Source organism: Ceratotherium simum, chromosome 6, assembly GCF_057802395.1.
Source record: "Ceratotherium simum simum isolate JZ-2026a chromosome 6, ASM5780239v1, whole genome shotgun sequence".
Lineage (NCBI taxonomy): Eukaryota > Metazoa > Chordata > Mammalia > Perissodactyla > Rhinocerotidae > Ceratotherium > Ceratotherium simum.
The window spans coordinates 52,701,502-52,845,680 of NC_141905.1; the positions used below are offsets into that span (position 1 = coordinate 52,701,502).

The 144,179-nt window shown below is 39.4% G+C and overlaps 1 protein-coding gene and 1 pseudogene across 1 annotated transcript; both read left to right on the top strand.

The window, feature by feature from the left end:
- Window positions 1–6,219: 6,219 nt before the first annotated feature.
- HECTD2 (HECT domain E3 ubiquitin protein ligase 2) lies at window positions 6,220–84,546 on the top strand. The gene is made up of 21 exons (XM_004427821.3): window positions 6,220–6,397; window positions 21,322–21,451; window positions 42,696–42,834; window positions 43,546–43,648; window positions 44,297–44,386; window positions 54,839–54,903; window positions 57,929–57,974; window positions 60,148–60,257; window positions 61,697–61,845; window positions 62,422–62,545; window positions 65,007–65,103; window positions 68,213–68,320; window positions 69,183–69,315; window positions 70,253–70,341; window positions 73,777–73,935; window positions 77,141–77,215; window positions 77,858–77,945; window positions 78,032–78,138; window positions 79,430–79,545; window positions 80,139–80,282; window positions 82,082–84,546. Exons 1-21 carry the CDS (start codon window positions 6,260–6,262, stop codon window positions 82,200–82,202), a joined length of 2,331 nt encoding a protein of 776 aa, XP_004427878.1. The 5' UTR covers window positions 6,220–6,259; the 3' UTR covers window positions 82,203–84,546.
- A 21,681-nt stretch (window positions 84,547–106,227) lies between these two features.
- Window positions 106,228–106,478, top strand: LOC101393209 (small ribosomal subunit protein eS27 pseudogene; annotated as a pseudogene).
- Window positions 106,479–144,179: the final 37,701 nt, after the last annotated feature.

The following is a 144,179-nucleotide window of genomic DNA, read 5'->3' on the forward strand; positions in this document are numbered from 1 at the left end:
GTGCATCCCGCTAGTGCTAATGCCTCTACCTAAACAGTGGTACTGGGAATGCCAATTTCATATTTGCCTGCCTTTTAAAAATAAACTCTAATACCTGACGTGTTTAAATTACTCAGGATTTACTAAAATCTTTCCAGAATGTCCTGTGTTGCTCTCCTGATCCAAACACGATTGTAACATAGTAACATTTGCAGAGCCCCCAAAAACAGTCTCTGTGAAGCATTTAACATTCATCTATTCAATAATATTTGTTGAGCCTGTGGGCCAGGAGGTTGCAAAAGGCTGAGGATCCTCTGTACCTGTCCTCAAAAACCTCTAGGGGCAATAGAAACTGTTAGCCAAAGACGCTTAACCTGGATTGCCACCTTAATACAGGGTGATTATTTCAGTATCTCTAGTAGAAAATGTTCCATTAGGATGTCGGGCTACAGGGAGGCACTGGGTAGGCCTTCAGTAGCAGTCCTTTACTGTGACCAAATTTATGAATTTACAGCATCCTAAATGGTATACAATTACAGGATCTCAAAAGCAATAAAATGCACATCTATCCCTGCCATAAACATTTTTTGAGCAATTATTTATTCTGTGCTTTGTGGGGAGTAATGAAATGAATCCGCACAGTTTACTAGATATGATTCCCCAGTTTCCCCATCTATAAAATGGGGATGAGTCCCTACTCTGCAGCAACATTAAAAGTAGGTTCTTGAGAAGAATACACGAACCAATCCTTAGAGAGTGCTCAGCACAGTCTCTGGTACCCAGTAAGTGCTCATTAAGTTACATTTATTAAAATGCATCATTGTTCACAAAGCACTTTTGTATGTTTTCTCATTTTGCTTCACAATACCCATGCAAGGGTAAGGAAACTGACTCAAAGACAGAGGGATTTTGCCAAGGCCACATAATTAGTTAAAAATTGGAAGAGCCAGACCTAAAAGCCAGTTTTCATAGCTCCTAATTTCACTCTTGCTAACACTTCAAGTTGAAATATAGAGGCGTATTTTCTGACTACAAAGAAGAAAGTTCATGCTTTCACAAAGGTTATTGCAATTCCTAATATTAATTATAGAATTAAGATGAGACATTTTACATGATTAAGGTTATGCCTATACAACTGAAATAACCACTTAAACCAGTAGAAATTCAACCAATTTACTAGTTTGGGAATCACCTAAGACAAAAATATGGGTTTGTGTTTGTGTGTGTGTGTGTGCGCACTGAGTGTAACAGGAATATGTTTAGCTGCAAATGATATAAAAACCAATCAATGTAGATTTATACAAGACAGTGATTTATTTATCTCACTAAACAAGAAATCAAAATAATAGGCAGTCCAAGATGGTATATCAGTTCCACAATTTCAAGAATCTTCTAGATTCCTTCTATCTTTCCACTACACTGTCTTTAGTGTTTGACATTCGATTTCATGCTTGCAACCTCATGGTAACAAGATGGTAGCACCATATCCATGTGTCATATCCTCATTCCAGGGAGGACACAGGTAGCAAAAATATTCATCTTTTTTCCTGAAACACTCATCTTACACCTCACCGGCCACAATTATGTCACATGGCCACCTCTAGAAGAAGTCCAGAAAACAAAACACTTTTAATTGGGCATATTTTTATCCCAAATTAAATCAGGGTTCTGTTAGCAAGACAAAAGGGAAGAATGAATAGCAGTGTCTGCCATTCTGACTTGTTTCTATGTCTTCAGCAACCCTAGAACATATAGTTTCTTTTCACTTAGACTCACGAAAATTTGAAATAGGTCTATCATGCACAGGACGCTTCTGTTGTGCCATTTATTGTTTTATTTTTGTTGTTTTTGTCTCTTGTGAGTAGAAAACAAATGTAAAATTGGGGCTAAGATTCTATCTATCTATCATCCGTCTATCTATCTATCTATCTATCTATCTGTCTACCTACCTACCTACCTACCTACTTACCTACCTATCTATCTATTCCTTTGGAAATGTCTAAAGAGGGCATTCCAAACCAACTTGAAAACACATACAGATAGCCACATTTCAAGTGCTCAACAGCCACACGTGGCTAGTGTCTACCATATAGGACAGTAGAGATATAGAACATTTCCACCATTGCAGAAAATTCTAATGGACAGCACTGCTCTAGAAGATCAAGACTTTAAGGAGCAATACTAGAACCAAATCATCTGAATGAGAGCAGCCCACCACTCAGAACATTTTTGTAATTCCTCTTTGGAAACTGTCTTCAGAGGCCCTTGCAAGCCACGTTAAGAAAACATCTTATTTCATCTATTTGGAGCTCATTGAGTGCCTCCTCAACAGCACAGTCCAGATAGTGTGCTACATGTGGGGATGCGACAAATAAGTAGACATGGTCCTTCCCCATTATGCCATGACCTATTAGAGGAACAAATAACTAAGATGGAATGTAATAGGTGTATAAATGTAAGGATGTACCACATGCTCTGGGAGCAGAAAGAAACAAATGATCCTAATTAGGACATTGAGAAAATGCCTTCTTTGTAAAGAATTCAGGTGAATGCCGTGCTAGGGGTTTCAGAGTTTTGCTTTGAAAGATCATTGAAGTATTTTCAAACAGAGGACTGACAAGAAGTTTTGTATTTTGAAAAGGTCATTCTGGTAGCAATTAGAGCAGGTAGACCATTGAAGGCAAGACCAGTTGGCAAGCTATGGAGATAATCTGGGTTAGAGATGTTGAGGGCTTTGATTAGGTCAATGGCCATGGGAACCCAGACAGAGAACAGATTCAAGAGAGGTCTGATTCAAAATACAAAGCTTGAGGATCATCCACTCTATTCTTCAGTCTTGGCTCTACATAACATTGTGCAATTGAAAAAAAATCATCCTCTAAAAATAGATTTACCACACCACTGGGGATATTCTAAAGAATGAGTTGCAAAGATTCAAAACAGTATTTCAGTATGCTCTGATTTAATAAAAACAAAGCAAGAAACACCATTTGTGTGTGTGGATAGATAGATAGATAGATAGATAGATAGATAGATAGATAAAGAGGGAGAGAGAGATGGGAGATTTTATAAAGATACAGACCAAGGTCTTAGCGATTATCTGAAGTTGGGTATGATCCAGAGTTTATTTTCTTCATTTTGCTAATCTGTATTTTCTATCTTTTTCTGTAATGACGATGTATTGTTTATGTAATAAAGAAAAGCTATTTTTTAAATAGTAATTTTAAAAAGGCACAGTCATTAAACCTAGGGAAGAGTTCTAATGTTTTCAACAATGTCAAATGGCTAAAATAAGTTTATTTCCCCCCAAGTTCACTACTTCAGAATAACACTCAGTTGAAATGTGAAAAAGATGTTTTCTTTAAAAAAACAAGCTCGCTATTTCACGGCTGTACCTTCTATAATTAAGGTATTAATTATAAACCACTTTTAAATGACCTGTCAGAGTTTACTTTGCCATTGTTCAGTAGATTAGTATTACCGTATGTAATTACAATAGAACATTATCTATAATTTACACCTTTCATTACTTTGTAATTTAGTCCTTCCTTTTCTTCCATGGAAATAACCAGTTCTCTAACCTTCCCACCCTCCAAACTCCTACTCCCCATAGGTATACCTAATGAGCTCAGATTTTCCATCTGGACTTAGGAAGGTGAAATGTTTCTCCTGCCTCACTCCCAGTTTTTCCAAGGCTAATGATTTTATATTTGGATGCCATCTCGGTTGCACTTCTCAGTGACACTTGGCATAGCTGAAAAGCATCTTCTCTGCCCCTTTGTACAAAATGGCTAGAGCTCTCTGTATGTCCTGCTCTACAACACTCTCTCTCCCACCTGGGCCCCCAGAAGCATGTTAGTGACAGTCTCTCAAGCCCACAAGTTCGCCTGGAGCCATCACTCTGCAGCTTTCCAGCAGCCCCCTTCCCACCCTCCAACCCCATCCTGGAATGCACATGCATGAAGGAGGGATGGGGTGGTGCATCAAGAATAATATATTTAATAGGAAGTAAAAGAAAACATCAATGAATTATCATTTTTGGTATGTACCTCACAGGTGACTTAATCAGTGGGCTTGTTTAGAAATGGATTATCTACTCTAGTGCAGTAGCAGAAATTAAAATTTCTGATTTGCCTTGTTTTGCCAATATTTAAGCATTTTGTTCTATTGAATGTGACTGCATGTACAGACACACTTTTGTTTAGTCTCTCACATGAAAAGAGAAAGCATAAGGCATGTCATTCAAGTCCTTTCTCATCCAAGCATTTTTACTGCAAATTACTAAATTTAGCTGAAAACAATAGGAAAGAGGATACGTTTTTCCCCTAGTATTTGCTCTATCAACCTAGCTTAGCAGCACAGAATATCTTGAATTGTAGTTAAAATAAAAGCTCTGGTTTATAAAATAACATTTGAGTTGCTGCTATATCAAAAGATCAGCATGCTGACCTGCTAAAATTAGGAAATAATTGTATGTTCCTCTCTATAGGATATGTATTTCAGAGGTTTAAGAAGTAAAGAAAATCCTGAAAAAGAATTCAAGAAAAATAGAAAGGAGAATGCTTCAAAGTAATGTCTGTATACATCATTTTCCTCCAAGGCTAATTAGCACTGAAATACTTTTTGCTGACTATTTGGCACTTGCTCCATACCTCCTGCTAACTAACATTTAAATAGGTGATGATAGCAACTATATTAAAATTAGAAAGCCTTTCTATAAATGAAAGTCAGAATTTATAATTTAGAAGATAATCTTGAATACTAATTATTATATTCATTACATTGCTTGCTTCAGATCTGCTTGTTACAAATTCTGGGTTCGAAAAACATGCAGCCTCATCTCATGATGCACTATAACTAGTACTTAGTTGTGCTAATAACTCTTAATTATGTAAAACAATAGATAATCCGACACCATCTTTGGGTTTGTTTCATATTTTTGGTTCTTATATTTGGATCTTGATTTGAAAATTCACTCAACCTCGAGTAAAATAACAAAGCCACAACCTAAAAATCTGAAGACTTGAATGTGGAGAAATTCCCTCTTTTTAATATTAAGGTCATACAGCGCATTCTGACTCTCTCCCTTCACTTAGATCAGCAGGTGTCTCTGCAGCTCCAGTAGACTGAGAAAGGAAAAAGAGGGGGCGATAAGAAAGGAAAAGAAATTGTCTATGTCGCTTGGGGGTGGGGGTGGGGGTTGTTTTAATATCATGATTAAAAGCTTTCCTTTTCAGTTTTAAAGTTCTTACCCATTACGGATTATGCAGCAGAATTTGGGTCTGTCCATCTGTAACTTATAAAAGGAAAGGAACAGGGAAGGAATAGGAGGCAGCAAAGGGATGCAAAGAGATGTAGGCGCGTGGGGACGGGAAGGGAGAGGCGGATTTGGCAGTCGAGGGGGGACGAGAGGAACAGGAATGGAAAGTGTGGCCTGGCCGTCGGGCCCTGCGGTGGGGAAGAGGCAGGGCCCACGACGTCTCACTGCCCCTCACCTCCAGCTTTTTCCTTTGTAGGTAGGGGCTATCAGGGATCTAGAAAGGGTCGGTCCACTAAGAAAGAAAAGGCTGTCACCCGAGGATGCGCAGACTCACGACCGCCTCTCCTGGGGCAGGAGGGTGGGCAGGGATGGCAGGGACAAGCAGCGGCCCCGAGGCAGACGGCTTCGCGGGCACCGGGGGGAAAAAAGGCCACCAGCCCGGATCCCGCGGAGCTAACAGCGCCCCAGGCCAGGGCGGTCCGTGAAGGGGAGGCCGCCGCGCTCGCCCCGCCCTCCAGGCGCCACCCGGGCACTCTGTCTCCGCCCGACCCTTTGCGGGCCTCGCCTTGTCCCCCGGAGTCCAGACCCTCTAGTTCGGCTCCGGCGCGGGGACTCGCTCCTCGCCATCTCGGGCGACAGCCCGCAAACAACATGGCGGCCTGGCGGTAGCCGCGGCGCCCCCTCGCCGGGCCCTCGGGGTTGGCAAGTGTGACAGCGGCCGGCGCCCCAGCCCCGCAACCAGCCAGCCCCGGGCGGCGCGGGGGCGGCCGCAGCGAGGAGCGGGCGGGGGCGGCGGCGGCGACCGCGGGCGGCGCGCGCGCGGGGCGGCGGCAGGGCGGGGCATCCGGGAGCGCGCGGGGCCGCGGCGCGGACGGGGGCGGAGCGGCGGCGGCGGCGGCGGCGGTGCAAGCGGCGGCCCAGAGCCCTCTCGCGGCCGCGGCGGCAGCAGCGCCAGCCCCAGCAGCAGCCCGGCCGCCGCCGCCGCCGCCGCCGCGTCGCGCTCCCGCCGCCCGGCCCGACATGAGTGAGGAGGGACGGGTGCCCTCGCCCGCCGCGCCGCCGGCAGAGGCGGCGGCCGCGCCCGAGGAGAAGAAAGGGAAGGAGCCGGAGCGCGAGAAGCTGCCGCCCATCGTGTCTGCGGGCGCCGGCGCGGCCGCGGTAGGTGCCAGGCGCTGGGCGCCCCGACGGCGGGCGTCGGGAGGGAGGGCGAGGGGCGCCCGGAGGCCCGCGTCTTCCCCGGGGACCCCGCGTCTTCCCCGGGCCGAAGTCAAATAGTTGTGGCTCGTGGACAGCCGCGGACACTTCGCCAGCTGCACCTTCCCCCCTCGGGAGATGCTGGGGTGGCCGGGGCCGCTGGTTGTGTTCGGTTATTTTCTGGTTTGGGGGTCCCCTGCTTTCTCTAAGGACATGACTAGCATCTTGGAACCGGCATTATCTGTTGGATGAGGATAAGGTGTCTGGCAGGCGGGAGACGGTTTTCCACGGAGCTGCCTGCCTGCTTGCTTTGGGGCGCGGAGGCTTCCCCCTTTTCTTCGCGTTTCTTTCCCTTCCCCCTTCAGATTGAACAGGCTCTGCGGCGATTTTCCGCTTAATTGTGACCTTTCGTTGCTGTCAGAGTGGTGGGAGGTAGGTGCCTCGGTGATGGTTTTCTTTTTCATATGGTACAGACATGTGACGTCAGGTGGGGAGGCTTTTTTAACCTTTTATTTAAACTCAAGTTATCTAAGCTTGACAGGAATGGTTTCCCAGCTGGATTTTCTTAAGGATTCTTTGGAGAGCGCTCTCCGACTTCGAACTACATGTTGCCAGATGATGTAATGGGACAGCCCTCCCCCCCCCCTTATTTTTACTGGTGGTTATGACTGTGGTCACTTTGGCGCACCAAAAAAAAGAAAAATTCTGATTTTTGAGATTTTTATTTGACATAGTATTTAAATACTTTTTGAAAGTTTGCTTTGGTGCATTTAAAGACCATGACTTGTCATGCAGCTGTGCGTGACAAAATAGTAAAAGTTTAGGGAACATGATACATTTTCTTTATACCTGCTTGCAATTCATTACTTAAAACCTCCCTCTTAAATGACTAAGAACTTACTAAAATAGCTCACTCTTCTTTAAAGTATTAGTGTTAGGAATAATGTTTTGATTCGGTAGGTTTTTAAAAAATGTCTAAGTACTGTGATAACTGGAAATTGTTAGAACAAGCTTTTTAGGTTAAATCATTGCGGCAAAGTGTGGACAGTAATAAAATGACAGACATTTTTAAAATTTGGCTACAATTGATTGGTGAATTGGAGTTGAAGTTAACGATTATTTTGGGAAATGCTTTGAAGGAATTTGTCACCCAACTGCTTGCAGACTCAGCTCCTACTGTTAGTACCCCAGGCTTTTAGAGCTTGTCTAGGAAGTTCTTAACTTGCAAATAGGTAATGTTTCAACAGCTCATTTCTAAGTCAGTGTTTAGATCAATGTATGCATATGCTTATAGAAACAGTTATATGGATGGGGTTAGGTCCTCATGTGAACACCCTCCCCAAAACATATTTATCTCAGTGTAACTGAAAAATCGAAGGTTTGGAATAAAAACTTGTAGAAATTGTTACAGTGTGGACACATGTCTACAGACTGTTATCTGAAACCTGTGGGGCTTTGGAATTCAGAGTTTTTCAGATTTTAGAAAGGTAATTTGGTACATATATATAATACCCATAGTGGGGTCCTGGCTGTAATCAAGCATGTCTATAGCTCTGCAGTGAAATGTGTGTGTGTTCCTGCTAAATTAGGTCAACTGAAACCATAAGTAGCTTCATGTCAGTTCAGATCAGGTTGGATTGTCAGGTACATGTTTTGTCACCAAATGAATTACAAAAGCCTTTCAATTTTAAGAGCTTATAGGATTTTGGAATTGTGAATTAAGGATTAGGCACTTGTACTACTAGTCAAACAGAAGAATGGAGTTCAAGAAGTTTTTTAAAATCTTGAATTAAACCTTGAAAAGACATAGCTTAAGTTAGAAGAGGATGAGGATGAATAGAAAAAAAGATTCTGAAGGCAATTTCTGGTGCCCTACAAGGTCTTTTAGGGTTGGTGGCATTTTTTTTTGACAGTTTTTTTTTTTTTAATGACATTCAGAATTTATGGCTCTTTGAATTGACAGAACTTTGTCATTAGCACTGTTTTGAGTCAGGACAGGAGGGAAAAGGACTTTTTCTCAGATTTTGCAGCAGGAGTTACAGGAGCAAGGGGAAGATGAGGAACTTGTCGGTGATATGTGTGTGTGTTTGTTGAAGAGAGATTTCCAGAGCTGGAATTTTCAGCTACAGCAGTGAAAAGCTTAAGTCAAGAAAATATGTGCTTGGTCCTCCAGGGGGCAAGAAAGCCAGGAGAGCTGGGATGGTGACTGAGTTCACCAGTGGGTGGGGAAGGCCTTGGTGTGGGAGGCAGGGAAAGACAGCTTGTGGCCTGTTCCGTTGTTTTCAGCCTCCTCGCAGATTAAATAGAGCTTCTGGAGGTTTGCCTAGTAACCTGATTGCCATCGGTAACTTTTTTCTTTGAACCTTTTTAGTGATTCTTCCTTTTTCTCCCAGGTTAACAGCTCTGTCTATGTAGATTGAGTTTATGAGTCAATGTAGCCCTACGGTACTACCAGCTTTTTCCAAAAAGCAGTGTATCACATTTTTATGAGAGTGTGGAAATAATTTAGAGTGACAGCTCCCTAAAATAAGTAGAAGGCCAGATTATGATGACCTTAATTAAACTTGAAGACTTGGGACTATATCCCTGAAGTTGAAAGAAGGGTGCAGGGGTGGGACTAAGGGTGCCGCTCTGGAGAGGTGATGCAAGTCCACAGAGCTGAGGAGAATAAAGAATTTGAAGTAGTGTCTGGGTATGAAGAGCTGATGGTGTGAATATTGAATTTACTGAGGTTGACGGATTGGAGTGGAGGAGAATATTGTAAATTAGTTGCTGATGTAACACAGAAGTTAGAAAAAATTGGTGGGTGGGGAAGGAGAAAATGGTCAAGGAGGGGCAGGAAATAACAGTGGCAAGCCAGGATGAGTTTGACTGTCTACTTAACATTTAAATCAGGCGAACAGGAAAAGGGAGGTTCTCCACGGGATAGGGTAGCAAGGAATGAAGTGGGTTTGAGAAAAAGCTAGATTTTACTTCAGTCAGGGAAGTTGAGGAAATCAGTTTAGGGTTTTAAAGGGAAGTTTGCCCATAGTGAAGGCCAGGATACTTGTCCAGTAGGTGGAAGGTGAGGGGAAGAGTTTGAGGGAAAGTGTAAGGTGTGTGGAGAGGAATTGATAGGAAGTCAGTACTAACAAGAATGAGAAGTTTGTATGCATTGTGTCAAGTGTGTATAAGTGGGCTCGTTGGAGCCGCTGGGCTAAAATATACCTACCAATTATCGAATATCTATTATGTGTAGCTTTGCACTAGATACTACAGAAAGCACAAAGACAAGGGTAAAAAAAATAAAAAGGTTCCTGCCTCACTGTAGGCAGAGCTAACAAATGAAAACATAACAAAACAAAGCATTATGTAAAAGCCGAAATGAGCCATAGAAACGGTTTGCACTATAGGAGATCAGAGAAAGGAAATCAATGTGTGTGGAACTGTGAAGAAAGGCCTTGAAGTAAAGGTAATTATTTAAGCTGGCTGGCCATTGAAGGATGATAGGATTTGGGTGGGCAAAAGAAAGCAGAAAAGTAATCTAGTGGGGAAAAGAACATGAACAGGCTTAAAGGGGAGAATTAGTAATAGGGTGAGCCCAATGGAAACCTGCTGGGAACTTGTGGGAGGTAAGATTGCCTGGGGCCTGGCACCACATCACTAGGCAGAGAGGCTTGGACATTTTCTTCTGTGGTTAGTGGGAAGCCATTGGAGTTTCTTAAATAGAGGAACAACATAATGAAGTCAGTGGTAGTGATTAGAGGTAATTAGACTGGAGGAGGGAGGAGGCGGAGGGTGAAGGAGGGAACTTTATAGTTCATACCTGAGATGATGGCGCATCCACTAGGGTGGTGGCCATGCGGTGAGGTGTAAGGGATGGAAGAGGCCATATCATGTGGAACTTAAGTAGACAACAGGAATGAAAGACAAGGAAGATTCATAAAGAAAAAGGATTCTGAAGTTTCCAGATGAGTTCTCTCAGAGAAAAATATTTACATAAAAAGGCACTCCAGCCAACAGCGTTCCAAATAAACATATGTCTCTGTGAATTTACATAAATGCTGCCCATCTAGGTGTTTGGAACAGTCTTATACACGGAAAATCTTATGCCTTATGTCCATTATGTTCTAAATAAAAGGTGAGATGGGAAAGAATGAAGGCTATGGTGGCGAAGATGTTTTAAGCAATTTAATAAACCACAGATATTACAAAAATACATCATATATGTATATGTGTAATACATATAAGTAATGTAAATAATAGTCGCTATTTGAGTACCTACTCTCTGCTAAGCGTTTTCCATGTATCTTTTCTTTAGTCAGTCAGTGCAACCAAAAACAATAACACAACTGCTGTGATTGTGAGGAAGATATTGTTCCCATTTCACAGAAAGGAATCTGAGAGCCAGAGGTTACGTGTACCTTGCCAAAGGGTAAAATGGCTAGTAAGGGGCAGAGCTTGGTTTAAAATTGAGATGTTTCTGACTAAAATACTGATGCTCTTTCTCCTGTTCCGTATACTCTGTGATAGGAGCCACGTGGTTCAAAGAACCTACACTGATAACAATATTTCTTATTTTAAGAGGATGTGGTCCGGTGACAAATTTGTTCAAAATTTTGTTACCAGAGATAGAACTATTGTGGGAGAGAAAGCTGTGTTCCAGGACATCTGATAGTTTCACTTTTAATATGGTTTGAGTGTATCATTAAATTCTACGTAAAATAAAGCAATCTCATAAAGAAAAATAATCTGAGAGTCTTAAGACACTAAAAAGGGAGGACTATAGCTATATAAATACATATCCAGGGTGTCTCTAATTTTGAGTGGGTTGTAAAGTCTGTCAACTTTTTTTTTTTTAACTGCAAAGCCATAAGGTAGTTGCCTGGTTATTCTCCTGTTCATAATTAATTCAGGATGGTAGGACACAAATAATTTGACTAGATTTAACAATTGGAGAAAAGTGGTCATTATAAGTTGTGACCCAGGGAAATTCCAAAAGTGTTAAATACAATACTGCTTTGCTATTTGTAACTCCCTTTCTATGAAATGGGGAAAATAATAGTAGAACCTACCTCATAGGGTAGATAGGAAGACCTGTCTGATAAATTAATTAACGCACATAAAGCATTTAGAAAAGAGCCTTGACAAAGTAAGCACTTAATAAGTGTTAGATGATGATATTATTATTAGCAAACCGACATCTACAGCTGGAAAGCTGTTTGTAAGCCAGCCAGCCCTTTCTACTCTTGTCCTGTGGCTTGGATGCTTTCCTTCACAACTTTCTTTATCAAGCCTCAGACCCTGTAGATATTGCCTTCATCAACCCATCGCCCTTCTCCTCCCCTACCCATCCCCGCCCCACACGCTCTGAGTTAAGGGATGTCACGCACTCTTTGAACTCTTCAGGGCTGGTGTATGCCTGGGTTCATATGAATTTCTTTTTGAAGAAGAGAAATACGGGGTAAAGCTTCAAAAAGGGATACAGGTAGTGTTGCCAGAGTAGCAGCTTATTTTGGCATAGTGTTTAGAAATTAACTTGTATATTTTTAGTCAGAGTTGAGGAGAGAGTAGAGAAAGATCAGCAGAAGATGAGTGAGGAAGAGAGTGGAGCTGAGAAAGCTCTGGGAAGCTTGGATTTCCCTACTTTTTCTCCTATTGTTTTTTAGTATTACAGTTGACACTATGGATGAAGGATCCCTTTGCATTGCAAAAATGTTAGACTGTTGAGCCTTATGTGAATAACTAGTTGTTCCTAAGTTGATATTTGTAATTGGGTGACATTTTAGTAAGCAATCAAAAAATATTTTGGTGGAGAATGAATGTAATAAGTGAACAAGCCTTTTAAAAATAGAAATTATTGAAATTGTACTGATTCAGCCAAATTGAAAAGTCAGTCTGAAGTTAGTCATTGAAAATTAACTTAGTTTTGATCCAGATGTTTTTATTAAAGAACAAGAAATTCGTTGACGAATTGTAACTGCACCAAATCACACATTTTAAAAAAGTAATATTTTACTATATAAGGATAATCTATTGATGCAATTTCTTCTTTTCCTATGTTGTAAAAAAAAGTGAATAAATATCCTATGCCACCTTGCCTTCCTGATGATAAGTGAACACAAATTTCTGACCTTCAGGACTAACATTTCTTTTATGTTAAGTAGGGTTAATTTTCAGTTATCTATAAGATCAGTATCAACTGCATTGTGACTATTTTGGTGACAGAATTTTCTTTCAGAATCCACTTCCTTATTTCCTAGTCTCCTTTAAAAGATGTGCTTTATATTGCTTAAAGAAAACAATTCCACTTGGGCCAGTGCTATTTGATTTGGGAGGGAAATTCACACCCTGAAAGTAGCTAATTTTTCACATTTTAATGGAAGGATGTAGAGCACACATAGCACTTGTGATTTGATAACCCAGCATCCTTATAGGGAACTGTGAAAAAACATACAAAAAAGAAAAACAAAATATCTTTACCTGGTAACAGGGCCTGAAATAGTCTCCTTTGTGGACTCTAAAGACAGTTGAGGCTTCTCATCTGATGTGGCCCTAACTGATAGTTTAGGTTAGTGTATTTAAAAAGTTGGTATAGCAGAGTATCTTAAATGTTTTTGTTTTCTTTTTAACTTAAAACATATGAATGTATGGGGCCCTCCCGGTGGCGCAAGCGGTTGGGTGCACGCGCTCTGCTGCGGCGGCGCGGGGTTCGCCGGTTGGGATCCCGGGCGTGCACTGACCCACCACTTGGCAAGCCATGCTGTGGCAGCATCCCATATAAAGTGGAGGAAGATGGGCACAGATGTCAGCCCAGGGCCAGTCTTCCTCAGCAAAAAGGAGGATTGGCAGATGTTAGCTCAGGGCTGATCCTCCTCACAAAAAAAAAAACCAAAAAAAAAACATAAATGTACATTTATTCACCAGTCTTTTGACACCACAACCTTTGCTTAGTATCTCAGGAAGCCACTCTCTCTTTTTTTTTTTTTATGAGGAAGATCAGCCCTGAGCTAACATCTGCCAATCCTCCTTTTTGCTGAGGAAGACTGGCCCTGGGCTGACATCTGTGCCCATCTTCCTCCACTTTATATGGGACGCTGCCACAGCGTGGCTTGACAGCGGTGCATCGGTGTGCGCCTGGGATCCGAACCGGCGAACCCTGGGCTGCCGCAGCGGAGCGTGCCACTTAACTGCCTGCGTCACCGGGCTGGCCCCTACTCTCTCTTTTATTAAAGGAGTTTTTCTATGCATCGTTGAGACTGAAGGAGATGTGTTTTATATTAGGGGCACTTAATTTATTGCCAAAATATTCATTTTTGGATCTGAAACATAAATTTCCAAAAGTGTACAGATTACCATTGTCCCTATGTACATATCAGAAATTAACAAAGCAAGAAACTCAGGTTTTGTTCATTCAGACATCTTTTATTCTTGTCTATAGAGTATTTTATACCATATTTAAATTTGCTGCCTTTCCAGCAAAATCTCTTCTTCCAAAATGAAGGGGGGAAATTATGAATCAGAATAATCATTCTATCCCTTTTCCTAAGATTGTATGTTGGGTTGGATCTAGTTCAAGAAAGTGTGTTTCCTCTATCTAGATCAGCTCTGTCCCTAAAAATATAATGTGAACCACCTATGTAATTTAAAATAACCACATTAAAAAGAATAAAAAAAGGTAAAATTAATTTTAATATATTTTATTTAACCCAGCATGTCCAGAAACTTACCATTTCAACATTTAATCAATATAGATACTTAATGAGATAATTTACCTCTTTTTCATGCTAAGCCTTTGAAAATTGTGTATTTTACACTTACTAGATATCTCAGTTTGGACTAGCACATTTCAAGTGTTCAATAGCCACATGTGGTGAATGGCTATATTAGTGTAGATTTAGATGATAGCTTCTTGGTCTGCCAAGATTTCTTAAATTTGTTCTTAGTTCTAATTACTGTTTATCTCTATTTTAGCAGTCCTTAAAGTGTGGTCCTCCACATCCTTTTAGAGGTCCATGAGGTCGAAACTACTTTTATAATGATAATGAGATCTTATTTGTCTTGTTTTGTTCATGGTTATTCTCTCATGAATGTAGTCTAGTTTTCTAGAGGCTACATGACACATGATATTGTAACGAATGCAGAAGCAGATATAAGAATTCAGCTGTCTTCTCTTAAACCAGATATTTAAAAAGATTTGCAAAATGTAAAACAATGCCACTCTTCTCACTAAATTTTTTTTGTTTGGGAAAATATAATTATTTTACATAAAATGTTATTTATGTTAATAAGAAAAGGGTTTGTTGTTATTTTAAAAGGAATTGGTACATACATATAATAATTTTTAAGAGTATAAAGGGGTCCTGAGACCAGAAAGTTTGAGAACCACTACCCTAATGTATGTTGAATTTCTTCTGTACTATTACCATTAATGCTTTTTATTTGGCATTATTGGTGACAGGTATTCTACATAAGTGAATTTTCTGAATAACCAAGTGTTATTGGACATTTTAGAATGCTCAATCATTATTTATGGAGCATTTTCTAAAATACAGTATGTACATCTCTTCTCAAAGAGAAGATATTGAACATAATTTATCATATTCTGGTGACTGGATCCCCTGTGACAACTTTGCATCCAGAGCCAACCAAGCCAAAGAGCTCTATGTAGGGTCCATCTACCTAAGTGTCTGTAGTACATTGTCTCTTCAGTAAATAAAATTTCTGCCAGTCTGACCTATCTAAATAGATAGCTAGAATGTAACATTAATTTTCACTTGATATAGTTTAAAATGCAAGCATTTCCAGCTTGTTTGCAAAGCTAGTAGTTTAAAAATGTTATGAATAATGAATTTTGTAGACACTGAAATTCAATTTAAAATATTTTAATTCAGAGTGAGATATTAAGGCTTTAAAAAGTATTTTGTGATGGAACAGAGCCAGCAATTATTCTTTTCTCAAAGATTGGTTTAGAATGTGAACAAAAATGTTTTATCTTTTAAGGCAGCTTTTGGAGGATAAAGGATGAGCAAAGTAAATTTTACCAGAATTTTGAACATAATGGAACTTATTATTCAATACAAAAGCTATCATGGAAAACCATGAATATCCTTCTTATTGGCATCTGATAGAAAAATATGAAAGAAATCATAAATTTAACTCAGATGTAGTCTGTTCTTCAGTAAAGGTTGAAAGTAGGAACTCATGTATTAAAATAAAATTTAAAATAAGGTTGACTAATTATTTGTTAACAGGAGCAGAACAGGTACTCTAAGTATTTGTCTATTTCAGTTTTTTGAAATTATTTAAATTATAATCTTACATATAATATGTGTGATTATGTAGTCAAAAAGACCATTGAGGTCCATGTTAGGAATTTGTGAAATATGACCTTTGATTAGTTAGTTATGTTATTACTACATAGAACTTTTCTGCTGTTTATTAAACTCTCAGCTTCTGCCTGGAGAGGCAAGTCCAATATTTATTATGCCAAATTTAAGTATTTTGGGTTTTTTTCCTCAATGAATTCTTAGTGTTTTTCCCCCCTGTGTTCCCTATTTGTACTTACCTTCAATCTATAACAGCTGGTTGGTCATCCTGCTACTATCTGTTCTTCAACACATCCAGCCCACTGTTTGTAGGCTGGCCACATGCCAAGACTTTATCTTGAGTGTGCTCCTTCTGGAGGACTCATAGATAACACTTCATAAACTCCTCAGGAAACCAGATGTAATAACTGTGGTAGATCCAATTCTTAGAAGGCTTGTAAAGGAATGTGCTCTAATCTTTAATTTAGTCTGAAGTTTGGTGTCATATTAATACCCAGTTGCTTCTTGATTTAAGTCTATAATTTTTAGTTAATCAGTTTACCATTGCACAACATGCTGCCCTGTGTTTTTCTCATGGAAGTATTAGGTTGTGTGTAAGATTTCTCTTGTGCAAGTCAGTATGGGACAACTACTGTTTTGAGGGTTTGCTTTTATTTATCTGTAGTGCCCTGTCAACCTATGAAATTGTCCATGATTAATTTCCTGTCATTTCAAGTGTCAAGTATCAAGAGCACAGTCATCTTACAAGCAAGAGACTTATTTGACCATGGATTTTTTTTTTCATTTCTCTTTTTGATTACAAGGAACAGAAAATCAGATCATATATGCCTCCTTTTTGAAAAAAGAGATTTATTGGAATGATACACATAGATTAAAACCGGAAAGCAAACAGGAACAGAGACTGGCTGCTTTCTGTGCCTCTGCTGTTCTCTCGCTCTTGACTGGTCACTCTTTTCCATATTCCTCCATCTAAAATCTGGAGGGACCTCATCTGATTGTTATACTCGGAAGCATCAATGCTCTTTATGCCAGGCCACCTACGTATGGCCACCCAGCCTACAGACGGCTGCCTTTTGGTTGAGTGCCTGTCTCTGCTCCAGTCCATGCCCATTCCTGCACAAAGAATAGCAGTAATGCTGTGGGGACCATGAGTGGGGCAGTTTAAATAGAAACAAACATTGAATTTGGCAGCCATAATAACATGCTCAATGTATCTTCCCTCAGACCTTTATCCCCTTCCAGCCACTGGCCTTTCTCCTCTTCTGCAAAGCTTCTGGACAGAGCAATCCTTGCTCATTGCTTTTATTTCCTAACTTCTCATTCATTCGCGAATCCATTTCATATAGTTTCTGCCATCACCACTCCCTTGAATCTGTTATTACCATAGTCCCCAAGATTTCATTGTTGCTCATTCTAGTAGGCACATTTTAGACCTAACCACTATTCATCATTTAACATTGTTGACCACTTTTTTTCTTGAAACTTTATCCTCCCTTAGTTTTTAATACATCACCTTCTCTTGTATTTCTTATCACTTTGGCCATCCTTAATCTTCTTTGTCAGCTCATATCATACATGACGATATCTCCCGCAGTTCTGTCCTTGTATTAGTTTTGCATAATGATTACTACATAGCAGCATAATGATAACACTATTAATTAGAAGAAATCCATTATTTTGGCGTGATAAACATGCCTTTGCCTGGTGAGCATTGGTTCCTTTTCTAGCCATTCACAAATATATGTTTACATAACCCAGTCTAGAATTTTCTTCAAGTTTTTACATATTCTTAAACCATATGCTCTCTTTATGATGAGGTGTCAAAGTATGTCTGTTCTCCTGAAATTTGAAATAAAGCATTTTTGTTGTTCATTTCATTTATTTTGTAATTTATGGATGTGTTCTCGGATCCTTGTCATGCTTCACGCTTGGACCTGAAATAGCTGTTACCATTTTGCCATTGCTTTGGCCCAGCCTGCCGTGCCTCTTCCTTCTCTGTTACCTCTGTCTCAGTTTGGACTCTGTTTCTTCCAATAGGCCTGGTTTAGCTTCTAGTACTACTCCGCTTCAGTCTATTCCCTACACTGGTGACAGAGTGATTTTTCTAAGATACAGATATGATCATGTCACTGCCTATACCTTCCAGGATAGAATCTGTATTCCATAGCCTGAAGGCTTCATGATGTGGTCCCTGCCTACCTTTCCAGTCTCGTCTCACTGGGCCATTCTCCCTTTCTGATTCTGTATTCCAACTACATTGCTCCCTAAATCCTGTTGTTGCTCAGTCTTAGATAACATCCATGACAGTTATCAACAAGAAAATGCCCCTGATATATTAAGTTATTGTAGATAGTTACAACTGAGTTAACAAAGCCGTGTTACTGAGGGGCCATTCATTGACCTGTTTTTACCAATTGGTTACTTTTATTAATTACCATCTATAAATGAAATATATAATGCATCAAATTTGGCATTTGTTCCCACTATTATTTAAGATATTTTGATAGAACAAAACATACAAATAAGCAAACTTGGCCCCAGTAGTTAATAAAATTCTTATTTAAGTATCCTAATCTTTATAGCAAGGAATGATTTACTTTTTCAAATGCATAGTTTATTTTGGTTTTATTTTCGTAATCAACGTACTGGTTCTGTACACTTGAGCATCTTGCTTTAATTTACCAAGATTATGCAAATTATATAATCTACTAAGACTGTTTTATAGAAAAGTATCTTGTATCACTGTCTTCTTTATCTCTTTCTCCAATTTTCTCTGTTCTTCTTGGGAATCTGCATTATAAATCTACTAGAGATTAGAACTGATAGTTGTTAAATAGCAAGTGGATTGAATCAGTTACTTGTTATTTTTTATTATTTGGAAATTCCACAAGTGAACTAAGCAATGTGCTTTGGGACCTCCTTTTATTAAGAAGGGGTGGAGGAAGGAGGAGGAAAAGAAAGTGAAATATTGAGTCTTTCCTACATTGCAAGCACATCAAAGGTTTCCCTAAGGCTAAGGTACACTTAGTTTTTAATTTCTTCTGATTAGGTGAGTTGCTCCTAAAGCTACTAAATATCCTTCAGCATATGTCTATACAAGTAGAGAAGACAATATCAGCCACAAAGGACTGTTGTGAAAACAGGCTGATATGTATGTGTAACACACCCACTGTCGCATGATAAACCCTTAATGTGTGATAGCTGCCATAGCCAGAGATTCTGAGATATGGTGGTTTATGAGTACAGACTTCAGGTCATTCAGATGAGAGTTTGAATTCCCACTTAACCAGCTCTGTGAACTTGGGCATGGTACTTCAGATTCCTCATTTGCAAAATGAGGTGTAAATACATATCTCATAGGAATCTTGTATTAAAGCACCTAACATAGTACTAGGCATATAGCGAGTACTCAATATATGACTTGTCTTAGTGTGTTGTTAGCACAGGAATAATCATTTGTTGAGCACCCATTGTGCTGTAGGTTCTGTACAAGACCCTGGATGATATTGTGTGTGATTCTGAAACTTCAGATTCATAACTAAAATCTATTAGAAGAATACTTTATTTCAGTTAGGTGATATGTTTAACTTTTATAGACTGGATCATGTGGGCTAATCCTAAGCTAGAAATATTAACTCAGATGTCACTGAGCCTAAATCTATCCAAGAAGCAAGCAAAAACAAATAAAGCAAACAAAAACAACAAATTCTATGAGCAGCCAAGATTTCACATGCAAAAAATTGCATATACGTACTTTCCTCATGGAAGTATTCCTCAAGTTTTCATTTAGTGTCCATCACATCTCTGTTGCTTGTTACCTGAATGACTTTAGGTGAGTCTCAGACAATTCCAGTTTCCTCATCTCTGAAATAAAGGAGTTAAATAACTAATTTCTAAAAGTCCTTTAATTCCAGAAACTTTTTAATTCTGTGTGTATAGTATCTGAATCTTTAAAAAAAGGAAAAGATAATAAATTTAAAGTGCAAGATGGATGTACAAGATTCACTTATGTCAAGCTTTGTGATGAATAAGGAATTTCTGCTCCAGCAAGAAGGACCAGGATGAGAAAAATTATAGTTTCAGTGGAATAATTTAAGTAAATTACAGTCATAAATAAGAATTTGATTTTTTTGGAAATGGTGACCACCAGAGAAAGCTTTGCAGAGTAGTTATGATAGAATAGATTATGCTGCATTTACAAATTAGCCCCAAGTTTCAGTGTTTGAAAACTGTAAAGGTTTATTTGTTGTTAGTGGTATAATCTAATGTTGGTCAGCAGTGGCTCTGCTCCACATAGTAACTCGGGGACCCAAAGTAACTCGGGGACCCAAGCCATTGGATTCTCTAACATTTCAACTTGTAGCCTCCATAATTGTCACAGTGGAGGAAGAGAGAGGAGTTGGGGATTTGCCCACCAGCCTTGAATGCGTTAGTACTTTCTGGTCCACAAGTGACAGGCATCGTTTCTACTTGTGGCCTGTTAGAATTAATCCGATGGCTCCACCCATCTGTAAGAGTGGGGAATGTGGGAAAGTGAATATTTGGTGAGTGTAAATGTTTTCGCTACATAGTATATGAGCTGATTCTAAAAGGTAAATGGAAATAAGTCTGGTGAATGAGGACGGAGGAGATGAAAAAGAAACTCTACTGTGGAAGCAAAGAAATTACCTTTAGAGTAAAGAAGTGGCTGTTAAGGAAGAAGTTAACTACTATATTCTATTAAGCATCTGGAAGCTAGAACATGGTGTAAGCTGGAAAGAGCTGAGAGCTGAGAATAAGCCCTGAGGTAGCTCTATAGCTGAATATTGCAGAGGTAATATGATTTTATTTATAATTATAAAATACATATTAATTATATATTAATGTATATTATTTTTAATAATATTATTATTCAATAATAAATTATTGAATTTTATAGTTATTATTTTGTGGAAACTGTGTAAATGGATAGATTCTAGCTATAGGAAGATTTGCTCTTTTATCTGTGCCTAAGGATCCCTCAGTGCTTAGCACTATTTTTTTTTAATCCTGGTACCTGAAGTACAATCACAGTGCTTAGAAAGAAATGATTTCTAAAGGGTTTTTCTTTTTACCTGACTTTTAAAGTTGCATCATAAGACAAGAACCCCTTCAACGAATCAACCTATGAAGTATCACATGCATGTTAACTATTGACGATAATATTTGTGGAGGTCACAAAAAGAGTGTTCTCTAAATACAAAGTTAAAATAGCAGTTAACATTAATGAAGCGTGTACTATGTACAAGGAGCTGTGCTAATTATTTTATACGCATTATCTCAATTAAACCTCACAGTAACTCTTTGAGGAAGGTACTATTATTATTCCCATTTCCAAACTTTATCAATTTGTAAGTAGTTGGATGATATGACTGTTTTCATTTTATACTTAAAAGAATTTGGTCCTAGAAAAGGTAGGTCAATGTTACATACATGTTTTATCTATCAAATATCTATCATCAAAGTAAAATCTCTATTATAACTGTTTATGATTTCTGCAATAAAATAATTTAAATATTGCTAGTAGGACTGATGCTGCAATGTTAACTTTTCTGTTTTTAGGGTTTGGACAGAGGATCCAAAGGCCAAATTTCCACTTTCAGCAGTTTTATTTCAACTGTTAGCCAGAAGAAAGAATCCGCTGAGAACAGAAGTTCACCTACACATCTTGTTTTCCCTAACATCAAGAACGGTAAATCAATCAATCAATAAAATAATGTAATTATATTATTAAAAGTACACATAATCTGTATAGGTTAGTTGAAAGTGTATTATCAAACTATTTAAAAAGTAGATTTTAATTATTAAGGATTGTTCTCATAGGTGTTGTTAATTAATATGATAAGAAAACTAAGCTGTGTAAATATTTACAGAAAAGAGCAAAATCATTATTTTTAGGTAATTGTTACCTAGAGTAAGAGAATGAAATACAAAGCTCATAAGTAATAAGAAAGTTTGGTTAGGGAGGCAGGCATGATCTAAGTATACAAAAATTCAATAGATTTCCTTTATTTTAGCAGTAATCAATTAGAAGACTTGATGGAAAATGTGTGAAACACTTAGAAGTAAACCTAAAAGAAAATGAGCAAAACCTATATGAAGAAAACTATAAAACTTTATCAAAAGACTAAAAGATGGTTGGAATGGAAAAACTTAACATACGTATCATAGAGATGTTGGATACACCCAGTTTACTCTCTACATTTAATAAATTTTTCAACAATTTTTTTAGGGAAACTTAAGAAAATGATGCTCTATTTGATCTATATGAATAAATGTCTGAGAGGATGCAAGACAAAATGAGGGAGACCATTCCTCCATAGGACCATGTGTTATAAAGCTATACTAATGATAGCACTGCCACAGAGATAGCTAAATAGATGGAGATAGATCGGTAAAAAATACTGTACATAACGATATCAAATTATTCAAAAAATGGAATTAGGCCACTTGGCTAACCTGTTGAAAATAGTAACTTTAGATTTTTTTAAAACTACAACAGTATTAGAATAAAATGCAAGAAAGTGTTTTTATAATTTTCTTGGAATGACAGCAATGCCAATAGCCATAGAACATAAAATTGATAAGTTTGAATACATAAGAAAATTTAAAACTTATATAGGAATTTTTAAAAGTCATAAAGTTAAGTTCAAACATCACAGTCAGTGAAAAGCATATCCTTGAATCATAAAGATCATTAATAAATCATTAAAATGACTATTCCAGTAGAAAAGAAGGCAAAGGATATGAACAGACCAATCAAAAAAGGAAATATGATCCATTAATACACATGTGAAAGGATGCTCAATCTCCTTAGTATTTAAAGAAGTACAAATTAAAATAAGGAGTTAGCATTCCCCTACTCAGTTGCAGAGAATAGAAGGATTTATATCTGTGGTGGTGTGTAGGGAGTGTGAAAATTGACATTTTTATGAGTAGAGGGCTTGGAAATTGATACAGCCTTTCTAGAGGGCAAATTATTGACTTACACTCAAATTTTTAAGTGTTCATATTCTCACTGACCCAGTGATTCCATTTCTAGGAATTTATTTTAAGGAAATAATGTAACATAAGTACAAAGATATATGGAAAGAATGTACATTATTTATAATAGTAGTATTTGAAGCAATCTAAATGAATTGGTTAACTAAATTATAATAATCCACATTGTAAATACTTTGCTTCTATTAAGAAAAATGTGATATGTATATAAAGTGACTAAAAGAAATGCCCACAATACATTGTAAAATGAAAAATAAAAGTTACACAATAATAGGTAGAATATGACTCCAAGTTTTTTTTTTATTGTATAATTTATTTATTTATTTATTTATTTTGTTTATTGCAGTAACATTGGTTTATAACATTGTAAAAATTTCAGGTGTACATCATTATACTTCTATTTTTGCATAGATTACATCATGTTCACCACCAAAATACTAATTACAACCCATCACCACATACATGTACCGAATTATCCCTTTCACCCTCCTCCCTCCCCTCTTCCCCTCTGGTAACCACCAATCCAATCTCTGTCCCTATGTGTTTGTTTATTGTTGTTATTATCTACTAATTAATGAAGTTTTTTAAGTGTAGGGAAACCTTTTATACTTCTTTAAAGCATATAAAGAGGTATGGAAGGATGTCCACCAATCTGTTAATGGTTTCCTCAGGAAAGTAGGATTGGGTGTATATTATTGATATGCTCTATTTCTTTATACAACTCTATATTGTTTTATCACAGGAAACATATATTACTTGCATAATTTTAATTGCCTCTTGCCCTGTAACAAAACAGAACAAACATAGAAATGATAAAGGACATAGTTTCTGGTATATTGCTTGTGTCCATAAGCTGTATTGGCGTAAATTATTCTTGCACAGATTTTCCTTTGGCACTCCAAGCTAGTGCTAGACCTGTTCTACATTCTTGCAGGTTAGATTTACATTACCTCATTTATCAGCCTTTGCCTTTGATAACTTCTTTCTTCCTTTATTTACACACACAAACACACACGCACACATATTCCATCACCTCAGTTTTACCCCAAGGAAGTACCAGTGCTCATATTTCACAATCCCCCAACCCACAACACAACAAAACACAACAAACCTATAATTAATACCTTTATAGAAATAAAGAATTAACAAAAATGAGTCTATGTGATGGGGAAGAGGATTTGAGAGAGATGATTTCCATTTTAGACATATTAACGAGATTATAACTTTTATTTGTGTAATGTTTATAATTTGGAGAAAACTTTCATATACGTTTTATTTGAGCCTCAACAATCACGTAAAATAAAAGATATTAGAATCCCCATTTTATTAGTTTTCTATTTCCACATAACAAATTACCACAAACCTAATGGCTTAAAAACAACACCCACTTATTAGCTCATAGCTCTTTAGGTCAGAGGTCTTGGTGGATATGGCTTGGTTTTCCACTCAGGGTCTCATAAAGTATTGGCTGGGCTGGACTCTGGGGAAGAATCCTCCTCCAAGCTCCTTCAGGTTGTTGGCAGAATTCATTGTTTGCAGTTTTAAGGCTGTGGTCCCATCTCCCTGCTGGCTGTCAGGATTGCTCTCAGTTCCTAGAGACCACTCACAGTTTGCCATGGGCCCATTCACCAGCAGTATCACAGCTTACTGTGTCAAGGCTGGCAGCAGGATCCTTGCATTGAATCCCCTTTGTGCTTCCAGTCTCTTTGACTTTGTCTTCTGAAACCAGTGGAAGAAAACTCTCTGCTTCTAAAGGACTCATGTGATTAGGTTTGCCTATCTCGATAAACTCCCTATTTTAGGGTCAGCCAATTAGTAACCTTAGTTATATCTGCATAATCCCTTTTGCCATGTAATTTAATCATGATGGAACACCATTTTAAGATGGAGACCATCTTAAAATTCTGTTTATCACACCCATTTTATAAGTAAGGAAACTGAGGCTCAGATACGGTAAGTGACTTGGCCAAGGTCACACTGCTAAATGACAGAACCAAAATTCAATCCCACGTTTTCTGATAACAAAACTCTTGTTCTGACAGATAGAGGAAACTCTTGATTGACTTGTTTCTCTTGCCTGATTAATCATATCACATTAATCACACAGCTCTAATTACATCATCCCTATATTCCCTAATGCTTCCAAAATTAAATAAAAAACTTTTACCTTGACACTCAAGGATGTTCATAATATGACAGCAGCTTTTCAAATTTATCTCCCACTTTTCTCCTACATATAACTTACATTTCAACCATTCTTCCAGATGCCTCACATCTTACCTCAGAGTTTTTTCCAGTTTGTTCTCTCTGCCTGAAAGGCACTCTCTCCCCTTCTCCACCTGTCAGTTCCTATCTAGTCTTCAAAGCTACCTCTCTACTAACCTTTGCTTATTCTCCCCAACCAGATGTAATTCTTCCCTTCTTTGACTTGCTATTTAGATTTTTTTGTTGTTGACTCTTATTAGTCTCTCAATCTTATATAGTATCATTTGTATACTATAATCTCCTAGACTGTACGTTCCATGAGAGAATAAATACCTTTGTAATCCCTGTAGGGCCTAGGTCAGTTGCCTTGTCCATTAGGGGTTCTTAGCAAGTGTTTATTGCATAGAATAAAGTGAGAAAACTCGGGTCAGGGGAAATAGCTGTGAGAGTGGATGTACCAGAGCAGTAATAACAGCAGCCACAACAGCAACTTCATATAGTGCTTGCTATGTGCCAGGTACAATTCTAAGCACTTTATGTATATGAACTCATTTAGTCCTTACAGCAGCCTGAGGTGGGAATTATTTTCCTTAAGGGTAAGGAAACTTAGGCCACAGAGAGTTTTAAGTGACTTTCTCTGCATGAATTTACATAGCTAATGAATAGCGGAGACAGAAAAAGGAAAAGAGAGCCTAAAGTAGTTTGGAATAATGCCTTCATTAAAAGAAGGAGAGTTGGTGAGAGAAAAGGAAGTGAGCTCTGAGGGAGATAAGAGAACCAGATTGTGCGATGACCTGGAAATCAAGGGCAAAGAAAATTTAAAGAGGATTTGAAAGCCAGCCCTGATGGCCTAGTAGTTAAAGTTTGGCGCTCACCACTTCGGCAGCCTGGGTTCGCTTCCTGGTTGCAGAACCACACCACCTGTCTGTCAGTTGCCATGCTGAGGTGGCGGCTCACGTGAACTAGAATGACTTACAACTAGGATATACAACCATGTACTGGGGTTTTGGAGAGGAAAGAAAAAGAGGAAGATTGGCCAACAGTTGTTAGCTCAGGGCGAATCGTTCCCTGCCAAAATAAAAAGTTCCTTTAAAAAAATAAAAAGAAGGTTTGATCAACAGTGTCATTGCTAAGAGTGGACAAGATGAGTAAGCACTGAGACAAAGCCAGGGCTTTGTTAATGTGTTTATTAGTGACTTTTAAGAGAACAGTTTCCGTAGGATGGTATGAGGAGAATTCAAATTGTGAAAAGTTGAGGGGTAGATGAATGGTGAGGAGGGTAGGGGCAAGTGTAGACTCCCTCAGAGCAGCTTGAACTGAAAGAAGAGAATGGTGGGATCTTGCAGAGTAGTGTTGTCACGGGAAAGGATCTAGTACAGAGGGAGAGACTAAAGGTGCAGTAGGAGCACAGAATAATAAAATGAACAGATAGAAGAGAGAAGTGGTATGAGGATGGGATCAAGGAACAATACAGCAGAGGGATTGAGATGTGGGCTCCAGCAAGGAGAGAAGGACACTTCCTACTCAGATGATGGAACAGAGGGAAGAGGGGAAGCTGGAGGAGGAAGTGGAAGTAGGAAACACTTCTTTTCACCTTGAATTCACTAGTCTCTTTGGAGGGTGTAGGAGTTTCCTAGGGCTGACGTAACAAAGTACTAAAAACTTGGCTTCAAACAACAGAAATTTATTCTCTTATGGTTCTGGAGGCTAGAAGTTTGAAATCCGTTTATTGGCAGGGTTGGTTCCTTTTGAAGGTTCTGAGGGAGAATCTGTTCCATCCCTCTCTCCTGGCTTCTGGTGGTTGCCGACAAGCCTTGGTGTCCCTTGGCTTATAGATGCCTCCCTCCAGTCTCTGCCTCTGACTTCACATGGCATTCTCCCTTGTATGTCTTTCTGTGTCCAAATTTCTCTCTTTTTATAAGGTTCCCAGTCATTGGATTAGGGCCCACCCTAATCCAGTATGACCTCATCTTAATTTGATCACATCTGCAAAGACTCTGTTGCCAAATAAGGCTACTTTCACAGGTCCTGGGGTTTAAGACTTCAACATATCTCTTTGCCGGACACCATTCAGCCCACAACAGAAGGTTAGGAACCTTAAGAAAATGGAAATGTCTGCTGTGGAGAATGTTAGGGAGTCAAAAAGAAATGATGGATAGCCATAACCTTCTTTGTTTGGACTATTTGTTCAAATTCCTCAGCCTTTGATTCTACACTCTGATTCCTATCTATTCCATTGTGGCTATACTGATATCTTAATCTCTGAACCCAGCTGGCCAACCTGTATGCCCACAACCTACCTGCCTCCTCCTTGGGTGGATATGGTCTGTCTACTTGAGCTCCCACCACTTGTCTGCTTCCCTCTCATCTGTGCCAGTCTTGTGGAGCCTGGTCAGCCCCACCCTGAACTGGGAGTGCAGCACTGTTCTAGAGGAATACACCTCTTAGCATACTTCCTTTATCTTACTAGAACTCCTGGGGCTGACTTCTTCTAGCTGTTCTCTCTGGATGCCACCTGAATTCAGGTGTGACATGGAGTTCATAGGTGAGGGCTGCTGCAGAAAGAATTCTTTTATTGAATAGGAAGTTAGACTGAGTCTTCCAAATGTAAGCATGTTTATATTTCCTTGATCTTTTGAGAAGCCTCTCTTACTTGCCAGTAAGGTTGTTTCCTCAAAGACGCATCATTCTTGGCAGTGATTACAGTTTTCCTCCCTCTTCTCTGGTCGCAGGACCTATGCTGTTTATTCTCTAACAGCTTATCTCCTCGTCTGATCTTCAAGTGGTATTAGAGAAGCTGCAAACGCCCAGCGTGGGCTTACCTAACAGCTGAGGGATGCCTTTCCTCCCTGGAGGTCACATGACTAGGTATGCCTGTCGAGTTGGCTGTCCTTTTAAAGATCAGAGAAGTGTAGGAGTTTTACCTACTATAACAGCTGCTAGGATGATACATCTTGAGAGAAACAACAGAAATGATAAGTAATGGTCGGGGGGAGTTAGCACTACTTTCTCACTCTTTTGTATCTTCTTTTCTAAAGTGATTATGCCCCCTTCAGAATTATTTACAACATCTTTAAACAGCACAGAACATCTTTAAAAGAAATGAAGCACTTCCTCCCCAAGCCTTTTAAAATATCTTTGAACTCTTGGTAATTCAGAAAAGAATAGACATGAATTCTGACTTTTACCTCCGGGGACTGTTCCCTTCTGACCTCAGTCCATTTCATGAGTTTACTCTAAAAGAGCCCTGACATGACATAATCAGCTGTGTCGTTTTTACACACTTGCAGAAATGCATCCCATGATCTTGGCCACTCTGAACTAGCCAAGGGAAGAACAGACTGGTCTTCCGCTCAAACAGTGATTGGATCTGTGTGTGGTGGGGTCCTGTGATCTGTTCCCAAGTCAAGTGCCACAGAGTTTTCAGTTTCTCCAAGAGCAACTGGAGAGGCAGTTAGGGAAACAAGCTGTTAGAAGAAACCCAACACAGGACTGGCTATCTGGGGAGAGAAAAGCTGCTCTAGCATTCCTACCCTAGAAGTATCTCCAAGGCCTCAAATGACCCCATCTCCAGGTTTGTGGTGAATGAACTGATTTTGGACTAAATCTCCAAGATGCTCGCCTTGGTTAGAGTGAGCTTTCCTTAACTATTACTAGGAGAGGTGTATCTAGCAAGAACTTGAGAGTAGCTTGCTGCATCTGTGTGTTCACTTCTCTGTCTCTTTACTAGTCTGTAAGCTCCATAAGTTTTTATTTTGGAAAGGGAAAGGGCTATCCTTTTTCTTTTTTTACGTTAAAGTTAATTTTTTGAATAGGTTTTATATTTCAAAAATCAAAACTGTGAACATAAGTGTGTTTCAGATGTCTCACTTTCACGTTCTTCCCTGCTGCCTTTTGTATTCCTTCCTGTGTTTCTTTATGCACATGAAAGCAGATTTAAATATACATTCTTATTTTGCACCTTTAAGAAATAAAGAAAGAAAAGGTAACTACATACACATTGTTCAGCACCTTGTTTTTTTTGGTTAATATATCCTGGATATCTTTCTATATCTGTACATAGAGAGATTCCTTGTTCTTTTTTACAGGTATATTCCATTGTATTGGATGTACTATAATTTATTTAATAAGACCCTATTAAAAGAAATGAGTTACTGGTAGTAGTGTTCATTCTTTTGCTATTGTAAACAATGCCACAATGAATGACTGTACATATGTCATTATGTTTATATGCGGGTTTATTTATAGGATATTCCTAGGAGTGGGATTGTTGGGTCCAAGAGTAAATGTCCTTGAGTTTTGAGTTCAGCTGTGTACCTCCAGGATCCCAGTGTCCGTGGTACATGGAGTCTTTACTCAGTAAATAATTTACTGAATGAGGAAATAAATGAGAGGTACTTTTTCTGTGTTTCTGGCCAGTTTGCCCTGTTGGTATCATACCCATTCTAAAGCTATCATAAATTCTCTAAGATATGTCCAATATAAGGCATCTATTCCATTAGAACTAACCTTCTACAAAAAGGACTTTTGAATATTTTTATAACCAGACCCGTAAAAGAACATTTCACCCATGCTTTTATTGCAGTTTTACAAACACACACATCATTGAACTTAGTAGCAAGTATATCTCCAAAAACCAGTGAATGTATCACTTTATTTGGCTCTGATGGCAAAAATCCTGTGAGTCAGAGTTTTTTCCCCCTCTTTCTTCCTTTCTCTCCCGCCTTCAATTTTATTTTTTTGCCAGTGTTCAGAAAAGTCATCCTATAGACAATGGTGTAAACACCACCTGTTATGGCTAATCCACTCTGGTCTCTCCCTGTTTCAGCTGCCTGCCACTATGAAGTCGTCAAAAGCAGTACTAAAGTACTGAACTGAGAGGGATCCTTGAAATTGTAGCTCATTTAGTACCTGCCCAGTACTCACAAGTTGTAAATTATAATACTAAATAAGAACTGTGTCTTTGAGTTTACCACTACCAGTAACTGTCATTGTGACCGTAGACATTAAACTGAATCCTCATGAGCCTCCATTTACTCATTTATAGAATGAGGAAATGGGGCATTAGGAGTTGTAAAATATCTTCTACACCTAAGTTTTATGATTTTCCAACATACTGATTTTGCTTGATCCTTATTGAGTTTTGTTTTGTTTTGTTTGACATTTCGTAGTTTACTAGCTTCTACTTCCGTGTAAATGTAAGGTTGAGTTTCACTACTTGTTTTTATACATCGTAGAAGGTATGGCATTGTTCAATAGTGAAAATAACATGGGTTTTGTAACTTACTAGGCTGAGTTTGAATCCTGGCTCTGTAACTTAGCAGCTATATGATCCTAGAAAAGTTATTTAACCTCTCTGTGCTTGTTTTCTCATCTGTAAAACGGAATAATAAAGAAGCTACCTCATAAGGTTGTAAGGATAAATTTAAAAAGAATTAAAAGCATTCAGTTCCATGCCTTATGAAATTCAGTAAATGTGACTAATCATAGATATCCTAGCAGCCAAGTTATAGAGGAAGGGATTGTGATGGGGCAGGAGTCTCTATTACTCTTACCTCATGAGTAACTGACTGCACAAATTTTTTAAAATTTGAAACATGTCATGCATATAGAAGAATGTAATCAACATTTGTCTATGGTTTTAATAATAATAAAATGAAGACTCATGAACTTAGCACTCAAATTAAGAAAAACATTACCAGCCCCTTAAAAGCCCCAGTGAACCCACCCCAATCTCATTGCCCTGCCTTTCTGTCCAGAGGTAACTACTATTCCGTTGATTTTTTTTTTTAAATAGTTTTGTTACCTCTGTTTATTTCCGTAAACAATATACTGCTTAGTTTTGAAAAACTGAATAGCAGGCACAAACCTGGATGTGTAAGGAAGGGACACTATTGCCACTACTAGGTGAAGATTCGCCGGAGATGTTAATCCGAACGGTCTCTGAATCAAATCTGGCTCCAGCATCTCCAAGAATTTATAAGAGTCCCTTCTGGGGAAGTCAGTGGGTGAGGGTATGAGTGAGTCCTGGGGAACAAAGGACAACTCTTGGGATATCTGACAGAGCTGTGATTTGGACTGTGTATTAGATGTCTGGCAGAAGTATGGCCCCTCCAGCTGTCAGGAGTGCCTTAGGTGAAAGCAGTGAGGTGAACTGAATGTCCTCAGCTGATTCAGACAGCAGAACAAGAAATGGAGAGCAGGGACAAGACCAGCCGAAGTGCAGATAACACTCTGGGCTAGGCTCACCTGTTCGTTCCATCTTCAGTTAAAGAAGAAGAGCACGAAGGTGGTCAGGATCTTGGTGATGACAGACATCAAACTTCCTAACTCGTAGGCCGCTGTGTTCTGGTCTGTGCAGAATAAACTCTCATTAGGCCACTGTGATCCTGGCCCTTTGTATAAGCTCTCTCTCCATCTGTCTACTTCTGTCTGCCTCTCGGGAAGCCTGTAGAGCCATCTCTTTGTCTTGGGGGTAGGGATGTTGAGATTGCACAGTACTGTGCCTTGGTGTGGATCTGTTTTCATCTCTTGTGCTGCATCTTGGTAGGCCCTTTCCATCTAGCAGCTCATGTCCTTGAATTCCAAGAAATCTAGAATTTTTTTGTTGATTATTTCCTCCAATCTACTTTTTCTATTCTTTTTTTCTGGATCCCCTATTATTCAAAAGCCAGACCTTCTGACCTCCTAATTTTCTTATTTTTTTCACTGCCATTTTCCATCTCTTTATCCTTTTGCTCTATATTTTAGAGAATTTCCCCAAAACTCTTCTGAGTATTTTATTTCTGCTAATATGCTTTTAATTAACAAGAATTCTTTTTTCCCCTTTGAATATTTCTTTTTTTATAGCACCCTCTTATTTTGTGGTTGTACTGTCTTTTATCCCTCTGAGTAAATTAGTGATAGCTTTTTAATTTTTTTTTTTTTTCTCCCTGCATGATTTCTGATTCTTCCAAGTTGCTTTTGTCTATTTGTTTTGGTCTCAATCTTCCATATGGAAGCCTTTTGTCAGAAGTTTGGTAATTCTTGGTTTTCTGCTAATGGTTAACAGTGGGAGACCAAACAGATGATTGGAAGGTGAGGCATGAATAAGATTTGTTGACCATGAGCTTCATTGTAAGGTGATATGAGCGGACTACTGATGGGGGAACCTTGATATCAGTATCAGCTATTTGTACTTGCTCAGATTCCCCAGAGAAGTGTCTTCCAATCTCCTGTCTTGGAGAGGGGGGGTGGTAAGGGTCTGGCTGCAATGTTTTGTTTGCTGAGGGAAGAGGGATGGTAGTCTTTGCACTGATCATTTAATATCCAGCAGTTAATTATTTACTGCCCCTATTTCTTGGTTTAGTTCTCATAATCTCACCTGTATCTAGCGTTTCCCCAGTCTAATGCCCCTCTGTTCTACCCTCTCCAAATAATATAAATTTTCAGACTTCTGCTGGGGTAGGTATGGGGGAGAGATAGTCACTCAGAGGCAAGGAGGGGATCTAGGGACCTAACTTTTTCTTCAAACAATTTTCACCATAGCTCTGATTTTATCGCCTCTTCCTCCCCACACACACCCAGTTCCCTATTCTGTGCCGTTTAAGGACTCTGCAGTGTAAATCAGGTTGCTCTTCATCTTTCCCTTGTAGAGTCTTGGTATTCAGCTTTCTCAGGTCCCTCTGCTTTCTGGCTTCTTTTTACTTTTGAGGCTATGGCCTTTTTCTTGTTGTCTTTGTCATTGCAGATTTATGTCTTTAAAACAATAACAGAACCTTCTACCATAGTTTTAGTAGAATTTTATGAGGAATTAAATATCTGTCCCCAATCTGCCATCCTAACCTGAAAAACCGCCATTTGTTTCTTTGTTTAACGGCTGAGGAATATATTCTGAGAGATTGTATGTTCCAGATTACATGTTCCTATATCTATTGTGCATAATAATAAACCACCCCAAAACTTAGTGGTTTAAAACTAACTGAATTTTTTTTTTTTTCACATATGTGTGATTTGGGTGGGAATCAGTGGGGAGGCTCATCTTTGTTCTCCTGAGCTTTAGCTGAGGTGGGGCAGAGGCCAGGAGCTGGAATCCCCTGAAGCCTTACTCACTCACATGCTGGCGACCGACGCCGGCTATAGGCTTGGACTTTAGATGGGTTCTAGCTATAACACCTACACTTGGCCTTTTCATTGGCTGCTTGGCTTCCTCAGAGCCTGGAGACTGGATTCCAAGAGTGCGCATCCCAGAAGAGAGAGCCAAGTAGAAATTTTATTGCCTTTTGTAACCTATTCATACAGCATTTCTTCTGCCACATTTTTTCATTAGCAGTGAGTCACTAAGGCTGGCCCATATGCAAAAGGAGAAGAATTAGCCTCCATCTTCTTTTTTTTTTGGTGAGGAAGATTAACTCTGAGCTAACATCCATTGCCTGTCTTCCTCTTTTTGCTGAGGAAGATTAGCCCTGAGCTAACATCTCTGCCCATCTTCCTCTATTTTCTATGTGGGATGCCACCACAGCATGGCTTGATGAGTGGTGCGTAGGTCTGCACCCGGGATCCGAACCCATGAACTCCGGGCCGCCGAAGCGGAGTTTGCAAACTCAACTGCTGTGCCACCAGGTTGGCCCCTAGGCTCCATCTTTTGATAGGAGGAGTATCAAAGAATTTATGGACATATTTTAAAACTACCACATCACATGAATGTAAAATGTAGATCCGGAAAGAGAAGCCAGGTCTTTTGATTGTTATTTTAGAACTTTTTCTTAAACCCTGTTGTAGGACAGTAAGTTGTAATTAAAATCAAGTGTTTAGATGACATACATATGCATGCTATATTTCTATGCTTTTTCAATTTTTCTATTATAGGTATTCTCTATGTTCAGTGTCTCATAGTTCACTCTAATAGAGAATTTTCTAACTTTTTTGATTGGGTTATAAGTCCTGTGCATTTTGCTCTTACGTAGTTACACAGATAGAAGTTAAAAGTTGTATCTAAACCAATACTTTTCAAACCTATTTTTGTTCTTGTTTTTTATTTTTGTAGCAAAACACTTTTTGAAAAACAAAATTTTTCTTAGGGCATCATTGTATTAAGCAGAGAATAACTCAACTGCTCTGAGTAAACTCATCCACACAGCACTATTCCCCTGAGGTGGCCCTTGAAGTTCTTTGGAACCTTGGGAATGACTGACTTAGGCCATGTCTTTCATTTTATGTTGTCAAAACTGAGGCCTGGAGAATTTCCATGACTTGTCTAAGGTTAAAGTTAGTAACCCAGCCAACAAGACCTAATCCTTTACTTCTAAGGCTGATGTTTTTTCCATTATTTATTTATTAGTGCTTATTTAATTACAAATTATAGTCACGCGTCACTTAACGATGGGGATACGTTCTGAGAAATGTGTCGCTGGGTGATTTTGTCATTGTGCAAACATCATAGTTAGTGTACTTACACAAACCTGGATGGTGTATATAGTCTACTACACACCTAGGCTACATGGTACTAATCTTATGGGACCACTGCCATATATGCAGTCCGTCGCTGACTGAAACATCGTTATGTGGCACATGATGGTATTTGGGGTGAAATTTAGGGTATAGCATTTTGCAACAGTGCGTCACCAGCAGCAAAAACCTTTATATCAGTATTTCCTCTCCAGCAGTAGGGGGATAAGGAATGGAGGCCCAGGTTCCTCTTACTGAACACCCAGCCTACATAGAGACTCTTGTTTACGTGTGATTCTGCTGTTGCCATCTGTGCTGACTGGCCAGGAATAATCTTCAGTCTCCTGATCATGTGGCCAATTTAAAAAGTCAGTCTTCATTTTGGTGGCTACAGTTGTGGAAAGCTACGTATTACTGGTTTCTAACTAGAGTCAGCCTGTGATAGCTTCTTGAAAAGAGTGAGCTGGTAAAATTTGGCTGATAATCTCACACCCTTATACGTAGTTGTATTATGATCTTCACATTTTTTTAATATACTGCCAGCACCCACCACAACCCTTATTCTTCTTGTACTGGCTTCAAGTGTTTTACTTAATGTTTCTAAGCAACCAACTAAAATTGGCAACACTATATTAAAAGAAAGGGAAAATGATTATTGCTTATCAATTTAGCACAGAGTGTTCCCAAGTATTGGCTGAATGAAACCTAAATGACAGGTTTTCACTGATAAATATATTTTGGCTTTTTCAGTGTATTATGATATTCTATATTGCAGAAGAAGCTGCATATAATAGAACAAAGATTTGCCCATTCTACTTACAGTATCAGTTTGAGATTTAATTAATCTCTTATCACCACAGTTATTGATTTTCTCTTTTGAATTAGATTTTAATAACCATCTGTGAGAACAGGCTGAAAGCCTGTCTTTGGAAACAATGCCTTGATATTCAGGGACATGAGAGCAGCTGTGAGCTGTTATTCTTCCTTCTTAATAGCTGAATGTCACATCCTGTAGTTTGGCTTTCATTCACTAATGTGAGCAAAGGATTCTGCCTTTCTTTGTGACTCAAGTTCCGTTAACATAGTACGTTAACATTCTGCATTATTCTTCAGTCCAAGTTACCTTGTAAACTAAAAGTAAATCCCATCTGGGCCTCTGGTTCTAACCTCACCCTATAAGCCTCTTGGCCTTGGCTTTACTATTTCTCTTATATAAGAATCTCCCCACTCTCAGGCTTTGCCAAAATCCAGTTCTCTTACTAACTAAAATTTCACTCTTCTTCTGCCTCAGCATGGTATTAATAAAAGTGAGTGGGTATAAAAATGTGTATATATGCTGTGTGTGAATAAGTTAATTTATATTTGAATGAGTCTGTTTAGATCTAATAGTGGGTGTTTATAGCTAGGTTGGGAAAGGTGTGTGGGAAGGGATAGGAAAGGGTAAGCCTGGTGAAGAGGAAGAGAAACTGTAGAGGAACCTCAAAAGATCATAGTAATAAGACTGGTGTTGGAGAGAGGAGACTGTTTATCATCTATCTCTTTTTGCTGAGATGCCCTTTTCTTTCTCATTAATAAAGATTTCCAAACATAATCCATAATAAATTATTTGTAGAGAGATCTAATTTTACTTGCTAATAAACTGAACCTCTGTCCAATTTGTGCTTAAAGTACAAATTACTAGAAATTGGATATTTCCATATTTAATAAAGGGCATAAAATTCAATTATGGAACTGAATTTACGAAATTTAATAATGTTTTATATTGTCAGCATCATTATTCTCTCTTCTAAAACCATTGAACAATATTTCTCAATATGATCCTCAGACTAGCAGCATCAGCATCATCTGGGAACATGTTAGAAATGCAGATTCTTATGGCCCACCTCAGATCTACTGAAACACAAACTTTGGGGAGGCCCTAGTAATCTGTGTTTTAATAAGTTCATCAGGTGATTCTGATGTACAGTAAAGTTTGAAAACCATTGCTGTTATATATATAGTATAAGAAATTAGCATCTTTGTGCTATCTTCTAATATGAAAGTTTACTTCAAAATATACCCTAAAACTAATGAAATTTATCTTAGTTGTTGAAGTAGGTGATAGATCCAAGCATAGATGCTTGATGGGAGAGTGGATAAGGAAGGAAGAAAGACCTTATAGCTATGTTACTGCTGTGATGGTTGATATGGTTGTTTGCTTAGTTGAAAATATATCCTGATTACATTAGAGTAGAATTAAATTCTGTATATGTACATTTCATTATTGTAGAATTTAGAATCTATAAAATATTAATCTGTTCTATTGGTTTGGAAGTATTAATGTTTGAGAAAATACAATAACCTAAGTAAAAAGCTTAGTGGATGGGCTCAATAGCAGAATGGAGGAAACAGGAATTAATGAGCTGAAATAAAGAACAGTGAAAATTACTTGGTCTGAACAATAGAGAGAAAATAGACTGGAAAGAAAAAAATGAGCTGTCTGAGAGACCTGTGGGACTATAACTAAAAATGTTACATTTTTGTCATTGAAGCCTTGGAAGGAGAGGAAAAAGAGGGTAGTCTGAAAAAGTACTTAAATAAATGACTGAAACCTTCCTACATTTGGCAAAAAACATACACCTTATAGGTTCAGGAAGCTGAGCAAGCCCCATACAGGTTAAACCCAAAAAATCCACATCAAGACATATTGTAATTAAATTTCTGAAAACCAAAAAAAAAAAAAAAAAAAAAAAGCTGAAAAGCAGCCAGAGAAACACCACACCTTACCTATAGGGGAAAAAACATTCAAATAACAGCAGATTTCTCATCAGTAATCATAGAGGCCAGAAGGAAGTGGCTGAAAGAACTGCCACCCCAGAATCCTATACCTGGTGAATATATTTTTCAGGAATGGAGGGGGAATCAGGACATTCTCAGATGAAGGAAAAGAGAGAATTTGTTGTCAGTAGACCTACTCTGAAAGAATATGTTAAAGGTTCTCTAAACAGAAAGTGTTTCCTTTTATGGTTGACAGTGGAAACAATCATTATAACACTGACTGGTTTGGTTCTAAATGTATGTAAAGAAAATACTTAAGATAATTATAGAGAGAAGGGTAAAAAGATGTAAAATGAGATACAGTTTCTACACTTCACTCCAACTGGTAAAATGACACAAGTAAACCATGATAAGTTATGTGTAAATGATGTAATATCGAGAGCAATCTTTTAGAAACACTACAGATAAATCAAAATGGAATTCAAAAAACTGTTCAAGTAACCCCCAGAAAGGCGGGAAAAATAACAGATAAAACAAAAAATATAATGACAGACTTAAGCCCTAACATTGACGATTAAATGTAAATGGTCAAAATACATCAGTTAAAAGACAGAGATTGGCAGAGTAGATTAAAAACATGACCCACCTGTATGCTATCTACAAGAAACTCAATTCAAATATAACAATATAGGCAGGTTGAAAGTAAAAGGATGGAAAAAGATGTACAGGAGTGGCTGTATTACTATAAGATAAAGTAGACTTAGAGCAAAGAAAATTACTGAGACAGAGAGGGACATTATATAATGATAAAAGGGATGATCATGCAGTAGACATAGCAGTCATAAATGTGAATGTACCAAACAACAGAGTTGTACGATAATGTGGAGCAAAAACCGGTAGGACTGAGTGGAGAAACAAAAATTCACAATTGGGTGTTGAACTGTAATTGTGTCCAACTGTAATTGTGGATTTGATAGAACTAGACAGAAAATCATCAAGGGTATAGAATGTAGAAGAACCCAACATCATCATCAACCAACAAGATCTAATAGACATTTAGAGAACAACAACAACAGAAAACCAGCCCACAACAGCAGAATATACATGCTTTTCAAGTGCTCACAGAACGTATACCAACATTGACCACATCCTGAGGCATAAAACAAGCCTCAAAAATTTTAAAGAATAGAAATAATACAGAGTATGTTCTCTGACCACGGTAGCATCAAATTAGAAATCAATAACAGAAAATAACTGGAGAGTCTCCAAACACCTGGAAACGAAACAACACACTTCTAGGTAACCCATGGGTGAAACAGGAAGTCTCAAGGGAAATTTAAAAAAACGAATGGAACTGAATGAAAATAAAACATCAAAATTTGTGGGATACTGCTAAAGCAGTATGGAGAGGGAAATTTATAGCAGTCAATGCATACATTAGGAAAAAGAGAAAGTTTCAAAACAAATATCTAAGCTCCCACCTCAAGAACCTAGAAAAAGAGCAAAACCAAAGCAAGCAGAAGGGAGGAAATATAAAAATAAGAACAAAAATCAGTAAAATTGGAAAGAGAAAAATCAATGAAACAAAGAGCTGGTGTTTTGAAAAGAATAAAATTGACAAACCTCTATCAAGACTGACAGATTATCAATATCACAAATGAAATGGGATGCTACAACAGACCCTACAAACATCAAAAAAATAAAAAATGCCACAAACAACTCCGCACAGATAAATTTGACAACTTAGATGAAATCGATCGATTCCTTGAAAAACACAAACTGCCACAATTCATCCAATATGAAATACTTCTATCAGCAGTACATGAAATGTCAGATTGATCCACATCCTCTCCAACATTGTCCTACTTTTTAATTCTTGCCAATAGAATGGGTATAAAATCATACCTCATTGTGTTCTTTATTTGCATTTCCTTAACCACTAATGAGACTGAACATCTTTTGATATGTGTATCATTTGTATGTTTTCTTCTTTAGAATGCCTGTTTGATTCTTTTGCACTTTTTTCTATTGGATTGTTTGTCTTTTTCTCAATGATTTTTAGGAAATATCTGTATATTTTTGGTACTTATCCTTTGTTATATGTGTTTCAAATGTTTTTCTCCGATTTGTAACTTGTCTTTTTACTTTTTTCGATATCTTTGGTGATCAGAAGTTCTTAATTTTAACATAGTCAAAAATATCAATCTTTTTTTTATAGTTGTGCTTTTTAGTTTCTTTTAAAGAAACTTTTCTATCCCAAAATCAGAAGAATTCTCCTATGGTTTTTCTTTTGACATTTTAGTTATTAAGGTGTGAGATAGGGATCCAACTTCACTTTTTCCCCATATGGTTAACTGTGTTTTCAAATCCCTTTTTCCAATGATCTGCCATTTATTTCATATGTTGAAATTTCATGTGTGGGTGAGTATGATTCTGGTTGCCTATTCTGTTGGTCAATTTAATCCTGTGTCAGTAGAATACTGTCTTAGTTACTATAGCTTTGAAAGTTCTGATATCTAATAGGGCAAGGGTCCCCCTTCTCACTCTCTTTCTTTAGAAATGCCTTGGCTGTTCTTGTCCTTTTGGTCTTCCATATAATTTTTGGAATCAGTTTATCAGGTTCCAGAATATTGCTGGGATTTTTATTGAATTGTATTGAATCTGTAGATCAGTGAGGGAAGACTGACTTCTTTATGATAGTCAGCGTTTCTAGCTATAAACGTGGTATTGCTTTCTGTTTACTTAAGTAATTTTTTTTTTTTGTGAGGAAGATTAGCCCTGAGCTAACATCTGTTGCCAATTTTCCTCTTTTTGCAAAGGAAGACTGGCTCTGGGCTAACATCCGTGCCCATCTTCCTCTACTTTATATGGGACCTGCCACAGCATGTCTTGACAAGCTGTGCCTGGGTCGGCTCCTGGATCCGAACACGTGAACCCTGGGCTGTGGAAGCAGAGCACGTGCACTTAACTGCCACACCACCAGGCTGGCCCTACTTAAGTAATTTTTAACCTCTGAACAAAGTTTTAGTATTTTCTTATAGAGATTTTACAATTGGTTCATTGGTACTTAATTTTTATAGTTTTGCAAATTTTTCTTCTTTTAAATTGTTTTCTGTTTTGTAGCTGGGATTTAGAAATGCATTTGACTCTTGTATATTGAAGTTTTTTAAAAATCCATTTACCTTACTAAACTCTTCTATTTCTAATTATTTATCTGTAGATTCTTTTGGATTTGTCTTTGTTTATAATCAAATCATCCAAAAATGACAGTGTTATTTCTTTTTTTCTAATCCTGTGTCTTGAATATCTTTTTATGTCTTTGCACTTGCTGGGAGCTCCAGTACAATGTTGAATAAAAATGCTGATGGTAGACTTGTTCCTGTGTTATTTTAGTCCTTATTTAAAAGAGAATGCTTTAGTATTGCCCCATTAATGATGATGTTGGCTGTAGTTAACTTTGTACTCTTCAAATAGAATATAGGTTTTTTAAAAATGAAATTTCACAAAATATAAAGTGATTTTCAATAAATTACTCATATGAGGAATTGTAAAGTCTGCAATGCCATAAAACTAGAATTAATAATAGAAATTTAGACATACTGGCTTAGAAAAATTTTAAAAATAGATTTCTTAATTTCTGCAGTGAAAAATTAATACTGAACTTAAAGTTTTAGAAAATAGCAACTATAAGTATTCTGCATCATAATTTATGTTATAAGGATAAAGCTATGTTCAGAATAAAAGTCATAGCCTTCAATGTTTTCACCCTGAAATAGCAGAGGGAATATTAGTGAAGTAAACGTCCAATGTGCGATTGCTCCAGGACTCAGTTCCCAAAGCTCAGTTCTCAGGCGTCTTCTCTATTTACACTCTCCTTAGGGATCTCAGTAATCTCAGTTTTACTACCTTTCATAAGATATAAACGTTCACATCTCCTGTGCACTCAAGATTCGTGTATTCGTTTATCTACTCAACGTCTGCACTTGGATGTCTAATAAGCATCTTACATTTAATGTGACCAAAGGAAAACTCGTGATTGCCACCACTCTCCCCCCAAAAAAAGCCTCCCCTAGTGTTCTCCATTTCAGTAAATGGCACCACTATTCACCCAGTTGGCTAGGCTAAATTATTGGAGTCGTCTTTATCTCCTGTCTTTCTCTCAACAAATTCTGCCATTTCTATCTTTCAGCATATCTTTCAACAACATATCCTATTAACTCTACATTCAAAATATATCACAGATCCAACCATTTCTCATCAGTTCCACTACTACCACTCTGGTCTAAGCCACCACCGTCTCTCACCAAGCCTGCTGCCTTACCAGATATTGATAGATGTTGTGAAATGATAGTAACTGAAATTGTTTGGTACAATGATAGGCTGGTCAGTGGAATCATATGCAGAGCCCAGTAATAGGCCCCAGTATATAAAAGAACTTAATGTTTGAGAGTTTGAGAAAACTAATTTCAAATAAAATTGGCAACAGAAAAGGAGCAAGGACAAATTCTGTAATTTTTAATTACAAAATTTTACTGTAATAAAGAGAATAAGAAACAGAATAATAGCTACTCAAACACACGTGTTTACAAAAATAGATAAAATTCTACTATTTCAAAATGAGATAAAATTCATTAAGAAAATGATATAACTTGAAAGAACAACATATGTCAGAATTGTAAAAACTCCGAAATGCAGTGCAATAAAGGAAAGAATTAGAAATATTTTAAAACATTTTAGAAATAAACTAGAAGGAACATAAAAGCAAACAAACATAACAGATAATGCCTTAAAAGAACTAGAAGATGAAAAGGAGGAAATGTTTAAATTTTTAAAAGAAATGAAGAAAGAGAAAAAGAATTTGAGAGAAATTAAAATTGAAATAGTCTATCCAACATATGGGTAGTTGGAGCAAGGAGGGTCTGGTAACACTCTATTCCTTGACTGGTTAGTGGTTTTGTAGGCGTTTGCCTTTTAATAATTCATTTAGCTGTGCATTTGTTTTGTGAGTTTTTTCTGTATTTGTTTTATTTTACAATTGTAAGGTTATGAAATGCAACAAAAAGGCAAACAATGAACTGGAAAATATTTGCAAAAAAGAAAAGAGAAAGAAAAATACATAAAATGTTCACGCAAATTGATAAGAAAATGCTAAAACTCCAGTAAAGAGTTGCAGAAGATGTAAGTGATTTGCATATGTTCAAAAAGCTAATAAACATTAAAAATATCAAATATCACTGAAATATTCCCTGAAAGACAACTTTTAGGAAAGGAGGAGAGGAAAGAAACTCAATTATATTACATCTGTAGATAACTGTTAATGTAAGATACAGCCTAATATCCGTTGTGGGTGAAGTTGGGGTAAGGTGGCAAAAGACCCTCCAGTAAGCGCGCTTCGCTGTGGTAGGTTTTTCTGTTGTACGATTCCCAAGGTGAATGCAGTACAAAATAATTCGTTTGTTTTGTATTCATGTTGAGTTAGACTGGCACTTTATAACTTGGAACAATTTTATGATTAATTACATTGAATGCTGTTTTATACTTCACAGTGAGAGACCTACCACCAATTTGCCTTGATGTTAGACAGAAACAGCGTCTCTCTATGGATGCGTTATCATCTGAAATGAAGGCCCCAGTTCTTCCAGAACCTGTCCTTTCTATCCAGCCCAAAACTATGAAAGACTTTCAGTAAGTTTCAGCTCACTATTATATGTAGACATATAGTCATCTGCATGTTAGCACTTTACATAATTTAATATTTTTGTGTGAGAAATTGATTGAACTTGTGGATCATTATAAGGTATTAGCCAAGAGTGAAGACACAAAAGACTAGATGTCTCAAGTCGAAGATGAAAACAAATGTGTAAATAACAGATCAAGGATAGATAATGTTTCAGCAAAACAAACACTAAGAGAATATGAGTCAAAACTGGCAAAAGGAGCTAACGGTAGTGATAAAATAGTAGAATCTTGCCTTTTTAAAAATCCAATTTCATTTACTTTGTGACACACAAACTATAAAAGCTGTGTCACTACTGAAAAAAATCCGAATGGATACGTGAAGGACTAAGTGAGAATGAGAAAATAGAGACAGAATGTAAATGAAATCTCAAGAAGTTTGTGAAGTGAAGGAAAGAAAAAGTGATCGTTATAAGGAGCATGTCAAGAATGAACTTTTTTAAAAGCAACTAAATGGGAAAGTTGAAGTTAGATTAATATCTTAATCCAATTAATTATAAATTCATAAACTGTATATACATTAACTAACTGGAATGTGTTTCTGTATTCAGCTTCAGTATTTCAGATTGCATGTTTGTTGACATTTATTTGTAAAGAAGTAATGTCATTTTATCTGAATAGTATTGTATTTATTATGGTTAATGAACGTTTTCATTTTAGGGAAGATGTAGAGAAAGCTAAGTCGTCAGGAGACTGGAAAGCAGTACATGATTTTTATCTCACAACATTTGATTCTTTCCCAGAACTAAATGCTGCATTTAAGGTAATAATACAGAAAACATTTTTAGTTTTAAATTTTCCAAAGCAGATATGATAAATTTACCTCTTTTTCTACCCAGTATTGACTTAAGCAGCTGTTTAAACAGACACACGTATGTATTAATTTCTGAAATTTTACGTATCACGAATAAATAGTAAGTGATATCTGAAAGGTTATTTTTATTTGTAATAGTGTTAATGTTTGACTCCACTGTTTCAGTTTTAAAAAAGAAAGATATTGGGGCTAGCCAGGTGGTGTACTGGTTAAGTTTGTGCACTCTGCTTTGGTGGCCCAGGGTTCGCGGGTTCGGATCCTGGGCGCGGACCTACACACTGCTCATCAAACCATGCTGTGGCGACGTCCCACATACAAAATGGAGGAAGATTGGCACGAATGTTAGCTTAGGGACAATCTTCCTCAAGCAAAAAGAGGAAGATTGGCAACAGATGTTAGCTCAGGGCCAGTCTTCCTCACCAAAAAAAGTTATTAAAATAATCCTTTTATATTTATTTTTAGCAATATTGCCCCAGAAGTTCTTTTTTATCATACTAAAAAATATTAGAAATTATGCAGGAATAATTATGGTTCAGATATTACTAAGAATAGTCCTTAAAATGTTATGTATGCTTAATTCTTTAATTGAATTTGCAGAAAGATGCCTCTGCCTCATTTAATACTGTTGAAGACTCTGGAATTAATGCTAAATTTGTGAATGCTGTATATGATATCTTACTTAATACTGTAAGTATTATTTATAAACACATGCAAAGAGTATAATTCTTTGGCTCTTCTGTATTTTAAAAGCAGCCACGCAAATATTGTAAAAATCACCTTGTAACAAAATTACATTAGAAACTCTGATATAATTTTATAGTAGATTTAGTTGGGATTTTCAGAAAGTTGGCTTATTTTATTCTTTTATTTTTCTGATTACTTGAGAATTGAGCAGAAAATACTTTTATATCCAGTTCTTGTTTAGAAAGGCTTGCTAAAATAAAAATCATGCTTTATTTACTCAGCAAAAGGAGGTAAGTTATTTAATTGTATTGGAATTACACTGAATCTCTGGATCACTGGTTCTCAAACTTTAGCATATATCAGAATCATAGGAAGGGCCTCTTAAAATACAGAGTTTCAGATTCAGTAGGTCTAGGTAGAGCCCAAGTATCTGTGTTTCTAACAAGTTCCCAGGATATGTTGATGCTCCTATCCAGGGACCAGATTTTGAGAACCCAACTGCTGTAGATCAATTTGTGAAGAATTGACACCCTTTCAATCCATGAACGTGGTCTATCCCTCCAGTTACTTAGATCTTCTTTAATTTCTCTTGGTAATGTTTTGTAATTTTCTAGGCAAAGGTCTTACACATTTCTTGTTACATTTATTTCTAGGAACTTGATTTTTTTTTTTTTGATGGTATCATTATTTCATTTTCTCATTGTTACTAGTATATGGAAATACTTTCATATATTTATCTTTATCTAGTTACCTTGCTAAATTCACTCATTAGTTCTGATAATATATCAGTAGATTTATTTGGATTCTCTATATACACAGTCATGTCATGTGTGAAAAGCAAGTTTTTCTCTTTCCAATCCTTATATCTTGTATGTATGTAAGGATAGGTGTACATATTTGCCTGATTGCACTAGCTAGGACCTCTTGTACAATTCTGAATAAAAGAAGTAAGAGCAGACATCTTTGTCTTATTCCTAATCTCAGTACTTCACTATTAAATATATGAAAGGGTACATAATAACATTTTTCATCAGAGAAATGGAAATAACATTACACATCCATTCAAAAATTAATAAAAATTTGGCAATGTTGTGGAACAATTGGAACTTTCATATCCTGATGAGGTAAGTATAAACTAGTACAACCACTTTGGAAAACTGCTTGGTATTATTTACTAACACTAATATGTGCATACACTATAACCCAAAAGTTTCACTCCTAGGGACACCTCTCTGACTTTTTTTGACTTGGAATGATATTAATGTTTTATAGACACTAAAAAATTAAATCTACAACATGAGGGGAAAACCCTTTAAAATGGTATATAAACAGAAAAAAAAAACCTAACTATATTTCTAATGAATACTATAACCATACAAAAAAAAAAAAAAAGGAACTAAGCCAAGTAGCTTTTTTACATAGTACTTTATATATCTTCAATCTAAAGATTAAAAGAAAGCTATAAACAAATCTTCAACTTTCTTAGGTTTTTTTTTTTTTAGTGATATGGGTTAATAATTTTGAAACTAGCTTCGATGTAGTATTGTTGAATTAGACAAATATATTGATGATGTTGGGAGTCAGGTTCTCATTTTTGGAAAAGAGATAAAAATATGAGATGGAGGAAGGCTAAAAATAACTCTGGTATTGAGACATCATAGTGAACTCAGGGATTTTAATAGATGGATATAGGTGTGTGTGTGGGGGGGTGTGTGTGTGTTTAGTTCCTAACCCTGTCACTGGAAGGGCCTAGAAGTAATAAGGTCCCAGTAGCAATGAGCACTTTAGCATACATGGTTTCTAAATACCATTCCCCGCTAAAAGGAATCAGAGCTCCCTAGAGAAATGGCTGATTGCAGGACTGAGGCAAGGCAAGTACAAGATGAACCTGGAACATCTAGTTGTTCACCATTAAAAATGTTGTTAGCTGTAGGTTTTTGTAGATGTTCTTTATCAAGTTAAGGAAATTCCCCCTATTCCTAGTTTGCTGAGAGATTTTTTTGGGTTTTTTTTTTTTTTTTATCGAGCATGGGTGTTGGATTTTGTAAAATGCTTCTTCTTCGTCTATTGATATGATCATATGATTTTTCTTCTTAACCTGTTGATGTGATGAATTACATTAATTGATTTTCAAATAATTGAACCAGCCTTGCGTCCATGGAATAAATCCCATGTGGTCATGGTGCATGATTCTTTTTATACATTGTTGGATTTGATTTGCTGATACTTTGTTGAGGATTTTTACATCTGTGTTCAGGAGAGATGTTGATCTGTAATTTTCTTTTCTTGTAATATCTTTGGTTTTGGTATTAGGGTAATCTTGGCCTCATAGAATAAGTCAGGAAGTAGTCTCTCTGCTTCTGTTTTTGGAAGAAATTGTAAAGAATTGGTATCTTTTTTTCTTTAGATTTTCAGTAGAATTCACCAGTAAAATCATCTGGGCCTGGTGCTTTCTGTTTTGGAAGGTTATTAATTATTGATTCATTCCTTTAATAGCTATAGGCCTATTCAGATGATCTATTTCTCCTGTGTGAGTTTTATGAGATTGTATCTTTCAAAGAATTGGTCCATTTCATCTAGGTTATCAAATTTGTGGGCATAGAGTTTTCATAATAGTCCTTTGTTATCCTTTTACTGTCCATGGGGTCGGTAGTGATGATCCTTCTTTCATTTCTGATATTAGCAATTGGTGTCCTCTTGCTTCCTTTCTTGGTTAGCCTGGCTAGAGGTTTATCAGTTTTATTGATCTTTTCCAAAAACCAGCATTTGGTTTCATTGTTTTTCTCTATAAATTCCCTGTTTTCAATTTCATTGATTTCTGCTCTAATTTTTCTCATATATTTTCTTCTGCTTACTTTGGAATTAATTTTCTATTTTCTTTTAGTTTCCTAAGGTGAAAGCTTAAATTATTGATTTAGCTCTTTCTTTTTTTCTAGTATAATCATTCAATGTTATATATTTCCCTCTAAGTACTGCTTTTGCTGTGTCCCACAAATTTTGATAACTTCTATTTTCATTTTCTTGCAAAGCTAAACGTGGACTTACAATATGATCCAGCAGTAGTGCTCCTAGGTATCTACACAAATTATTTGAAAACTTGTGTCCACCCAAAAACCTGCCCATGAGTGTTTATAGCAGCCTTATTCATAATTGCCAAAAATTGAAAGCAATCCAGATGTCCTTCAATAGGTGAATGCATAAACAAACTCGGGTATGTCCATACAATGGAATATTATTCATCAGTAAGAAGAAATGAGCTGTCAAGCCACGAAAAGACATTTGAGGGGGACCTCAAATGCATATTGCTGGGTGAAAGACACCAGTCTGAAAAGGCTACATACTGTATGATTCATACAATATAACATTCTGAAAAAGGTAAAGCTATAGAGATAGTAAAAAGATGAGGGGCTCAGGGGCGGGGAGATAGGGAGGAATGAAAAGGTGGCACATGGGATTTTTAGGGCAGTGAAACTATTCTATATGACATTGTGATGGTGGATACATGTCGTTATGTATTTGTCAAAACCCATAGGATGTGCAACATGAAGAGTGAACCAATGTGAACTATGGACTTCAGGTGATAATAATGTTATCAGTATTGGCTCACTTGTAACAAATGTACCACACTACTAATGCAAGATGTTAATAATAAGGGAAACTGTGTATGAGGATGGGAGAAGGGCACATATAGGAACTCTGTACCTTCTGCACACTTTTTCTATAAATCTAAGACTGCAGTAAAAAAATATATTACTAATAAGGAAAATGGTGGGGACATGACAGAGGATCCAGCTTGAAGGCCCAATGACCAAATCTTAGACAATTTGACCATTAAAATAAAAATGGTAATAATGAGTTATAACTCACTGAATAAAATAAGAATCTGTGAGTCTATACTGATAAATAAATAAATAGATTATGGTTAGATAGATAAATAGATACATAAATGTAAGAGAAAGAAAAGGACATTTTCAAGTAGAATGAGAACTAATAATTGTAGAAGGAATGATAAAGCTAAAAAATTACTATTTGTAACCATCATAGTAGTAATCAATTCAGTCGTTATCTTAACCAGTTAACTAAATCACCAAACTGACATCAAGTGCTTCTTGATGTGATGCACTGAGAAGGACACATCATTTATGAGTCTTCCTTCCAAAAATGCATAACCTGGGCCAAATCATGAGAAAACCACAGAAGAACTCAAATTAAGGGATATTTTGCAAAACAAATGACCTGAACTCTTCAAAAATGTCAGTTTTGTGAAAGATTTTTAAAAAAAGGCTGAGGAGCAGTTGTGGTTATTAAAGGAGACGAAAGAGACATGACAGCTAAATGCTATACATCCTCTGGGATCAGATCCTGAACCAGGAATAAAAGTGCTATAAAGAACATTATTGGGACAATTGGCTACATTTGCATAAAGTCTGGAGATTATATAATAGTATTATATCAGTGTTAAATTTCCTGATTTTGTTCATTGTACTGTGGTTATATAAGTGAATATACCTTTTCTTAAGAGCCACACACTGAAGTATTGAGGGATAAAGGGAAAACATGTCTGGAACTTATTCTCGGTGGTTCAGAAAATAATTTATGTAGTTAGAATAAATGATAACACAGATGAGAAAAATTCTTAGCAATTGGAAAATTGGAGTAAAGGGTACACAAGAGTTCTTTGTACTCTTCTGGCAACATTGCTATAAGTTTATTCAAAAAGGAAGTTTTAAGAAATCAATTGAAACTGGAGAGAAGGACAGTAAGCAGGCTTAATACTGGTGTCACACTGAAACTTGGAGCCTAAGCCTTGTCTAAGCAGCAAGTTGAGGTAGTTGAATAAGAGATCCAGGATAAACCAGAGACCCTGAAAAAGGTGCTAAAGTGGTCTCAAGCCTGAAGAGCTTCCTTTCCCCACTGCCCTTACCATCTTCCCCCCTGCCCACCATTTTCTAGAAGAAGGAAAATAAAAATCCTCATTTTTAGGGCCCTAGGATTCCCAAAGAATGTAATAAACTAAATATGATCAATAAGCATTCAAAAAATATATAACTATGAGTAAGAGTCAGAAAAAGTAACATAGATTTAGATTCCCTAGGAATTCAGATATTGAGATTATCAACGAGACTATCTAAAATAATTAGATTTGCCACCAAATAGAATTTTTAGAAGTAGAAAAATCAATAGATGGATTAAACAGCAGGTTAGAGACAGCTGAAAAAAGAATTAGCAAACTGGAAGATAGAAGTGAAGAAGAAATTTCTCAGAGTAGACCACAGAGGGAAATAAGAGATAAGGAAGTATGAAAAAAGTAAAGATATTGAGGGTAGAATAAGAACATCTAAGATACATTTTATTCTCAGAAGTAGAGAATAGAAAGAATGTAAATATGTTTAATGGCTGAGGATTTTGCAGAACTAACGTTAAGACATGAATCCAGAAATAACACAGGAAGCACAATATGTGCTAAGCAAGACAAAAGAAATCCAAACCTAGACTCGTTGTAGTGAAACTGTGGGACATCAAAGTAAAGAGAAGATCTTATAAAAAACAAAAGAGAAAAGACAGGTCATCCACAAAGAAACAGTAGTTTACTGTCACCAGACATCTTCACAGCAACAATGGGAGCCAGAAAACATAGAGTAATATTTTCAAAATGCTGAAAGAAAAGAGTATAAACACTGATGGACATGGCCAGAGAAACTAACTTTCAAGAATGTGAGTGACATGAAAATATCTACAGTAAACAAAAACCAACTTTACCACCAACAGACATATTCTTTTTTTGTGTATGTGAGGAGATCAGCCCTGTGCTAACATCTGCCAATCCTCTTCTTTTTTTGCTGAGGAAGACTGGCCCTGGGCTAACATCTGTGCCCATCTTCCTCTGCTTTATATGGGATGCCGCCACAGCATGGCTTGACAAGCAGTGCTTCAGTGCGCGCCCGGGATCCGAACCGGTGAACCCCGGGCCACCGCAGCAGAGCGCACGCACTTAACTACTTGCACCACTGGGCTGGCCCCAACAGACATATTCTTAAAGAAACTTCTAAAAGATGTACTTCTGAGAGAAGGAAAATGATTTCAGAAGGAAGATCTGAGACGTAAGAAAGAATGATGGAAAATAAATTGGTAAATATTTATATGTCAATCTGAACAAACACTGCATAAAATTAGTATCTAATGTGTGTAATTAAGAAGAAAAAAGCCAAAAGACCGGAGAATAATAACATGTAAGTAGGGCAAGGTTATTGGAGTTAAATGTATTCTAAGATGCTCTAAAGAGAGATTAAGATAATAACTTTAGACTTGTTAACTATGGATGGTAGAATTTCTTTTCTTTTTTTTTTTTTTTTGGTGAGGAAGATTAGCCCTGAGCTAACATCTGTTGCCAATCCTCCTCTTTTTGCTGAGGAAGATTGACCCTGGGCTAACATCCGTGCTCATCTTCCTTTACTTTTTATGTGGGACACCTGCCACAGCATGGCTTGATAGGCGGTGCACAGGTCCATGCCTGGGATCCAAACCTGCAAATGTCGGGCCACCGAAGCAGAGCGTGTGAACTTAACCACTACGCCCCCAGGCAGGCCCCTGGATGGTGGAATTTTAAAAATAACCTCTGAAATAATACGAACTTGGCAGCTAACAGTCGTAACTAAATAGGAGAGTGGAGAAAGAAAACAAGCTAACAAGTGGAGAAGTAAAATGTGATCAGGTTTTTTTTTTTTTTTGTGAGGAAGATCGGCCCTGAGCTAACATCTGCCAATCCTCCTCTTTTTTTGCTGAGGAAGACCGACCCTGGGCTAACATCCATGTCCATCTTCCTCTACTTTATATGTGATGCCACCACAACATGGCTTGACAAGTGGTGCATCGATGCACGCCCAGGATCCGAACCGGCGAACCCCGGGCTGCCGCAGCGGAACATGTGCACTTAACCGCTTGGGCCACCGGGCCAGACCCGATCAGATTTTTTTTAAAGGCAAGAAAAACAGAAGCATAAAAAGTGTATTAAATAGAAAACAGAAAGTAAGATTGTAGAAACAAATATATCAATAATCACAACAAATGTAAATGTGTTAAACTTACTTGTTAAAAGATATAGACTGTCACTTTGGATTTTAAAAAATTCACCTCTATGCTAATTACAAAAGACACTTAAAACATGAATATCAAAAGGTTGAGAGTAAAGGTATGGAAGAAGATATACCAGGCACATGCTAACCGGAAGAAAGTTTAAGTGTCTGTTGCTAATTTCAGACAATATATGGGCTTTAGGAAAATAAATACTATAGGTGATCAGATGAGAGAGAAATCATTAGAGTTGGGAAGATTATACAGAAAATATTGATTTTTATTTGCACCTTGGAAGGATGGATCTTAAGCACAGAGTCAAGCACTCGTTCAGCATGTATAAATTGAGTGGTACATCCTTGGTGTTGAGGATATAATGTTAAACAAAATGCACAGAATATAAATCTCCAAGGAGTTTACATTCTAATTGCTAATAGGAGCAGAAGGTGAGTAGATAATAAATGTGAAAACAAATCGGAAAGGAGACAATTTCAGTACTGATAAGTGCTGTGAGAAGACAAGGTATTGTGGTAAGGAATGACTAGGGGTTGCTTTAGCTAAGACCCTCACAGAAGGCCTGTGTAAGGTGACATTTGAGATCTTAATGATGAAAAAGACTGAAGCCATGTGAAGATCTGTGAGAGCAGCACAGTAACAGAAGTTGCAGCTAATACGAAGGCCCTGAGAAGAGAACACAATTGGCAAGTTCAGAAATAAGGCTCTTGTAACTAAAGCTTGATGAATTTGAAAGAAAGGAGAGGACTAGGGGAAAAGAAAAAAAAAAAGGAGAGGATTAGGTTGGAGAGGTAGTCAGGAATCAGACAGACTGTATATGGCCATGTGAGTTGGAATTTTATTGTAATTGTAATGGAAAGTCATTGAAGGATTTTAAGCAGAGAATGAGGGGATGATGTGACATGATTTATAGTTAAGAAAGATCTCTCTGGATGCTTTGTGGAGGATGGTCTGTAGTGGGGCAGGAGAAAGGAGTTAGGAATAGATTGGATGTGGGACTTGAGGTAAAAAGGAAAATGAGTAGATAGTATTGCCATTTAATTAAATGAATAAGGCTGAGGCATCAGCAAAGGAGAGAACAAAGTGTTTCAAGAAGGAGGGAGTAATTAACCTTGTCAGATGCTGCTGAGAGATTTAGTAAGATTTTTGCAGAGAATTGACCGTTGTCTTTGATAAGATATTGATAATTGATGACTTTAGTAAGAGCCATTTCAGGGGAATTGTGGGAACAAAGCCTATGTGGAATGGGTTGAGGAGACAATGAGAGAAGAGGAAGTAGAGATAGTGAGTTCAGACAACTCTTGAGGAGTTTTGCTGTGAAGGAAAGCAGAGAAATGAGGGGTTAGCTGAAAGAGTACATGGGTCCAAATGAAGGGTTTTTAATATGGGCAATATATTAGTCAGGGTCCTGGTGGGAAACCAGCGACACACTCAGATTGGTAACTTGAAGAGGACTATTTACAAAGTTGTTACCAGAGTAAGGGAAACCGTAAAGAGCAGTACAATACCTGGGGTAAATCTGGAGATGGGCTATGGGGGAGAGGGCTGCCTTACAGGAGATGTGACTTTCTATTGAAGGACACAGCCAGCCCATGGTGACATTGCAGGGAGGGAGCTGAGGGAATAAATACCCTAATTTCCCTCTCTTCCCTTTTCCGTAAATGTTCTTAAATTTTATTTATTTATTTATTTTTCCCCCAAAGCCCCAGTAGATAGTTGTATGTCACAGCTGCACATCCTTCTAGTTGCTGTATGTGGGACGCGGCCTCAGCATGGCCGGAGAAGCAGTGCGTCAGTGCGCGCCCGGGATCCGAACCCGGGCCGCCAGCAGCGGAGCGCTCGCACTTAACCGCTAAGCCACGGGGCCGGACCCGTAAATGTTCTTTATTGGCTGAATCCAACCAGACAAAAGGCAAAGGAGTCTGGTTGATGTAGTCCTTATTAGTCAACCTCCTAGAGCATAGAGCAGGGTCAAGAAGAATGGAAAGGCAGAGGCAAATTCATGCAGATGATTTAGTATGTCGTGTTCTACTGATGGCACTGATCTAATAGAGAGGAGATAAGAGAAAGCTGAATAACCAGGTCCTTGGCAAAGTGAGAGGGGCTGGGATATAGGCCCCAAGTGAAAGAACTGGCCTTGGTCAAGTGCTAATGCAGGTAAATTGGTAGAATTGCTGGTGGAACGATGAATCCGTTCTCACCTGGGTGCTGTTTTCTCTCTGAAGTGTGTAGCAGAGTCATAGCTGAAAGTGATGGATCAGAAGGAGGTGTTGGAGATTTGAGGAATGAGGAGTAGATTTGAAAAGTTTGAAAGTTGTCTTGGAGAGTAGGGAGGTAAATGAACTTGGGAAATGTTGAGGGACTGTCAGTGGTGTTGAGTGTCCTTTTGAGATTTGTGTCATAAACTTAAAATGTGTCCAGTCAGCACTTTTGTTTGATTTTTTCCTTTGCAGCCTTCCACTGTTCAGGGGCAGACACTAGATAAGTGGTTAATTGAGCAGGGATGGTGTTTGCCTTCTGGGTGTGAAGGGTCACTGTAAGTAGAGGGGGAGAAAGGAATGATATATTAAATATATATATAAAATAAGATGCTAGGCTGAATGAGTGCTGACAGACAAGTCTTAAAAGTGATGGTTGTGGTTTTAAAATAAATCCGTGATATATGCTTGTTTTCTTGGCATTTGCCTCTTATAACAACGTGACAGAGAAATTTTAATGATTATTTGAAGCTTCTAGTTAATAAAGTTTTATTATAAGCTAAAGTACCTTCTAGATGTATTTTATTTTCATGCATTCTTATTAGACATGCTTGGTAGTAAATAAGATTTTTTTAGTATTTGAATTATTAAACTATAAAGGAATGTTATTTGGTGCCTTTTCCAAATCCTATAATGAAAAAAAATCTTTCTTATTTTTTTATTGAATGTAATTTGGTTGCACTTAATAAATTGTGGGTTTAACTGCTAATTGTAAGTTGGTATTGGTAGGACTAAATATGTTCAAAATGTATGCAGTTATTTTATATTGTTAAACATGCTACTCTTGGACTTGTATTCATGATTTTATCCTGTCAATCCAGGGAAAGTGAAATAGTTTCTCAGTTATATAAAACTAATGTTGGTCATCAAAGGCCACCGTATATGTTTTTGCAGGTTGTACACTGCACGTTCCAGGGGCCGTTCTCATTTAATCTTATGTCATTGATGTGCCTTAGGGCTCTCAGATGTGAAATTGATACTACCATGAGTGGCAGTCCTTGGTAATCAAGTCTGATTTTAACTCTTGAATGAGATCTGTAAATATAATTAACATATAAAAGTCACCAAAGTAGCTAATCCTAATTATCTTATGATTTTCTTTTGCCTACAGCCTCAAGACATTCAGAAAACAGTATTAAAGGGAATCATTAACAGCCTGTTACAAGAATGGAAGGGGTAATTGTAACTAATATTTAGCTAATCAGTATAGATGGTTGATTTACACATCTCATATGTCTTTAATATATATGTATGTATTTTACTCTCAGAAAATAGTTATAATAAAAACATATTTAAGACAGAAATTATAAACCATTTATAACAAAGCTTTTTAACTTGAGATTTGTGACTTCTCAGGAGGGTCTGTAGGTGAGCTTCAGAGGATCTGTGAATCCTTTAAAATTGTATATAAAATTTGTTATGTACAGATATATGTGCTTTAGAAAAATGAGATGGGTAGTTACATCAGTAACCTAGAATGAAATAATATGGGTATTAAATTTAGCCTTTGGCTTCTTGGTAGCCAAGGCAAAATTTTTCTCGTTTCTAATGTAAGGAAACATAAGTTTAGCTGCTGAAATATTTTTTTCTTGGCAATAAATATTGAAGCGTTATATAAGGAATGATGGGCAATGTAATTGGTAGTATTTTGAACAGTGAATATACAGGACACACAAAAATAAACTTTTAAAAGTACATATTATTTAAATTGATGTTATTTAAGTAGCATTATAATTTAAATAATAGCTTCTATTAAAGCCAAAGTTATACTGTTAAATTCTAATTCAAATGTTTATATTAAGCCCAGTTTGAAAATAATATCAAACTAGAATTCTTAAATATAATGTTAAATGTACCCTATATATTTTAATAACATTTTCCTGATTTTCAAAGAAATTCATAGTTATAGAAAATTTAGAAAAGGCAGAATAGTATAAAAAAAGTAAAAAATTAACATTTTGCAGTTTTTTTCTAGTCATCTTTTAAAGCAATTGAAATCATACTGTATAGTTTCATATGATTTTTAGCTTGATATTTTTCCTCATTTATCACTCTAGTAATAAATTTGCATTTTCCTTGAATTGTATGTTTCTGGTTGAACACATAGTGCTTCGTTGAAAATGGAGAGAAAAATTTAGAATGTAAGAGGAATGAGAAAGTCGAGTGGTCTGAAACTACTGGGATCTCGGTCCTCTCTGATAAGCCAACTCGCAAAGCTTTCTAATGTCTGCTCCTCAAAAATGCGCCTGAGACAGATGAAAATAATTATTTGATGTGACTTACGGATCAAAAGAGCATGTAGTCTTTACTCAAAAATCTTGTTTTATTTTGCATTTATTATGACAACAAGATCTAAAGTTTATTGACTTTATTATGGGCTAGTCACCTTTCTAACAATTTTACATGTATTTCTTATTGAATCTTCACTACAATCCTATGAAATGGGTAATATGATTATTTTCATTTCACAGTTGAGGAAACTTAATTTACAGAGAAGTTAAGTACTGCCCAAGTTAACACAGTATGTGCCTTAGTCAGAATTAGAACTCAGGCAGTCTGTCAAAAAAAGCTGTGATCTTAACCACAATTTGTGTACCCATAACTGTAGACTGTACTGAAATGCTAGTGCATAGGACAGGAAATTGGAAATTGTCGTGGTACAACTATAAAATGGAAAAAAATAGGACTCTCCTATCATCAGTAATTTTAATATTTCTGAATTGGCTTGAGCATTTTAAAATATTTTCAAATATAATTTCTGAAATAAAACAGTAGTCCCATTGAGAAAATAGTCTGACAATTATGTAGAATATTATAGACAGAAATAGTTTAGGTTTGATTTAAACCTAAATAAATCATTATTCAGTTGAGATAGTTCTTCCACAAATAAGTATTATTACTGATTAATATAAAAATTTTATATGTATGTGTGTATACATATTTATTTCCATTTTAATACTATGTTATATATATTTATATTTCAGATTATGTGGCTTTACATTTTATAAAGGTCATCTAGTATATTTTGGGCAATGATTTATGTTTTCAGATTTATTTTTTAACTATAACAGAAAAGTAAATAATTATTTGGTCAGTTTATTTTCTTAAAGGAAATTCAAGGAGATACTTGGAGGTGAACTATTTTTTCCTCAACATTTAATTTTGAAAAATTTTAACCTACAGAAAAGTTAAAGGCAATGAAAACTCATACACCCTTCATCTAGATTCACCAATTGTTAGCTTTTTGCTACATTTGCTTTTGCTTTCTTTTCCTCTGAGTGTGTATGGTAATTTTTTTTTTAGTACATGGAAGACATGACACTTCACCCCTAGTGACTTCAGCATATATTTCCTAATGACATTTCCCGCGTGACCATAACACTGTGTCACACCAAACAAATTTAATGTTCTGTAAAATGTAGTCCACCTTTAAATTTCTCAAAATTGTTATTTAATATCTGGGTTTTGTTTTTCAATCCAGGATCCAGTCAAGGATCTTGAATTGCATCTGGTTATCATATAGGTGAACCATTTTTAATTCAAGAAGTTACTTCTTGATATTTGTGTGAGTGTATTCAATAAATCTTGAGAAGGCAAGAAACACTAATCAGCTTTGGGAATAACAAAAACTCTTGGTCATATTTGATAATGTGAAAATCTAGATTAATGTGGAGAAAATTAAAAATTAGTTACTTTTCAGAGGTATTCAAAATATGATTCTTTTAATTAGGAACATACTAGATGTGTTTAAAGTGTGATTTGATTTGCAGACATTTCTACATCTATCACTTCAGGACTAGACTAAAAACACAAACGTATTTTCTTTCTTTAATGCATAAATATTTTTAAGTGAGATAATCAGCTGTCCTTTATTAAAGCAAAAACATAAGTATTCTAAAATTATTGTTTGTCAGACCCTTAACTGTTTCCAGAGTTAGTCATGATACTTACCTTATAAAATGTTATAGCCTGGTTTTAACTCAATTTTTAGTTATCTTAAGAACCAGCCTAGAGTAGGCACAAAGGAATTCTATTCCCAGTATATTATGGATATGTTACTGTCTCACTAATAATACATAGTAAGTCTAATTTTTGGTTTTTATCAACTCAGTTCTCACAAGAACATTTATTGAGCTTTTTTTATTAGATACTATAAGATTAAACATTCATCTCTAATCAGTTATGCTTGTTTGTTTTTCAGTCCACGAACAAAAGATGATCTTAGAGCATACTTTATACTTCTACAGGTAAGAAAGCAAGAATTTAGTTGAAGGCTGAAGTTGTCTAATTCATATCTTAATCTATGCATGTGTAAGTGAAATGATATCAAATACTAAATATTGTTTTGAGCAACATTATTAATACTTTTTAAATTATAGTTACTTGTAACCAGAGAATTAAAGCTACAACAAATAAGTAATGGGAAGCTAAATTATCTCTGGGATCAAAATTTTAATTTAGTTCTTGCCTTCCTGCTGTGAACAAACAGAATGGAAGCACTTCTTCCTCCTCCCATCAACCTCCTTTCTTGTAACTAGTTTTAATGGGCTCCAGAACTTTCTTTTATTTCCCAACTAGTAGGTTTCTAACTTCTATATGTATTTTCAATAAATGCTTAAGTTAGATTCTAATGGAAGAATTAAAGTTGTTGTTTATATTTGCTGAAGCAAAGATGAATGTTTTCCTCTTGAGAGATACAGATTCATAGATACAAAAAAAGTAAAACCTAGACAAATGAAAAGCAATTTTTAGTTTTTATTATTTTTTTTGAGAAAGAAGTATGTTATTCCCGTAGCTAGTATACTACATTTTTATTATTCTTTATAATTTATAAAAGGTATTCATGTAGATTGTCATCTCATTTAAAGGTAAGAAAAAATTTTATTAAATAAGATAGTGTTTAGTTCAATATTATGTCCAATAAAAGGAAATATTCAGGGTAGGGATAGAAGAAGAGGGAGAGAAGAAAAAAGAAAAAGTGGAAAAAAAGGGAAGAATAGACAAGAGATATTTGGGAGATGTAAGGAGGGAAAATAAAGAGGTCAGAAGAGAAAGGCAAAGCTAGAAAAAAAGAGGAAATATACGTGGAGAGAGTAAAAGCTGGAAAATGACAACATGAAGCTCAAATTTTTAAAAGTGAGTGTATTAGTCAGCAATGAGCTCTGTTCACGACCTCTTGTTTTCTCATGGGCTGTCATTAAATGAATTGTCAGCTGGAGTCAGTCCTTAATTTTGACATGTCCTGCCAATAAGTAAGTTTTGAAAAAATTCATGATGCTCTCTTATTTTTCACAATTTCAGTTTATTTTTCAGTAATATTCATTTTTTTCCATGAAGTTCTGAAATGTACATTGTAATGGAGTTTTAGATTTTGGAAATATAACTAGAGGTTTTGCTTGGTTTGCAAGCACTCTTTCTGTGTCCCTTCAACATTTAAAAGTTATCAGAGCTGTTGTATGGTTTTCCCTTGTTCTTTGTGAGATATCCAGATAACTCACTTCATAATGGCAAAAGTTTCACAGCCAGCTTTTATTTCCTTTTTCTAGCTTTTTTTCTTTTAATCAAAGAAGAATGAGATTTTTTGTTTAATTGGATGATAGTGATTGCCACCATTTATACCAGGCAGTGAGCTAGGTGCTTTACAAATATTTTCTTTTTTAATACTCAAAGCAACCTCTAAGATAGATATTACCTTTCCCATTTGACTGGTGAGGAAATTGAGAATCAAAGTTTAAGAAACATGCCTAAGGGCATATAGGTAGTAAGTGGTAAAATTAGCCCTAAGGCCCAGATCTGTCTCAATTCCAAAGCCCATGCTCTTTCCACTGTTTTTGTTGTCTCGTTAGGGCCATCAAGTCGATTCCAACTTGTAGCGACCCTCTGTGCAGCAGAGTGGAATCCTGCCCCATCTTATTGTGCCATCCTCTCATCCTCTGGCGCTGTATCAAACAATACTCCACTGCTGTTCATGGGGTTTCATAGCCAATTTTTTCAGGTCCTTCTTCCTTGTCGGTCTTAGTCTAGAAGCTTGGCTGAAACCTGTCCACCATGGGTGACCCTACTAGTATTTGAAATACCCGTGGCATAGCTTTCAACAACACAGCAACACGCAACCACCACGCTATGGCAACCAACAGACAGTGGGTGTGGTTCCCTGACTGGGACACGAACCCCGGCTGTGGTGGTGAAAGTGCCAGATCTTAACCACTAGACCACAGTGGCTCTGTCCACTGTACCATGCAGAAATCCGTCTTTGTTAATTAAATAATTAAACAGATTATTGTGTTAAAGGATTTCACCTAGTATTGCGTAATCTCAAATTTAGTTTTCTGAATTTTACACTTAGCTCATTAAGCTTAGTGTCTTTCCTTTTACATGTTAACAAAATTTTAATACAATTATCTTTAATATCTTTTTCAGAATCCTCAATTCAATAATACATCTACGTATGTCATCTATGCTCACTTGCTACGACAGATAGCTACCTTAGTGGAAGCTGACCATCATTTCCTAGTTCACTGGTTTAAAAAGTAAATCATTCTTTGATATTAAAAACTTTTATAATCTTACAGTTTTAAGTTTGTTAGTAATTTTATGATAAAATATGTTAAATGTTTTCAGGTCTGTAGAAATGATACTTACAGTGCTTCAGAAGCCACTTATAAACATACTTTAGTACTACATAGAGGATAATTAAAAAATCTATTTTTAATATAAGTAACCATTTTGCTCGTGCAAGCTGTTGTTTAGATTTCTATTCACCACTTTTGCATTTTATAAAGCACATTCCTATCATTGATTTTTCATATGTTTCAAAGATGGTAAATAGATTTGCTCAGACATTACTATTTTAATTTGTGTCTTTTTATTTCCTATCTGTATATTAATAAATCTTACCATTGTTTACATGGTGCCTTTTCCTTACCTAAAAACATGATTGTAAAGTATAGGTTAGCCATCAATATCAATTTATAAAAGCATAATATTTTTTTTCACAGAACTATACTCACATTAACAATCACTTTTCTCCATGATTGATAAAAGTTAAAGAGGCAAAAATACTTCCAAAATTAATTTTAAATATAGTCTGTTCTCATTATTCACAATAATTATGTTCTATGCAGTTACTGCGAGCGCTGAATTAGTGAATGCTGAACCATTGCTTCTATGGGAAATAGAGGGTTAGGTTCCTGTGAGCATTTGGTCACAAGATTTTCATCAACCAGTCAATACATAACCTTGTTTTATCTGTATTTCTATTTAAAGACATCTTATTTAGTTGTTTCATTAACTTGAACTCACGGTCAACAGCACTGTCTGAACAAATTTTATCTAACACAAGTATACTTTCCGTAAGTAACATTACATCCTTCTTATACTTAGGAACACTAGATAGAACCTTAGCACTACATTTAGGGGCCATTTTAAAACAGCAAAATCACTAATAGCACAAAAATGTGGAAAACATGACACTAAATAGCCTGCATAAAGGACACTTGTTTATAGTATGAGACCTAAAACAAGAAGGCAGAGCGTTGCCTTGTTCAGCCTTAGCTGGGAATGTGCATGTTGGGCAACTCAAATTTTTTGCCACTCTTTGCACACCCGAGAATGACCATGAAAGTGCCACGGTATTAATTTGAGGGTTACAATTAAATTTTAGCAAGTAGGTGAATTTGCAGATGTGGAGTCTGTGAATAATGAGGATTGACTGAATATTGAAAGCCTGAAAAATGAAATGTTTAATACTAACTTTATAGTAATTTTGTTGATTATTTCTTATGTAATTAAGAAACAATATTCAAGGTAAGATTTTTCATCTTTTCAAATTTTTGGCAATTTAAGAAATAGAATTTGGGGGAATATTCTAAAATTCTCTGCATATAGGACACATTTTGATATCTAACAAGTATATTGCCAAAATAGAAAATGTGAATTTTGATTGGAATTATTTCAAAATCTTTACCAGATTATCCCAGAAGAGGTTCAAACAATTGGTAGAGAGATTGCTGCAATTTATTTCTTTACGCCTGTTTCCTGCAAAGCCTGAAGAATTTCCACCTATAACAAAGTGTTCCTGGTGGATCCCATCAGCATCTAAAGTGTTGGCTTTACTTAGTAGGTTTTATTATTCTATCATCTTTACTTTTCTTCTGTTAAATATTAGGGACATTTCCATAAGGATCTCAAAGTAGCGTGGAGGCATTCTCACATTTTAAACCATTCATTGGAGGTGAAAAGTTATAATTTATTTTCTGCTTGATAATGGATTTCACAACTAATTTATCAGCTTGAAAAAGCTTCATGCATTTTATTGGGCAGTGTTCTGTTATGGCTATCAACTGCATATGACCTGCTAAGTAGTGATTTCTGAGAAAACAGGAACTTCCATTAATTCCTGAGGGCCGCTAGGTGAGGACACACTGATGGGGAAGGAGTAGGAGTAGATGGCCAGCTGTGTCGTCCCTTTACTAGACTGTTAGAGTCCCCACCACAAGGTTTTTTTAAAAAGCAAGAAATTGTTGGCTGCATTTTGACTACAATTTTAAAAATATCTTTTTCATTTGGAGTTGCACTTGCTTAAATAGGAATTTCTAGATAAAGGCTATCTAGTGGACATTAAAATGTTCTTATTATTGGAACGAATCATGTGTATGTTAGAAAAGATCATTATGTTAGAATTTATCTTTACAGATACTGCAAACAATTTGGTTCACCCTCCCCTTATTCCTTATACTGATTTCTATAATTCTACATTGGATCACATTGACCTCATGGAAGAATACCACACCTGGCAGAGCTTTGGAAACTCTCACAGGTAAGATCAGAAGCTCATTTGATTACTCACCTAAATAAAATACTATTGAAAATAGTGACTGGATTTTAAGTTTGATAAATAAATTTAAATATACACATACCTTTACATATAAACTTATATATAGTTTAGCTATCCAGCCTTGAAATAGCATTATATTTCTTAAAGCATTTTCTTTTTCTCTTACATTTTCAATGTATATACATGTTAATTTGGTTTTGGTTTGATTAATAACATCTTATTAAGAAGGGAAAGGTTCTGTCTTAATATGCAGTCTCTTATATTTTCTTATTCTGTATGCTATCATCCAGCACAGGGGTCAGCAAACTTTTTCTGTAAAATACTAGATGGTAAATATTTTTGGGTTTTTGAGCTATACAACCTCTGGTCTGCCATTAAAGCACAAAAACAGCCTTAGACAATACAGTATTACAATACTGTAAGTGAACAGGTGTGTCTGTGCCCCAAAAAACTTTATTTACAAACAGAGGCCATATTTGTCCCATGGGCCGTAGTTTTCCAGTGCCTGATTTAACACGATGATCACACACGTGTGCACATACACACGTACATTCACTCCTTTTATTGCTTATTCTGTAGAAAAGGTAGTTGTCCTTTACATATAGTATAAAAAGAATGGATGTTACAGAGAAAGGGCTTCACCACAAATTATGTATTACAATAGTATAATATATTTTCAAAACACCTGACCAAATTCTTTACTACACTGCACCTTGTATCCATACTTATAGTTTGGATTAAACCAACAAGACTATCCCAAACGTGGTTTATTCCCAGACCATGAGATATCCTGGAAAGTGCATTTATTCTAAAGGAGACTGACTAAGAGACATGGTGTGGATATAAGTAACCTCAAAACCCCAGATTAGTTTGTAAATTGGTTCAAATCTTCCAGGAACCTCTTCTACTAGAATTGGCCTAGAACGTAGAATCGCCTTCTGGACGTATCTCAGTCCATATCTGTACACTCAGAACCAAATAAGAATTTCATTTCTGGGGACCTCGGTCAGTCTGATGCATATTTTCTTGGCAAAGTTTATTTTACAAAGACACTTTTTTCTCCCACTTTAATGTGATGGTAATGTTATAGACAAAACAACTCCAAGAGTTATTGTGCATATTTCAGTGACATCTTTTAATGCAGAGCTCCCCTAACCACTGTGCATTGGTACCAAGAATGAGTTACAGAGGAGTTTTGATCCTGTGATCCCTTTAGCCCTTGGGAAGCCAGCCTGGACTTAGAGGGGGACCTGGAGCCCTAGGGCAAGTCACCTCTGGCCATGAGCAGCCTCATCTGTTTTCTCAATGTGTCATACAGTTAGTGTCATTTTTCTCTATGCCATGACTAGTGAAAAGTGGAGATGCACTGTTTTAAAGTACATAATAAAACCAATATGTATCCTACTAAGTTCATTGCACTTATCCTACTAAGTGCGTTGCACTTCTTTTCATTTCAGAATTTTTAATTAGTGCTTAGTGATTCAAAATTATTAGATATTAGTACTGAACAGCTCTTACTGTTTATGAACAATTTTGTTCCAGGAGAAAGCCGTTTCATTTCCAGTTCCACTAGCGCTATCTCCTTTTTCCTCATGATGCCTTCATTGCACCCACTGGTCACAGATGAGCTGCTTGGCTTTACTCGGAGGGATTCCAACTATAACTGATGGATTCATTGCAACCACTTCTCATGGGAGTCTAACTCCTGAAGTGTCAATGCTGCCATACTAATGCTCTCTAAATGCATTTCTCTCTATGTAGTTTGTGGCTTTTTTATCTAACATAAAATGACTCTGACCCAGGAAAGAAGTTACTTTTGTAACTTTTGATCGTAATGTTTTGTCTTTACAAATACATACCATTTTATCTTACTGTACCATTAAATACAGTACTGACAACAACATACTTTTGTTGGTGTTGTTAACAACATCCCTGACTTTTATTTTATTGCTGTTAAATTTATTACTTTGCTTTTTACCACTGTAGATATTGGTAGATTTACTCATTTCTGAAGCTCACACATCAGAAATATTCTTATAGTAATGGATTCTTATATTAGTTTCTGCACGTGAATTTTCTGTCCTAATCCTCCTTCATCAACACTTCTTCCTCCTGGTTTTGGTTTAGGCTGTATTTTCCACAGGTAATGATACACGGGTGAAACAAATTATTTGTATAAACGATATAAGTGATTAGCACATGTTTCGGAACATTAGATGTAACTTCCTCTCGAGAATAAAGGCACTGTACATCTAGTAATAATACATACTTCACAGGGCTATGGGGATTACAAGAAATGATGCACATAAAATTATTTTGTAAATGGTAAAACACAATACAAAAGTGATGTTTTATATTGTTAGAAGAGGTACCTTAGATTCCCTTAGTATAATTTTGCTAAAAATACACCATTTTGCTTTTTCTGTTTTCACTTGTTGAGCAGGTTTTCCTTCTGTCAGTACCCATTCGTTATTTCTATAGCTGCAAAAAAAATCATTATTCAGAGAGACTCAGAACAACAGATGATAAGCATCGCAAGGGTAAGCCAGCTATGAAAACATATTTATGCTGACTATAATCAATATAGTAAATAACTTAATAAATGACTCAAATGTCTTGTGAATTGTTCTAGCATAATCAGGAAATGTTAAAATTCATATTATACTTCCCCAAGAAGTGCTTAAACCTGTTCACAATATGGGAAAAAGATACCCTCATCAACTTCTCATTATATTATAAATATGGCGGGAAGATTAAATGCCTCTCACAGATCCAGAGTACTGGAAACTGGTTGGACGTCATTCTGTAGGTACCATATTCCAGCTCCAGGGTAACTAGCAGAGCACTGGTGACAACTACAGTCAGGGCAAGGAGTGTCCTTAGGAGCAAACCACTCAAACCACTGAAACGTTTTCTAGATTTTAGAAGATCAAATAGAAACAACCAAAAAATTAGATGATGTAAAAAAAGCATAATCTTGGAAAACTGAAAAATATGTCCAAAGAAGGTGAAAGATATTTTATTGATTCTTAGGAAACCAAAATGCACGAGGCCCATAGAAACTGGGGTAGAAGTCAGGCTGGCTTTAGGAAAAGTGTGGAGCAGGACGCAGTCTATCTCTGGGCCTGTCTTTACCACTCCCTCCCACTTATGTTTCAGCACAGCACAATAACATTATGTACTTCAATAGGTATCAAACTAAGTGAGCTTTTTTTATTAGAGCTCTAGACTATACATTTAAATGCTCATATATTTTGAGTATCTACTTTCGTGACATGATGACTCACAACTTTAAAAATTAGAGGGAAGGCTGGCTGTAGTCTACTTAAAATAAAAAGAGACCCATAGAGTAAAAAGTAATGATTTCCATGTCTTGTCTAAGAATATAAAAAGAATCCTAAAGCATAAATTATAATACTTCAAAATACATAAAAAATAAGAGTTGTTCTTCAGTAATTCGGTTCTCAAAAGGTGAATGTTTTTTTCTGTCACAGAGCAGGACAAAAGATTTGAGTGACTGGTGACATCCCAGAGTCAGCTTACACTGAGTATGTGGATATTAGAAGAAATTTGATTGCCTGTGTATACCAAGGGAGTTCTCTAGCCATATTTCCCCCCTGAAAAGTAAATTTAAATAGGTATATTTAGCAGCAGAATTATTACTTAATCTTGGGTAGATATTGGCTCAAAGATTAGTCTATATAGCTAGTCATTTTAAATTTTCTATTAGTTGCATTTATGCAATTTCATGTGCTGTTTTAGTACTTCTTTTTTTTTTTTACCTTGGCTTATGTTTTTATTTATTTGTAAGAAAACCTGAAGAGCTAGAAGTTTATCTAATTGCCTCTAGGCAGTTTTCTGCTATGTCATTCACACTTAAGATATCAGATATCTTCTTTTGTGGAAATTTTCTTCCAATTAAAAGAAGCAGAGTGGCAGCTGTAGACTGTGTCATGGGCTAAGTCTTCCAAAGAGCATGGACACGAATGAGTAGAGATTGAAGAGTCAAGTGGTATTGTCTGTTCTTATGGGTGTTTCCCAACATTTTAACTTGTAAACTGCCATACCACTTGGAATTAATGACTGGTGACTATTTTGACACAAGGAGAGCCTTACAGGTAGTTAATGTAAGCAAGAGCTTACATGGTATAATCTCAAGTTGCAAAAGAGATTCCCCACCCTAAAAATAACTTCCTCATCAGACTGTGTCTGAAATTCTATCATTGTTGGGTTATTTCTTTCATTTGAAGTACTTTCCATTAAATATGAATTCCTTATGGGACGAGGAGCCACTAAGCCTTGTCTTCCATTAGCATCCTAGCATAGATTTGTGTGTTGGATAATTCCAGTGTAATGGCTTCCCAGGAGCTAGACTGGGAACGGAAAATAGGAAAGGGTAGGAAAACAGGTCCATGACACAGGATACTTTTTACTCCCAGGAATGTAGACCTGTTTGAACACAAAAAGGAGGACCCAGAGAAGAAAAAAACAATTAAAAGCCTTTTGAATTGGAAATTGGAGAGATGAAGAAGGGCTCTGAATTAGAATGTTTTATTATAGTAATCTACAAAATCATGAAAGTAGCCTTATTATATAGATTTGAGGTATTAAAATTTTATCCACTAAAGCAAATTGCTACGTGTATTTAAAATGTCTGAAATGTTCATCTTTAATCTGCACAATAATTCATTTTCTTTGCTACCAAAGAGGATGAGGAAGTCTGAAAAAGATGTAGATAAATTAAATATGCAAGCATGTAGACTTTATATGGTAAATGATATTTGTATATTCCTTGTATTTTTAAATGTGTTGTTTTTTACACAGTCATTGCTTATATTTTGAGAAAACATGAAAAATAGATTTTTAAATCACCCATATTTCCATCACCCAAAGATAACCATTGTTAACATTTTAGTAAATTTTCTTTTAATATTTTTTATCTATATTATCTTTAAAAGGCAACGGAGTTGAAACAGTATTGTATACACAATTTTGTTCCCTCCTTTTTTCAGTTGTACCTTCCTTAAACATTTTCCATGTTATTTACGTAGTTTTTATAACCATCATTTTTTGATAGCTGTAATGGATATTTCTGAAGTTTTGCTTTTACAATGCTGTAATGAACATCTCACTGTATAAAAAAATGTTCTGTGTTTAGAATTCCCAGAAGTGGAATTGAGACAAGGATATGAACGTTGTTAATGTTTTTGATAAATGTTGACAAATTACTTTCTAAAAATAGACTGTGCTTTTAGAATAAATTCAATATCTAAAAAAATTTAAGCCAAGTTTATTATCAGAAGTATATACCTTGTTTCACATGTTCCCACTTTGTATCTGTTAAACAGAAAACCTTGCTATTTAAGAGATGAGACATATGGAAACTGTAATGCAAGCACTCTTTACTATAGGAGGTGAATTATTTTGGGTCCTCCCTTTTGGATCCCCTTCGGTTACCGTTGTTCCAAAACGAAACAATAATAAGGCATTTTCATAAATCAAAATTTGTATAATTGAGTTTATGAAATTGTTTATATGAAAGATAGCATAGAGAAGAATGTAAGTGATTTTTAGTGAAGTGTTTTAAATGTTTTAAATGAAATTATAGTTTAAGTAAAAGTGAAAATGTCTGCTTTCTTTTTTAATTAGCAAAGTCTGGTGGATAAAGTATCTCGAAGACAGAGACCTGATATGAATATGTTATTTCTAAATATGAAAGTAAGGCGGACACATCTGGTTAGCGATTCTCTTGATGAGGTATAGATCATTTATTCCAAAATGGTATTAATTAAAACTTTGAATAAATTGTACAGTATCGTTTATTACTAAAATCTTAGTAAGCTGTCTTTTATTTCTGTATGCCAGTGAGTGTGCTTCCTTATATTTTGGTACCGTAGTTAAAATCAGTTTTGTATTCACAATTAAGCCCTTTGTTCATTTTTTGTATGTTTATTAATGATTTGTTGTTAATTCCCCAGAAAAGGATTTTATATAGAACACTTAAATGAGTAATTCATGTTTCTAAATATGTAACCTAGATTCTAGACTCACCTTTGTTACTGGCTGGGTGAGTAACAAGTCATTTTAACTTCTCCAGGCCTCAGATTACTCATCTACGAAATTTGAGGTCTGAACCACAGGGTATATTGGGTCTATTGAGGGTCAGACATACTTTGATTATATGTACATGTGTTATAGCGCTTCATGCACGTACAGTTCTTCAGCCAGATCTTCATGTGGCTGTTATAAAATAGCGACTGATTTAGTTATGTAATTTTTTAAAGTTTAATGTTGAAGGCAAGTTAAAGAAAAGGAAACAAATTATTTTATATAGTAATCTGCTACATTAAACTCTTGGAGGTAATATGATAATGGGAGGCAGTAACCTTGGGCAAGGTACCTGACCTCTGTTTCTTGATCTATACAACAAACATAACAATACCTAGTTCACACAGTATTTTGCAGATTTATTGGATGGATGGATGGATGGATGGATGGATGGAGTTTTTTGACATTGTAAATAAGATAAAGACTGCCTAACACAATACCCAGAATTTAAAAAGTTAATTTCCTTTTTACTGCCCTTTGTTCTCCTCTACTGTATAATTTCTTCAAATAGTTAACCCGGAAAAGAGCAGACTTGAAAAAGAAGTTGAAAGTTACATTTGTAGGGGAAGCTGGTTTAGATATGGGTGGCTTGACTAAAGAATGGTTCCTTCTTCTAATTCGCCAAATTTTTCATCCAGATTATGGTGAGTATTTAATTTTTATGAACAGTCTTTTTCCTAATGGTTAGATTCAAGTAGTCAATCTTATTTTTAATCTACCCTATGATTTTACAGATTTTTTTGTCAATCATAAATGTTAAATAATTTTTTTAAGGACTGTTATTTACATTTGAAAAATTGACCAAATTGATGATCAAAATGTTCAGTATCTTACTGGGAATCCTATACAAAATGTATAAAGATTGAAAGTATACATTTGCAAGGAAGCATCCACATCTTTCCTGAATAAGCCAAATGCATGAAAATTTAATTTGTCTTTAAAATAAAGAACATTAGAAATTAAAAAACAAAGCTATAGTTTGTTCTACATGAGTAGTCAAAGACTCTTTCATTAAATAATGAGACATTTTAATAAATAAGAATTCACTAATTAATTTTTAAGACAAAAATAAACCTTTCAAGTTTAAATTTGGTTTTATTTAGAGAAAACACGTGTATAATCCTTAGTATCCATTAAATGGTTTTCTTCAAAGGAGAGTTTTAAGTATTTTTCTTACTCTTTATTTTTCTTTATTTTGTATGTACGTATATATATGATCTTTCTGGCAATGGGAAATAGAGATGACAAGGATAAATTGAAATCTCCAGTTAATCTTTCAATTAAATTTTGATCATAACTTAGAAGTTATAAAACCAGTTTTTATAAAAGAAAATCAACTGATTAATTTAGTTTCTGTCTTTTTACCTCGTGTTTCCACCCTTGGTTCAGAATACCAATGAACAATAAAATGCTCTTGCACACTCTCTGTACATATATTTGATATATTTTTACCTGAAAGATGATTTGTAACAGAACTATTGCTGAACCAGTTTGCTTCTATTGATGAGATATCATGTACATTTTTACCACTCTGATTTTTTAGATCAATCATATTAATGAAACCGTGTTTCTTTTTTTCAGGCATGTTTACATATCATAAGGATTCCTACTGCCATTGGTTTAGCAGCTTTAAATGTGATAACTATTCTGAGTTCCGATTGGTTGGAATTGTATCCTTTAAACTTTCCACTAGGAGGTGCTAGTAGACTAGAGATTTTTAAAAAATTTATCTGAATTTTGGAAAACTTCTCAGTAATCATTTTATTCAGATTAAACATTCTTGTCATTTACTAATAGACTTTTCAGTAACTTTATTATTTGTAATAGCACAGCTATATAATGTCAGCAGATTTAATTAATTGAAAGGAATGACTGAACTTTTTATATTTTTCTCTGAAAACTTTATCTCAAAATAGAAATTATTTCCTATTTCATATATAATCTAAATTATCAGAAATTTAAGACATTTTTAAAAAGCCAAAATGTCTTTTCCATTTATAATGTACTATTTTTCTGTTAGTTCTTTCACTTTGTTCTTATTTCACTCAATTTACTAAATTGAAATTGTGGAAATTAAATCTGACCCCTTAATATGCTCTCAAATCCTGAGATATCCATAAAAATTAACAATTGAATGGAATAGGAACATTTAAAGCATATGGCATTATTTTATAGTGTTTTTAAAATTATATAGATTTCTGTGCCATCCTCTAATCCCTATCAGGTGTATTGGAGAGGGCATTCCTGCATTGGGTGGGAAGTTGGGCAAGATGCCTTATGTATTAGGTTTTTTTTAATTCTAAGAAATATAATTGTGGAAGAAAGGAGAGAATAAGGATTAAATGAGCAAGCACTGGAGATACATAGGTTAAAAGAGGGGGAAAAAATCCACCTTTAAGAAACTTACCATCTAGATGGACAGAATACCCCCAATGCAGGGTAGTCTATTTTAAGAGTCAAATGACCATTTGGCATTAAGTGCTAAGAAGTTCTGAGAAGGAAAAGATCTGATGTATTCCTCCCGGAAAAGGTGGAGATTTAAAAATGGAACCAATATATTTGATTAACACAGGGCTGGAGCGAGTAGGACATGGACAGGGAGAATGGCTAGAAAAGAAGGCTGCCTTGTGCTGGACCTGTTCCAGAGCAATATGTAGGTCCACTTGATGGAAACAGAAGGCACTCTGAAAGTTATGGAAGATACCATCAGAAAAAGAAGTAACAGCCGTCTTATAAAGGGCTTTGAATGTCTGTCTTTATTGCATTGGTTGGAATAAATCCTGAAGAATGTATATGAAAATTGAGAAGCTGGATGGAAGAAAAAGTATTAGGGTGAAAACTACACCTTGAGAGGGTAAACTTAATTTGAAATTTTGTATATATTGTGTCCAAAGTGGTAAGTTCTGCAATATGGAGCGCTTAACAGTTCTTAGACTCCTGTTTTTATTCTGCTACCTACAGTAATCATTTGTTGCCTGTTTCCACTTCATTGAAGGCCTGAGTGATTGATGCTTCTCACTACACTATGAGCAATTTGAATTTCCTGATATATGTTTGTCATACTTTACATTCTTATCATGGCTTAGATTTGGGTGATATTTTGACTTTCTAATATTTGTAATAAGGTATTAGATCTTAGCTATCACATTTTTACGGTGGTGTTATACAATATCATGAATTTGCTAATTGTTTTCTTTTGCGATACACATTAGTTTTTATTCAGTCATTACCCAAAAGAGCATATTAAGCATATTTACATGTTGCATATTACAAGTTAAACAATTAAATATAAAATTAAATTATTATAACCACTACTATCTCATTATTTTGTGTATTTATCGCATATACAAAAAGTAAACTACAGAAAGTAAGATTGAGGCCCCCAAAGCATGATAATATATAGGAAAAACGTCAGATGATAGTGGACTATGATCATGTAAGTGGTTGAGAGATGTATCAAAGGTGAGGAGAACTAAAAATTGAGAAGTAACAGGCATCATGATTGAGAAAATATAGTTGGTTCTGTACGTATTTTCAGTTGTTAAATTTCAAGACCAAAGATTTGTTGTTCTAGTAGTTCTGACAGTATTGTGTTTCTAATGCAATTATTTTTAAATATGGTGAGGCCTTGGAGTTTACAAGAAATGTTATAGTAAAACCTGTAATAATAATTATAAAATGTTTTGAAGATTGCATAAAGAGCCATAATATAACAGTTTTTTAAAAATAGAATTGCCTATACCAAAAGGGGCATTGGAACTAAGAGTAGGGACAATATGATATAGTGCAGGGTTTTCAAACTCTGCACTGTTTGCACCACGTGACAGACACCTCAGTGGCTCCAGCAGAATCCCCCCACCCCCATCCCTGCTTCAACCAGAGCAGGTTGATTTAGTGTGAAATGAAACATTATACCCCTGCTTGTGAAAGTGCCTTGTAGCAAATCCTATGACCCTACTTCCTCATCGGTTAGAACCCTTTCTTCAGGATTATAATTTAAAAAAAAAAATTTTAATGAAAAATGCTTAGAACTTGTCACCATAGTAGATGATCATAAATGATAACTATAGTAGTATTGTGGTTATTATTGTTATTGCTATTATCACAATTATAGAAGTATATTAGAACTTATTTTCACTATCTCTCCCCTTGAACATACTGCTCAGTCTGTTGATATGGTTACCTATGAAATAGCATATCTATTCCTTAAATTATTATTAGCCTTCATTCTGCCTTAGCAAATTAAAATACTGGCTGTCTTTCAAGTTTTTAAAATTGTTATCAATAGTTTATCCACCCATATGTTTAGATTTCCGTTTGAGCCTATAAAATTAATACCTCCTTAATAACTTGATATAATAATCTTTGACAGTTGAAATATTATGAAATTTGATCTAAAACCTCTCTTTTAGCAAATGGATATTACATTCTGCCATATAACTGATAAATAAATAAAATACCATTGAGCAAAGTTTGTAAATACAACAGCTATAGTTTTTTAACTTTAACGCCTTGAGTAAACGCCAAGTAATAAAAGCCTTTTAAGTATTACTAGGAGATTAATTGTCCTATTGGCTTATCAGCAGTGTGTGTCTGTATGTCTATATGTGTGTCTGTGTGTCTATATGTGTGTCTGTGTGTGTGTATATCCATATGTTTATTCAATTCAGCTCTGTCTCTGTTTAGTTTTAAAATAGCTAAAATGATCACCAAAATCAGTAGTGTTTTCTGCAGTGAGTTCTACTGAATAAATTGCTGCTGCAAAATCACCAACATCTTTGTTTAAATTTAGAAAATGTTTTCTTGTATGTTAAATAATTTATAGAAATGTATGAAATTGCTATCTATTGTGATTTTAGATAAACTTTTCTAGGGAAATCATTAAATACTATCAACTGAACCCCGCCCTTTTTACATGACTTTTGGTAATCAGGGAATTATGTTAGGGAAAATAAAGGGAAAATAAAGGAAAGGAAGTATGTGGGATTAATTAGAAAGTCAGTGTTAGATCTGAAAGAAGTATGCAAGAAATAGGCCAATGCATAGTTCAAAACTCATTTGTTGTCATGGATTTTATGTTAATGCTTAACATTTAGTATGCATAGCTTATGGGACTAGCTGTTTATAACAGCATTACCTTGGATATTCGTTTCCCCCCCTGCTGTTACAAGAAATTATTGAGCCCTCCTATCGTTCCTAGTGATCAGAATACACCAGTAGGCATCTGCAGTGTTACCACTGACGACTTATGTCAGATTATGCCTGTGAGTATAAAGTTATTAATATCTTATCCCTTAATGCTAAATCTCTCTCGTCTGCTTGCACAGTCTCTCTTCCTAATGCTATTCTTATGTTTAAATATGGTCTCCCTCTACCTTTGTAACCCATCTCATTTTTTATCTAGCTTTCTACTTCCTTATGGAGACACATAACCCACTTTGCAGCACTTCTAAGCTCTTATAGCATAGTAGAACAGGCTCTGAGTCAGAGGCAGAGATTTGAATCCAGGCTCTGCCACTTAGTAGCTTTGTGAACCCGGATAAATTGTTTAACCTTTGTGAGCTCTAATTTCCTTATGTGAACAATAAGGAAAACAAAGGGGATTACATGAGATAATAAAGTACTTAGTACTTGATCACTTGTGTGCATCCTTAGTAAGATGATTCTGTGCAGTGTCATTAACAGTGTCTGCAACAACCTCTCTAAAACAAATAAATGAGTTTCACGGCACCATCTCTTATAACATTCCTCGGTTCAGAAATTAGAATTCTGATCATCAAATTTAATCCACTGTTAAAATTTAGTAGAGGAATGAATAGTAATACATCCTCCTGACAATCCCCTATAATAATATTTTTTATAGCTGAGTTTTGATAACTATTGTTCAGCAGAGAATTCCCAGTAATACTTTTAGCAAGTCCCTGGATGTGGACATTCTCTGTTGCTCATTAAGGGCCTATCTAGATATCCCTGTGTTTTAATGGTCAGATGAGTTTGGTGTAGGGTTGGTGCCTTCCTATGAAAGCTGAGAAACCTCACCAGAATATGTGACCAGTTAGAAGACCATTCTTCATACTTCCCGGAGGTGCTATCTGACACATTTTTTGAAGTTGGTTCGGGTTCTTTCCGATTAAGAGCCTAAATCCATATTTTTATAAGACTCAATAGTTAGAAAAATAGTGTGGTAAGACAGCTTGCAAAAGGCAATAGAGCAGGCTCTCATTAAGAAACTGAAAGATCGCCCTTTTATAGTCTTGTATCTATAGCACACTACCTATGACCCTGGATGGGTCACTTCATTTTCTTATCTGTAAAATGATGGGAGTAGACAACTAATCTCTAAGTTGCCTTCTCATTTTAGATTTCTGTGATTTTTTTCTTTTTGTCCGACATATTCAGTTTTTGCCAAATTTTTTTACCAGTAAATTTCCTAATTTTATTATTGGTTTTTACCAGTAAATTGCCTAATTTTATGATTAAAGCTATTTGAATTTGACTCATTTAGATCCAGCTTTTTTTAAATTAATAGTAAGGGAAATTTTGTGAATGACTATTCCAGTATATTGTTTTGTATTATGGAGCTGAAGATGACACTGAGTTAATTTCATATTCTTATATTGGCTCTTTAATAATGAATCAAGATTGTGCATATACTATGAGATGAACTGTAGAAAAAACTAACTTTTTATACATGCATGAATAAAGATAGAAAGGAAGCAAGAAAACTACTGTGTTAGGATAGTGGATTGGGTAATTTTTAAAAGTTTTTTTATAAATGGATTATTAATTTATAAATAAATGACATCTATTAAAAATTGGCACCTAATTTCTATTTCATATATGATAAAAATATATCCATAAAAAAGTTTAAGTGCTTCTTTATTCAATTCTTTGTTTACCATTTGTATTTATACACTATGTGTTTTCAAGAAGAATAAACAGGAAAGCAAAGAGAAACATCTAGATATGTTTCTTAGTTTAAACACAGTATCTGTGAGTATAGGACAAATAATACAGAAAGTAAGCAAAATGTTTAACAATGGAGGCTTCAGTATGGTGTTAATAAAGGCAGTAGTCTTCCATGATCGTGTTAATGACTGCTACACTGTTTTCTCTAGAGAAGGGCTCCATGACTCAAAGCATCAGAGTTGTGCAGCAACGTAAACAGCCATCTTCCTCACACAGTCTTGTGAAAATCACACTCGAGCGTTTTAGTTGAGAAGAGAGGAGAGGCAAGCATAACCTTGAATCAGCAACTGTAATATCTCTTTTCCTTCTGCTTAAGTCACTCTCAAACATGCTCTATTAAATAAGATCAGGCTATTCAAATTGTATGTAAAAACAATGTTCTGTATCTTCATACACTATTTCATTATAGGTTTACAAAATCATAAAAAAGTTTAACTGGGTAGTTAATATTTTAGAGATAGCATATTACAGTTAAGAGTCTAAGTATAGGCAAACAAAAAAAATTTTCAATAGAAATAGGGGTTTGAAAATACAAAGGCTGAGAATAAAAGGCCTACAGTCCTGAATAAAGCAGATATGAGTATGTAATTTCATGATCTATCGACTTTGTATTTTGTCATTAAAAATTTAATCTTTGAAAGAAGAGGGTAAGTCCTTTCCCTTGGATTCACCTGCTAGTCTCTGAAGTTCTTTAAAAAAATCGCAAATCTCCCAATTATAATTTTCAGCATCCAGAATTTTTATTAATAATTGAAACAAATGATGACAGTCATATCAAATCTATGTCAGCCTAGATTTGTTTAAAATTTTCTGGTTTTAATGGAATGGACAATTTATTAGGTAAAGTATGTAAGATCATTTTAACCATGCTGTTCTTTATCTTTTCTTCTAATAACTTAAATTAAACCTTTAATTTTTTTCATAAAACCTGAAAAAAATTTTTAAAGATTAGGTTGATTTTTCTATTTTTAAATCTTTATTCATGGAAAACATGAGTTATAGTGTAGGAAAATATTTCTTCTGGTATTCTCAACTTTTTCTTGGGAGAGGAGGTCACTGAAAAGTGTAGAAACCACTTAACATGTATAAACTGTATATTTTTATGTTTAAAAGATGAATTTTAAAACATTTTTTAAGAATATAAATTGAAAGTGAGAAATACTACAAACTCATAAATAGTGATGTTGCAGATAGCAGTGAATTAGGATAGAATCTGTGCTCTTAACTTGCTGCATAAGAATAGACCACAGAGTTGTGCCTCTACGGTTTGAACTGGATATCTTCCTCTTATATGACCTTTTCCAATGAATTCTTCCAAGCCTTTTAGATGGTAGAAATCATTAGCAAGCATTTTGTACCCTGAAAAATACATCTCAAATATTATCTTTCAAAATCTGAAAGAGTTTATCTCACACATAAATGAACTGTAGTAGATCTGCTTAACTATTTTGGGTAATACTATTTGATTTAAAAACATAGATAACAGATTTCTCTTTACAGGAGTTGGCCCATGGATTAAGTGAACTCCTGTCATATGAAGGCAATGTTGAAGAAGATTTCTATTCAACATTCCAGGTACTGTTAAGGGCAAATAGCTTTCTGTTGACTGTATTTCATCTATGAAAAATGCCATTTGTTATTAAATACCTATCATTAGAAAAGATGAGCAAGATTAATCACCACATACCATCCCCGATCTTAAAGGATCTTAACCTGATAAAGTAGAGACACTGTAGATGAGCAGTAAACGAAAGTGCTTAAAGAAATTCACCAAGGATAAGGGACTCTGCTAGGCAACTGGCGTATTCCTTTGACTTGCTTACTTTCTCAGAACTTTCAGCTTCTGAAAATAAGCCTCTCCTGTAGCTTCAATACAAGAAGTTAGGAGCAGAAACTAATGGATCAGACCAAAGCTCTGTTGTTTCCACTCCCCTAACAATAATTGGGAGATGAAAATCAGTATTTAATAATTGGGTTGTGGAACATCAGTATTTAAGTGTATTCAACAGAGAGAGTTAAGGCCTACTTTTTTACCCCGTAATGCTTTCATGACACCTCATTCTTCATACAAATATCACAAGAGCTTAGCCTTTCTGTAGTTTGTGTATTTAGAAGGGGGAAAAAAAATGTTGTCTTTAAATTTTACCAACCTGTTCATTGAAGCCTGTTATTGTATCAACCATACCACTAAATACGCTTGTTGGAATCTCCCATCAGGTTTTTCAAGAAGAATTTGGAATAATTAAGTCCTATAATTTAAAGCCAGGTGGTGATAAAATTCCAGTCACCAATCAAAATAGAAAAGGTAAGTTAGACACCGTTTCTTAATTAAAATGCATTAGTGTTTACCATTTACTTTTACTATTTAACAAATGTAAAATTCTTTTCCAGAATATGTACAACTTTATATTGACTTTCTTCTCAACAAATCCATCTATAAGCAGTTTGCTGCATTTTATTATGGATTTCATAGTGTATGTGCTTCAAATGCCCTAATGGTGAGTTCAGAACTTAAGATTATGCTTTCAATTAGGTTTTGTAATACTATAATATTAGAAAATAATTCCTTAAATATTTTAGTAGATAAGCTTTTAAAATAATAAATGTTTTCAACCTTTTAAAGATAGAGCTAGAAATAAAAATAGTTCTCACATTTCAGCCTTAATTCTCTAAAGGGAAAAAAGACCAGTCAACTCCATTTTTCTCCCCTTATGCTATGTCTTTTAGGGCTTTAAAAAATTTCCCAAGCAGAGTGGATGAAGAGATCCTGGGGACTCAAGGTCTTCATACTGAGGGACAAAGCACAGAAAACAGTTAACACATAAGCTCCAGGGCAAAAGCCACACATCTTACTGATTAAGGAACATATTCATAACTGCTTCCTACTGCTTCAAGGCTCCCTCAGCAAGTCTGAGTTGCCTTTTCCCCATAGGAAGTAGTTTGTCTCCAGAGTCATGATGGACTCCTGTTGGTTTGACTTATCTTAGCCATGTGAATGTGGGTCAGCTGCTGTTTAGAACACCGTGTCGAAAATATCATAAGAAAAAAGCATAGTTTTCCAAAGAACCGATGCTCTTCACCCCAGCTGCTCCATCGTGCCACTTGTGTCTGCCCTCAGTTTTATTATGAGGGTTTGGTCTTTCATTTGAATTATTTTTCATAGGCGAGAGCTTGTTTTAGAGGAAGCTTTGTCACATGTTTGTTGTTGAAAGTACTTGTGAAAACACCACTTTGTTGAGCTGTAATTGAGTTTGTGACGCACTGGTAGTTGTGAGGGTGGAGGGAGGGAAAATAAGAATTAAATGGCATAGCATGGTCTCTGTTTTCAAGTTTTAATCTCTTTAGGTGGGAGACAGCCTATGTAGGTCAAAAAACAAGTGAAGGACACAAGTCGCCAAACTCTGCGTGCACACGGGAGGCATTATGGGATATTGGAAGGAGGCAGGCAGATCAGTAATTGCTGGAGTAGCTAAGAGAGATTCAAGCTGGGTTCTGGGGCAGAGTTGTAATTTGGATTCATGTTTGTTCTTTCTGGCAAATTGCTAATTACTATTTGCAAAAGGGGGAATGTAATAGTTTGACAAGTTTTGTAAACTTTTAGAAGCAAAAATATCTTATCTCAGTAGGAAAAATATAAATGGAGAAGATTTTTCTTTAAGAAAAACGGTTTGATTTACCAAAAGAGAAGTCATGATTTTTGTAATGTGATTCAGTGAAAATACTTCTAATTTCGCTTTTTTTTTCAATCATCACTTTTTGTTATCATTTTTGATAAATAATTGTTGCCAGCTGCTTCGTCCAGAAGAGGTTGAAATTCTGGTCTGTGGAAGTCCTGAACTGGATATGCATGCTCTGCAGAGAAGTACTCAGTATGATGGCTATGCGAAAACTGACTTAACTATAAGGTGAGCTCTTTATACTTAGGATAGTGAGGTTGCAGAAGGGGGAAGAAAGCGAATGTGGTTCGTTTATTTGTATAACTGACAATCTTTGAATCAAGTAAGTCAGCTGAAATATTGTCGAGTCCCACACTGCCTTATTTTATTTCTAGAAAGTAATGTGAGAATGTTAAATATGAAATCACTTAACAGTCCCCTTGGGAGAAAGTGATATAAATAAGATTCTATGAAAGTAGAGAGATTTTACCTTTTTTTTAAAATAACTTTGGTTCTGGAATTTCAGGGATGCTTTACTTATAAATAGCATTTTAACAGCACTGTGTTGAAAAAATAAGACTTGTAAATTATATAGGAGAAAAATGGCTTTTGTCCTATCCACTGTTGGTCTACTTTTATAATTTTATTAAAATGTCGTTTTTATAATGTTAGTCAAAAATCTAATTCATGTATAGGAGCTTGTCGTTCCTTAATTTCACATTAAGGGTATTATGTATGTTTAAGGGAAATTTTTTCCTTAGAGCTTACTTTATACTATTTTATTGTGATCTGCAGGATTTTTGTCAAGACATTGTATATAAATTTCTTGTTGTGTTCTCTAGATACTTTTGGGATGTTGTGCTTGGATTTCCTCTTGATCTTCAAAAGAAGTTGCTACATTTTACTACAGGAAGTGACAGAGTCCCTGTAGGAGGAATGGCTGATTTGAACTTCAAAATCTCAAAGAATGAAACTTCTACTAACTGGTAAGTTTCCAGATTATGGTTTTATTTTTAATCTATAAATTTTGCTACTAGTAGTATGTTTGGAATTAGAGGATTCTTTCAATCTGAAGTCATTTTCTTAGGAAAATCTTGGGAGTAAATATCGCATTGAAATGAGAGAGGCTATGGCTTAAGGTTCTCTGTTAATTTTTGAGACATAGCAACACTAACTGATAATGATTCCTTTTCATTAACTTTTTACTTTGCTAAGTCAATTGCTTTGTAGTCTCTTTTAGAATCTAGCTTGCTTTTAGTAGTATATTTTCTAACCTTAACTTTTATTTAAAGGTGTTTTTATTAAAAATATTAAGGTGAGGTTTCTTGGGGGAGTTGGTCATTATAATTAGTACTAGAAGTCCGTTAGTTTTGTTTTTTTTTGATCTAGTGCTCTTTGCATATGAAAGTGATGATGATGGCTTTAAATTATTTTCTAATAGTGTTGATGGGTTAATGCTGATCTACGTACTTCTTTTCCAAACACCTCATAATTTCTAAGCTAATTTGAGTACACACTACTTTGATTATAATCATTTTTTCTCCTGCCCAATATATTCCCTGAGTTCTGTCAGTTCTTCCTTTCAGTTTAGAACTGGACTCTATTCTTTCCTTTCCCACTGCCACCACCCTGGTGTGGGTACTTTTTCCTCATTCCTAGCTTATTGAATAGCCTCCTTCCTGGTCTACCTGCTCAGATTTTTCCCTTTTTAATTATTTTATCCTATTAAATTCTTTTTCCTTAACACTGCTTTGCTCATGATATTTCCCTAGGCCATAATAGCTTTATTGCTCTCTATAAGTTTAAATTCTAGAATTTAGAGCATATCAAATAAAGCTCTATATTCTTCTCCCCCAAATTACCTATCAGTTTTCACTTCTTTCTGTGCTTTAGTCAACTGGCTCTATTTTGCTATCCCTTAGACACATTTTGTTCCTTCCTCCATATTTTAAAGCGGTTCTCTTTACATGTGACATTTGCTTGCTACCTCTCTACTGATGAAAATTCTACCCCTCCTTAAAGACCCAGTTTCACATTGACTTCCTCTGTAAAGCCAGTCATTATTTCTTCAAAGAGCTCCTTGAATATTTTATAGAAGTCACATGTCACTTATCATTTTGGACCTTTATCTTAGTCATTTAACCCTTCAAGGCAGAGGCCATGCATTATATACCTTTATATTCTTCATGTAGCTACAAACATATTAGGTGCCCATTAAATGTTTCTTTAATGAATACTTAAGTCAAGATCAAGATATTTAAAACATAAAACAAATATTTATGTATGTATATAAAATTAAGAAATTTCTCAACAAGATTTACAGTTAAAGACCTAAAATGAAAAACTTCAAGAGAAGACTCTTAAGGTTATAGATTTATTTTCTTAAAGGAAATTTTTTTTCAGAATATTTCATATTAAGAAAAATATTCTCAATTTAAAAAGGGTAATCTGAGTAATGTATTTAATACAAATGTGACATTACATCTAAAATTTTCCTATTATTAGTGTTTCAAGGATTATTTTATAAGCTTACATGGCTTAGGCATGAATCTTGAAGAACTCTAGGACTTCAAAGTGGGAAGTTCACATATGTTAAATATAGTCGACCATTGGAGACATGGAACATCACCATTGTAGATCCATAAGTATCTGTTCAGTGAAGGCATTAATGAGTCACCTCTTAGCATAGTGAAATAGATTTGAATTGTGTGTGTTTGAAAGTTGCTTAGCAGTCATTGTGTGTGTTTTAAGACTTAGTATCTTTAAAAAAAATTTTTTTCCTTAGCTTGCCTATCGCCCACACCTGCTTCAATCAACTTTGCCTTCCCCCTTACAAGAGCAAAAAGGACCTGAAACAGAAATTGATCATTGGAATTTCAAATTCAGAAGGTTTTGGACTTGAGTAACCTAGAAGACTTGAAATATATTTTATATGTAGCATTCACTTCCCTCTTATTGTGCCTTTAAGCTTTTCATGTTTCTGTCTCAAAACACCTTGACAAAGTTCACCAACTTTAAATTAGTTTTTTTTTTTTAATCAAATTTGAAGTATGTTCGGTGGAGGAGGCATGATTTTCTAAAAACATAGAAATTGCTTGAATGAGGCAAAGACCAGATGGCAGAGACAGGTGTGGGTCCAGTCCCTCTTTTTTATAGCACTTTATCATTCTCCATAAGTAGTTTATCACAGGTGTTCCACTGGGAAAGCAAAGCACAGTGAAGAATGCACTGGTGGCATAGTGGAACCCAGTGGCAGATTGTGGTCTGCTAGCACACGGTAGCAACACAGGTAGTAGCTCCATTATCATTAATGTCAGGCCTTGAGCCATATTTTCATACAAGGGTGTAAACAACAGTACAGTTGCAAATGCAATTTACAGGGTTTTTTGATATACTGGCTTTGGTCCTATAAGATTCTTTTCAACTGTTGCTGAAAAGCATGTAAATAACTACATAATAGCCTGAGAATAATGGGATTTTGATAGTGCCATTTATTGCTAAAGATTTATTTTTACAAAGTAAATTCAGGGTTTTAGATGTGTATACAGCTTTTACAAATCAATAAAGATGATTGTACAAGAGTGTAACTATTTTCAGACTAATTGGATTCAAGGTTATATTCTTTTAAGTATTGTTAGTCTGCATGCATATTGGCAGTAAACTAGTTAATTTGAGTACTGCGTAATATTTGTATAATGATTATTTCTTCTTAGTGGTCAGGATATTAGGACAGAAATCAGATCTAACTGATCATTGATAAATTAAGTCAATTACAAGCACAAAAGAAAAGAAATGTTTTTATATATACTTTGATTGATGTACAAGGCTTATTTCTAATTTTTTTGATCACCAGTTGTACTGAAACACTAATTTTTGGAAAAGATAGGATAAGATATTTGACAAAAGTGAATACAATAATAACATTTGGGTCAAAATGACGTAGCTTGGTATAAAAATAAAGTTCAACATTTTGGCCAAAATGTTTGTTTTTCACTGGATCCTGAATATAGTAAATTAAAAAGTACCCTTTTTGGAGTTTCTAATAAAGTAGCATTTAAAAAGAAACTGCATTTTAAGTCAGACAGTAAATGGTTTTCTTTTTAATTTACAGCAAATGAAGCAGTTTTATTAGCATGTTATAAGTATTCCCAAATCGACTTCTCTATTATACTTTGATAGCTTTCCTTCAGAAAACTCTGAAGATATATTTGCAATAATAATGAAGCCAGCATTTAATACCAGCATATGGTTCACATGCAAATAATACTTTCCCCAAATTTTTTCTGAGTCACGCTGTTTTCTCATTGCTATGCTTCCTGCACCCAACCAGCAGCATTCTTCCAGGGTGGGGGAGCTCATCAGCTTGTTCTCCTGCAGTGCTGAAGCCAACCCGCGAATCTTGGAGGAAAAGGAGTTACTTAGTTTACTATTCTCTTTGAGGCAGAAGTGACTCTGCTTTTCCGCTTGGACATACTATTTAAAGGATTTTTCTTCTTAAAAATCTTGGAAAGCCTAAGAGGGCTAAAGGCATGTTGATTTTGTTTGCTCTGTTTTTAATCCATATGCAAATAAAACTGCTTCTCTCTTACACTGCTTGAACTCGGACATGAGATGTTTCATGTAGGTTACTATTAACTAATAAGCACAAAAGAATCATGTATAAGAAGCCAGATTTAAGTGTTTTAAATAAAATGTAAACAAAGTTTTTGTTTGGTAGAGATGGAGAAATTGTGTTGGCTGGTCTGCATGTTTAATGATGTGCTTGTATCTCGATAGCTATGTCACTTTTAAATAAGTATACAAGCAAGCCAAATTTTTAACTGACAAAGTCCATAAATAACTGGAAAATTTTTGTTGTCTGTTGTTAAGTTGAAATTTATAACCATTTATCACTAAATTGCACATTGCCTTTATTTATTTATGCTCTGTTTTTGGTTTACAGTGTAATAATACCTCATTTTTAAAAAAAAACACTACTGTTATATTTCGTTAATTTAAACAGCTAAAAAATTCATGTAGTTGCTTTTTTTTATATAATCTGTTAATGAATTCTTGATTTTTGTATCTGCCACAGTAAATTAAAGCATTGCACAGTATTTATCAGTATTTACAAAATGTCCTGTCCTTTTCTAATCTTTGCTTAATCATATTTTTGTCTGTATGATCAGAAGTTTTTAACAGTCCCTCTTTTTTGTACAAATCTGTATTATATTAAGTTGTTAATTCTGGATAAAATTTTTCAAATATTAAAGTTATACAATCAGCAAGGCTTCAGTTCCTTTTTTGAAAATTAGGCAATTAAATTGGTAAGTTTAAAATACCTTATGAATGCAAACTATTCTCTTCATTACACTGTCTCTTAAACCAGCACTTAGGAAAACTGTTAATACATATAGCTTCAAAAGATGTGTGTTGTTACTGATACCAAATATAACCAACTTCTTTAGCATTATTTTCAATATGAAACTGTATATCCAATGTCAGGATGATCACACAGATATTCCACCAGATGAGTGTTACAATGCCCTGGAGGCCACCCAGAAATGACCTAAGTATGACATTTCATTGGCCATAGATAGATGACTTTAGGTCTTAAGTATTTGTCCCCAAAACCATTAGTTTGGCCTTTTTTTCCCCTTGCCCACATTTCCTATGCTTAAAGAAAGAAGAGAGGAGATTGTGAGAATGTAGGAGAGAATGTCATGGATGATGATTAATGGAAGAAAATAGGTAGCTGGATGGAAGAAAGACTAGGGCAGGTTGTCACAGGGGAGGGTACAAGATCAATTCACCCAGTGGCCACATAGCCTTTAGTCCAGGGCAGTGGTTAAGAACTGGGCTTTGGAGCCAGACTGCTGGGTTTGAGTTTACTGTGCACTAGCTTTGTTTCCCTGGGCAAGTTACTTAATCTCCCTGTGCCTCAATTATAAAGTGAAAATAATCTGTAAAATGGAAACAGTAAACTCACCTATCTCATAGATAGGGTTGCAGGGAGGATTAAATGAATTAATATGTGTAAAGCACTTAGTGCCTCGCATGTGGTCAACAATACAATGTGATACAAGAGGAATCATGGTACTAATGTGATAACTAACCTCTTAGCACCACTGCTTCTGAAGCCTTCTAGGGTTTTTGACTGTCAGACATTGGGTGCAATCACAGATTAAAGAACACTAAGTGTATTTGTGGCATTAAATTTGTGTTAGGAGAATCTTATTCTAGAAACAGTGTTTTAGAATTTATTATAGATGTCTCACTAGGCAAGGGTTTTTAATACTGTTTTACAGATGTGTAACAAGATGTAATTTTACAATTCAAAAATAAATGGGCAGTTTATTTTTAGTGAAACATTTCAAATATAGAGAAAAATTTCAGAGATTAGTACAATAAAAAACCATGTCCATACACTCAGATCTAACAAATATTAACATTTTGCCAGCTTTAAAAAAAAAAAATTAGAGATGGAGTTGAAGCTCCTTTCTGTGCTCTTCTCCAACCCCAGTATACTCTCTCTCTTTTCCCCATTATGTTGCAGGTGGTATGAATCTTTCCCACGCTGTCTTACCTTTATATTGTACATGAGTCTATCTGCAAACACTGTAGTATTATTATAGTTGCATACAGGAATACCATACTCGAGATTCCTCAAAAGATCAAGGATAGAACTACCATATGATGCAGTTACTCCACTGCTGGATATTTATCCAAAGAACTTGAAAACACCAATGTGTAAAGATACATGCACCCCTGTGTTCATTGCAGCATTATTCACAGTAGCCAAGACTTGGAAGCAACCTAAGTGCCCATCAAGGGACGAATGGGTAAAGAAGATGTGGTATATATACACAATGGAATACTACTCAGCCATAAGAAACGATGAAATCCAGCCATTTGTGACAACATGGATGGACATTGAAGGTATTATGCAAAGTGAAATAAGTCAGAGGGAGAAGGTCAAATGCTGTATGATTTCCCTTATTAAGTAGTAGATAATAACAACAACATACAAACACATAGAGACAGAGATTGGATTGGTGGTTACCAGAGGGGAAGGGGGGAGGGAGGAGGGCGAAAGGGATAATTCAGCACAAGCGTGTGGTGATGGGTTGTAATTAGTATTTGGGTGGTGAACATGATGTAATCTATGCAGAAACAGAAGTATGATGTACACCTGAAATTTATACAATGTTATAAACCAATGTTACGGCAATAAACTGAAAAAAAAAAAATACCATAAACTGAAAAAAAAAAAATACCATACTCTACCTATCTTTGCACAACTTTTTACACTGAATATTGTCTTTTCTAGATTTATCCCTGATTAGATATAATTCATCCATTTTAATCGCAGGATAGAATCCTATTAAATGAATATATTGCAGTTTGGTGATCCACCCTCCCGCAGACTAACGTTTAGATGCCGCCTCCGACATAAACCAGGCTGTGATGAGTACCTTTGTTTGTGTTGAGCGCGCATGCACAGGTCTCCCTAGGTTATGGCCCAGAAGTGGAATGGCTGGATCACAGGGGGCACATCTTCAGCTTTACCAGATACTGTCCCATTGTCTTCCAGAGTGGTGGTTCCAGCATTAATTTCCACCACCTTTTTTTTTGCTAATCTTACCAGTGTGTTATAATTCACATTTCCATAATTGCTAGTGACATTGAGCACCTTTTTGTACGTTTACAGGGCATTCAGATTTCTTCTGTGAATGGCGAGTTCAATATTCTTTGCATAATTTTTTTCTATTTTTTTTCTCATTTGTTTGTAGGAGTTACTTTATTCTCGATATTCATCATTTGTTAACAGGAGCTACATTGCTTCAGTTTGAATTCCATATCTGCCAATGACTATGTGACTTGCAACAAATTACTTAACATCTCTTCACCTCAGTTTACCATTCTGTAAAATAAAGAAAATAATAAAAGCATTGCCCGTAGAGTTGTTAAATAAGCCTATGTGTAAGTATATATGTGTTTGTGTATATACTTACATGAGTATATATATCTCTTATATATAAATAATGTAATATGTAAGTTAACTAAGTTTATAAGTGTGTGTATGGGCCGGCCCTGTGGCTTGGTGGTTGAGTGCGCGCGCTGCGATGCTGGTGGCCCGGGTTCGGATCCCGGGTGCGCATCGAGGCACCACTTCTCCGTCCATCCTGGGGCCGAGTCCCACATGCAGCAACTAGAAGGATGTGCAGCTATGACATACAACTATCTACTGGGGCTTTGGGGGGAAAAAATAAAATAAATAAAATCTTTAAAAAAAAAAAAAATAAGTGTGCGTATGTGTATGCATTAGGTATATACATATATACTTATACATAAAATATATATAAACTTATTTAACTTATATATGCATATAAATGAATAAGTACTTACACTTATGCCTGACGCATAATAAGTATTATGTGTTTGGTATTATTACTATTATTATTGTTGTTATTGCTCATACATTGCAAATATCTTCCAGTATGTGGCCTTTTATCTTTTATAAATATGAATTTTTTTATTTTAATGTAGCTGTACATCATCATTTTATATGGTTGATGTTTGTTTAGATCTAACCACTTATTTCTTTGCCATTCCCTCCTCTGTTGTTCATACCTGCCTCTGGGATCAATTTTCTTCCTCCTAAAGCGCTTCTTTTAGAAGGTCTTTTAATGAGGGTTTGTTGGTAGTAAATTCTTTTTTCATTTGACTGAAAATGACTTTATTTCACCTTTATTCATGAAAGATTCATTATGCATGCATTTCTAAGTTGATGGTTATTTTTCTCTTAGGACTGTTAGTATATTAATCCATTATCTTTGGGTTTCATTGTTGATAGGAAGTTAGCTGTCAGTATAACTGTCTTTTCTTGGTAGATATTCTCTTTTTTCCTCTGGCTACTTTTAAGATATTTCTTTTCTCATGAAACTACAGAACATCAAAGATAATATGTATAGTGCGTATTTCTTCCTCCCACTTAGGATTCATGGTTCTTGAATCTATGGAGTTGCATCTTTCGATTCTAGAATATTCTTCAGCCATTTCCTCTTTGAATATTGCTCTTCCCTGTTCTCTCTAATCTCTCCTGTTAAACCTATGTTGGACCATCTCATTCAATCTTTCCATCTCCCTCTGGGCCTCTTCTGTTATTTAACCAATCGACTGAGTTTTTTTATTTCAATGGCTGTATTTTTTATTTCTAGAAATTCTTTTGGTTCCTTTTCAAGTTCCACCTGCTCTTTTTTCATACTGTTCTTTCTTTCATATGGTTTTATTTCTTTAGTAGTTTTCAGCATACTTGTTTGATATTCTCTTCTAGATTGCTCTACGTGCTTCAGTTCTCGAAGTACTAATTCCTGTTTTTGTTCATCTGCTGGCTCTCGTAGTGATTTGTTTCCCCATGTGATTTGTAATTTTGTATTTGTGTATTTTTTATTTGATTTTGTGTCCTGAATAGTGCAGCTGCCCTAGCAGAGTAGTTTTATGTTGTTCTCAGTCAAGGCCCTGTAGGTTTCCCTTATCAATTTTTAGGTTAACTTCCACTTGTGTAAATTTGGACCCCCACACCTATAGTGGTACAGGTTGGGGTTTATGCATAGAGTTTTTCTATCTTTTTTTATAGACATAGCAACCCTTTTATACTCTAGGCTTTATGAAGTGGGGTCAGTTTTGACTCCTCACCCTGATAGGCCTAAGGCATGTCTGTTGAACTCGTGGGCATGGAAATCCATTAGCAGTTTCGTCACCCTCGTGAGTCACTGAATGCTGCCTACTACCTTTGGCTTTTCATTTCTTTCTCGTTTCCTGTGCCTGATGATTTCCCTTTCTTTCAGTCTTGAACATTTATATTTTAAAATTTTTGTAGATACATGTCATCCAAAATTTTTAAAAGTTCACAGTAGTAAATGGCCTCTTACATTTTGGCTCAGCCTATACAAGCATGCCCGTTGGTTCTTTTTACCCCATCCAATGCGTAAAACTTAAATACATGTTCTCTGTAAAACATCTGCATCAATGTTTATTAATTTGTTAATTTCACACAAGTTTATTGGGTGCCCACTACGTTTCAGTTGGAGGCTGAACTTCAGCTCCATATATGACTTGCTTAATCTTTACAAATGTAGGAAGCAGATGTGATTCTGAATAGTTATTTTATGAAGCATTAAAATGTGTATCATAGCAAGAAAACTTCTCCAGGATTTCATGACAATTATACAATTCAATGTTTTCATGCCATTCAGATATTACGTCTCTGAACCTACGGGTGTACATACAACAGGAGCATTAGTCACCACTGAATTAAACTCCTAGGTTTTTCTGCAACCCAGCTTGACTCTTTCTATGTGCACACACACAAATTACAGTAGGAAAAATATAGAATTATTTCAGTAGGGTTTCTCAAGGAGTGCAACCTTGCATATAGGCACCTCTACTTAGAAGACTTTCAATATGCCTTCCTTCCTTGTCCATTTCTGTCACTGGCAGTCTTATTCTCCTGATTCCCTTGGCTTGGAAACATTGGTCTCATTCTGACTTTTCCTTCTCTTCGACCACATGTCAGCAAGCTTCATCTTTGTTTTGCCTCTCAGATTGGACCCTTCTTTCTACTCCATTCCTACAGCCTCCTTCTTGGTTTAGACACTCAACCCTTCAAAGCTAACTGGCCTCCTTGACTGTAGACTTACTCTTCCCCCATTTATCCTAAGGTCCTTACCATTAATTTCTATCAAATTCTCTTTTTATCATGTGCCACTCTATCAAGTATCTAAGATATATCTGAGGCTTATCTGATCACCTTCCAACTCCAAAGCCTGCCATGTGTTTCACTTTTATTCTGAATATTCCCGAATACCAACTTCCAAAAGGACAGCTCCTTTACTCTCTCCTGAACACACCCTGCTCAGTCCCATCCCCGCTCAGCCTCGTGCTTCTGAGGTGCTCTTCCTGCTCCCCTCCACCCAACCAACTCCTCCCTCAGCCCTATCCCAATCCGGCTGAGGTCTCCTGCCCTCCACAACCTCCCCAAACCAGAATTTTCTCTCTCCTGCCAAACCTTGCCCTCATCACCACCCCTCAAACAAAAAAGCTTGCCAGAAGGCAAAATCCTCCTCTTGTTCACACCCAACCCCTTCCTACCTATCTTCGTTTCTCAGGTGGCGTTCGGTATTTTTCAAATTTGTTTGTGGTTAAATGTCTGCATATCAGCAGGTTGAGAGCAGAGGTATTTCCTGTGTTCCCGCCTAGCGCAGTGCTGGGTCAGTAAACTCAGATAAAATCCTACCTGACTTGTTGACCTGACTGGGCAGGTGAAACACTCATCAGATCAGTGGAGTGAACCAGAGACTTGCATGGGTAAAGAGTTTCATTCATCTTTAATTCATAGCCTATTGCCCCCACACTATAGATAAGGAAATTGAAACTCAGAGAGGCCTAGCAGCTTACCCAAGGTCACACAGCTGTCAAGGAGCCAAGGCAGAATTTGAACTCATATCTGTATGACTGTCAAAATCACTATTTTCCATTTCATATGCTCCCCAACGAGTGAGGTTTTCCAGAAACTCCCAAGCTTGAACTATTCTGCTAGAAGTGGATAAACATTTTCTTGTTAATTGGACCAGGAATTAGTCAACCTTGGTTCTAGTACTAAGTTTGACACTTAATGGCTGTGTAACCTTAGAGGATTTCTTTATTTGCTTTCTTTTTGTCTTCCAAAAAAAATGACAGATTTTCTGGGAATTTTAAAATATAGTACAGAATAATAATTTCCTCTGGGTCAAGGAAGACATTAAGTCTATAATAATGACTACTTAGAAAAGCATGGCAGTGAAAACACTATATATCTCACCACTTGGGATATAGACTATTTGTGGGAAAATTTATAGCTCTTTTATCAAAAGATAAAATTAACAGAACTGGCCCCATGGCATAGTGGTTAAGTTCCACGCGCTCTGCTTTGGCAGCCTGGGGTTTGAGGGTTCGGATCCCAGGTGCAGACCTACACCACTTGTCAGCCATGCTGTGGTGGTGACCCACGTATAAAAAAAAAAGAGGCAGATTGGCACAGATGTTAGCTCAGGGCTAATCTTCCTCACACACACACGCAAAAAGATAAAATTAATGAATTCAACACATAAATTAAAATTGAGGGGGGCAGGTAACATAGAAAAATAAAAAAGAAAAGATAAAAGTGTCAATAAATACTTAGAAAACATAAAAACAGTATAATTGAGACATAAACCCAAAAGCATGTTCCTTGAAAAGGCCAATAAAATCGGTAAACTTCTAGTAAATATTAGTCAAGAAAAACACACCAGATTAGAAACAAGAAGGAGTTGCAAATGGCAGGGGCGTGCCCTGGGGCCCAGGTTTATCCTGCTCAGCAGAGGCTGCAACTCTGTCAATGCCTGGGAGAAAACTGAGGTTTGACGGGAAAGAGTGTCAGAGGCTGTTTCGCAACATCCTCCAGAGACATGGATAAGGATTTACCTCACGAAAGAAACTTTATATTGGCCATAGTCATCACACTTAGGGACTCCTTCCAGTTTGGCTCTGTCCTTCGCCCCAACCTCTCCTCTGAACTCCACTCCCAAATTTTAGCAGCCTCCAGACAGCTCCACCTCAGCGTCCTAACAGCTCCTCCAAAGGGGGTAGCCACTCGGATCTCAGATCTCAGATCCTCCTCTTCTTCTCCTCTTCCTCTCATTCTCCTTTGTTTCTCTTCCTCCTCCACCTTCTTTCTCTGGTTCTAGAAATGACACCATCTCCAGCTTTCTCCTTTGTCCTTTCCATATCCAAGCTGTTGCCAAGCCCCATCAAGCCGTCCCCACAGTGTATCTGTTTACTCTGCCGTGGCCCTGGTCCAGGTCTTGACCACCTACTCATTCCGGGAGCTCCAATCTGGTCTCTGTGGCCAGTCTCTTCCTTCTTAAATCCTTCTACACCCAACCTACCACCGCTGCATTGCTCAGAAACCCTCACTGGCTCTCTGTTGCTGACAACAGAAAGTCAAAACACGTCAGCGGCTTTACAGGCTTTCTATGATTCAACCCAATTTGTTCAACCTCAGCGCCTATGCTTCTCCTTCAAATATGCCGTAATCCTCCCAAACAGCCACAACAAGAGTTCTGAGAGAGTGTTACTAAGAAATTGTGTATCCCCCCCCAAGTTGTTCTTCAAATGAAAAAGCAATAAACATTCTTGAGCATGCAAGAATTTGGGGAATGCAGGCCTTAAAGGCCCACCTTTAAAAAAACCCAAAACAAAACTACTAGACGACAAAATCCAACTATGAGTAGATGAATTCTAAACATAATTAAACAAAAGCCAACAAAACATTCTGTGGGGCAAATGAAACTCTGTATGGGGCAAACAAAACATGTCCTTTGCCATCCTCAGCTGAGGAAAGGATATGGAGCCAGGTTTTAAATTCCATCCCTGAGTCAAACTAGACCTGGATTTGAATGCTCTTCTATTCCATACTAGTTATGTGATTATGGACACATACTTCAATGTCTCAGGGCTTCAATTTCCTACCTACCTACCTATCATCTATCCATATCTATCATCCAGCATCTATCTACTATCTCTATCTCCCACTATCTTTAATCTATCTATATACCATCCATCTATCATCTGTCTACCTACCTACCTATCTATGAATTGTTGAAAGAATTGAATGATTCCATTGTTGGGGAATTGTGCTCCTCTTCCTACATACCAACCTTCACATCCCCCAAGGCTTTTGATTCTCCCTCCACTCAGGGAGTGTTAGAATGAGAACTTGCTTTTTCTCCCCTCTCTGCTGCCCCCAAGAGAGGGCAACCTCTTTTGATTGATGAGAGCCTGGTTGCATTGGACCATATTTCACTGGAGCATGGATCTACGCACAGAAAAGCTGCCCCAGGCCTTGTTCTTCTCCCTGGTTCTCTGGGAATCTCCAGCCTGCTCGAGCCTAGGCATAGTGGGCACATGAGCTTCTAGTCCCCCCTGGTCGATGGCCAGCCCCACAGAGACCCACCATTCTCTAGCTCCTCCATTCTCTACCTCCTCCATCTGTATCTAGGGAGGTAGGGAAAGAGGGGAGATAAGTCAGGGAAGACTAAGCTGAGGTAGCAAATAGATGACCAAAACTCAGTGGCTTTGTACAATAGAAGTTCATTTCTAACTCACTTAACAGTTCTGGGAGGATGTTCGGGTCAGCAGGGCAGCTCTCCCAGTCATGATCTCCAGGCTCCTTCCATCTTGTGGCTCCACCATCCCCTAGGGCGTCATTGACATCCGTATCTAGTGGGCTAAAGGAGAATGCACGATGGATCCACCCAGTAGGTTTTCATGGGCCAGGCCTGAAAATAACGTACACTGCTTCTGCTCACACTGCATTGGGGAAATCTCAGTCACAAAGAGTCACAGGCTGGATTCTCAGGAAGTAGATGCTGACGTGAAGTTTAGGGGTGCAAGAAGATTGTTAGGAATCAATTCCTGTGAAAGGAGAGGGGGAGGAAACAGAAGTGGGCAGACAGAGAAGTCAAACGGTGACACAGTGCTGACAAAGCTGGCCAACCCAGTGGGGAGCTCTGGAGCAAATATGGCCCATCTGAGTTGTCCTCTATTGGGCCAAAATGCCTGGGCCTCACAGTCATGCCTCACACAGTCAGGCAGCCCCTGGAAGGGTGTGACATTGGGCAAGGCAACTCTCTGGAGGAGAGGCCAACGCTGAGGGAGCTGACAGCCGGAGACTGTCTGCTACCTGTACTTCCTGCCTCTGGGCAGCAAGACCTTCCTTGAAGGAGGGTCTGGAGGCACACCTGCATGTCTACCATAGATGGCCACACCTAACTGTGAGGATGTTACACACATCTGAAAAATGTGGTCCAGCCGCCTAAAAAGAGGTGAAAGCAGAGTGTGGTGACAGCTGGCAGTCAGGCAAGATCTCAGCATGTTCTACAAACTGATGTTACCAAGAAGCCTGTGCTTGGGAGTTCGATGATACAGCAGATAGGCTGATCTCCATTTAGCCACCTGTGTTTATTCCATCTGCTAGAACCCAAGGGAAGCAGGGCTGACGGGCACAGGAATCTAACTCCAGCAATAATGTCTATAAAGTGCCTAGGCAGGAGGTGCCTGGTCAGTGGCTTCCATCGCCAGCTTGTATTGCTGAACTGGGCTTCTTTGAGAGCAAGAACAGATGGAGCCCAGCTCATCAGTGCTCAGAGTGATTTATTAAGTAAAAGGGGGAGACGAAAGTGGCCTCTGAGTTACACAACTGCCCTTGTTTGTGTGTGGGCCCATCACCCTTGACCTCCGAGGTACTGAGTGCCTATGATCACTTTTTGGGTCCAAAACAGAAATCTGGAGGTCTAGAAATGAATTCCCCACTTTGTACCAAGTGACTTACTTTTTTCTGTTGACTGTCACTTCTGAGGTTCCAGTGGTCAAAGGACAAGCTGGGAAGCTCTCTGTGCAGGTCCCAGCTAAGGACACAGCTGCCAAGCCCTCATCTCTGACCCCTCACATGAAAACCTTGAGAAATTTAAGCCAAACACAAGTCCTGACCAGCCAGAGAGGCTGCCTGGGTTAGTCCTAGTCATCTGGAAGCACAGAGAACCAGGACTGGGTACCACCCCTCCTCCCTGAGTAAGGAAACTGGTAGGCTGCCAGCTGAGGTGGGTGAGGGGCAGGAGGGTTGCAAAGGAAAGCCCGGCTGGATGGCAAGTCTGGGCCCAACCCTCCTCCTCCTGCCACCCTTCGGTGGTGCCCAAAGCCTGGTGTTTCCGTTAAGGAGAACAGGAACCATCATAGAACTGGGGGGAAGAGACCATCTTAGCTCTTCTCAGGCCCTAGCCAGCTCTGTGACCTTGAGCAAGCGACCTTACAGAGCCTCTGTGATGCAACCATTAAACGGGGCAAGAATATCAAGTCTACCTATTTCTCTGGTGGCCTTTTAAACCTTGGGTCTGTGGACCTCCAAGGTCCATGCACATCCTCCTGGAGGCCAGTAGGCTCTCCTCCATCATTTTTCTTTTTGATTTTGATAACTTAAAATGACTTCCACAAGCCAGCTCTGGCTTACCAGAGGGCCATGTTATACTGAGTACTGGGTTAGTTCCTGGTCATCTGGAACCACAGATGAGTCATGATTTCAACAACATTTGGTTTGGATCCAAGGGAGACCAAATGGCACCTCAGCAAGCAAGACAAATGAATGAAGGTCTACTGGTTTCCTATTGCTGCTGTAACAAATTATCACAAACTTAGAGGCTTAACACAACACAAATGTGGTATCTGACAGTTCTGGAGATCAGAAGTGTGAAATGGATCTTACTGGGCCTAAATTGAGGTGTCAGAACAGCTGCAGTCCTTCTGCAGGCTCTAGGAAGAATCTGTTCCTTTCTTCTTCCAGCTTCTAGAGGCTGCCTGCGTTCCTTGGCTCATGACTCCTTCCTTCATCTTCAATGCCAGCAGTGTAGTGCTCTGACCCTCCTGCCTCCCTTCTTCACTTATGAGGGCCCCTGTGATTACATTGGGCCCACCCAGATAATCCAGGATAATCTGCCCTTCTCACAATCCTTAACTTAATCACATCTGCAAAGTCCCACTTGCCGTGTAAGGTAACATATTCACAGGTTCCTGGGATTAAGACATGAACATCTTTGGGGGCCACTATTCTGCCTGCCACAGAAAGTTTTCCATTGTCCAAACAGTCCAACTAAAGACACAATGGACATAATAATAAGGAATGCTCAGAATGGCAGAGTGAATCCATTTATCCACTGATTTCCTACAACAGCCCAACTGTCGTTCTTGTGATGTTTTTTTGATTTAACTATATCCGAAGTATTTGAAAATTAATTTCAGGTATTCTCCTTTTCCTAAATACAACAGAAATAATGTTGAAAACAAAAGAAAACAAGCTTTATATACTCATGGTTTCCTCCATTTTCTAGATTCCCCAATGCATCAAGAAGACCTCTTCTTGTTAAAAGGAGCAAAATAGATCGACACGTACTAACATGGGCAAATGTCTAAAATATGTGGTTAAGAGCAGCACATTTAGTGTGACCTCATTTCCACAAATAGATAGATTTATGTTTGTTGCTACATAGAAAAACCCACAAGAATATAAACCAAGCTGTTTACCATGTTGTCCTGGGGTCTGGGGGCAGCAGGGAGGAGGCAGCAATAGGATTCCAGGAGATTTTCACTTTCTAAGTCATAATTTCTGTAACGTTTCGTTGTATTTATATATGTATGTTATTTATATATATGTTATTGTATTATATATGTAATTGTATTATATATGTAATGTTATATATAATACAATAACATAATATGATATATATAATAAAGTCATATTATTTTTTGTAACCATGAAAAAAATAGGACAGTGCTTGTTTGTCCTTGTTTAAAGACGAAGAGACTCTTCTAAAATATAGCTTTTTCTGGAGAATAGCGTGAACCAAAACTTCAGGATTTTGCCCAATGTCAGCCTCAGGCCTCACTTCGGAGTGCTTCCTATTCCCTCCTTTGTGATTCCTCTTGAGAAATCTTAGCTCTCCCCTGCCATTGCCATCACAGGAAATGTGGGTCAGGTAATTAGTAACCAGGGTTTATTTACTTTGGAGAGCACTCAGTACACTCAGGCAAAATAGGCCGGTTTTCATTCCTCAGGGCAGAATCCTAGAGTTTTCGCAAAGGGAGGGACCCTGAGGTCGCTGAAAGCAAGCCCCTGTTGTTGTACCCTGAGACCCAGAGCTAGGTGACCAGCTAGCAAGCAGCAGCACTGGGACTCAGGCCGGGTCTGCAGGGCTCCTGAAACCATATTCTTGCCACTTGACTGCCCCCTGGTCAACCATTGACCATGGTCCTTCCTGGGATTCCAACCTGGGCTCCCTCCGGAGAGCTGGCCGGGCCCAGATGTGCAGCAATGGCTTCACTCTTGCCCCACTTCGCCTTGGGCTGGGACACTGTTGACTATGGGGAGTGATTGGAAGCATTTGTCACCCAAACAGTTAGCCCAGAGATGCACATGTCACAAATGGGTCATAAGTTTTTTTGGGGGGGCGGGAGGTGGCTGGGCTGCTCCTGCTGCAAAGCAGCACCGTCTGTGTTAACGCTGCAGTCTTGGCGATTTCTTAGGTAGCCTTTGGCTCCTTAAATGTGGAGTTTTATAACCAAGCCATTCTTTCGAGTGAACTGAATGTGATATAACTCATGGACCCCAGAATGGTTCTGGCCAGTGAGAATATCATTGCAGACTAGTGGGAGCAGCTTCCAAAATCACTGGGGATGTTTACATCACCCACCAAGCATCAGGTGAGCTGGAAGATTCACATGCAGAAAAGCCTGAGATCCACCCAGAGAGTCAGGGCAGGAGGTCCCAGGATACAGCAGCATTTGCCCCAGGGCTCACCAGTGGGCCGGAGTCTATGCAGAAAGGCGGTCCAGCTGGTAACCAGCCTGGAAATGCTGCCTGGCATTTTCTTACCAGACTCTTTGCTGGTGTTGGTGTGGCCACCATACTCACTCTCCCCCAACCAGGACAGGGCATGCAATGGAAGGTGGTGGGGACACACAGCATTGGTGAGCAGGGCAGAGCAGCTTCTGTATGACATCCCCAGGGTGTCACCATCTGTGAGCAAAGCCTGACCCGAGGAGGCCGCCAAGCTTCATCTCCAAGGAAGGCGAATCCCAGTGACACACTATATGGATCCAGCCACTGCTCTGCTCCATCCCTTGAAAGCTGGAAATGTGTTTTGTTCTATGAGGGTGAGATGAACAAACACTGGAGCATCTACTCAGACTCAGCATTCTTTCACAATGAAAGCATTTCCTCCAGAGCCATCTAGAGTTTCGTTCTCATCAGCCCCAATTTCAAGGACTCACCAATGGAGGAAGACCATCAGTTATTCTCTGTGTCACAGGAGTGGTCCTTCTATCCCAACCAAGAGAGGTCCTTGGAAAAGGAGCCACTCTCCCCTCCTCGCCACCTCATTGCTTATAAGCCTGTGTTTGATAAGTGGGGAGAGCCCCACCCCTAGGTCTTCACCTAGAATCCTATTCAGGATAGCAGGTGTTAAGGTGTAGGGTGGATGCAAAACCAGATCTCAGACATCAGGAAGCGCCATCTTCCAATGCAGGTATTTTGTTCCGAGTTCCTATATTCAAATACCTGGGGACTATGGAGAAGTCGTTTTTGCAAAAGTTGATTTGTTGATGGCCAGTATTGTTACTGTGGCCGATATTGCAGCCTGGCTGCAAGGGAGGACAGAGCCCACAGAACCAGAGAACTTCCAAGCTGGGTCAGAACTCAGAGACCACCTCGGAGGGAACACAGTCACACCATCAAGGGCTTTGTACACAAGATCACAAGGGAGATGGATGATCTTATGGCAAATAAGGCCCCCAGAGCTCTGGGAGTCTTCTCAGGAGAGTAATCATCTTGCATGACAAATTTTCAGATTCACTACCCAGAGTATGCCAGAAGGCAAGAAAAGGCTGGTGGTACCCCTGGTCCCCAACCACCTTGGCAGTCTTCCCTCCCTCCTCCACTCCCAGGAGTGGAATGATTCGTCACAATACCTCCCTTCCCTTCCCAAGGCTTGAAGATTTCCCTGTCTAGGGGAGTGGGCTATGGAAAGAGCTGAAATAGGCCAGGGCCCAGGATAGGAGCAGAGAAGCGTGGTGAGAAGAGAAGGGTGAGCCCCAGGAAACCTGCTCTGCTGGCTCACTTGGGACATCCCAGTGGCCTGGCAGAGAGGCCCCATGATGGAGTAGTGCTAAAAGGAGGCCATTCAGACTAAGGGGCATGTGTCCACCTCTTCATGCCCTTCTATAGTCTGAACTTTGAATATATCGCTGTGACTGTGCAGTAAAATACTAATCTTTCTTCATGTTCTTGTGCGTGTGTGTGGGACTCATCAACAGAAGGAGGGGAGATTGGAAGAGCACTCCATCCCCCGCTGCTACAGAGACCTGGACAGCATGGGCAGGAGGAGAGAGGCTTTCAGCCAAGCACAGAAAGCAGGTAAGAGAGGAGCTGCTTTGTTTGACATGAGGGTGGGGCACTCAAGGTTCTGGTCACCTGGCCTTTGTCTTGCAATTCCCCTGAGGCGTCTTTGCAGAACATCAAGGCTTCCAAAGCCCTAAGAAGTAGAAAAAGTCACCCGTGCAATCCAGCCCCCTAGTGCACGGGAGGAGGGGACAACCTGCCCCATCACTATCACACACCTGGCAGGGCCACGCAGAGCTCTGCCCTGGCTCCCCTGGCCATTCGGCTTTTACTGATCTGCTCTTGCTCTTTTCGAGATTTCTTGGAGCTCTAACAGCCATGTCAACTTGCAGTAAGTCCTGCGGTTGCATCATTACCGCCCTAGACAATTTGCGAAAGAGTTTGGCACCCCTGGCTCATCAGTGCAGGGGGTGGGGGGTGGCCCACTGCTGAGGCACATGATGGGGTTACAGGCTGTCCTTCCCATCTCCTCCTGGTCCCCCTTCTGCCTCTGCTTGCTGTGCCTGATGCCTCTAAGCAAGCTACTGCATGGCACTGACGAAATACCATGTGGACAGAGGGGTGACAGCGGGGGTGATGCAATGGTCTTTCCGGCATCTCTGAAAGGGCAGTCCGAAGAAGAATGTGGGAGCTATGCACGTCTGTAAAGCACTGTAAAGCACTGTAAAGCCTCTAATTTCTCTTGCCCCCTCACTGACCTCCCTATTCCTCCCTAAGTCTCTGTCCAGGCATTTAATCCCCAAAGCACCAGGATCTCCACCCCTCTACCCTCCACTAATGGGACCTTTGTCCCAATTCACTACCCTCTGCCTATAAGATCTCAGAATCCTTCCTGCTAACCTGAACCCCCAAATTTCTACCCAAGGGCTCTGTAACCAAGCTTCCATAGTCCAGCTCTGGACTGCCTTCTCTGCTCCCTTGGCATGGGGGCATAGAAGACACAGAGATGAAATAATCCCCCAGCCCCACCCTTGCCAAACTCTCCACCTGGTAGAGAGATGGGATCTACATGCACTAGTCCCTTAGAGTCCATGGTGGTGTATGCTGCCAGAGGAGAATCATCAAAGAGCCACGGAATCCCAAGAAGGGAGTGATTGTTTCTAAGTGAGTAGACCCAGGATGGCTCAGAGAGGGTTGAGAGGGTAGAAAGATGAAAAGCAAGGACTCTCGGGTCTGGCAGACTGAGTATAAATCTCCCCTGTCCTGCTGTGTGACTTTGTACGTGTTAATATCTCTAACCCCAGTCTCACCTGTAAAGTGGGGATAATAATACCCATCTCACAGGGCTATTGAAACTTATTGAAGATTGTGTCCTTGGTGCTTGCCCCCTTGTGGATGCTCAATAGGTATTATTTTTATTTCTATGGAGGAAGAAACAGCGTAAATTCTCTGAAGCCAAGGGCTAGAGCAGGGTTTAGGACCTGGGCTGTAGAGTAGAAGACCTCAGTTCGAATCCTGACAAAGTATGTGGCCTCTCTGAACTTCAGTTTCCTCATCTATAAACTGGGAATGATGATAGGACCCATCTCAGAGGGTTGTTGGGAGGACTAAATGGAACAAGCTTGTAAGACGATTAGCACAGGGCCTGGCATTTAGTAAGAACTTCATAAATATTGCTACTGTCACAGCTTGTGGGCTTGTGCAGCCAGAGCTGACTGGTACATGTCACTCACTGGCCCAGATCCCAAATGGCCTATAGTGGGGATATGGAATGAGGGTCTCTCAGGGGCCACAGAGAGACCAGCCACAACCATAGCTTCCAATGAGTCCTCTCATCAAGAGATTGTTCCACTCAATGTCGCAAAGGCTTTGTGGAAACTTCTGTTTGCTCAACTAATTTCAATACCCTGCCTGCTGGCCCCACCTCCATCCCACGAGTTCCAACCCATTTGTCTGAAACTTTCTTCCTGATAGAAGGTTTACAAGTTCAGCTTCGAATTAATCAATGTTGTCATTCAATAGTCCACCCACTCCTCAATTCAGTCACCCTAAAGACGAGTCAGGTCAGACTTTGTTCTTGTCTCTGAGCTGTTCTGATAACACAATAGTAAACGACATCTGTCCAGCGTATGCAGCATCTTTGCCACACTCTATCCATTCGATCCTCACAACAGCCCGTGAGGCCCATGGAGCAAGGATGTCCCAGCAGGTTAAGAGTAAATGGACCTTCAGCGGCCACTCTGGGTTGTCTAAATTGTCATTGCTTTGGGTCAGCGATCTGGAGAGGGGAATATCTTGAAACTTGGTGTGCATGGAAGCACCCTGCTGTGGGTTGATTTGGAGGTGCTTGGGGAACTGATGGCTACCCCTGGGGACCACCAGACCTTCTCATTTTATTCTGGTTTGGCACCATTACAAAAAGTGCTGCTATATACATTCTTGTACACGTTTTGTGGAACTGCTGAGTCATAGGTATGCATATGCTCAGCATGAGGAAGTAATGCCAAACTATTTGTTAAAGTTAAACCAACCTACCATCTGTGTATTAGCATTCTGCCCCAGCACTATTTTAAGGTGAGGAAACTCAGGCCCTGAGAGGGCAAGTGACTTGCCCCAGGTCACATAGCCAGGAAGTGGCAAAGTTGGACAGGTAGCCTTGCACTTTCTCCTGCTCCACGCCTCTGGCCCCTGAAACATGAATGCCCATGTCCCAGCCTGAGGATCCAGGCTCAGCCCCTGTTGTGCCCGACTGACCTTCCTCTCACCCTGAAGGATTCTTTGCACATTTGGCTGTCTCCCTGGTTGTCGCAGCACAAAACTGAAGCCTACATGGTTGGCTTTCATTTCCTTTGGGAGAGCCAAAGCCCCCTAGATGGGGATGAATACGATGGAATGCAACAGAACGTTAGGGCTGTGGCAGTGCCTGCTCTGAAAAGCAAGGAAAGGTGAGGTAATTCACAGGCTGGGGGGTGAGGGGCGGGGATGGTGAAGCAGGTGGGATTAAGTACCCTCCACTCCACAATTTCTTATCACTAAAGTGCCATTTTTATGAAAATGGTCCCAGTGGCTTGGTGAGACTTTCCAAAGGTAGGCTTTTCTAGAAAGAGTGGCATTTTGTGGATCTTTCCTCAGCCCAGGTCTGTGGTTCCGTGGAAGGGATGGGCTGGGTTTCTTGTATCTGGACCAAGGGGACACATAAGGTGAGTTGGTGGGGTCAGAAGGAGGTAGATGCCAAGATGGAAACTGCAGCCTTCTGTTTATTGTGAAGACCTAGGGAAGAATGAGGGGACAGTCAATGTGCTGCAAAAGGAGGTTGGAGAAGCTTAATAGTAATAATAATAGTTACCATTTACTGGGCATCTTTTATATGCCGACACAATTGTAAAGGAGATATTCAAATCACCACCTTATAGATGAAGAAATCAAAACCTAGAAAGTCTCAGTTCATCAGCGAGAAGTAGAAATTAACATTTTTGATCACCTAATCATTGCCTAAATTAAATAAAATTTAAAACGTTCCTTTACAGCAGGACTTCTCAGTCTTTATTATAGCAATGTGCATTCATTTCTAAAAGGAAACTCATTTATAAAACTTTTTCCGAACCTTAAGTCCTTTTTTCCCAACAAGCACTTATTAATGGCTTCATAAATAACACAGGTGGGAAATGTTGGTCTCAGCTTGCCTATCTATTTGCATCTAAAAAAAAATCATTTCCTAAGCCAAAAATCAGTCATTATTAAGAAGGTAAAGGCAGGGACTTCTTGGGAAAAAAAAATCTTAAGAAAGATTCAGTAGGAGCATGAGATTACCTTGGCTGAAATTCCTTCCTCCAACACCCGACGCCTGGAAGTTTGTTACCCACCTATCAGCAGATGAAGCTTGACAGAGCGTGCCAGATTGACTTTTCCAAAGACAGCTGCAAAAATGTCTTTTCTCTTCTCTTCCCTTCTCTTCCCTTCTCTTCTCTTCTCTTCTCTTCTCTTCTCTTCTCTTCTCTTCTCTTCTCTCTTCTCTTCTCTCTTCTCTTCCCTTCCCTTCCCTTCCCTCCTCTCCTCTCTTCTTCCCACCCCTCCCTTCCCCTCCCTTCCCCTTCTCTCCTCTCCCCTCCCCTCGTCTCCTCTCGTATCCTCTCCTCTTCACATTCCCTTCTACAATACAACTGTGCCAAGCGGCCATTAAGAGACAGAGTAGATTTCCCTTCCCCTTCAATCTTGGGGTCTTGTGACTTCTTTGACCAATAGAGTATGGCAGGAAGTAACACTGTATGACTTCTGGGCCTGAGTCATAAAAAGAGATGCAGCTTCTACCTTGCTCGCTGGAATAGTCACCACCATGTAAGAAGTCCAACTGCCCTGAGGCTGCCATGCTGTAAGGAAACCCAAGCTACATGGAGAGGCCACATGTAGGTGCTCTGGCCAGCAGTCCTGGTCTTCAAGTCATAGCAGCCCAGGCACCAGACGTGTGAATGAAGGAACCTCCAGATGATTTTGGGCCCCACCTGTTGGGTCATTCCCAGCCTTTGAGTCTTCCCAGATGTCACGGAGCAGAGACAAGCCATCCTCTTCATGTTCTGTCTAAATTCCTGACCCAAAGACTCTGTGAGCATAATAAAAATGGTTGCTGTTTTAAGCCACTAGGTTTCAGGGTAGTTGGGATGCAGCAATAGTAACCAGAACAGGGAGTGTGTATAACATGGGCATGAGTGAGCATATTTAAGTTGAAGGCTTAGGATATCAATATTCTAGTTTATATCAACAGATGATTCTCTCCTATGTGCTTTTCTGATTGGCATTCAACCTTTTGATTGGAGACTTGTTTATTCAACAACACATATTAAGATATAGCTATTTGTAGGATCAAAGGGACAAAGCACAGATGTGGTACCATCTCCATGGAGCTTATATTCTATGTGGACACTTGGTCAAATGCTAGTCTCACACAGCTGAAATACTCTACAGGAAGGAGGGACTGAGGGAGGAGAAAGGCCCAGAAACTCCCTGGTAACCAGGAGATAAATAAAGCTCTGGGTGCTTGAAGCCACAGAAACAGTGAGTCAAATGCCTTGAAGCCGGAAATGATTTTCCAACCAGCTGTGAATTTGAAAATCCCATATGTGGTACAACATTAAGCTGCTATTTTGGAAATTCTTTAATGTTTTTCAGAGACATCTCAGGAACCTTTCCTTCCTCTCGGAAGGCAGCCAGTTCTCTGCAGAAATCACTTCATCAGCAGGAGCTAAGGCATTTCGCATGCAATTGTATAATTCTAGAAACACAGTTTAAAAAATATTCTCTCCTGGGGGCAGAAAGAAACATCGCAGAGCCGCGTTTCTGTAAGCACCAGCTGGGCAGCTCTGGATGCACTTTTTATTTCCTTTTTCCCCTTTGAAATGGCAGAATCCTTGCGCCAGCATGTTAGCGTAATGTGGCATTCTTGATTTGCTTAAAAGAGTGATGATTTCACTTCTGAGATACTGGGGTTTTTCCATTATCACCAGTGTCCATGGCACCAGTAGCATCCTCTTAGATGCTCAGTTGAATTTGTAATTACTCGTTGAGTATTTATGCCAGACACTGTGTCAGGAGTTGGAGGCGGAGTAATGAACAAGACAGTCATGGTCTCTGCCTTTACATAACTCACACTCTATCAGGGACGGCAGACATTAGACAAACAATTGTAAGTATATAAATACTACAAAGGGAGAGGAAGGTGCAGGGTACAAGCAGAGACCAGGGAAGTCCTCTCTCTATGCAGACGCTCAAAGGAGGAGTGGGAGGGAGCCAGATGAAAGGAGGGAGGAGAGCAGAGCTGATGGAGGAAAAAGCATGACCAAGGTCTGGCCACTAGAGAGAACTGCCGGCATTTGAGGAACTGAAGGAAAACCAGTGGATGGACAGAGCACAAGGGAGAGAGCGTGAGATGAGGTGGAGGTGGGCAAGGCTGGACTCAGGCAGAGTTCAGAGTGTGAGCACGTTGAGGATTCAGGATGTTGTCTGAAGCACAATGGGATACCACTTATGTATTTTAAGCAGGGTGGTGGTGTCGGCATATTAGTGTCTTGGAAAGATCCCTCTGGCTTTAGTGTAAACTATGACTTGGAGAAGACCAAGAATGACGTCAGAGAGGCCAGGTAAAAGGCTACCATGACACTCCAGGTGAACAATTGTGCTGACCTGGACCAGTACAGTGCAGGGGCCATAGAGGATGTAGGAATGGGAGTTGGAAAGCAGAGAACTCTGACTTTTGTTTAACAAAACACTCTGATGGGCATTCTCAGTGTAGTAAGAGGTCCTAAGGCTTGTTCAGAGGCAGAGGAGTTAGACCAAGAGAATTACGTGATCCTCGGCCTAATCACATAAGAAGTTGAGGTCTCCATGGGCAGTCTCAAAGGAAGGGATGAGGAAGCACAGGAATGGGGAGACATTGCTGCAATGGGAATGGAGAGGGGGCTCATCAAGACGGCAAGAGGCCAGGGTTCTGGGGAGAAGCAAAGACCAGGGAGGAGTCTCAGGGGACAGAGGTAGCAGAGGGACATTTAGGAACCAGGATGTGGTTTTATGCTGTGTCTTGCTATAGTTGAACGTGTTCTCCACCCATATCACTCCTGCTTCCAATTCCCCGTGAATGTCCTGAGAGCTACATGCAAGTCACGTTTTGAGGAAACAAAGGGAAACGGGCCATGACCCATGCCTAGGGGAGCACTTGAAGGAGAAAAGCAAGTGGCCTTGAGAAGTGGATGTTGAGCCTTTACAAAAACAGGACATTGGAACAAGAGGCGACCATGAGTACTATCTGGAGAAAGGCACAAGACACCAGGGCTTTCCACAGCATGTGGGAAGGGGGTTTGAGGCATTTGTAGTCAGATACTACAGGGCAGGTAAATTAGTAAATAAATACTACTTGTGGGCTTTGTTTGGATTATTATTTGAAAACCAACTATGAAAAGTAATTGAGTTTCCAGCGGTGATGCCCTCCCTATGAGAACATGCCTCTCACAAAGGATCTCCTTCATCCCTCATCCCTCTCCAGAAGAGAAGAGGAAACACAAGAAGAGCCTGGAGCAGAGTCCCAGTTCCTACCTGATGGATGTGAAATGCCCAGATGCTTTCGAATCACCACCTTTAGCCACGCACAAATGGTAGTTTTGTGTGCTGGCTGCTCTGCTGTCTCTGGCAGGCTGCAGGAGGAAAAGGAAGACTTAGAGAAAGATGCTCCTTCAGACAGAAGCAGCACTAAAAGCACCCTGCATCAGGATGAGTGGAAAACCATCCTAATAAACACATTTTGGGTACAAAAAAAAGGAATTGAGACAGTCAGAGAAATTTGAACATGAACTGGATATTAGGGATATTTAGGAATTACTAACTATTTATGTGATGATGGCACTGTATATGGGTGGGTTGTTGTTTGTTTTGTTTTAGTCCTTTTCTGTTACAGACACATACAGTATTTATAGGTGAAATAATATGCTGTCTGGTGCCTTTAAAATGTCCAGGAAAACACACACACACACACACAGACACACACACACACACACTCAGAATAGCCCCAAACACAGATGACTTCCCAAGAGGATGCTGCAGGTAATTACAGTGCTCTTTAAACTGTCCAGAGTACTGAAGATGTATTCACTCATTTAATTCTCAAACAACTCCATGAGGCAGGGTATCCTCACTTTACGTATGAGGTCACTAAGTCACAGAGATGTGAAGAATCTAGCCCAACGTCACACAGTTAAAGGTGGTGGAGACAGATTTGAAACCAGACAGATTTGAAACCCAGCTCAAGTGCTTCTAACCCAGGGCTGCCACATATGGTCCTTGTGAATAGCACCCCCTGGAGTTGTGCAGAACACACAACAACCTTTGAGAATATTCATGTAGGCCTACCTTTACCACTATGCTATTCAGCCTTTCGTAAACAAATAGACGAGTGAATAAATACATGATAAATGAATGAATGAATCTCTTTGCTTCTTCTTACTAGTTTCGCCCTCAGCAGATGGGTTCTCTAAATCCTACCTTGTTCTCAAGAAGGCTGAATGCAGAGGTATCAGTGCCAAGACTGCACTGATAGAGTTCCAGCAACCTCTTTGCTAACTCTGCTGTACTGCATGGGAACAAATCAATTGTCAAAATTGCCTGTTAAGAAATGAAGTGATGTTGGCCTGGTTCCTGTTGTCTACCCTGGCTTCCTCGAACTGAAAGGGACAGCAGTCACCTCGCATCAGAAAGCCTGGCCTGAGATGAAGGCAAAAGCCACCAACACAGTGGGGTTCAAGAGAAGCCAGAGGCCCACTTGCCCAAAATTACTTAACTCCTTGGACGGCTTCTGTGCTTGGAACTCCTGCCATTGGCTTCTCTTGCCTGGATTAGCTCCCAGTCAGAAATGTGTATCTGTGAGCTGAGGGCAAGAGGGCACAGACAACCCTTGGTAACACTTCACATGAACATAGTTCCTTCATCAACGAACTGAGAGAAGCAGGACCAAGAGGAATGGAGTCCAGATGGGTGTGATGAGAGGAGAGAGAAATCCCAAAAAGGCCCAACTGTGGAGCTATTTGTTGAGAGGAATCTGCCTCTGTCTGGTGCCATTTTGAAGGGAGGGAAGGATGGCCTGGGAAGATGGGGCCAGGCAGTATGTGGATACCGGGAGATCAACAAAAGAGGATCTGGGAGATTGGGAGCTGTGTGAAGAGAGAAGACTGAGAGAGGGTTGTGATGGGTGTGTTGGTCTTCACCTTTCTGTGTCCAGCACACTCTACCGTGCTGTTTCCTTTGGATTCTTTGGAGAATTCCTCCCCATTTCGTAAGGGCCCTGGTGAGGCTGTCAATCACAGTGTCTGACTCTCATCTCAACGAAATGAGCACGTGATCCAGGCTAACCGATTAGATTCTTCCATGAAATCGATACATGGACACTGAGAGATAGAGGTCTGCCATAAACACCTTTGTTCTCAATTTTTAAACTTAACTCTTCAAAAAAATTCAAACTTATGGAAAAGTAGTAAGAATAGTACAATGAACTTAGTATGCCCTTCACCTAGGTTAACATTTTGCCAAATTTGCTTTATCATTCTCTTTCTCTCTTCCCCTTCTCTGCACATTTTATTCTATTCTATTCTGTGATATTATAGCATTTTTGTTGTTGTAAGTATTACTGCATTTGAGAGTAAGTTGCAGGCATCCTGATCCTTTATCCCTATATGCTTTGCATTTATCTCTTAAGAACAAAGAGGCCACAATACAAAGATCACATTCAGGAAACTTAACATCGAAACACTACTACTACCTAATATACAATACATTCCTTTATAACAATTTATTTCCCGTCCAAGATCTAATCCAAGATCCAGGTTGGCACATTGTATTCTGTTTTCATAAATGAAAATGAGACTCTTTATCTCATTTAACTTGAAGAGATCCTTAGCCTTTCTTTGGCTTTCATGACATTGGCATTTTTTTAAAATATAGGCCAGTCGTCTTGTAGAATATTCCTGATTGGGTTTGTCTGAGTGTTTCCTCATGATTGCATTCACTGTGAGCAGGAGTACCAGCAGCTTTCTTGACAGTCACGTAGAGAGAGCCAGTTGGAGGAATGAAGCCTTATAGAGACAAGATGAGCAGAGAAGTAGAGAAAGAAAAACAACCTTGATGAACCCCTTGATCCAGTGTACCTGAGGCCACCTATAGCTCTGGACTTTCCAGTTACATCAGCAAATAAATTCCTCTTTTTTGCTTAAATTCATCTGAGTTGGGTTTGTGGCTACTCTGACTCACTCATACCTTAGCCAATAATCCTGAACCACACAGTATCCTCAAAAAAGCCCTAAATAAATAGGACCAAATAAAGTCTGACCAGAAGGACATACCCCAGGCATCCCACACAAAACTGACCATCTTCCCTAGTAACAAGTCAGATCCACATGGCAGTAACTACTTTCACTCGTCTCCCCTGAGAGCCCCTGCCTCCGGAGAAAGCCCATAACCTGCTGTGGTCTGTCCAAGACCTAGTGACACAAAGAGGAATCTAGCTTATCTACAGTCCAGAGATATGGTCTTCTCTTCTCTCTGCCCCTGTTTCTTCTCCAGGACCTCCCCATGGGGTCCTCCTCTCTCCTCTCCTTTGTCCATCAACTTGTGGTCACCAGATGTCATATCTCCATTGACCATTTACCTTATTATGTCTCATTACTACCTCACTAGAATTAGCACAGTTATACAGAGGCTTTAGCCTCTGCAAGATGAGAGATTGGGTGTAGCCAGCTCTCCTCCAAAGTCATTTGGCTAATCCATCCTCCTGCCTCACCCTGTTAGACCCTTTTGCTGCCTGAGAATTATATGTGACACCAGATCTGACTATTTCTTCTAAGTTCCTGCTTTTGTTAGTTATATTTGCTATATTTACCTTTTCCATATCCACATATGGAGAGTGTATTAGATTGCTAGGGCTCTCACAGCAAAATACCACAGACTGGGCATCTTAAACAACAGAAATTTATTTTGTCACAGTTTCAGAGGCTATAAGTCCAAGATCAAGGTGTCAGCAGGTTTGGTTTCTTCTGAGGCTCCACTCCTTGGTTTGCTAATGGCCTCCTTCTCACTGTGTCCTCACATCATCTTCCCTCTGTACATGTCTATGTCCAAATTTTCTCTTCTTACAAGGACACCAGTCACATCGGATTAGGGCCCACCCTGACAGCCTCTTTTTAACTTAATCACCCCTCTAAAGGCCCTACCTCCAAATACAGTCATATTCTGAGGTCCTGGAGGTTAGGCTTCAACACATGAATTTTAGGGGGATATAATTCAGCCCATAACAGAGAAGAATACATATCGCATTACTTAGGAATGCATTTAAGCTGCATTCAACTTAATCCAACTAACAATTACTCTAGCAATAAAGACATTTTATTATCTCACGTAACAGAAGAAGTGTGGAGATATTTTGTGGCATGTCGCATTGGCTTAAAGATGTTACCAATGATCTAGTGTCTTTTCACCTGTCCCTAACTACCTTTGATGTATTGGGGTTTTGTCCTTTCACTTGTCACCAGATGGCTGCCACAGCTCCAGATATTATCATAACACTCTCCTCTTGCAATTTATTGGCCAGAATTGAGTCATGTGGCTACTCATAGCTGCAAGGGAGGCTGACAAAACAAGTACCATACAAAAAGGAATGGATAGTATGCAGAAAAGAGCTAACTTAGCAGGCCTGAGACTGTTATCCTTAGGAAGCCCTGCTTATGAGGTTGGCCTTTGTCTGGCATCTGGGAACTTGGATTTTGGGAGGGTTCCCACCATTCCCAGAATTTATAAGAGTGGCTCACTCTTATAAGAGTGCTGAAACTCTGTGTGTAAATAATATGGTTTATGGTGAACTCCGTCTTTCCTTCTGGAAGGCTGGAATGCTAGTATGTGCTAGGCAAAGAGTGCCTGTGTGATCAGCCCTCCATAAAAACCCTGGGCACAGAGACTCTAATGAGCTTCACTGGTAAACAGCATTTCACATACACTGTCACAACTCGTTGTGGAGTCACAAGCATGTCCTCTGTGACTCCACTGAGATAGAACTCTCAGAAGCTCGTGCCTGGTCTCCCTTGGACTTTGACCCATGCACCTTTTCCCTGTGCTGATTTGGTTTTGTAGCCTTTCACTGTAATTAGTCTTAGCCATAAGTACCACTATATGCTGAGTCCTGTGAGTCTTTCGAGCAAATCACAGGACCTGGGGTGGTCTTAGGAGCCCCAACACAAATAGCCACCACAATCTTAGATTCATCCCTTTGGGCTGGTCACATTGGCGGTTTTTCAGTGGAGAAGAGGAGTGGAATGGCTATGGGGAATGACAATAGTGTCTACTGCTGTACTGATGATCAATGAGGACACTGATACTGCACTCACAGATATACTTCCTGGAAGAACACGGACACCTGAAGACATCTATAGAGCTTTTGTTACTTGCAACCAGAGATTCCTGACTCATTGCAAAGGTAATAAAGATACATATCACAATTGGAACAGAAATCTGAATTGTAAGGAAATTTACTGATAATCTCATTCCTCCTTGACCTCTTTTTTTATGGAAAGAGAGGCCACAACACCATGGGGAGGAAGTTTAGGGGAAAAGTCCAAATGCCAGTGACAGGATGACCAGCATATTGTCCCACTGTAGGCAGGTTTGCACTCTGAATATATGGTAAATGCTCCTGTACTTATAAATGTTGGAGGTTTGGCGGATGGCCTTAAGAGGCAGGGAGCTCCTGGTCACTGAAACTGGCTGGCAGTTCAGTGGCTGATTCTCATATCACAGAATGAGCAGGAGAGATGACTCCCAAATCTGTTTCCACTCTGATGTTTTCTGACTCTGTATAACTACCTGGGCTTTGGCCATGTGAGAAGGAGAAAATGGAAATGGCTCTATACAATGGAACGTCCAAGTGTTTGCTGCAGTGTTGGCAAAACCCAGCATGACCAAATATGTGAACATAGCCACGGAGAATGACATTTGGCTAAAGAAGACCTTGGAGGAAAATTCTGGACTATTCAAACACTCTGCCTCCCCCAAATCTCTTTTGCTATAATTTTCCCATTTTAATCAATCAATAATCCCAGTCCTGGGTTGGAACAGAGATAGAAGAAAGTAAAAGGCACAGTCTGTGCCCTCACGGAGCCTGTATGCAGCTGGGAACAAAAACAATGAGAAGCAAACTGTGGGTGCGCTGAACTGTATGTGCAGTGGGAATCAGGGAATGGGGCAGTCAGCATGGGCTGAAGTGACTGGGAGGCTTCCTGGGGACAGGACTTGAGCTAGGTCTTGAGAGATGAGTTTGCCTTAGACTAATGCAAGAGGAGTGGGAACTGTGAAACAAGGCACAGAGGCAGAGATGAAGTCAGTATAGTCAGGGGTCTCCAGGCTGAGGGATTCCGTGGGAGAGGAGCAGGAAAGCTGGCCGGGGTTGGGATGGGATGAGGCTGGGAAGGGAGGGTGTTGAAAACAGGTGGAGAGCAGAGTGAGGAGTTTGAACTTGATGAGGCCTGCCAGCCATCAGCAGCGGATGCAGGCTCTTGAGCAGTGGTGTGGCCGAAGTCCAGCCGAGGAACTGGAGACAAGGAGAATCACTAGGAGACCACCATCCCCTGAAACAGAGGCCAGGGTTTTGGAGGCTGGACCGGGGGCTAGACAGCCAGAACTAAGAAGATGGCAGATTGGAGAAGCACAAAGGAAGGCAGAAACGGCAGAGCTCCAGGATTAATCACAGAGAATAGACGCAGAGACCAGGAGGCCTGGCTCCAGGCCTTTCTGCCCAGGAGACCAGGATTTCCCTTGTGCAGGCTTGAGGAGACACATAGCTGCTTCCCATCTGCATTAAGCCTCACACTGACACCCAGGGGTGGTTGGGAAATGGCTTGACAAGGTCCCTCCTGGCTTTTTGGAACACCCTCTGAGACAAGGTTCATTTCCGCTCTCCCATCTTCTCCTTCCCATGGCCCATCTCCTCCTCCTCTCTCCTTCCCCCTCCCCATGCCCTTCTCTTTCTCTCTCACCTTCCTCTTCCCCTCCTCCTCTTCCAACTTTCTGGCTTCTGGGGGAAAAGCAGCCACAGTTCTCTCCCACTGTGACCCCAATTCTTGGAGGACAGACCCAGCCTCTCCCTGGGCCCAGACAATATCAAGAAGATGCCCAAACGCCTCTGCCCACTGCTCCCACCAGCCTGGCTCCAGCTGCCTCATACCCAGAAACCTGTCCAAAGGAGAGGGTCCAGGGACACAGGGAGGCCCCCTTCCTCTCAAAACTCCCCAAACTGCTGCAAACCAGCTTGAGGGGAGAGGGGACGCAGTGGCATTTAGGGCAGGAAGGACATCAGCTCACTAGAACAGTTGTCTTATACTGCACATGGACCGTGTGTGTTCAGAGGTCTGTGGCCAGGCTCAGCCAACTCAACCCTCTGTCGGTCTTGGCATCCCCTCAAGGGGGCAGGGCTGCTTCTCTTTACATGTGTGTATGCAAGTGTGTGTCCGTGTGCACACATATACACACGCACAGTAACCCACTCAACGTTAGGAAAACATCATTCTAACCCCGAATAGGTAGGAATGCAGCTCTAGATGGGAATTTCAAAGCCCAGGTCAGCATGGAAAAAAGCCTTAGCCATTTCATTGAGCCATAGTCAACTCAATTAGTATATCCTGGTGCCTGGGAACTCGTGCTGGATCTGAGAGACAGAGAGAAAGAGAGAGAAATGGTTCTGCCTGAAGAAGGCATCTGACCTACACAGGCTGAGATTCAGAAGCCCTCTCCTTTATGCAACCATCCTCCCAGAAAAACCATTTCCTACTGCACACAGCGCTCTGCACACTGGAAGTGCCCCACACACACTGGGCAAGGGGATGTGGATTTTTCCACAGAAGCCTCTAAACCACCAGTGGTCTTGGCTGCACGGCAGCAGTCTCTCCTCCAGCCTTTCCCATTTGTAATTTATCCAAGGCCATTTGGTTAAGCTAGGAGCCCCAGAATAGCCCACACCTGCAATGCAGGTAATGTTGATGTCAAAACTTTCAAGTAAGGTGCACATCCTTGAGGGTTCTTTCCAAAGTGGAAGGGTTGGAAGATGTGACAAGTGTTTGGAATTTGTGCCAAATGTACAGCTCTCCCTTGAGACTCGCCCCCCATACATACACACGTGTACACACACTCACATAAACACTCAGACACGTGTACATGTGTACACACGTTAACATATTCACATGCACTCATAATTACACACACTTTCTTCTTTTCTATTTTATTCAAGTTTTTGATAATTACAAAGCTAACAGGCTCTCTGTAACAGGCCAGATATTACAGAGATAAAACTTTAAAGGAATAATCTCAATCCCTCAATGTAATCAATGTTGGCAGTTTGGGTGTATCCCTCTGTATCTTTCTCTGAACTGATGCAAACATATATAAAATTCATCAGGGATTTTTAGGTCTCAAAATAGGATCATTACTAAACTTGTTTTTCAGCAACTTGCACCTTTACCGTTGGATTTTGGGCATTCCTTCAAATCAGTGCATACGGATCTAACTCTTTAATGGCTGCACACACACACACACATGTGCTTAATCCACATCTACTTATGCTAACACAGACACGTGTGTATAATTACACACCACACACACCCCGCCTCATCCCAAGTCTATACTGGCACTGCCCACAGCCTGCCAAACATGGGGTTACTGCTGTGTGGTTTCCCCTCACAGCCACCTTCCAGACCTCACTGCCTTGAGTCTCATAGTTGGTTAATGGCATTCCACCTGGCCCAGGCTGAGCGTCTGAACAGGCTGCTCTTGAATCTCCCCAGCCCCACCCGAACTGCCAGGGGTAAAATCTTTAGCTGGGGGACGTGGACTAATCTCAGAGCCAGGCAAACTTTAGTGGCTGCTTTAGTGATGGGAGGGGAGATAGGAAATTGGCCAGGCCAGTAAGAAGCAAGGGATGTCCTGAAGCAGCAGCAGACCCCCAAGCCTAGATGGTGGTGAGAAATATGGGTTCCAGCCCCAGCCCTGACATCAACTCACTGTGTGACCTCAAGCAAGCCTTTACCCTCTCTGGGCCTCTGTTTCTTCTTCCATAAAATGAGGATGTTAGCACTGATGTTCCTAAGGCCCTTCCAGCACAAATATTGGACTTGGTCAGTGAGTCTTGCTTCTCTCTGTGCTGGGAGCTCCCTCTCACATCGATCCTAACCTAGGACTCTGCTCCCTGCACACTCAGGGCCACGGGGAGGGAGCTGGTGAGGCCAGGGCAGAGGCTGGGCCTGACCAAAGAGGCTACCCTGGAGGCCAGAACCAGACTCAGGTTTCCTAGGCCTGGCAAAGCCTCACAACCTCCTCCTTGGGAAGGAAGTGCTCACTGTGCTTTGGAACCACGCTACACAGTAATGACACCTGGCGACACCAAGCCTTTAAAAAAAAATAATATTCCAGCAAGCTCTGAACACTTTCTACTCTACTAAGTGAGTAGTTGTCTGATCTCCCCTGTTGAGCTGTGGGCCCCTGAAGTGCAGCATCTACTACTTACTCATCTCTATATCCCCAGGGTCTAGATGATTCCTGAGATATACTAAGTCTATAGTAAATATTTCTGTCGTACTAATTGGTTCTGATTACAAATGTGGTACACTTGTGTTAAAAAGTCCCCACACATAAATGATTAAGCTTAGTAAGTGGAAAGTTTTTCAAAATTCTATTCTATCCTTCTTTCCACTAATAACCATTATTAACAGTTTGGCGACATTGTTTTATACTAGCGTTTTTAAACCTTGCACTATTGATACTTTAGGCTGGATAATTCTTTGTTGTTGGATGATAAGCAGTATATCTGGCCTCTACCCAGTAGATACTGGTAGCATCCCTTCAGCTGTGGCAACCAAAAATATCTCCAGACATTGTCAATATCCCCGGGGGCAGAATCACCCTTGGTTGAGAACCGCTGTTCTGTACACATACAGAAAGAGAGAGAGAGAACAAGTAAGGAAGCACAAGGGAGCAGGATGGTGATAGGTAGACACAGGTATAGACAACTGTATATAAATGGTTGAATGTAAATTAAAATTCCTATTCCTGATTCTCAGGCTTCTGTGATCCTAGTCCACTCATTCATTCTTTCTTCCATTCACCAAACATTTATTGAGTGCTTACTATGTGCTAGGCACTGTGCTCATAGAATGTTTAAAATACTAAACTATAACTAAATGTTCGACCTTCGCCCCCTTCTTCACAGGTATTTTCAAACCCCAAAATGAAGAGAGGAAGTTGGAGCGAGTCATCCCCAGATTCAGACAGTCACACCTCCATCTCCCACCAGCGCTAATCAGCTCCCTCCCCCTCTCCCGCCGACACGCCTCCATCTCACTGGCTGCCATATTGGGCTGGGAAGAGAGAAAGGGGCAGAGAAGGGGAGAGAAAAAGGAAAAGGTGTTGCCTGACGACCTTGGCCTTCCTTGGAATGAACAGCTGGGATAAATGCCATCCGGAAGGACTGGGGCTATGGGGCCTCCCAAACACACCACACCCAGCACCACAAATGCCAGCCACCCTGCAAGGAATCTCTAGGCACTTTGTGAGTATCCATCCCCCAGACGAATTTAGTCTCAGTCTTGAGACCAACTGGTCTCAGCCTTAACTGTTTACCTGGGCTGGCCTCCGAGCAGAATCTCTGCTGCTCTCAAATCAGATTACTGCCACAGCCTCTGGGTATTGACTGATTCAAAGATTGCAGGTGAGCAAACAGGAGCATGTTAATTTTTAATTTCACTTGATTGATTGGTGACCAGGCTTCCTCTTTGTCCCATAACCGATAATTACCTGGTCAGAAGAAACATGCAGTCCTTGCCCTGCAATGCAAGTCCACTCGTCTGGCCTCCCTGGCTCAAGCTGGGCTTTTTAAAGCAGCTCCCATATTGATTTGGCCTCAGTCAACAGCTAGAGAAGTGAAGGACTTTCTCCCAGTCAGGCAACCCTGGATCAGTGTGAGACCCGAGTTGCTCGGCATGATCCTCTAAGAACTAAAGGAGAATTCCCAGTGGAGGTCTTTGAGGTTTGGGCTTTGGGGTAAGGATGGGGCCTTTCTTCTGACAAAGGAGAGACTGACAGAGAAAGTGTTTCTCTCCATGGCCCCCAGTTCAGGTTAGTCACCACCTACACAGACATCCCCACATCCTGGAGGCCAGGCTGTTCACAGCGGTGACTTCACCACAGCACAGTGAGAGGGCAGAAATCAGCAGCGATGTGTCACTTCATCCTCACAGGAGCTCGCTGTCTGCTAAGTCCCTTACTTCCCATCATGCTGTCTCTGGGAGGCCACAGTGAGCACCCCATGGGGTGGAGGAGGAAACTGAGAAGAATTGGCCTGCCCAAGGTCGCACAGTTCTCCATATCTTCAGTGGGTCCACTCACTTAATGCAGAGATCGGTCGCATATTGTTCTCTTCCTTTTTCCCGTTCACTTTTTAGGGCCAAAGAGCTTTCAGATTGAACACCATAATGAATTTAACATAGATCAAGAAAAGCCAGAGAAGCAATTTTTCCCATCTGGGAAGGAATAGAATCTACTATTTTATGCCATTTGTCTACCCTGTCACTAACTGCAGAGAAAACATTCTAACACTGCCCTTTGCGGCGCAAGCCGTTTCCCTGGGGCTGTTGGACTAAAAAAAAAAAAACAGAGAAATAAAAAATCAGAATCTGAGTAAAACTTGAATGTAGGTCAAAGACCCGCTGCACAAGGATTCATTCAGTTGGTTATTTAAAAGAATTCACTCCAGACTGGTTGAGCACATGTGCCTATATATATATATCACCAACTTCAACTTCATTCACAGATGTTGGCAAGTGACTAAAAAAAGAAGGGAAACTTTGTTCAATGCTTAGAGATGAATGTACCAAACTATACATGCCCCACAGAACTGGAAAACTGGAAGGAGTCTCAGAAATCAGTTAGTAGAGTAAGTCAGGGCTTGTAACATTTTTCTGGGGGGCTGCTTCTCAGTTTCCTTAAATTTTATGATCACAGGTGACATAAATCTTGGTGTGGCTGAAGAAGGAAAGGAAGGGGTGTACTGGGCACGTGACACTGTCATCCTTCTGCTTTAAAGTCCCACAAGGCTCCCCCTGCCTGTAGCAGCATTTTCTGTGGGACATCAGTCTCACGGGACTCTTCTCTACAAAGGTTTGCGCGATCACGCTCGTTTGGGAAATGCTGCATGTCACATCCTGCTCTTGGATGTTTGCAATGCGCATCCACATGATAAATGCTATTGAATTGAGAAGTCCTGGAAAAAGAAAACCTCACTGACTTTGTTTAAGCCAAACCCCCAATCTTATTTTATGATCATATCAGGTAGGATACAGCCGCAAGTGACAGAAACTCTGACTCAAAACTGGGATAAACAATAAGGACGTTGATACTTCACAAACCAGATGTTCAACAAGATAAAGAAGGTTGTGGAGATTTTTCCTCATGTTTTTCTGCTCTGGCATTCTCAGTTATGGCTTCCTCGTCAGGGCAATCGAGGTGGCAGTTCCAGGCATCACATTCAGGCCAGATACACAGCAGAGGAAGGAGAGAGACTATTTCTTCAGGAGAAGAAACTTTCCCACAAGGACCTTGACATCTATTCAGGTTTCAGCGGCCGGAATCAGGTCACATGTCCACTCCTGAATCAATCATTGGCAAAAGCAATGGCGTGTCCCCCTGATGGATGCCCCTCAAGCCGGAGGTGGGTCAGCCTCCCCGGAGCAGGTGGCAGCACGGAGCAGGAACACATTCCTGAGGGAAGCTGGAGCTCTGCTAGGAAGGCAGAGGAGAACGGGCAGGCAGTCAACAGCGTCCACTCCAACTGCAGACCCCCTCCACACCTAACACCCTGTGATGGTTAATTTTATATGTTGACTTGACTGGTCCACGGGGCGCTCAGATATTTGGTCAAACATCATTCTGGATGTGTCTGTGAGAGTGTTTCTGGATGAGATTAACGTCTGAATTGGTAGACTGACTAAAGCAGGTTGCCCTCCCCAGCGTGGGTGATCTCGTCCAATCCGTTGAAGACCTGAACAGAATGAAGAGGCTGAGTCAAAGTGAGCTCCTCCTGCCTGACTACCTGAGCTATGACATTGGTCTTTCCCCGCCCTTGGACTTGAATTGAAACAGCAGCTCTTCTTGGGTCTCCAGCATGCTGGCTTTCAGACTGGAACTTACACCATCAGCTCTCCTGGTTCTCCAGCTTGCCGACTGCAGAGCTTGGGATCTCTCAGCCTCCAATTCCTTATAATAAATCTCTCTCTCCCTCTCTCTCTCTCCCTCTCTCTCTCTCTCTATATATATATATATACACACACACACATACATATATATGTATACACACACATCTCCTAGTGTTTCTGTTTCTCTGGAGAATCCTCACTGATACACACCTATTAATATCCCTCAGAACTTGGGCTCCTCCATATACTCTGGAAAATGCTGGACAGCTTTCCTGGATAGAGTTCAAATTCTCTCATACAGCATTCAAAGCCCATTGTGGTGTGGTTCCATACTATTTTCTAATCTCTGTGCTATTCCCTTCTTCTAGCAAACAAAATGCTCTTTCAGACTCTTGTGCTTTCGCAGGTGCTATTTTCTCTGCTAGTTGCCTCTTTCCCATCTATCAAGCACCTACTGAGCTTTCAAGCACGGTTCAAACGTCACATGAATCCTTCAATGAACCCCGACCTTCATCCCCACAATCCCCCCTCAATCTGGTTAAGAGCAACCAGACTGGGTCCTGGGTCTGCCTCTTACTAACTGTGGAAACTTGGGCAAAGTTGGGGAAGTTACTTAACCTCTGTGCCTCAGTTCCCTTTCCAGAAAATGGGAATCACGTTAAGTATCTACCTTATAAGGTTGTTATGAGGATTAAATGAGCCAATTCCTGCAAATGCTTTGAATACTGCCTGGTACATGGTAAGCACTCAATAAATATTAGGGATTGTTCTGGAAACCCTAACAATCATTCTGGAACCACACTTTGTTCATCCCTCAGTGAAAGCATATTCCACACAGTAATAAGTTATTTGCTCTGTCTCTCCAACTAAATCACGAGCTCTTCAAAAACAGAGGCCCATGTTGTTCCTCTTTGAGACTGAACTCAATATGTGATACTTCACTAGCACTCAACAAATGCTTGGCTGAGTGAATGAATGCCTGAGTGATCTTCATACCCAAGGAAACTGAAATTCCAATGGGGTGAAGTGAGTAGCACAACATCACATAGAAAGGAAGTGCCAGAACTTGGAACCTGGGTCTCCTGACTTCTGAAATCAAGAGCTCTGCATGACGCCTAGAGGTTGCTTCCCACCATGTGACAGCGTTCCTGTTATTCAATTGAACAAACTTTTATTGAAGATCTACTATGTGCCAGACACTCTTCTGGGGATCCAGGATAAAGAAGACACAATCCCTGCCCTCAAGGCATCAGATAGCCTGTCCCTGGACCAAAGCTTCTGCCTGGCCTCCCTGTATCCAGGCTTCTACCCCTCCCATCCATCCCTCGAGGCACCATCGGAATGACTTTTTGGCTTACATGTTCCAAAAGCCTTGGCCTCCTTGGAATAACGTGCACACTCCTGGCCTGCCACTGTGGTAACCCATCCATAATCTAACTTCTTTTACCCACACAGGCTCATATCTGACCCCTGGCCAACTCAACCGTTCTCACTGTGGGGACAAGACTTCTTACTGCCCCACAAACCACATAGCAGACTTGTTTCCATCTCCACACCTTTGCTCATTTGGTGCCTCCCACCTGATAAACTTCCTTTGCTTCTCAACTTGTAACTAACTGGTGTGACCTACTTCACTAATGTGGAGTACGAGCATAGTCACTTTTCTTTCCTCAGTTAGTCCCCTGGAGGGCTTATATGTTTTCATTAGAATTATATTTCCCTTTATTTGTTCTCTTAAAATTTGTACAAGAATCCCAGGAGCTTTCTAAGTACAAATGAAACAACAACCAGAAAATCTAATCTGGTCAGTACTGCCATTGCTTCTTGTTGCTTCATGCAATTGAAGGATCGCCCTGCACCACCTTAGGACATTTGTCTGCCCTGTGGTTATGCTTCTGCTCCAAGTCCTGACCCAGGTTACAGGTTACAGCTCTTATAATCGTACCTATTTGCTGATCCATGTCCCCATAGCTTGATTCTAGTGGCTTCCACAGCCATCATTAGGCCCTGTGTTGAGCCCAAGTCACAAAGCCAGACTCCCCTTTCCCCCAGTAAGTCCCTCCCTGGAGACCTCAGAGTGATATTCTGCCAGTCAGTCCAAAGTCCTGACCACCCCAGGCTACCCCCATCAGATTCCCCTTACTTCCAAACTCTGCAAAAGGAGGTTGTGCTCCTGACCTTTCCCACCCAGGAGAATCCCGGGTTTCATATGCAAATTGACCCAACCTTCTTCAGAGTGCAAACCAGAGGCAGAAGCAGCTGCTGTTAAGTCACAAAAGAAAACAAGTCCCCATTACACCTTTCTTCCAGGCCAATAGGTGTCCACATATTTTCCTTAACTAAGAGACAACATTGGAGTGACTCTTTATGAACCAAGGTGACCAGCTGTGTCCACCTTCTCAGAGGCATGCTGGGAACTTCCTATTCTACATTGTTCTTTAGATTGTTCCCTACCCAATATCTTATTACACAGCCATCTCATGTCTCATCCTTCAAGGCCCTGAGAAAGTCTAAAATATTGTCTCTCTTCTAAAATTCCTGTAGTGATTATTTATAGTCCATATCTTGATTTATTCATTTATTGAACAAACATTTATTGAGTACCAACTATGTACCAGGCCCTGGCACTGGGGAGGCAAAATTCAATGGGCCGCAGCCTCTGCCTCCAGAGCCTACCAAGCCAGTGACCTCTATATCGGGCTATGCTGGTCAGTGTGACAGTTGTCAAAGCCCTGTGCCCAGAGCTGTAATGCCAGAGGTCCACTCACTCTGTTACAGTTAATCTGGTGGATGATAGATAAGGTTACAGCTTCGATCAAATTGCAGCCCAGCTTCTGCCTTCCCGTGATCATTACTGTTACCTCTTTCTGCCCCCCAGCCCATCAGCACCTGCTCCATTTGAAAGGACAGTAAAAAAGGATCTCCTACCATCCCACAGAAGTATTTGTAAGTGATGAGGCTGAAAGCCTCTGAGCTGAGACATGCACACTAGGGATGGGGTTGAATTTCTGAAAAGAATATAACCTAGTGTATCTATCAAAAAACTAATTCAGTTCAACAAGTGTTTATATAGCAACTGCCATATGGCCTGATGAGTAATCAGGTTCAATCAACATTTTGGACTTTCCCTGTTTTTGTTGAGACTAACAATAATCCTAATATACATAGAGATATATTGTAAATATAAATTCCTCTTTGAGTGAAGAGGGAGTAAAAGAAAAAGGAAGGCCTGGGAGTAAGTGGGTACCTGCCTACAGAAAAGATAGCTGTTTGAAGTTGCGTGAGATGATGGACATTGAAAAAGCTTTCCTCAGGCTCGGGGGCCCAGGTGGTTGAAATATCACAAGTTTCCAAGTGAGTGTAGAACCCAAGAGAAGGAACCAACAGCACTTAGTGGCTGCAGAAGAGCTGGACACGAGGTCTAGCCAGAAAGGACCGAGTTTCACCAAGGGCTGGGGCTGAGCAAATGTGCTGGCTAGGCTGGGCGATGAGTGGAATGCATACAGCTGGGCCAAGCTGGCCTCAGACTTTGGAGCGTACCTGTAAATTGCCTTCCTACATATCACATATGCCCTGAAATTCCTCACAGGGCAGTCAAATTTAGCTCTGGAAGGGTCATATGCTTCAGATGATTCACCACAAAATAAGTTTAAGGGAGAAGGAGGAGCAAGGAGTCAAGTCTTATGTCTTAGGTCACAGGCGAGAGAAGGAGAAGGCCTCAGTTTCTTGAGAGCTGGAAGTGACCAACAGTGAAAGGGGTAGCCTCCCACTGAAGAGTGTCCTGGGTAATGTTATCATCCAGGAACCGACTATGAGCTAAGATAAGAATTGTTTGTCTACTGGAGGGACCATGAGGTCTCCTAAAGGGGCCAATTGGCAGGGAGAAGGCAATCACACTGCACACTTTTGGGGGCATGGTAGCTGCAACCTGGCTCTCCTCTAAGTAGTGGGTCCCCCAGATAACCTCATGATCCCCAACTGGCTGATGTCAGTGGGCTGAGAGTGGGACCCTGCCTGAGTGAGCTTCGAGGCAACGCACGGTTCTGAAATCTTAGCTTGTTGTCAAGGTAATCCCCACAGAGAACACCCAGAGTAAGGACAGGCCAGGACGTGTTGATCCAGGGTCATGCCTCAAGCGTCCATGGAGCCCAGCAATAGGAAGGGGCCATTTTCCCCATAGACATCATCTGGGTATAGGATAGGCCAGCTTTCCAAAGCAGTCAAGGAAAATTTCTTGGGGAGTGATTGGCGGATGGTTCCAAGGATGAGAAATCAGACTATTAGGAGAAGGGGAAGGGTTAAGAAGCAACAATTATGGACTATCTACTATGCACCAGCTGTTTTATATGCATTCTCTCTCTTAATCCTAAGATAATGCTGTAAAGGAAATGTGACCTCTCTGCATTTGACAAATGAGGGAACAGATTCAGAGAGAGAGAGAGTGAGCTGCCCACAGATGCTAGTAAGTGGCCAGGTCAGGGGGCAAAGCCAGCTCTCATTTTTGGCAGAGCCTGTTTTTCCCAATCAGATTGAAAATCTAATTAGATGACAACGACAAAAATATTAAATACCTACTATTTAATAGGCATAGAGCTGGGCCCTGTGGGCCCAGACAAATATGAACAAGACATACAGTCCCTGCCCCACGGGCCAATGGGAGATGCAAAACTGTAATTATAGTGGCTGGAAACTAATAGCAGTTAAAATAGTCCATATTAACAACTCCTCAACCTCATCTTGCTCCCTCCTCCCCTTAGTCACTGGATCTGACTAGACCGGCCTTCTTGCTGGTCTGCTCAAGTTCAGCTCATTTCTGCCTCAGAGTCTCTGTATTTGCCCTTCCCTCTGCCTATCTTGACCTTCCTCCAGCTCAATGTCACTTTCTCAGAGTCCCTCCTCCATCTCTCTTACCTGCTACACACACAACCCCTCACTCGCTTTCCACGTTTCTGGCTTTATTTTCTTCCCCACACTTAACGCGCTGACTTTGAAGTTTTATTGTCTGGGTTCCAGTCCTGGCTTCACCACTTTCTAGCTGCATGATTTGGGGCAAATTGTAACTCCCTGAGCTTTAGTTTCCTGTCAGTCAGCAGATAATAGTTGTATGTAGTTCAGAGGGATTTTCTGAGGACAAAAGAGAATAATTAATGAAAATACTTAGAGCAATGACTGACACATAGAAACTGCTTAATGCATGACAGCTATTATTGTTATTATTTGTTTGTTTATTGTTTCTTCCCCACTAAAATGTAAGCTCCTTGAAGGCAGAGACTTGGTCTGTTCACCACGACACCCTCAGGCCCAGCACATAGTAGGCCTACAATAAATATTCATTGAATGAGTAGCTAACTTTCTATGTGCCAGGCACGTTTTATCCCACTTACACTTCACAATAACTCCATGAGGCAAGAACCATTATTGTCTTCATTTTACAGATAAAATTCAGAAAGGTTAAATATATTTCCTAAGACCGCAGAGCCAAAACATACTGAGCCAGGATTCAGACCAAGTAGCTCCACCACACTGTACCTCCTGGCTCGCAAGCCAGGGAGGCCACGGAAGTGTAGGGAGAGAGGCATAAGCAGAGGGCAGTGGGCGCTCAAAGAAGAAGCGGTTGTTTTGTGACTTTAGATTTAGGTATCCAGGAAAGGCCAGGTGGAAGAGAGGGTTTCTGAGTGGGTCTCTGAAGGATGGGGAGCATTTATGGATGAAGATTGAGGAGAGAGCAATTCTGGAAGAATAAAGGAGATAGAGCACAAATTTGAAAACAGGGAAGCTCTGAGCATGTTTAAGAAACAGCAAATTGTCTGACTAGGACATGAATGCCCCGGGGGGTAACACGTTGAGTCACTGCTAGCCAGTCACTGCTGGAGTTAATGCATATCTTGTAAGGGGCTGGCTACTGAGGCGGAATTATGCATTGCCAGCATCTTGTGGGTCCAGAGGTGGAGATGGCAAGTCACCTTGGAGCAGACTTTTGTATTTATGGGAAAAATCACCTGAGTGATCTTTTGTCAGGGAAAGGGGAGAACAGGGAATTTTTCCTGTGGTCCAGCCACACCCCATCCCTTTGTATGTAGAGCCCCAGGGCAGTGAGGCCAGGAGAGGATGAGAAGCAATTGGCAAAGGAGCCCCTTCTGGAAGAGAAGAGACCACAACCACATCCCTCTTCCCAGAGTGGAGGATAGAAGAAAATAGCTCTGACTATGGCCCAGCGAGCAGGAAAAGACACCAATGTTCCCAGGAGGAACTTGCCACAAGGTAAAGGGGGCCCTGGGTTGGTGTCCTGAGTTTAACACAAAGTTAAGACAGTTAGTGTGGCACAGGGCACAGTGTCCCTTGCACCCCAGCAATCCTGACCAGTATTATGCTCTGGAAGCATCTGTTGAGCAAATGAGAGAACTGAGAACCATGATTCTGGGCCCAAGATTGCTGACCTGCTGTGACCACTCAGAGCTCTCTGTGTCGTTGGACAAATGGCACAGACAGTGAGGGATGGAATGCTGTCACCAAAATAGTGACACTAAGGGAATGATGGAGCATTCCACTTCTCTCTCTGCCTAGATTTGGAAACAGTATTGATAGCTGCTTGTGATTTTTGGCTAATTTTGAAGGAGATAAGCTTCAAAGGGAAGATATCAGACTTTCTGTACTAAGAATGGAGGAGCTAGAACAACTAACTGGAAAAAAAAAGAGACTGAGATGTGACCATATCTGTACTTCAACCTAATGACGTGGTTACAGTTTTCCAGAAATGAGCAAAGACATCTATCCCCCAGCAACATCCTGCAGCAATAAGGCAGGTGACTGGTGAGTCCCAATATGGTAGAAGAGGGAGGAGCCTGAGAGAAAGGGGCCTTGGCCACAAAGGATGTGTCAGGTGGGACCCCAAGACGAGGAGTAGTGTCAGGACAGCAGGAAGGAGTGTGAAAGCAGGCTGATGCCATGGAAGACACACTTTGTCTGTCGGGCGCCTGCCCTGGCCGTCAGTTAGTCCCCATCTTCCACTTCAAAGATTCTAGAGATACCTAGAACAGACTTAAACTGCCACACAAGAAATTCAACTCTCCTAATACAGATTACCTAGAAAGTTTGTGAGATTGCTTTCATGAAGATAAAATAATAAGACTGATTTTCACTGGTCATTGGGAAAGGTTTTGGGTAGGGCAGCGGTTGTCAAATATTTTTAGTCACAGAAATCTTTATTAGAATAAAATCTTACACAGAATTTCAATATTTAAACTCGAGAAAGAGGAGCAGTTTGGAGGGAATCAGTGGCAGGGTCCACTGAGCCATGGATACCCAGACTTCCCTTTGTACTCCTGCCCCCACCATGGCAGCCCTGAGGGGCCTCCTACGAGTACCTAGTGCTCTGTAACGTAGAGTTTGAACACTGCTAGGGTAGAGATGTGGTCTGGCAAAATAGACCCTAAGTCTAAGGCCCTTCTTTCTCATGAATCTCCACTTCTAACACAGGTTCCTGAACCACAGCTGCTCCTGGAACAGAAGAGAGGGTCCCTGTCCTCAGCCGAGATCACTGGCCCAAGTAGAGTAATGGGTCACAAGTAGAATGGACGCACATGTCCTGTGTGTCCCTTTCAGGTCATTTGCTCATGAGCATTCCCATGAGGATTAGCTGATCCCCGGTTTCAGCCACTTCTTGGCATTGGTTCCCAGCCTGTGTAACATCCTTGAGTGACAGGCAAACTGGAATGGCGCCACTACCGCATATTAACACCTCCCGCAGGCAAGCTCATTTTGAACCACCCCCAAAGCATCCTCAGAGAGGAGAGCCTCTTCAGAGTCCACTGTGCCAAGTGCCATAGAGGCCATCCCAAGGGTGACTGTGGAGATCCCAACTCTGCCTGTGGAAGAGTCAGAGATGAAAGTGACAGACACCAGGTTAGACCCCAGTGATAGGGCCCAGACAAAGGTCTGGTAACCCCACACTCACTGTGGCTTGTTCACCATCGGATCTCAGTACTTGGAGCATGTAAATGCCCAGCAGATGCTTGCTGCATGAGTAAGAGTCACTGAGTCAGGAGACTAGGATTTACTCTGGCTCTGTCACTAATTAATGTGTGGCTTAGGACAAGTCATTTCCCCTCTTTGGACCTCAGTTGCTCAACTATAAAATTAGAAAGCTGGACCATGTAAGTTGTTCTATGGTACTGACAGCTCCTCAACAAATGAAATGCTGTTCACTAAAAAATGAACATTTTAACTCCCTAGAAATCCATTCATTCTTTGTCCTTGGTATAAATTTGCATTCTGCATAAATTTAATTTGAAAAAAAGTAGAGGAGAGCTTATTTTTAAATGGTTGCAAACTACTGAACCAGATGATCTATAGGATTCCAACAAGCACTGATATTTTTTGAAAGTTAATATCCTGGATTGTTTATACCTATTCGAAAGGGATGATGATGTCACACTGAAAAAAGTGAATTCAATTTCCACTTAGTTCCACCTCCTGATAAAATTGTGAAAGAGACTACGGTGGGTTCCCATGTCCTCTGCACACTCTTCATTCTTTTTTTTTCTTCTTTTTTTTGTGAGGAAGATCAGCCCTGAGCTAACATCCATGCCAATCCTCCTCTTTTTGCTGAGGAAGACCGGTTCTGAGCTAACATCTATTGCCAATCCTCTTCCTTTTTTTTTTCCCTTTTTCTCCCCAAAGCTGCAATAGATAGTTGTATGTCATAGTTGCACATCCTTCTAGTTGCTGTATGTGGGACGCCGCCTCAGCATGGGCAGACAAGCGGTGTGTCGGTGCGCCCCTGGGATCCGAACCCTGGCCGCCAGTAGCAGAGTGCACGCATTCAACCGCTAAGCTACTGGGCCGGCCCCACACCCTTCGTTCTGATACCACCCACCCTTGGACACACTATCATGCTAAGCCAGAAACAGCTGGAGCGTAATCCTCACACACACCTCCACACCAAATCTGTTTTTTCATCATATCCCCCTCAGAACCTATTATGTCAACTAGTCTGTTGGATTAACAAAGCCATGCTAATGCCTTTAAGATCCTAGGGCTGGAAGGGACCTCACAGTCACCTGCTAAGTCATTTGGTAACCAAGGTCCAGAGGAGGAGAGTGATTTGCCCAAGGCCAGAATCTAAATCCAGGTTTCCCAGGTCCCAGTCCAGGGCCCATTCCACTAACCGGTAATTTGCACCCTTGACTGTACTAGAAGATCACCTGCAGGACTTTGTAAAGGACTGTGCTTGGTCACAACTCCGCCCTCAGAGAGTCAGATTTAATTTGTCTAGAGTGGGGTCTAGGCATCACTAATTTTTTTAAAGATTTTTATCAAAGTATAACATACATACAGAAAAGTGATTAACTTATAAATGTACATGTTAATGAATTTTCACAAACACCCATCAACCCAGACCAAGAAACAGATCTCCAACATCTAAAACTCACACCAAAGATAATTACCATCCTGATGCAGCACACAGATTACTTTTGCCTGTTTTTGTGCTTTATGTAAATGAAATATACAAAATGTTCTTTTTATATCTAATTTTGTTTGCTCAGAATTGTGCTTATGAGGTTCATCCGTATAGCTTTCTTTGGTTGTAGTTTGTCCATTCTCATTGCAGTCCAGTATTTCGTTGTGTGAATATATTGCAATTTGTCCATTCTGTCATTGATGGACATTTGGGTAATTTCCAGTTTGGGGCTATTATAAATAGTATACGTTCTAGCATATATCTTTCAGTGAATATATGTTGGCATTTCTTTTGAGTACATTCTTAGGAATGGAATTGCTGGGTCATTGAGTAAGCCTATGGTCAGCTTTTGTAGGTTCTGTAAAACAATTGTCCAAAGTGATTTACCAATTTATACCCCCTACCTGAATCGTATGAGTTGTTCCACATCTTCACCCACGCTTGGTATCAGCAATTTTATCATGTCAGTGTGAGAGTATTACATTGTTTTAAGTTCCCCTAACGATTCTAATGAACAGAAAAGGATCAGAACCTTTGCCTTATCCTCACCCTCATGACAACTTGGGGCTTATGAAGATAATGCTCTTGTTTTTATTATCTAACTCAATGCTTCTATGATATTCTACAAGCAAACCCAAAGTGTTAGGCTACTAAAATAAAAAAAAAAACTTTTAAATCTTTTCCTAATTATGGGAAAAGTAAATTGATAGATAAAATTTTACTCAATTTTAAGTTCTCCAGTAAATTTTTCTTATATTTTGGCACCCGCTGCTGCTTTCCACTAGTGAATGCTAGCAGTCAACAAAATAAACCAGTAAGAAATGAAACTATAATCTCTTCTAAGCCCTCACATGGAATTCTAAAATATGTAATTTGCTTCTGTGAATTTTTTTGGTAACCACAAGCATTTCCTGCTAAGTATACAATTTTCTCTGTGCTAAAGAGGCCCTAATGTCCTTCATCCTCCGTTTTGGGATTCCTTCTTCCTCACAGCTAGGAAAAGGCAGCCCTATGTACCATGTGATCCTCTCCCAACTACAATTGGTTCTATCAAGAGTAAACACCTGGCTCAAGTTGAGACAATCAAATTCTTTCTCTTTCAGGAATTAGGAATTAAGATTTAGAGGCTGAGTCAGTTATTTGGAGCCATAAAGTTATGGGAAATTGGAACCAAAATTGGTACCAAGTTCCTGAAAGCCACATAAAAGCTGGTGTGACATTAGTGTGAGTAGAGCTTAAGAGTATATACCTACAAGAAAACTTGAGAGAGAAATTAAATATGGATTACACAAAATAATTTCAATCTCAAAAATCCAAATTATTTTAGTTCTCTGGTACCATGGCAGGACTAAGGGAGACAAATGTCAATCACTTCTTGTCATTAAATGAGAAAGACATGGAGCCTGAAATAGAAGGCCAGACTCAGAAGAAAATCTCTTAGCATGGTAAGAAGAATAATTCTGAAGAGGTCCTCTTAAATAAGAGATGATAAATGGAAATTAATGGTTCAAACTCCACTGATCCTAATTTAACATGCATTAAATATCATTGATTTTGGTATTTCATGTCATTAAACACCAAATATCATGATTTTGTCATTATTTGTTGTGCTATCTTTATGGTCCATTTTAATAGATGTAAGATGATTCATAAATTTTCATCAGCTCATCTACAATCATTGTCCATTTAGTATAATTTTTCCCGTACAATTCTAAATCCTTCAAATAAGAATTCTCCAATCACATGGCTATTTGGTAGCAGACCTCCAAAGCTGGACATGAATGATTAAATTAACAGAAAAGTTATGTGGGAATCATCAATGTTCCATTTCACAGCTAATTTGTTTATTTTTGATAAGTGTCTATATCAATTAGAATAGGCTAAGTTTTGCTATGGCAACAAAACTCCAAAATACTAATGGGTTAAACAAACAAAGATATATTTCTTGTTCACATCGTGTTTGATGTAGGGTGAAAAGGAGCTCTACTCATCATAGCAACTCCAGGACTCAGGCAAACCAAGGCTCCATCTCAAAGTGGTCTTCCACAAAGACTGCACCATGGCAAAGGGAATGAAGAGAATCATACATTGACTTTAAAAACTTCCAGTCACTGGGGCCAGCCCCATGGCCTAGTGGTTAAGTTCGGCATGCTCCGCTTTGGCAGCTGAGGTTCAGTTCCCTGGGTGCAGACCTACACCACTCATTGGTGGCCATGCTGTGGCGGCAACCCATGTGCAATTTAGAGGAAGGTTGGCACCGATGTTAGCTCATGGTGAATCTTTCTCAGCAAAAGAAAAAAAAAAAGCTTCCACTCACATTTCTTTAGCCAAAACATGTCATGTGGTCATGCCTATGAAGGGAAATGGAGAAATGCAAGCTCACCATGTGCCTGGAAGGAGAACGAAAACATGTGCAACTAGTCTTAATGACTAACACAGTGTGTGTGATTACTATGTTATACTGTGTGCGTAACACAGCTAGCTTTTCTGCTGGTAAAGTTGCTTCTCATTTGTGTGATGGAATTAAGTCAGTCAATAATTCATGGTTCCTCGGGTACACTGGCACCTGAGTTCATTTGAAAACTGCTGGACTCACTGGTGGTGGGAATTCCAGTTAGATGGGAGTTTTGGGGGGTTGGCTGAGGCCTACACGCATCACACCACACTGGCAACCTTGTCCACCACACCTTAGGCCAGTCCCCTTTCCAGACCACGGTGTAAATGGAATAGTGTAAATCTGAGCACTGGTTTGGGTTTTGGCGGGGTTGGAACTGGAGAAATGGAGCAAAATAAATGGGCTGCTCTGAGAGGAAAAGAATCTAGCCTGGTGTTTTGGGTCCTGTTTGACCTACAGTACCAGGATGCCACCACACCTGGCAGGGTGAACATTATGGTGTTACGTCATGAACTGGCTGTAAGTCTTTACAAAGGCACCTTCCTTTTCTGAGCTGTCAAATGAAAAGGTTGGAAAGGAACAGTAATTTTTAAGTACAAAACCCTTTCCAGAAATAAATCACATTCAGAATTCCAATGCATAAAACAGATACAAATTGATGTTAAAATGGGAGTGAAGAACCAGCCACACATACCCTTGTACTAAACGCTGAACAAAAGTACCTGAAATACCTTCACATAGAATCTTTAGAGCTACAGGGAACATGGTTTTAAAATGCCAGGATTATGTAACCTCTAAGATCCTTTCCTGTGATTCTGTTGTTCTAGCTCTAATGCCAGCACTCCCTGGTTCCAACTCTGAAGAAACAGCCAGTACTCACAACCCTCCCTCCCTGGCCCCGTGCTTGGCCCTGCCTGGCCCAGGACCCTTCACCCCTCCTTGCACCAAACGGCCCTCCCTCACCTACTGCCCACGCCCGGAAAACCATTATTATTGCAATCCCAGAGCTCTAGCCCTAGAACAGCCAACAACGCTGACATCTTTTGCCTCTACTTGCGAGAGGGCAAGCTATGTCTGTGATTTAGAAATCTCACAAGCCAAAGCACTTCTGTCTCTGTGCCCAGGCTCCGTTTCCTCTTCTCTCCTCATCAAGTGCGGCTTTTTCATCACCCCAGTGTCATGAGGGTTGGCAAATTGCAGTGGAAGGAGTCTCTCATCCCATCTGAGAACCCCTTGGTAATTCTCCAGGTAGTTAATGAGGACGCTGGGAGACACTGGGAACGCCTTTGGAATGTTAAAGTTGCTTTATTCTGGCTGCTTTGCCGCCGCTCCTTCCACACAATGAAGGGGCTGATTGTGCTGGTGGTGGCTAACATCCCTTGGCTACCAGGTCCCCAGCCTTCCCTTGGCCTGCTGAGTTGGTCTCATGGCACGGTGTTTCTGGTGGAAAAATGACAAGACCTTTAACAGTCATAACAACCGGGAACACCCTTTCCAGTCATCGCTATCTAAAATGCTGTACTATTTGCCAATAAGCCCTGGTGATTTGCTTTTTCTTTATCTGAGCTATTCTCTAGCTGCTTCCTACACAAACAGTGGTCTGGATCCATAGGCATTACCTAGGAACTTGCTAGAAAGGTAGACTCTCAGGCCCCACCCCAGACCTACTGGATCAGAACTTGCATTTTAGCAAGATCCCCAGGTCATTAATCTAGTCTGGACGACTGTAGAAGTTTGAAGACTTGGTCCATGTAAGAGTCCAGCTGTCTTGGAGAAGCACATAGTTTGTCCCAGAGAGCACAGGTCCAGGAGTCGGGACACCAGGCTTCCAGTTCTGTCTTGGCTACCAACTCCCTAAGTGGCATTGGCCAAGTCACTTAACTAGTCTTGAATTTTGGATGAGCTGGACTCCTAACCCTCCAGTGCCTGCTCTGGAGACAGAAAACAGAAATGTAAGCACTTTCCTGTATGCTGATGACATGGTTTTATTGCCAAACACTTAATAGACAATTGTTCCCAAGATCTAATTACCACCAAAAAGAAGAGCCCCAGAGCAGCTTCCATGGTCATTTTGTTTGGTTAACTGTCCCTCAGCATTTGATTGTTTCATTACATTCAATGTCTCTCTACGGCAACTCGCTTCATTCCGTTACCTGGGGGCACCTTTTGTAATATCTTTGCACTTGAATTCTCTCAGCTTCCAAAATATGAATAATTCTATCTGCCCTGCCTCTCAGACAGGGCTGCAGTGAGGATCCGCTGAGACGGCACCTTGAAAAGTATGAGGTGCTGCCACACACACTGTAAACTGACAGAGCCTTTTGGGGAAGGCCATCTGGTAATATGAATTTTTAAAACCTTGAAAATATGCACATCCCTCCCAGAAAGTGGCCCAATAGGCATAGACCCTGAAGAGAAACCCATGAATGGGTGAGAAGGCTGTTAGTCACCACAGCGTTTTTAGTAACGGTGAAAAATTGTAAACAACCTAAACACCCAATAACAGAGAACTGATTAAATAATCAACCAGTAATAACAAACAGTAAATGATGGTACCCCCATAATAGAATTCCACGAGCCATAGAAACAAACAATGCCAAAGACAAGTATTGAAAAATGTGGAAAGCTGTTGGTGACCTCTCACTGATTAATGAAAATATACTGAAGACTATAGTATGGAGTATGATTACACTCCATTTTGAAAATAAATATGCATAGGAAAAAGACCAAAAGCATGCACATTGTTTGTGAATGCTGGTACACTTTGATTACGGATGGTTTTCTGTTCCTTGTTTTGCTGATCTGTATTTTCCATAGTGCGGGTGCATTACGATTTTTTAAAGGAAAGAGAATTTTTTTAGGAAGAAAGGCATAGCATTCCTTACAAATTAGAAGATGTTTTTATCATCATTGGACTCATCGGTGGAGAAAGCCTCCTGTGGCGGGGGAGAGGGGACCCGAAGGACAGGTTCCCACGTTGGCCACATTGCTGACCTCACACTCACCACGTGAGCAGACTTTAAATGATACCCTGCAGCATCTGCAGGGAGTGAGGGGGGCTATCTCTTGCATTCAGGGTCTCAGAGGAGAGGGAGAACTAGGGAGGAAATCAAAAATTCTTCCTGGAGGACAGAAAGGGAAACTCACAGCAGTGCAAACAGAAAGGTAGCAGGGGAAGGTGGTGTCCCTCCTGCAAGGCCATCAGATCCAAAGCACTACTCCAAAGCGAGGATGGGGACATACAAACAGCGTTTCTCCTGTCTCCTTTGGCCGAAAGCAGAGAGGCCAGTTCACTTGCCAGATGGTCCTTCTAAAACCCAAAGGAAGGTGATTTGTTTTCAAGAAGGAAGAGGAATTTGATTCTATGATTTTTTTCCCTCCCAGTTCTTTGCAAGGTAGGTTTATCTTCTTCATTTAAAATACCTCCATCTGGAACAGAAGAGAACTAACAGTGACAGGAGCCTGCTTTGTCTTTTCTATTATAAATAATAGCAGTTGTAGTAGTGGTGGTGGTGGTGGTTAGCGGTAGTAGTGGTAGTGATAGTAGAGGTAGTAGTGATGGTGGTAGAAGAGGCAGTAGCAGTAGTAATAATATGTGCCATGTATTTTGCATGTATGATTTTATTTAAATGTTCATAACAACCCTTTAAGGTTGGTAGTATTATGAAGGAGGAAACCAAGGCTCGGAGAAAGTAACTGGCCCAGAGTCACGTAGCTAGTAAGGGCTGGAAGCTGGATTCCAACCAGGTTTGTGAACTTCAAAAATCCTTCTTTCTACTATAACACACTAGAAAATTAAGATGCTACCAGTCCCAGTTATATTTATCAAAATTCTGATGATTATAGGCTAATTCAACCCTTGTTTCACACCCATACAAGGCCTGAAGTTGGTTCTAAAATTGTCTACAGGAGTCCAATTACACTCAACAAACTCTGGATGTCTTTTTTCAATTCAATCTCTTCTTACGTCATCAGTTGATGAGACTCTTAAAATATTTTCTCTCCACTTCACTAAAGAACCACTTCACTTTCCAGGAGATATTATTCTTCCGCCTGGATAATGTATCAGCCAACATTTCCAGATTTGGCTATCGCCAAGTAGGAGGTTTTCCCTGGTCTCTCCCCTCTAGAACACTATTGCTGATGAGCAGAATTTGATATAAGACTAGTCTGCTCTGACCCTATCCAAGAGTGTTTAGCTATAAAAGGATGAAAAGAAATTTTATTTATCATCTTTTATAGAGTGATTTGATGTCTTATTTTCTCCGTGATGAAACTGTGACTGAGCAAGTTGAAGAGCATTATACAGCAGAGACATTTCTGCAGTGGCCTAGGTACCATGAACCCATCTGCCTATACAGGGAACTCCATCCTCTGCTGAGCTGATATGTGAAGATTACCTGGGGATCAGGAGAGAGGTGCCTCCCAAAGGCTAAAGCTCTCATAGAGAAGCTCCCTGTATCTAAGAAGATAATCATTAATTTGGTTTATTCGTCCATCAAGTGACTTCTGTGTTCCAGGCACGGTTCTAGGCACTGGTGATTCAATAGGAAGCAAGTTGGACAGAGTCCCTGCACTTACAGAGCTTACAGAGAAGCAGGAAATGCATCAGGAATGTTCTCAGCTGCAAATAACAGAAAACCCAGCAAGCAGTACCTTTTTAAAAGTAGAATTATTTTTCTCCAAAATGGAAAGTCTGTGGGTAGACAGTCCACAGCAGTTGCAGCAGCTCAACAATGTTGTCAAAGTTCCTGTGTGTTTCCCTCTTTCCACCTCAAATCTTCAGCATGGTGGTTTTTCAATTTTGTTTACCACCTGTCTCAAGACGGCAGCCATAGCTCTAGATATTATACCTATGTTTAAGGCAAAAAGAGAGTATAGAGTGTTTCTGGCCATATCTGATGATTTTATTCAGAATGCAAAGGCTTTCCAACAAGTCCCTCAGCTGACTTTTGCTTAGATTCCATTGGCCAAAACAATTACGTGAACCACCCCTGGCTATAATGGAGGCTGGAAAGGTAATATCTGGTGAATGGAATTACAGTGAATGACTGACTAATCACAGTTCAACCTCTGAGGCTAGGCCATTGCCATCCTAAAGAAACCCAGGGAAATCAGAAGAGCTAAACAAAATCATGGCATGTGGGGAAAGGGGAGGGACGGCAGGTAGCTGACTAAAGTTATCTGTCACAATGAGTAAGACTCAAATCAGCATGGGGAGACCCTGCTGGACTTGAATGTCTAATGTTATAAACACTTGGCCATCCCAGCTTCACCTTAGGCTGAAGACACACCTCAGGGTCCCAGGCTCGCCTCATTCGGGGGGAGCTTAGAACCAGAGCCAGCGGCAGCAACACCTGCTCTGGAATCAGTGGTGACAATGTTGTATGTTAATGTTCTTGTATGAACAACTGTTTACATGTATATTGGGCTTATAACCTGTCTGATCACCTGGAATCTAGAGGTCTCTTTGCTCCCTGCTACCACTGCTAATTCCTTGGAATTAGATACTTAGAAGCTTTTCTTTGGATTATGGATCTCTAAGAAGTGCCCCTTTCCTTACTTAGGCCCTTGCTCTCTGCAAAGAAAGAAAAATACACCTAAATGCCCACCAAATGGGGAACAGTTAAAGAAACTATGGCACATCTTTACAATGAAGTACCATATGGCAGTTAGAGAGAACGATGCAATCCTTCTATATGTGCTGATATGGAAAGACCTCCAGAGTGTTTTGTTAAATGAAAGAAGCAAATTGCAAGACAACACATAGAGCGTGATACCATGTATGTCCAAGATAACTTCTGTGGTGGCTGTAAAATGTGTCCATAAATTCTGTACTACAACGCCCTTCAATCTCTCTCCCCTTGAATGTAATGTCGTTTTAGGGATTCACTTCTAATGAACAGAATGAAGCACAAGTGGTGGTAACGACTTCAGAGATAAAGTCATAAAAAGTACTATGGCTTCCTCCTCACTCTCTCTTAGATTGCGCACTCTGGGGTAAGTTAGTTGCCATGTCATAAGGACACTTAAGTAGCCTATGGAGATATCCATGTGACAAGAAACTAGAGTCTCCTGCCAACAGCCACATGAGTAAGCCATCTTGGAAGAAGGTTCTACACATCCAGTCAAGTCTTCAGATGACTGCAGCCCCTGCCAACATTCAACCATTTGAGAGACCCTGAGTTAGAACCACCCAACTAAGCAGCCTCTGAATTCTCGACCCACAGAAACTGTGAGATAATAAATCTTTGCTCTCATAAGCTGCTAAGTTTTGGTGTAATTTGTTATGCAGCAATGGATAACTAATATGATCTCTTTATTTGTATATGTAATAATAAGACTCAAGCCCTTACTCTGTGTTAGTCACTGTTTTAAAAGTATCAACGTTTAATCCTTACAACAACCCTAGAAAATGGACACCAATATTATCCTTATTTTACAGAGGAAGAAAAAAAGGCATAGAGAAGCAAAGTAATTTGCCCAAGGACAGATAGCTATTTGAACCCAGGCTATCTTAGAGTAGTTACTTGTAACTTCTTATACAATACTATATTGTGTGTGTGTGTGTGTGTGTTGCAGGTGGTGTGGTGTATTGTACAGTGTGTGCATAGAAAAAGTATGGAAGATAAATATCAAACTGTTGACCACAGTTACTTCTGGGGACAGAAGTAGAATTGAAGAGAGATAAAGAAAGAGGAAAATTTTCATTTTTTTCTCAACCTACTTCTGTATTGTTTGAAGGTTTTCACAACAAAAATATATTAATGTAATATTTATGTAATTAAATTTTGAGCTGGCTAACAGACGTATGCTATTCCAACAAAGGAAGTGTTAGGGAAAGAATGGGCACATGTGACCAGATACAAGTCATCAGCCAAGGATTCACTAAGGTGTGAATCAGGTTGGCATCTTCCGCGGATTTGCAAGAGTAGAGGCAGCACTCCCAGCCCCACTTCCCCTCCAGTCCTCCAGCCCCAGGCTTCCTCCTTTTCCCTCAGTCCATGAGGCAGGTAGAAGGTGTGCTCCCCTGACCCAAATAATTCTCTCAGACACATGCCAAGAGTCCTGCCACCTCCTCCACAGCTGCTCACGTGCTTGCCAGAGTGTGACATGGGAGTCCTATCTGGAGACCACGAGTAGGACAGTTGGCCAGGACACAGAGCATCTATTCTCAGTCTGGGCCTGAGCCTGGTTTGGGAACAGACTCCGAGGGGTTTCTCCCCTTGAGACTGGGAAGGATCACGTGGCCAGTGTGCTCCCTGACACTGTCCTTGTCAGTGTGGGGAAGATATATTTAGTGTCTGGCCTGTGACAGAGCTGTCACTAGAACCTCACTGCCTTGGTAACTCCAGGGCACTGGTCACAACCTAATCCTGTCTATTTTTAGAAGCTCAGTTCGTGGAGTGGTGATAAGAGTTATCTTTCTGATGCAAGACAGGATCAGATGCACCTGCCCCGGTGGCCTGTTGCAATCTGTGCACGGGGTGATGGATGGCCTTGAGCTTCTGATATGTGAGAACTCACACCACCACCCACTCCCCTCCCAGATGGCTGCAGTGCGGTAGGAGGTTCACCCAGGTTGTAGGGACAAGGCTGTCATTGTGAGTGCCAGACACTTGATGAATAAGCCCATGAAGAAGGCTATTTCCTCACCCGTAAAGGAAAACAAACCAGGGGTCAGATAACAAACTCTTAGCCCAAGAGTCTCCATTTCTTAGGAACAACCACAGTGACGTCATTAGTCAAGCCCAGCAATCTTTTCCACTGAGCCCTCAAAATTATCCGTGGGAGACCATTTCTGGAAGCCTCTACCAGCCAATACTTGTTGCTCCCTGAGACAAAAACTATGAGCCATCCTTGGGCTGAAGGGACTGAGAAAGATAGTAGTGGAGACCTCATTAGGAAAGAGGGTGAGGTAGTGCCAAGTTCAGAGGGTGGTGGTAGGTGAGAGAGCCTGGGTGCATCACAATGGCAGGGAGAAATCAATGAGGGCCGAATGCAGTCATTTGGACGTTAGTAAGAGTTGGTGGAGACGTTAGAACAAGGCAGAGTTAGAAGGACTGCTTCTTCTATTGTGTGACCCTGGGTAAATCCCTTCACTACACACTAACTCCTTTCTGGTCCTCAAATGTCCTGCTGTAAAATGAGTGAGTTGGACCAGAAGTCTTTATGATCACTTCTGGCTCTGACATCCTATAACTCACATGATTTATGATAGCACAGAATTCAGTGACTGCCAACTTCAGAGCCCCTTAGTTTTCTCTTCAGGGTCATGTGGAAGAGACTGCTGGTGACTTCCCAATATCCTTTCCCCCTTCTTCATTAGTAAAAGAACCCCAGTTTTTAGCTGAGCAATTGCCACTCAGCTGAAAGACTCAGTTTCCCAGGTTCCCAGCAATGTAACTATGTTTTATCCAATGAGATGTAAGTAGAAGTGTCTTGTGGAACTTTGGGGAACTCTCCTTAAAAAGGAAGAGGCTGGTGTGATGGATAACACAATCTCTGCCTTCAAGCTGCTTAGACTCTAGTTTAGAGAGAGAAATAAAACACTAGAACAACTAACAAATAAATGACAAAGACATACATGCCTTTGTCTTTCACCAGTTGTTCTCGATGTTTCCTTCAGTCTTCTGGGAGGAAGAAAGCAATCGGAAAAACTTTGACTTATTCATTCAACAAATATTGAGTACTATTGAATAACGGAAGAGTTGGCAACATGGAACTTGTATTTTTGCTTGACAACAACTTGCTGGAGCTGAATAACATTGCCTCCTGTCAAGGGGGTTGTGTTCTCCAGTTTATGACAATTGCCACCACTTGTTTTCCTTACTCCAAACTACCTTATCCATTCCATCACTTCCTGCCTGAGCCTGTAAGGGTATTGGGGAATGTGATCTCTGCCTTAAAAGCTGGAATGCAAAGGGGTCATATGTTCCCATCATCATCAGAAACAGACATTTATCAAGCACTTTTATATCAGAGGACTAAATCTGAAATATAGTAGGCTCTAAAATCTACTTTGAGCCCTGTGTTGACATTTGGAGAAGAAGGAAAAAGAAAAGAAGAGAGAAGAGATGAAGAGAAGCAGTACAAAGAACAATAAAATCTTACGTCAGCCTTAAAAAAGGGAAGGATAACATCCTTCTTGCCACTTTTTCTATTTTGTGTTTCCTGTCTCATGAAGCCAACGTTAATCCTACTGATTACAAGGTTCAAGTCCAAGTCCCAGGCCTGCCTAGGAGATCTTCCTGGGGTCCCCTGCTTTTCTGCAGGAGCGTAATCCAACTGCTGCCCAGTTGACAATCCCAAACACATCTACTCCCCCATTACCTTCTGGTAGTCACAGGGATCACTCCAGACTCTCCAATGGGCCAGCTAAACACTGGATGGGGAATCTGATTTTACCTGGTTGTGTGTTGCAATTATTCCAAGCATCCTGTCCTCATACAACAAACTCCAAAGCCATAGAGACTAAGATTGTGCAGCCTTTATTATCATTCTCTTTAAGATGGAGGAAAACTTTCCCCAAAGCCCCCATCAACAGGCTTCCCTTCACGTTTCATTGGTTAGAGTTGTATCACATGCCTTATCCCTAAACCAGTCACTGGCAAAGAGGATATAATTATTATGATTGGCTCAAGCTGATCAAGATTCATTCTCTGGGGACAGAGAGGGGTAGACAAGGTCTCCCCTGAAAACATGGCTGCCCAATATCCAGAAAAATTTGGGTTCTGTTAGGAAGGAACAAGGAGCAGGAAATGGCTGTTGGATAGGCAATGAACAGTTCCACCACATCATGTGACCTTGGGTCATTCATTTTCCCTCTCTATGCCTCAATTTCCTTGTCTGTAAAATGGGAAGAATGAACTAGAAGATCTCTAGGGCGCTCCAAGTTATCTTCCCAATTGATTATGAGTGTCCAGTGCTAGTGATAGAAGATGCTCCCAAACTGACTGACATTTAGGGATCACAGCAGCATCAGTAATAGCTTAAGAAGGTCTAGAAAGGACTCATGGAGGTGGCGATGCTGTCGTGTCCTTAGTGGCTATGGCCATCTTCTCCAGAGAACCCCTTACAATATAAAAGCCCCCTTTAGCCTCTCTCAGGCCATTGGCCTTTCCAAGAAAATGCTGATGCCCATCACTAACCAGACCTCACCCATCCCCTGGTCATTCATTCATTTATTTGCCACTGAGGACCTATATATTCTGAACCCTGCATCTCTACTCTGCTCTACCAGGGGATAAAGTGACGAAAGACTTAGGGGTAGGGGGTAGGGGACAGAGGGAAGACAGCTATAAAATCCAGGTCCCAGTTTTCCCTCTGCCAGTCAGTTAAATTCTAGTTCACAACTCACTTCTCCCAGGAAGCTTATCAGATTCCTCCAGCTTCCTGTTCAACCTGGAGCATGTGTACCCCTGGAGGCATGCTGTGGTCTTCCAGGAGACTGAGAAGTCACAAAACAAATATGATGCATCTTTCTGAAGCATCAGATAATGTGAAGATTGGGGGAGAGGGTGAGTTAAGTAATGTAAGAAGTCAATGGTTTAAAACATTAATTTAGATTGAATTACCATGGGCATATTAGCAAAGATGGTATGAATTTTTTAAACAAATAAAAATTTCTAAGAAGTGTCAAACATCAAGCTATGGCCCACAGATCACTTAGAGAGTGACAGACATTCATCTTCCTTGGTCACTATAGGAACCCTGTGAAGAGATTCTGGGAACCCATTCGTTCACACTCCTGGCTCTGCCACTTACCAGCTTGATGGATCAGGGTCCTTGGGTGAAGTATTTAACCTCTGGAAGCCTGTTTTCTCTTCAGTTAAAGGAAATCCCACTGTTAAATGGAGATGTTAACTATACTCACCTCACTAGATGAGTATAAGGGGCAGAAGTGATATTGCCTGGAAATGCTTAGCATGGAGCCTCAATAAATATTAGTTTTTATTAAGCAATAAGTGCTTACTAGTCAAAAAACAACAAACAACTGTATATGTTAAGCACCCATTCTGTGCCAAGCACTGTGATAGGTATCAGGAAAATAAAAGTACAGAAGGGAGAATCCTGCAATTCAGTGCCTGCTCTGTGCCAGGCCCTGGGTACCATCTGAGTGTGGAGCTTCCATATACACTTTTTCATCTAATCAAAGACTAAAAAAATGCAATCCCTGTCTTTTAGATGCAAGACAGTGTCCTGAGAGCACCGAGTGCTTGGTGCTTGGAACATCACTTCTTTGGATCATCATGGCTATGACAGTAACCTGCGCTGTTCCGGGTGTCTTCTCTTAAAACCCATCCCCTTTAATTTATAACAATGCATCCTGTGAATTCTCAGTAAATATGGGTTATAGTCAATTATCAGAAGCAAGGGGCTAGAGACAACATGGGCAACTGCCAGTCACCAAAACCCTACCACCGCTAATTTGCTCCAGCCATCGCTTCCAGCCTCCTATAGTACGATAGTACTTTTTGCACTTTATATCACTTCTGCACTCAGATCATGTGCCACAGCTGGACTTCTGGCTGTGTCCTTACCAGCTGAGTAGCCTTGGGCAAGCCACTTGACCTCTCCAAATTTCATTTGTAAAATAAAAATAGTTCTCTCCTCATAGGATTGAGTGGTTGTTTCCTTATATGTTAAGCAGGACAAAAATAGTTCCAACTTTATAAAATTGAATACACCTAAGCCCTTAGCACATTACCTGGGACAGAGAAAATGTAAAGTGAGTGAAGTAGTGGCTGTTATAATCATTATTATTAGCTCCTTACTGCTTTCCAGAACCTTTTACCAGAGCTAGCACACTGATTCATTTTGCTACTTGGTGTGAGTCATCTCCTGTCATCTCCCTTGGGATAAATATGAGAAAACCAGGGGGAGTCTGTGCAACACGGAAACAAGTGAGGCCTCAGTGAGAATAATCCATCTTTAGGGATGATAACAGACCTACACCTGACTGAGCAAGTACTAGGCTGGACCCTTTCCGCGCCTCTGCAGAGTTAATCCTCCAATTACTCTATGAGGAAGATTTCCAGCCCACTACGCCACAGTGACTCCTCATGAGCTCCCTTATTCTTCCTCCAGAATCTAGAGGGGAAAATTTCTCCTCCAACATCAATAGATGCGACCCAGTTATGGTGTTTCCCTGGCTAGCTGACACCAACAGGATGACATCATTTTATATGATCACTCCTTATCCACGTGTTAGCCCATTTTAATAATTTCTTTTCAGGGTGTTTATATGCGCATCTGTGCATCTTCCATTTTCAGCCCAAGAGGGAAAACTGTCCTTTAGCTTATTAGGGTGCACATCAAATATTTTTGGTGTTGTAACTCTTCGGAGACAGGAAATAGTTCTTACTCCTAAATAGAAAGGCAGATTATTACCATATGTTGGTTCCAGAGATTCTTGAGAATTGAGGAAGAAGTTACTGGAGGAAGAGCTCCTGGCAGGCGTGTCTGGCACAGGCGAATTGACATTGGATGTCTTAACCCTACTGGGCCTCAGTTGTCTCTCTGCAAAATGAAGACATTGGACCCCATGATCTTAAATTTGCTTAATTCACCCATTAAACAAATAACTATTGAGCTCCTGCTGTATGCCAGGCACCAGGGATACCACGATGACCAAGACAGACTAGGTCCTGCCCTCATGGAGCTTAGGTTCTCATCACAAAGACACTAAACAAAAAAATAACTTCAGACGGTGAGGAGCACCACGAAATAAGTAAGGAACAATGATGAGATAGACAGTGCCTTAGGTGGGGCAGGGGGAGCCACTTTTGATGGGATGGCCGGACAAGGCCCCTAGGGAAGCCACATTTAGGCTGAGAATTGAATGAGGAGAAGGAGCCATGGGGAATTCTAGGGGCATTCATGGGGCTAGGCAAAGGGAATAGTTGTAAAAGTTGTAGAATTTTCACTGGGGAAACCACCTGGGTCTATAACGCAAGAGCCGCTGAGCTGGCCCAGACAAGGAAATGCCGTTTTTACGTACGCCGTGATGACGTAGACCTCCAGCCCCTGGTAGTGGGTGTGACCTGACAACACCTCTGCAAACATTCTTGAGTGCCTACTGCGTGCCAGGCTCAGCGCCGCTAAGTCGGAATCACTGCTCAGAGCCAAGTGGCAGGAGGCAACCGAGAGGAATGCTCGCTGACCTTTCTGAGCTGGCAATGACAATGATAAATGAAGGGGGGATTTGGATGCTCGCCCTTGACTATAAGAGGAAACAGGCGGATTGTGAACTGGGGCTCATATTCTGAAGCTTAAGTTTCACCAGCTATGCAGTTTCTACAGCCATTTGTTCCCACAGAGCATGGCAGG

Coding starts and splice junctions, on each gene's coding strand:
- HECTD2 (XM_004427821.3), top strand. CDS start 6,260: ATGAGTGAGGAGGGACGGGTGCCCTCGCCCGCCGCGCCGCCGGCAGAG. Junction 60,258..61,696: donor CTAGTTCACTGGTTTAAAAA/GTAAATCATTCT, acceptor AATCTTTACCAG/ATTATCCCAGAAGAGGTTCA. Junction 79,546..80,138: donor AAAACTGACTTAACTATAAG/GTGAGCTCTTTA, acceptor TGTGTTCTCTAG/ATACTTTTGGGATGTTGTGC.